The 144,179-nt window shown below is 40.3% G+C and overlaps 1 protein-coding gene across 1 annotated transcript; it reads left to right on the top strand.

The window, feature by feature from the left end:
• The first annotated feature begins 69,557 nt into the window (after positions 1 to 69,557).
• LOC130909652 (heparan sulfate glucosamine 3-O-sulfotransferase 3A1-like) lies at positions 69,558 to 143,916 on the top strand. Its single transcript, XM_057826384.1, has 2 exons — positions 69,558 to 70,184; positions 142,008 to 143,916. The coding sequence occupies exons 1-2, from the start codon at positions 69,643 to 69,645 to the stop codon at positions 142,627 to 142,629; spliced, it is 1,164 nt and encodes a 387-aa protein (XP_057682367.1). The 5' UTR covers positions 69,558 to 69,642; the 3' UTR covers positions 142,630 to 143,916.
• The last annotated feature ends 263 nt before the right edge of the window (positions 143,917 to 144,179 follow it).

The following is a 144,179-nucleotide window of genomic DNA, read 5'->3' as shown; positions in this document are numbered from 1 at the left end:
AAGTCATTTATGGCAACATCTCTCAAGCTGCCCAAGGAAATTGTGGATTCGATCAAATTTACGAGGGTACACCGTCTTGGGAAGCCAAGAGGAATCGGTCCGCGTCCAATAATCGCCAAGTTCGAGCTCTACCAGCAGAAAGTACTGGTGAAATCCAAAGGAAGAGAATTACAAGGAACAAGATTCGGTATGAATGATCATTTCCCGCGCGAGATCAACGACAGACGGAAAATCCTCTATCCAATTCTGAAGCGGTCCAGAGCAGAGGGCAAACGTGCAGTTATCGCAGTCGACAAACTTTATGTGGATGGTCAACTATACCGAGACCAAGTGCTCACCCCATGGCTATTCTGACCGATAAGTAATGCCTAAATATTTCTATTATGCATACAATGCTGAACGTAGCTGTCTTGATTTAAGTAAGACAAATGTATAGATTAGGGATGCTTAATACCTAGTTTGCTATTCCTAAACACTTCCAGTATGCATATAATGCTGAATTAAATTGTTTTGGTTTGAGTAAGGCACATATGTAGATTAGGGCTGCATGATAACTATTTTGTCTGTACCTTCGAAACACTTCCAGTTCATATACAATGCTGAATTAAGTTGTTTTTTGTTTGAGCAAGGCACATGTGTAGATTAGGATTGCATGATAATCACTTTGTCTGTATTTCCTAAACACTTCCAATATGTACACAATGCCGTATTAAGTAGATTTGATTTCAACAATGCACACGTACAGATCAGGGTTGCATGATAATCACTTAGTCTAGAAGAGTCACGCATGTCTCACACTACACATTTCTATACTGGCGCTCATATCTTTTCTTCTTTTTCTGGGTTATTTGTCTCACCTTTTCCACACCGCTGTTTTCAAACACACACTAAGTACACGCTTTAAAATTGTAATGTTTTGTGTTGATGCTACCCATGTATTTAATCCTTCTAACAACGTCTTAATGTTGTGTGAATTATGCCAAGAGGTTTACAAAAAATTGCATTCAGTTTTATTAGAACTTGATTTATTACATACTCGTATGGCTTCTAATGAATGTGAATGGTCGTTGACATTCAGGACCGAATATTATAACTCACATCCTGAGATCATTACTTTCCTTAAGATAGTTATAAATATCTGCATATGACGTATATAAATTTTGTTTCATTTAATGTGAATGGCTTCCGATTGCAGGCAAAGAGAACTAAAATTATGGAATACATCACCAAATTAAAGGCAGACCTCTTCTTTATGCAAGAGTCACATCTAGCCAAATCCGAAGAGAAATATTTTAAACACTCAAATTTTAACTTGATGTATTCAGCCAGCTACAACAGCAGACAAAGAGGAGTATCAATATTAATAAATAAAAGAATCTCGTTCACATTAAATAGTGCAATTGCAGACCCGGAAGGTAGATTCATAATAGTACAAGCCACCATAAGTAATAAACTGTTCACATTAGTGAACATATATGCCCCAAACAACGAGGACACACAGTTCTTCCACAATATATTTGGTAAACTGAGTGACATGTCAGTGAACTCAACAATTATTATAGGAGGGGACTTTAACACAACACTTGATCCAAGTATAGATAGCTCCAATTTTAAACTCACTAAACAGTCACAAACTGCAAGAACCATTAGGAAATATATGGACGATTTTGGCTTAAGTGACGTCTGGAGAGCAAAACATTTAACAAAAAGGGAATATACCTTTCAATCCCTAGCCCATGGTTCGTGTTCAAGAATCGATTTTTTTCTAGCGAATAATTCCGCTATTAATAATATTTCGCCAAGAATACATCCAATAATCATCAGTGATCATGCACCAATTTCTTTAGCCCTTAAAATTGACTCCCGCACAATACCCCCTGCAACCTGGCGCTGTAATGATTCCTTATTAGATGACCCAGCATTTGATACATTCGTTAAGAAAGAATGGAAAGACTTCATGGAACTTAACGATTCCCCAAACATCTCACCATCGCTGCTTTGGGAAACAGGAAAATGCGTAATTCGAGGCAAGATTATCTCATATTCATCATATAAAAAAAAACAAGAACAGAAGTTGGAAAACGAGTTAGAAATAAAAATCAAACAACTGACAGAGGAATTCGCCAATAATCCCACGGACAATACCACAAAAGAACTTTTCAGCGCCAAAGAACAACTCAATAGTATTCTGTCTAAAAAAACTCAGTTTCTGTTACAACAACTACGATATACCAACTTTGAGCATAATAACAAATCCGGGAAATATTTAGCAAACCAACTCGAACGTAACAAAGAAAAAACATTAATTACAACAATACAAGATTCAGCCGGCATAATAACACAATCACCAGAAAAAATTAACGAAACTTTCTACAGCTACTACAAAAACTTATACTCGGTGACAAACGATCATAATGAAGACATTGACCTATTCATTAATAATCTTGACATCCCCCAAATAACTTTAGAAAGCCAACAATTGCTAGATACCCCACTTACCCTCGCTGAATTATGGAATGCCGTAAAGGACATGCCAACAGGTCGCGCACCGGGGCCCGACGGGTTCTCGACATCATATTTTAAACACTTTTGGAATATGCTGGCACCACTTTTCTATAGAATGGTTCAAGAAATCAGTGCCAAGGGTCAAATTAGAGACAATATGAACACTGCAGTAATCAAACTACTGCCAAAAGAAGGGAAAGACCTAACCCAACCAGCAAACTATAGACCAATATCCTTAATGAATACAGATATTAAAATTATTGCAAAGGCTTTAGCTACTAGATTAGAACAAACTCTTCCCACTATAATTCATAAAGACCAGACCGGCTTTATTAAAGGACGTAACTCTACAAACAATATAAGACGCTTGTTAAATCTTATTAATATTGCACAGAATTATAAACAGAAAGCAATTATCCTCTCTTTGGACGCAGAAAAAGCATTTGACAAAGTCAACTGGATTTTTCTCTTCAAAGTTTTGGAAAAATTTGGCTTCGGTGAGCCATTTATCCGCTGGATAAAAATATTCTACAACGCCCCAAAAGCCACTGTAAACACAAACGGGGTCATTTCACAAAGTTTCTGTCTTCAAAGGGGAACTCGACAAGGCTGTCCACTCTCACCCCTATTATTCGCTCTATTTATTGAACCATTAGCAATTGCAATAAGACAAAACGCTAATATCAAAGGGATTTGCTCGCGCACATCAGAACACAAAATTAACTTATACGCAGACGATATACTATTATATCTAGAAAAACCAGAATCCTCCCTACATGAGACTTTTGAACTAATAAAGACATTTTCACAAATATCAGATTATGCTATAAATTGGTCGAAATCAATTATAATGCCCTTATCAACAAACTCATGGAATCCTGCAAATCAAAATCACAATATTCCAATAGGGGATATAAAGTATCTTGGAATCAACATTTCACCAAAACTTACAGAATTAACTAAACTAAACCATACACCTCTCTTAGCAAAAATATGTGAAGATTTGACACACTGGAATAATCTACCCATCTCACTTTTGGGCCGGATAGCAACAGTCAAAATGAAAGTATTACCACAAATAAACTATTTGTTCTCAATGATCCCCTTTAAACCCACTCAAAAATGGTTTCAAGACCTAGACTCAGCCGTCACAAAATTCTACTTTAAAAACAAGAAAAACAGAATTAGCCTTGCCAAATTGCAAAGAAATAAACCAGAGGGGGGTCTAGAGGCCCCTAATTTCCAACACTATTATATAGCAAATCAAATACAATATCTTATTAGGTGGTTATATCTTAACACTGAACAACAGTCATGGCTAGAATTAGAGCAAACAGACTGCAACCAAATACAATTGGCAAACCTCCCCTTTATTAGCTCTAGTATTAAGCACCATAGCTGCTTCAAAAACCCAATGATAGCATGTACCTTGAAAGCCTGGTGGAGAGGTATGGAAATTACGCAATCACAACAAGCCCCGTGTAAATTCTCACCAATCTGGCACAACCCAGACTTTGGAGTTAATAAAATTCCTATTTATTTCAGCGCATGGGATGATACGGGAATAAACCAGTTACAGCATTTGTTTAAAGATAATACATTCATGTCATATGAAAAAATAATGCAAGATTTCCAGATCAAAGGGGTCAATTTCCTGCAATACAATAAAATCAGGGCAGCCATCAGAAGCAAATTTCCATCACTAACGGGTACGTTAGACCCACCACCTTTCGTAAATAAAATAATAAATATACATCCTCAACAAAAAAAAATACTTTCAAAAGTATATAAAGCCCTCTCATGTAACAACTCTACTTGCCTACCAATCGAAAAATGGAATAACGAACTTTCGGTAACATTAGATAATAACTATTGGTCCAACATCTGTAAAAATACATTTATAATGACAAAGAATAAGAACCTTCAGCTTATACAGTTTAAAATACTGCACAGATGGCATATTACTCAATCTAAAATGCACAAAATGGGGTTCTCCCAATCCGATAAATGTACAAACTGCAACGAAGATACTTCAGATACATACATTCATGCTCTTTGGCAATGTAAACCAATACAAGATTTCTGGGCACAGGTAACGAAGAAACTCTCTTTCCTATTGAACTGCAGGATTCCATTGTCTCCAACTCTTTGTCTGCTTGGCGATCTGAATACAGTGAATATCTCTATCCATCAAACCCGTCCACTACTAGCAAGTCTAACGATAGCCAAAAAAACAATATTGTTGAATTGGAAAAACAAACAAAACAATAACATTAACCAATGGCTAAATCTAATCATTGAATATATAACATTAGAGAAAATATCTGCCAAACAGACAAATAAAATGGACAAATACGAACAACAGTGGGAAACGGTCGCAAGAATGATGAACATAGAATAAGGATTCTCTCTCACCTGCGAAGGAATGCCACAAAAATAATAAAAATGTACACATAAATTGATGTATGCGGGGTGTCCAGGGAAGTTGTATGCATCCTTCTGCAGCTGGAAACAGGACATGTTTAAATCCAAACTGTTTTGTACACTCCCAACAGCATGTAATAAATACACTTTCTTCCTTCACAGTTTAGTCGGTCAATGGGCTTATTTTACAAGGATACTCATAGACAATTTGGTTTCCAGCTGCTGGGGAACATATGCAACTTTTTTTTGGAACACCCTATATATTATCAGACTTGGAACAATTAAGGAACTATGCGTAAATAATACACTTCACCGGTCCTTGGCATACATCTAATGGTGTTTGATAAACCTCTTCTTCTGTCAGCTTTGCAGGTGGAGTTTGTTGGCGTCCTGCCCTGGGCCGTCCCGTCGCCGGTCTTGGCCCCCGGGATTTTCGGCCGGGGCTTGTCTGGTTGCGTCTGGCTGTGCGGGGGTCCCGTCGGGCGCGCGCTGGTGTCGTGGGCGGGTGGGGGGGCCGCGCGGGTGCCGGTCCGGGGCCGCGGCCCTTCCCCGGCCGGCCGGGGTGGGGTGGGGTGGAGTTGGGGTGGGGGCCGGGGGGTACATGCGGCAGCCATGGTTCCCTCCCAGGTCCGCCCGGCCGGTGCCGCGTCTCCCTGTACCGGGTGCCGGGGAGGTGCCCTCTGGTGTCATGCCGCGCGCCCCTCCTGGCCCGGGGGTGGGTTGTGGGGGGCGCGCTTCCGTCCCCTTGGTCTGCTTCCGGCCCTGTCCGCCTCCCTGGGCCGCGGCGGCCGCTGCTGCCCCCCGGCCGGCGGAGTCGTTGGCGGGGCCTCTTGGGGCCCACGGGGCCTTGGGTGAGGCTTGCTGTCCCTTGCCGGTGGGGTGGACGTCCCCTGGTCGCCGGCGCTTGGTGTGGCGCCTGCTCGGGGTGCGGGGTGGGTGCTCGGTGGTGGGGGGGGGGCGGTCGCGGAGGCGCCGTGGGTGGTCTGGGGCGGGGATTGATCGGGGCCCTGACGCCTCTTCTGCCCTGCGGCCGGTGGTTCTGGTGGACGGGGCCACGCCCGCGGGAGCCTGCCTCTTAACTCACGCACTTCTCACTTCGGCACTGTAAATATTTTTCACCTTGGCACTTACATGCTCATACATTTCTCCGGGGAGAGTTGGGACGGGGCTTTACACTCCCGGCCCGGCTCCCCCCTGTTTTTAATGCACCACACACCAAGGTTGTGGGATGGTTGGGACCTGTTGGGGGTGGGGGTACCTCACGGCTGCCTCCTCACCACAGGCCCCGCCATCTCTGCACCTTTTTTAAATGCACCACACATCATACTCCACAGGAGAGCTCTGGCAAAGGGCGGTGGGACGGGCGGCTGGGCAGAAGCTCCATGCTGCGGTCCCACTGCCCCAAGCCAAGCTCTCCTATTTTAATGCATACATTGCACTACCCTCCCCTCACACCCCCATCACGGTGCTGGGTGATGGCTGCCAGTCGGGAACCTGGCAGCCACAGTAATAGGGTGGTAGGTGGGTCCCACACTTTTTTATATGGCGTGGCTCCTGGGGTGTGGCCTCCCCTCTGCCTCGGCTGCCGGCCGCGGGAGTAGGTTGGGGGGTCGGGTCCCCGATCTTGCATCGCCCCGTGGCAGTTCCTGGGCGTTCTCCTGCCTCCGCCTTCCCCTCTCTTCTCTGGCTGGGCATCCGCCCTGCGCTCCGTCGCGGGTCGCTGGCTGGGCGCCGGTGTATCAGCGGGGTGTCGCCTGCACCGGCGGGGGACCCTGCCTTGCCTGGGGCTTGGTGGGCCGCTGGGGGTCCCGTGGCGTGCCGTGCCGGTTGGGGGGCTGTGGCTCGTGGCCCGGGTGGGCGGGCGGGAGTGGGTGTAGGCGTGGGGTTGGTGGTGCGTCCCCTCCTGCCATCCCTGAAGGCCGGTTGATGGGTGCGCGGGTGGCCCGGGGGACCACCCTGGGTCCCGGGGGGGGGGCGATGGCTCCTTTGCTGGGCTGCGGGAGGAGGGATGGGCTGCGCATGGCCCCCCGCCCCCGCGCCCGCCCTCCCTCCCTCCCCGGCCTGGCTGGGTGGGGGCTGTGGCCCTGGGTTGGCGCCCGCGCGGCTTCTCCGCCCGTCTGCGTGGCTGTCGCGCGCCCGGTGGGGCCTGCGTGCTGCTGGATGTGGTAGGGCATTCTCGGGTCGGGGGTCCCGGTGCCGGGATTGGCGATGCGGCGGCGTAGGGTTGGTCGCCAACGGGCTTACTCGTAAGAGATTCACACGATTACTGGGTTCTAGATCACAGAACTGATTTGTGCACACTCTACCCCTTTCAATCACTTAGCTTATAGGCTTATAGACACCCCCACCCCCATTCTCCTCTTTCACTGGCCAATAGGCCCCCACATGGTGTAAACCGGAAATACATCTCGCTGACGATAGCACCAGCATATTAGTAACTAGTTTAGATGTTCAATGTATATCTAGTTGTTGTTTGTGTATGTGTTTCTTTTCCTTCCTCTCTTGTATTTCTTTTCTTCTGTCCCCCCATAATCCCTTCCTGTTCGCTGCTTTGTCATAATAAAAAGGTATTTTGAATGATCACAATGGGAGTATGTCAGACTCTCAATGTGAAACATTAAAACTGTTCAGAATCTGGGCACTTAGACTTCCATTCTCTGTGTCAAACAGCTGAACAGGACAGGTTTAAAAAAAAAAAAAAAAAAAAAAAAAAAAAAATAATTCGCAATATACAGTATATGTAAAATAAATGCTCACTGCCCGATTCTTTACTCTTTTAACAAAGAATCGAGACTGTTTTACGTCCATATCTATAAATAATTCAGGGAATTAAGCATTTATTCACAATAATGTTCATCGTAAAAAGCTCTTTGTGGTGATAAGTCGGGGCCACAGTGGCTTAAAGACTAGCAGCACATTCCACATATTTATGTAAAATTTATGCTAACTGCCCGGTTCTTTGCTCTTTTAACAAGGATTCGAGACGTCCATATCTATAAATATTTCAGGGATTTTCGCAATTATTCACAAGAATTTTCAACATTAAAAGCTCTTTGTGGTAATGAGGTGGTGCCACAGTGGCTTAAAGACTAGCAGCGCATTCAACATATTTTCGTAAAACAAAAATGTCAGCTGCCCAATTTTTTTGCTTTTAACCAAGAATCGAGACTGTTTTACGTCCATATCTATAACGAATTCAGGGATTTTCACAATTACACATAAGAATTTTCAACATAAAAAGCTCTTTGTGGTAATAAGGCGGCGCCACAGTGGCTTAAAGACTAGCAGCACATTCAACATATTTTTGTAAAACAAAAATGCCAACTGCCCGATTTTTTTGCTTTTAACCAAGAATCGAGACTGTTTTACGTCCATATCTATAACGAATTCAGGGATTTAAGCATTTATCCACAAGAATTTTCAACATAAAACGTTTTTGTGGTGATAAGGCGGCGCCACAGTGGCTTAAAGACTAGCAGCACATTCAACATATTTTTGTAAAACAAAAATGCCAACTGCCCGATTTTTTTGCTTTTAACCAAGAATCGAGACTGTTTCACGTCCATATATATAAAGAATTCAGGGTTTTAAGCATTTTTTTCAGAAGAATTTTCAATGTAAAAGCTTTTTGTCCCGTGTCCCGTCAAAATATTATGAAATCTATGCCTGGCGTCAGCACATTGTTACAAATGTTTGCATTTTCATTCATAAACGTTGTCATGCAAACAAACAGCCGAAGTAAACACAATAGAAAAACTGAATCTGCTTAAACCAGTAACTTATCTTTTTTCATGTTTGTGGCTATTTCTAAAATGCAGGACGTGATGCTTAATTCGATTTTTTGTTTATTTTGATCTTTTTAACGTACTCATTTGAATACAACAACAACAACAACCACAGACTTAATTGTATTGACGGGTCCCACCGTCAGCCACTGCGCAACGCCTTCATGTAGGGGGCTGTTCTACAGTCCGCTTCAGTTATTCGCAGTCGGTCGCAATTCGTCAACACATGCAGGGATCCAACGCCAGATTTAGGTTGGAAAGTACGAAAGCTGTACCGCATACAAGCAGGAAGGATTGTCTCAGGAGTGATTTGTTCGAGGATTCTAATTATTATATTTTTCGTAACATGGATGTATTTTGAAAAGTGAAAAAAATCAATGGGAGAAATTAGCCGCTACAGCATCGGCATTATACTTCGCAATATTTTCGTAAAATAACTGCTGACTGCACGTATTTTTTTTTTTTTAACCAAGTTACGTCCATGTCTGTAAAGAATTCAGGGATTTAAGCATTTATACACAATAATATTTTATGGCAAAAGTTCTTTGTTTACATAGGGCGGCCGCTAATTTGCTTACTGACTAGCTTCATAATTCACAATATTTCCGTAAAATAAGTGCTAACTGCACGTTTTTTTTTTGCTTTTTACCAAGAATTGAGACAGTTTTACTTCTATATCTAAAAAGAATTCAGGGATTTAAGCATTTATTCACAAGAATTTTCTACGGAAAAAGCTCTTTGTTTACCTACGGCAGCCGCTAATTTCCTTACTGACTAGCCTCATAGTTCACAATATTTCTGTAAAATAAATGCTATCTGCACGTTTTTTTTGCTTTTAACCAAGCATCAAGAGTTTTACTTTCATATCTAAAAAGAATTCCGGGATTTAAGCATTTATTTTGCTAATTTACTTACCGACTAGCCTCAATAGTTCGCAACATTTACGTAAAATAAATGCAACCTGCACTAATTTTTTGCTTTTAACCAAGAATCAAGACTGTTTTATGTCCACATCTATAAAGAATTCAGAGATTTAAGCATTTATTCACAACAATTTTCAACAGAAAAAGCTCTTTGTCTGTGTTTCCTCTCGGTCAGCTTTGATGGAGACAGGCCCCCTATGAATCGGCCCCGCAGCCCGTGTCCAGTCAATACATTATGAAGTCTATGCAAAAACAGAAAAAAGACAACAAATTTGAAAACGACACGTGGCGTGATTTACAAAAAACAACATTAGAGGTCTTGTATAATTGAAGTCAACATGAATAAACAATTTGACAAGCAAAAGAAAAGAATCTTATTAACAAAGCAGCCAAATTTCATGATGAAACTACCATGTACCTCCAAAGTTTCCTAGCCATGCTCAATATTTTTTTTCTCCATTTATGCTACATCGCAACTGGCCATCTTTTGATGAGTGCTTCTCAGGAAGCCTAACAGGCCAACTAAAATTCCGCCAATGGCCTGCTTGATTTCAACAGCTTCTAGCGGGGTTCAAAGGTGACTGACCACCAAACAGACTGGCTTTCTCAGCCAGTGAGCTGAGCATTTCAACTGTTCCATATCTCTGATGCCCCCTTTTGACAGTTTCCATGTGAAAGTGGCTTAAAAACATTTCCAATTGGAAACATTTTCCCCTTATCTGTCCCTGAAACCATCCTAACCTCCAGTGATTCTTTTCTGGGTTATTTTCCACTCCTTCACATTTCTCAATCAATCTGTAGCCCTTAATTGGCCACACGCTCTGGTGGGAAAGCACAGAAAGGAGAAAAAGGGAGGAAAGTGCAGACTGCCTCAGTAAACAGACGGCGGCAAGAAAGATAAAGTGTGTCCTCTTGGAGGGCGTTGGGAAAAGAGACGTACTAATTAATCCAAACATGAAGCAAGGACCGGGGGGCTTTCCACACGTGCAACACTTTTAGTGCCTTGTGTAATTGTGGGATAATGCTAGAACAAATATGTGCTTCAGTTTACATTTTAGTTGTATTTTTAAATTGATTTGATTTTTAAACTGATTGTGCTCGTTTTCATCACAGGTTAGCTGGAGTTTATTTCAGCTGACTTTTGGCAGGAGAGTCACGGAGCAAATAATTACAAAGAACCATTCACACTCATACTCAGGCCTTGTGCACAAGTAGAAGGGTATCTCATGAAACAATTTGACATATTGGCCAAAAAACCAAAACCGAAAGTCCAAAAAATACACATGCATATAATTAGTTTTTTTATTTATTAAAAAAAAAAAAAAAAAAAAAAAACATTTGATTTCATTATCTTCCAAATTCTTACACTTAAACTAATATTTTCCTATGATTTAGCTGTAGGGCGAGGATGACTTGCTTTTGGTCTTTCTACAAACAAGATGGTGTAAATGTTTTCCTTTTGTTTTTTTCTACACGTACAGTACACATGTAGGAGGAAGCTGGAGTAACCAGAGAAAACCAGAGGTGGGTAGAGTAGCCAAATATAGGTACTCAAAGTAAAAATAGCACTACTTCAAAACAGTATTACTAAAGTAAAAGTAGTCATCCAAATAATTTACTCAAATACAAGTAAAAAGGAATTCTATGGAAAAAAAAACTTAAGTAATGAACTGCTTATGATGCCTGATTTTTCTTCTCAGCACAACATATACAGTGGGGCAAACAAGTATTTAATCAACCACCAATTGTGCAAGTTCTCCTACTTGAAAAGATTAGAGAGGCCTGTAATTGCAAACATGGGTTAACCTCAACCATGAGAGACAGAATGTGGGAAAAAAACAGAAAATCACATTGTTTGATTTTTAAATAATTTATTTCGAAATTAGAGTGGAAAATAAGTATTTGGTCACCAACAAACAAGCAAGATTTCTGGCTGTCAAAGAGGTCTAACTTCTTCTAACTCGTTACCTTTATTAATGGCACCTGTTATAACTCATTATCGGCATAAAAAAAACCTGTCCACAACCTCAATCAGTCACACTCCAAACTCCACTATGGCCAAGACCAAAGACAAAATTGTAGACCTGCACCAGGCTGGGAAGACTGAATCTGCAATAGGTAAAGCGCTTGGTGTAAAGAAATTAACTGTGGGAGCAATTATTAGAAAATGGAAGACATACAAGACCACTGATAATCTCCCTCAATCTGGGGCTCCAAGCAAGATTTCACCCCGTGGCGTCAAAATGATAACAAAAACGGTGAGCAAAAATCCCAGAACCACACGGGGGGACCTAGTGAATAACCTACAGAGAGCTGGGACCAAAGTAACAAAGGCTACTATCAATTACACAATGTGTCGCCAGGGACTCAAATCCTGCACTGCACATGTCCCCCTGCTGAAGAAAGTACACGTCCAGGCCCGTCTGCGGTTGGCTAGAGAGCATTTGGATGATCCAGAAGAGAACTGGGAGAATGTGTTATGGTCAGATGAAACCAAAATAGAACGTTTTGGTAGAAACACAGGTTCTCGTGTTTGGGGGAGAAAGAATACTGAATTGCATCCGAAGAACACCATACCCACTGTGAAGCATGGGGGTAAAAACATCATGCTTTGGGGCTGTTTTTCTGCAGAGGGACCAGGACGACTGATCTGTGTAAAGGAAAGAATGAATGGGACCATGTATCGAGAAATTTTGAGTGAAAATCTCCTTCCATCAGCAAGGGCATTGAAGATGAGACGTGGCTGGGTCTTTCAGCATGACAATGATCACAAACACACAGCCACGGCAACAAAGGAGTGGCTGAGGAGAAAACGTACAGAAATGCAATATCACCTGTCTAAAGAGCATGAGTGCCTTCTAGTAGAGAAAAAAATATATCCTTGCATGAAATTCAAACTATCTAATCTCTGTTTTTCCGTGGTCTATCGGTGCCAAATAAAAACTGAGAAAGAGGATGAAATCTGTGCTTTCAAGAAATTAAATGAAATCATAATGACTTCCGACTGAAAGTCATGTGTGGTCATGTGACTAAATTGTTATGTCTGATTGACATAATGGAGTTATGTGATTATTGTTGCAACGTCTCATTGGTGAAATTGGTAGAGCCATTGAGGGCATCTCTGGCAAAAATAAAGTAAAATGTAATATGTACAGTTTAATAAAGAAGAAAAATGTGACGACTCAAGTGTAGCCCAAAGTAGTGGAACAGGAGTTGCGTTTCTTAATCACAAATTTACTCAAGTAAAAAGTATGGTGTGGCAAACTACTGCAATTAAGAACACTTTTCTCCAAAAGATACTAAAGTAAATGTAACGGATTAAATGTAACCCGTTACTGCCCACCTCAGGAGAAAATCCACGCGCAAGGGGAGAACAACCAGACTTTATACAGGAAGCTAAGATTTAAACTTAGAACCTCCAAACAGAAACACCAGCCACTACTTCACTGTCCTGCCAACCAATGACACAGTACATTTAAACATCACATAAACAGACCAGTACGGTAAGCAACACTTGCGTGGTTGTCCAATACGCGATTTCTTGGAGAAGACAAACATTGACGCTTATAAACATTTTTTTCAGGAGCAGCTGCAAGATGCGGAGCAGCTGCACTGCCGTTTGATGACCTCATTACGGCGCTTGTACTTTGTCTTCTTCCAAACTGGCGCCACGGTCAGTCTGATGAGACTCCAGTACTTACCTTTATTAATGGCAGCCCGCCCCTCCCTCCCGCAACCCATCGCTAATAAAAGTTAACACGGTCGAGATGAGCTCTCCGCTAGGTTTGCGTATGACACACAAGTGTCGGTCATATTTTACCAAGTCCAAACAAGATGAGTAAGTTGTCCTTGTCCAGACGCAGCCAGTATTAACGTGTCAGGGGGAAAAGATTCATGGCTTGTCCGTCCTGAGCTCGAGTTAAATGACGTGACCAGTTTTAGCTCTCTTTTTACCCGTACGCCCTTCTCGCAAGAAAAACAAAAGGGACAACCGAAAGGAAGGTGATTGACAAGATGTGGCTGGATAAGTAACATGAAAGTACTTAATATTAGTTCGTAAGACTGGAGAAAACAGAGTTAAGAGCTTTTTACGTTGAAAATTCTTGTGAATAAATGAATAATTCCCTGAATTCTAGATATGGACATAAAACAGTCTTGATACTTGGTTAAAAGCAAAACAAAACAACAACACCCAAAAAAACAAAACAACAACAACAAAAAAACAGGCGGTTACCATTTATTTTATGTTAATATGTCGAATGTGCTGCTAGTCTTTAAGCCACTGTGGTGCCCCCTTATCACCACAAAGAGCTTTTTACGCTGAAAATTCTTGTGAATAAATGGTTAAATCCTTGAATTCTTTATACACTGCTGGCCAAAAGTATTGGCACCCCTGCAAATTTGTCAGCTAATTCTCCCAGAAAATGATTTAATCACAAATTACAATTACAAATGCTTTGGTAGTAATATCTTCATTTATTTTGTTGGCAATGAAAAAACACAAAAAAGAATTGGAAAAAAATGTAATCATTACCATTTTACACAAAACTCCAAAAATGGGCTGGACAAAAGTATTGGCATCCTTTGACAAATCATGTGACGCTTCTCTAATTTGTGTAATTAACAGCACCTGTTACTTACCTGTGGCACATAACAGGTGGTGGCAATAACTAAATCACACTTGCACACAGTTAAAATGGATTAAAGTTGACTGAACCTCAGCTCCGAAGACCTAAATGTTCCTGTGTCTACCGTGCGCTGTCATCAATAAGTGTAAATCCCATGGCACTGTGGCTAAACTATGTGGACGGAAAAGAAAAAATAAAGAGAGATTTAAACGAAAGATTGTGCAGATGGTGGATAACGAACCTCGACTAACATCCAACAAGTTCAAGCCACTCCTGCAGTCCAAGGGTACAACAGTGTCAACTCGTACTATCCGTCGGCATCTGAATAAAAAGGGACTCTATGGTAGATGAGACAAAAGTAGAGCTTTTAGGGAAAAGGCACCAACATACAGTTTACAGGGGAAAAAATGAAGCCTTCAAAGAAAAGAACACGGTCCCCACAGTCAAACATGGCAGAGGTTCCCTGATGTTTTGGGGTTGCTTTTCTGCCTCTGGCACTGGACTGCTTGGCGGTGTGCATGGCATTATAAAGTCTGAAGACTGCCAACAAATTTTGCAGCATAATGTAGGGCCCAGTGTGAGAAAGCTGGGTCTCCCTCAGAGGTCCTAGGTCTTCCAGCAGGACAATGACCTAGAACACACTTCAAAAAGCACTTGAAAATGGTTTGAGAGAAAGCACTGGAGACTTCTAAAGTGACCAGCAGTTAGTCCAGACCTGAATCCCATAGATCACCTGTGGAGAGATCTGAAAATGAGAGTTTGGAGAAGGCACCCGTCAAATCTCAGAGACCTGGAGCAGTTGGCCCAAGAAGCATGGTCTAAAATTCCAGCAGAGCATTGTAAGAAACTCATTCATGGATACCGGAAGCGGCTGTTCGCAGTTATTTTGTCCAAAGGTTGTGCTACCAAGTATTAGGCTGAGGGTGCCAATATTTTTGTCAGGCCAATTTTTGGAGTTTTGTATAATATTATGATGATTTAATTTTTTTTCATTCCCTTTTGTGTTTTTTCATTGAAAGCAAAATAAATGAAGATATTACTAGCAAGGCATTTTTAATTGCAATCATTTTCTGGGAGAAATTGAGCATTATCTGACAGTGTTGCAGGGGTGCCAATACTTTTGGCCAGCACTGTAGATATGCACGTAAAACAGTCTTGATTCTTTGTTAAATGAGCAAAGAACCGGGCACTTAGCATTTATTTTACGTAAATATGTCAAATGTGCGCTACTCTTTAAGCCTACTGTGGCGCCGCCTTATCACCACAAAGAGCTTTTTACGTTAAAAAATCTTGTGAATGAATGCTTAAATCCCTGAATTCTTTATAGATATGAATGTAGAACAGTCTCGATTCTTGGCTAAAAGCAAAAAAACATGCGGTTAGCATTTATTTTACGCAAATATTGCGAATTATGACGCCAATGCCGTAGCGGTTAATTTCTTCCATTGATTTTTTCACATTTCAAAATGCAAGTATGATACGAAAAATATAATAATTACCTTGAATCCTCGAAAAAAAAATCACACCTGAGACAATCCTTCCTGTTTGTATGCGGTACAGCATTCAAACTTTTTCAACCTATATCCGGTGTTGGATTGCTACATGTGTTTGTGAATAACTGCGACCGACTGAAGCGGAGTGTGGGACATAGCGCAGTATCTGGGGAATTTGGCTCGTAAATATCATTCTGAAGTCTATGACCTAACGTTAAAAGCTTAGCTAATTAGTTAGTTACCATAATTATGCAAAAACAAAGGTTTGTTCATTACTTTAGGGCCAAACGTCCTCTTTTGCCCAGACATGTCCACTTTTTACTTCCTGTCCGGGGCGTCCGGCGGGGTTTTATCAATTCATGAAAATATCCGGTTTTAATTATTTTTCACGGGAACAAATGGCGTGTGTTGAAATTGACTTACGCTTTGCAAGAAATCCTACGGTACTGTGCTGCCTGTGACGTGTTCCCAGAGAACAAGTTTGCGCATGCGTGCACAGTCACTGGCTTTATCATGGCGTCAACTATCTATTATCATTCACAAACAAACCTTCGTCACGACAAGAGCTCATAGCCTATCTATATGTACACTTGCTAAATTTACCTTTTCGGAAACTGTTGACCTCTGTCGCGCATTGTACTGCTGTGATCTCTAAAATCCCGTTTGGTGTCGCATCGTTGCGCTGTCGATGACTTTAAACTTTTATACCAATGTTTGATTTTGCCTCTGCTAACGGTGCTCGCTAATAGGGTAGCTGTTAGTGAGCTAAACCGTGCTAGGCATTATTGGAAATGTAGTTTTAAACTGCTGCATTTGGAAACATGCTGGTAGAATTTTTTGTCAGTTTATTTTGGTTATTGTTTGTGTGCAGTCTAGAACATTGAATGAGAATAATAATTGAGTGGGAATAACAATTTGTCAACAACAATTGTATTGATAGTAATTTATAAAAATGTTTTTGTGTGTATTGATTGGACTACATTTCCATGGGTCTGCATTATATTAATTAAATATTTAGCTATTAGTGTTTGAACAACTTCTGTGTAATGATGACGTTGTTGATTATGATTATACATTATGGTGATATTATTTGTTTCCTAAGTTTATAACCTGAGTATTTGTGGGGAAATAACAAAAACATCAAATGTAAGCATGAGTGGTAACAATTTGTGAGCTGCCTGCCGCCAATTCGGAGGGCAAACCTAACCTCTGAACACCATTGGTTAGTTCTGCTGTGCTCAGTGAGAAAACAGACGTTGGATCAGTGTTCCATCGTCCCCCAAAGTGCTAAAACAAACAAACAAATAAACAAAAAAGACTAAAGGGACGTTTTTTTGTTGTTGTTAAATTAGTATTGTTGTGAGGCTACGGTTTGATTTACATTTTTTCACTGGAAAGAGAAATTAACTTTTTATTAAAGCTGGATTTTCGACAGAAGATTTATTTAGAACATTACTTCAGATATTGTACAGAAAGAATTGAAAAGAGGGCTATTATTTTGTTCAAGGATGGTTCGCAAATACAGAAGAGGCATTTTTTAAAATCCCCAGCTATTATTGTTCTATTATTTTAGGAATAATAAAACCTGTTGAGTAACCGCTGAGAATTTAAATTTGTGTCTTTGGTTATATAGCTGCTATTCTTTCTTTTATAAAAATTAATTTTTACATCCAGACGGAGGAGGCACACTAAATATATTAAAATGATGAGGCATCTTTGAATGAACTCTGAGTAAAATGTATGTATCTCGAGGCCGGGCCAAAAGTCCTCTTTTTTCGAAATAAAAATATGTTCACCCTAAATCAGTTAGCATCATCACATAAAAATTAAACCCAGTGATCCAACTTCAGCCATTACAATGTACACCGCAAAAATTGAAGCTCCTTAAAAGTAGTTAAATTCCATTGTTTTCAGTGTGAATCTACTAGAAAAAAGTGAAATTATTTGCCAGTGCTTCAAGTAAATTTTACTCACTTCTATTTCATGAAATAAAAATAGCTAGCTGAAAATTGTTGTGAACGGCAAGCCGTTGAGGCGGATCCAATTCACAGACCAAGAAACAGAAATAGTGAACGTTTGTATTTAATAAGTACAACAAAAGGAGCACGCCAAAAATGCGGGTTTAACAAACTGAGAGAGCACGCCAATAAACGCGAGTGTAATAATAAAGTACAACCAAAGGGAGCACGCGAAAAATGCGGATATAACAAACTGAGAGAGCACGCCAATAAACGCGAGGATAATAATACAGTACAACAAAGGGAGCACGCGAAAAATGCATGAATATAACAGTACAAGAATCTAACTACCAAGCCCAAAAGAGCACTAGTGTAAAGATGACCAAACCAAAATACGACCGTAGAACGTCGGGAAACTCGAAGGCTGACGGTGAACACACAGGCGGTAAGCAAGGCAAGTAGCAAGCAAACAAGCAATAGTCCGACACTCGCAGACTGTGGCCGGAGTCCTTAAATAATGAGCGCTCCAAATGCGCCACAGGTGTGTTGCAACGGCCCCGCCCATCCAGCTGAATCAGATGCTGGAATGAAAAAAGAACTGAGAAGGCATACAGATATGACAGAACCCCCCCCTCAACGGACGCCCCCTGGCGGACCACCTGGTTTCGTGGGATGACGAGAGTGGAAATCCCGCAGCAGCGACGGATCGAGGATCCAGGAGCGGGGGACCCATTGGCGTTCCTCAGGGCCATAACCTTCCCAGTCGACCAGGTACTGCACCCCCCTACCCCTCCTCCTTGAGTCGAGAATGGCACGTACCGTGTACACCGGCCCACCGTCGATTACGCGAGGAGCAGGAGGAGGCACTGGCGGAGGGTTCAGGGGACAGGTGGAGACTGGCTTGAGCAGAGAGACGTGGAAAACTGGGTGAACCTTCATCGAGCTGGGAAGCTTCAGCCTTACAGTCACAGGGTTCACCACAGCATCAACAGCAAAAGGACCCACGAACCGAGGGCCCAGTTTCTTTGAAGTCCCAGCCAGGTGTAAATCCCGCGTCGACAGCCAGACCATCTGGCCTGGGCGATAGACTGGAGCGGGCCGTCGGTGGCGATCAGCTATCTGCCGGTTGCGGGCCGCCGTGCGGACTAGTGCAGCCCTTGCGTCCCTCCAGACCCTATGGGCCCTCCGCAGGTGCACCTGGACAGATGGCACGATGACTTCGGCTTCTTGGGAAGGAAACAGTGGAGGCTGGTACCCATATGCGGTCATGAAAGGTGACCTCCCAGTAGCAGAGGAAACAAGGGTGTTGCGCGCATACTCCACCCATGGGAGGTGCGATGACCAGGAGGCCGGATGCAGTTCACAAACACAACGGAGGGCGGCCTCTAGCTCCTGGTTGACCCGTTCCGTCTGCCCATTGGATTGTGGGTGGTAACCCGAAGATTTGCTTGAGGTGGCCCCCAAAGCCTTGCAGAACGCTCCCCAGACCTGTGAGACAAACTGGGGCCCTCTATCAGAGACGAGGTCGCACGGGATGCCATGAGCCCGAAAAACATGTGTCACCAGTAGGTCAGCGGTCTCCAGGGCTGAAGGCAACTTGGGAAGTGCGACAAAATGCGCCATCTTGGAAAACCGGTCCACCACCGTCAAGATGACCGAACAACCCCTGGATCGTGGAAGACCAGTGACGAAATCGAGCGCAACATGTGACCAGGGGCGAGTTGGAACAGGTAACGGATGGAGTAAGCCCGCTGGAGCACGATGGACTGGCTTGCCCCGAGCACAGACGGAACAAGCAGAGACATAGTCAGTGACGTCCTTGCGCATGCCTGGCCACCAAAACCGCTGGGAAACGAGGAAGAATGTGCGGGACACACCCGGGTGGCAGGCAAACTTCGAGGAGTGGCCCCACTTCAGCACTCCTGCGCGCTGAGCAACTGGGACGAACAACTTGCCGGCAGGGCAGCCCCCAGGTACCCTAACCCCTCGTAAGGCTTCTTCCACAAGACGCTCTACTTCCCAACGTAGGGCGCCAACGATCAGATTCTCGGGAACAATAGACTCCTCTGAAGACCCCTCCTCCGCTGCCTCATGGAGCCTTGACAGCGCATCGGGCTTCCCGTTCCTTGACCCTGGACGGTAGGTAATCTGGAAGTTGAAACGGGTCAGGAACAATGCCCAGCGGGCCTGGCGAGAGTTGAGGCGCTTGGCTGCACGAAGGTATTCCAAGTTCTTATGGTCTGTGTATATCTGGAACGGTACCTCAGTGCCCTCCAACCAGTGTCTCCATTCCTGCAATGCCTGGACTATAGCGAGCAGCTCCCTGTTGCCAACATCATAATTCGCCTCGGCCGGGCTGAGGCGGCGGGAGTAGAATGCACAGGGGTGCAGCCTCTGGTCGACTGCAGACCTCTGGGAAAGGATGGCCCCCACTCCGGAACTCGATGCGTCAACCTCGACCACAAAAGGGAGATCTGAGTCAGCATGAACAAGGACAGGTGAGTTTGTGAACGCTCGTTTAAGGCTTACAAATGCGGCCTCTGCCACAGAGGACCACACAAATGGTCGCTTGTTAGAGGTCAACCTGGTAAGGGGCTCGGCCCTCATACTATAATTGCGGATAAAACGCCTGTAAAAGTTAGCAAACCCGAGGAAACGTTGTAATTGTTTACGTGAGGTGGGGGTGGGCCACTCTGCCACCGCCTGAATTTTTGCTGGATCAGGCCTTAGCTGCCCTTTTTCCACAACAAAACCGAGAAACTGCATTGACTCACGGTGAAACTCACACTTCTCGGCCTTAACAAACAACCGGTTTTCCAACAGTCTTCGCAGAACTATCCGGACATGTTGGCGATGTTCTTGCAAGCTTCTGGAGAAAATTAAGATGTCATCCAAATAAACAAAACAGAAGACATTTAGCATGTCCCGCAATACGTCATTAATGAGGCTCTGAAACACTGCGGGCGCATTTGTCAGACCGAAAGGCATGACCAAGTATTCAAAATGCCCAAGCGGGGTTTTGAATGCGGTTTTCCACTCGTCTCCTTCACGAATCCTGACCAAGTGGTAAGCGCTGCGCAAGTCTAATTTGGTGAAAATGGTGGCAGATTTTAGCGGCGCGAAAGCCGAATCCAACAACGGTAACGGGTATTTATTTTTAACAGTAATCTCGTTGAGACCCCGGTAGTCGATGCACGGTCTAAGTCCCCCATCTTTTTTGCCAATGAAGAAAAACCCCGCCCCCAAAGGAGAGGACGAAGGGCGAATAAGGCCCGAAGCCAAGGAAGAGGAGATGTATTCCCTCATAGCTTCCTGCTCCGGTCTAGAGACCTTGTATAATCGCGAACTGGGCAACGGTGCATTGGGCAGCAGATCAATGGCACAGTCGTAAGGACGGTGCGGGGGCAGGGTACCAGCCTGCTCTTTACTGAATACACGCTGGAGATCATGATACTCGGCGGGAACATTTTTCAAATTAGCAGGCTCGGTAGCAGTTCTTTCTTGACCGGGAAGTAGACACGCCGAACGTAAACAGTGCGCATAACAGAACGTACTCCAAGCAACTATTTGAGTCTTCGCCCAGTCAATATTAGGATTATGCACTTTCAACCAGGAGAGTCCCAGCACTACCGGAGCCGATTTGCACGGCATAACCCAGAAGCTACGGGCCTCAAAATGATTCCCGGACAACTTTAATTTGAGCGGGGGCGTAATAAACTTCACGTCCGCCAGAGGGCGCCCATTGAGGTCTAAAACCCTTTTGGGCCTAGCGAGTCTTATTAAAGGACATTTAAGCGCGTCAACAACACTCTGGTTTATAAAACAGTCATCTGCCCCTGAATCAATTAGAGCAGTAAAACTAAAGTGAACCCCACCGTGTGACACTTCTCCCGGCAATTGCAGTCTCACCACACCTTGGGAGTCTCTTTGTTCCTTCAACTCGTCCCGAGGCAACTCACTTGAGGGATTGCCGTCTTGTACGAACCTCGTACTAGTACCCCCTCGGGCGAGGGGAGCCCCAGGCAACGAAGATTCCAGTCGATGCGAAGGGGCGGCGTCACAAGCGGCGACACGGTGCCCCGGCAAGCCACAAAACAGACACAAGCCTGCCATCATCCGTCTTCGTCGCTCCGCCGCAGAAAGATGTCCGCCGCCGAGTTGCATAGGCTCCTTCCCCGTCGTTACCGGCCTCCGTGTCGACGTAGAGACCAACGGTGGTTTGATGAAGCCGTCCGGACCGGCCGCCGTCGGGCTGCTCTGCGGCGTTGACCCGCGACGTTCCCGATGCTCCGCAGCTCTCTCTCTCTCACGCTCTTTTAGACGATGACCCAAATTTACGGACAACTCAATCAGCTCCTGCAGATTCGATGAGTCATCCCGGGCCGCCAACTCGTCTTTAACAGCCGAAGACAGCCCGCGCCGAAAAATACCACACAGTGCTGCTTCCTCGAAACCGCACTCCGCGGCCAAAATGCGAAACTGAATAGAGTAATCCGCTACGGTCAGATCGCCTTGGGAAAAATCCAGCAGGCGGCTGGCTGCCTCCTTGCCTTTAACCGGATGATCGAAAACTCTCACGAGCTCAGTCTTAAAAGTTTCAAATGAATGACGGATCGCGGGTCTTGAGTTGCTTACCGCCATGGCCCATGTTGCAGCTTTACCGGCAAGGAGGCTCATTGCATACGCTACACGGGATCTATCACTCGCAAACGTTTGAGGTTGTTGGTCGAACACAAGGGAGCACTGGTGCAAAAATAGTTGGCAAGCACCTGCCTCTCCCTCATAACGATGGGGGTGTGGCAACATCGGCTCCCGAAAAGCTGCCGGCGAGCCCACTGGAGACGGGGTGGATAGATCGGGCGCCGCGGCAGCGTCAACGGGCTGTACAGGTGACGTCATATTCTCAATTCTTGTAGTTAGCGAGCCGATCACATTCACTAATGCACGCAATGACTGATCATTCCTGCTGATCATATGCCCGTGTTCCGCGAGCACATGTCGAATACTTTCCGAGTCTGTGGGATCCATATGGTCGGACTATTCTGTTGTGAACGGCAAGCCGTTGAGGCGGATCCAATTCACAGACCAAGAAACAGAAATAGTGAACGTTTGTATTTAATAAGTACAACAAAAGGAGCACGCCAAAAATGCGGGTTTAACAAACTGAGAGAGCACGCCAATAAACGCGAGTGTAATAATAAAGTACAACCAAAGGGAGCACGCGAAAAATGCGGATATAACAAACTGAGAGAGCACGCCAATAAACGCGAGGATAATAATACAGTACAACAAAGGGAGCACGCGAAAAATGCATGAATATAACAGTACAAGAATCTAACTACCAAGCCCAAAAGAGCACTAGTGTAAAGATGACCAAACCAAAATACGACCGTAGAACGTCGGGAAACTCGAAGGCTGACGGTGAACACACAGGCGGTAAGCAAGGCAAGTAGCAAGCAAACAAGCAATAGTCCGACACTCGCAGACTGTGGCCGGAGTCCTTAAATAATGAGCGCTCCAAATGCGCCACAGGTGTGTTGCAACGGCCCCGCCCATCCAGCTGAATCAGATGCTGGAATGAAAAAAGAACTGAGAAGGCATACAGATATGACAAAAATAAACTTAACAGACTCAATAAATTGGTATATACAATCTTTTAAAAAAGCTTGCTTGTCAGAAATGTTCCTAATTCAATAATAGATATTTTTCAAAACATTATTTCAAAGCAATTTTTTCTTGATTTAGGTGAAAAATGACCAACTTTTAGATGTATGGGCTCGAACAAATAGCAATATTCACTTAAAGCAAGTGGAAAATCTGATGTATAACCTGTTAACTATTGTTTAACACTCACAAAAAGGGGGAGAAAATTATTTGATTAGATTTAAGAAAAATAATCTGATTAAGACATTACAAATTTGCAGTGTAATAAATCCAAGCCAATACAATACAAATAAAAATCACAACAGCAGCTCATTAGTGGTATTTTTAGCAACGTATCCTCCATTCAATGACCTGCATCACTCATTGCTAAGTCGAAAGTAAATTTTATAATCCTTAAAAGATTTACACTACCAGTAATCCAGTGTTTTGACTCCTTAAGAATTTAAAACTCTGTACTAAGCAAACAAGGATTAGCACAAGACGGTTTAAAAAGAGGTGGCTTAGAAAGTTTTGAGAGGCTGGCGCTCATTGACCGCCCTCTTCATAGGTAAAAGCGAACACTATTTTGCTCTTGAAACGACTCCCTTGAGTGTCCATGGTGCTCTCGAGAGAACAATCTTGCATAATAGCATCTGCTCTTCTGAATGTAACTCTACTGAGGCGGAGGGTGCCAAAGGGAGAATTTGTAAGGCGGTGAAAAGGAAGTCACATCCACTTGTAATTTACCAAACATATTTTTTACAGCACTTAGTAGCCTGGGTATCATTTAAAAAAAAATCAAACAGACTGAACAGTGAGGGAAATAAGTATTTAAACACCCAGTGATTTAGCAACTCCTCCCACTTAGAAATGATGGGTGGGTTTGAAATTTTCATGCTAGGTGCTTGTTCACTGTGAGAGACAATGTAAAAAAAAAGAAGAAATCCAGATATCACTGTGTATGAGTGTTAAAAACAATTTATTTGTATTATACTGCTGAAAATAAGTATTTGAACACTTCTATATTAGCTACAATTGTGAACCTCAAAGACTTGTTAGTCACCTTTATTTTATAATTTTTTAAAAATTATTTATTAATTTTTTTAAAAACTGTCCTGTTCAGCTGTTTGACAAGGAGAATAGGAGTCTAAGTGCCCGGTAGGTCTGAACAGTTTTAATGTTTCACATTGAGAGTATGACATACTCCCATTGTGCTCATTCAACATACATCGTTTATTATGACAAAGCAGCGAACAGGAAGGGGCTATGGGGGAACAGAAGAAAAGAAACACAAGAGATGAAAGAAAAGAAACAAACAAACAACAACAAGAAATACATTGTACGTCTACACTAACTACTAATATGTTGCTGCTATCGTCAGCTAGATGTATTTCCATTTGACACCATGTAGGGGGCCTCTTGACCAGGGGAAGAGGGTGGGGGAGTCTATAAGCTATGTGATTAAAAGGGGTAGAGTGTACACAAATCAGCTCTGTGATCTAGAACCCAGTAATTGTGTGAATCCCTTGTGAGTGTAAGCCCATTGGTGACCGACCCTACGCTGCCCCATCGCCACTCCCGGCACCTGGACCCCCCCCCCACCAGAGCGCGTCCTATCACATCCAGCCGCACGCAAGCCCCACCAAGCGCGTGACAGCCACACAGACGAGCGGAGACCTTGGTTAGTCACCTTTAAAAAGTCCACCTGCACTCCAGTTGTTCTCCTAAATGAATGGAGTGACGGTGGACTTTTTGGGTCTGACTTCTTGACCTGTTTGAGGCAGTTAGTTCACCCCATACACCCCAAAGAGCTGTCCAAAGACACCAGAGACAGAATTGTAGACCTCTACAAGGCTGGAAAGAGTTATGGGGTAATTGCCAAGAAGTTTGGTGACATGAGATCCACCATTGGAGCAATTATTAGAAAATGGAAAAAGCTAAACATGACTGTCAATATCCCTATCCCTGTCAAGATCTACCTCGTAGGGTTTAAATCAGGGGTGCCCAAGTCCGGTCCTCGAGAGCCCCTATCCAGCTTGTTTTCCATGTCTCCCTCCTCCAACACACCTGAATCAAATAATGAGGATCATTGTCAGGCTCCTGCAAATCTTGCTGATGAGCTGATCTTTTGATTCAGGTGTGTTAAAGGAGGGAGACATGGAAAACAAGCTGGATAGGGGCTCTCGAGGACCGGACTTGGGCACCCCTGGTCTAAATGATCCTAAGAATGGTGAAGAATTAGCCAAAACTAAACAAGAGGAGCTGGTCAATGAGCTGAAAGGAGCTGGGACCACCATTTCCAAGGTCACTGTTGGTAATACACTAAGACGTCATGGTTTGAAATCATGCACAGCACAGAAGGTTCCCCTGCTTAGACCAGCACATGTCCAGGCCTGTTTTAAGTTTGCCGATGACCATTTGGATAATCCAGAGGAGTCATGGGAGAAAGGCTTGTTGTCATATGAGATCAAAATGGAACTTTTTGGTCTTAATTCCACTTATAGTGTTAGAAGGAAGAAGAATGATGAGTACCGTTGCAGGAATACCATTCCTACTGTGAAACATGGGGGTGGTAGCATGATGCTTGGGGGGTGTTTTTCTGCAAATGGGACTTGACGACTACACTTCATTGAGGAGAGGATGAATAGGGCCATGTATTGAGAGATTTTGGGGAATAACCTCCTTGCCTCAGTTAGAGCACTGAAAATGGGTCGTTACTGGGTCTTCCAACATGACAGTGACCCGAAGCAGACAGCCAGAATAACCAAGGAGTGGCTTCGTAAAAAGCATATCAAGGTTTTGGAGGGGCCTAGCCAGTCTCCAGACCTAAATCCAATAGAAAATCTTGGAGGAAGCTCAAACTTCGTGTTTCTAAGTGACAGTTCAGAAACCTGATTGATAGCGATCTGTGGTGGGCAGTGGTGCAAAATCCTTGCTGCAGTCTGTGCAAACCTGGTGAAAAGTTACAGGGAACGTTTGACTTTCTGGACTACCGAATTTTTTGATTGGTGGACATGGTTTTGTGATAGGTCCATTGCAGGGCACAACGTGACAAACAACCATTCACGCACACTCTCACACCTACGGACAATTTGGAGTTTTCAATCAGCTTACAATGCATATTTTTGGGGATTTGGGAGGAACTTCGGGTACTGGAAGTAAACCCACACGGGGATAACAAAGTATATAACCACATAACAAAAAGCACATAAGGGATAGTAAATTCCACACAGGGAGGCCAGAGCTGGGATTGCACCAATAGTCTCAGAACTGTGAGGTAGATATGCTGACCACTCCACCACCTACTGCCTTTCCCCCCATTATCTCATAGAAATTTAATTCATTTTTCATTCCCTTGTTCATGCTGTTATTTATTTTTATTCCTTTGTTTATTAATTCATTCTTAAATTCATTTCATCGCTCCTTTGCGTGTTGCTTCGTTAGTTGGTTTGTTAATTGGTTAAGGCCAAGTTATGCTTCTGCGGCAGACTTACCCCGTCAAAGCAGACCCAATTTACAACCCTCCACCTTAGCCTGACGTGCACCTCCACAGAATTCTGACTGGGCGTCACGTCAACGCGTGGTGAAGTGACGCAAATGGACTGTGATTGGTCCACTTTGACTGTTGTTTCTGGTTTGGTGTGAAATCACCGCCATTTTCAAACAGTGTTGTGCTACACGCAAAAACGGAGCAAGCCGACGAGAGTATTATTGAAGAGGTCCACAAGTATGACAATCTCTACAATGTCTCGTCAATATGTTATAAAGATTGCCAAATGGCAAGCAATTCTTTGAAGGAGATTGCTGAAAATATGGGGCTGGAGGTAAGCGATTGCATGAAAAAAAATTGAAGAACCTCCGGGACAAGTATATGTGTGTTCAGAAGTGAATGGCTACACGAAGTGGTGACACAGTCGGCCAAAAACTGCCAGCTTTTTATCACGTTATATCGTATTTTTGGTTGGTGCACTTATCATTCATTGTGTACATATGTTTGCTGTGAGTCTGTGACTTATTTACATTTTACACTTCAAGTATATGAAGAATAAAGCACAGGTTTAGTTTCAAAAGAGTTGCTTTGATGTTTAAATTTTAACTACAGACAGTTCAAACACTTGATACATAATCACTGATTGAGACTGCCTCGGTGCTTTTAAGATAACGTGTTTACCATCAAGACTTCCACCGCAGTTTGAGCAGTTCCATAGCCGCCAGAAATCTGCTATGGCTTCCCACTGGCTGGTTGTTGGACACGGCAAAGAAATCAGACAAAACGCTGGACAACGCAGCTTGCTGGCTTCCACCCGATGCTAGAATTCGTAATGTGACTGCCAGTCTCTGTGCAGCAACAACAGTCGGACTGACCACTTCCGCAATTGTCTTCTGTGTCGCCTGCGCCTTAAAGAGAATGATAATACTAAGGGGCTGTGAGATATCAATAGAACCGTTATGTGGCAAGATAACAAATATTAACTAAGTTAACAAAAAAATAAATCGCATTCATGAGCAATTATCGAAAATAGATCGAAAATTACGAACATTTCCGAAAGTATTCCGAAAACAGCCAAATGGGGCTTTGATGTCACAGCCAGGAAACAAAAGGTTAAGGCAGGTGCCATCGTTGTTTATCAACGAGAGAGTTGCGTTCGTGTTTTATCAAAAAATCGCAAAAATGGTTCAAACCTATGTGGTGTACAAATGGCCATTTGTCACAATGTAGTACCCGTGAGTTCCCGAACGCGAGAAAAAGAGCTGGACTACGCAGACAATGAGTAAAGTTCGAGGGCTAATTTTGCAGACCCCACCTCCGGCACGGTTTTGTGTAGTGCGCATTTTACACCTGAAAGCTATTCAAACTATGGACAAATGAAATCAGGTTTTGCTAAAAAATTGCTGCTGAAAGCAGATGCGGTGCCCACCATACACACGCAGCCACCTAAATGTCCAGAGATATCAAGAAAGAGGACGGCAAGGGCGGTGGGACGGGCGGCTGGACAGAAACTCCATGCTGCGGTCCCACTGCCCCAAGCCAAGCTCTCCTATTTTAATGCATACATTGCACTACCCTCCCCTCACACCCCCATCACGGTGCTGGGTGATGGCTGCCAGTCAGGAACCTGGCAGCCACAGTAATAGGGTGGTAGGTGGGTTCCACACTTTTTCTATATGGCGTGGCTCCCGGGGTGTGGCCTCCCCTCTGCCTCGGCTGCCGGCCGCGGGAGTGGGTTGGGGGGTCGGGTCTCCGATCTTGCATCGCCCCGTGGCAGTTCCTGGGCGTTCTCCTGCCTCCGCCTTCCCCTCTCTTCTCTGGCTGGGCATCCGCCCCGCGCTCCGTCGCGGGTCGCTGGCTGGGCGCCGGTGTATCAGCGGGGTGTCGCCTGCACCGGCGGGGGACCCTGCCTTGCCTGGGGCTTGGTGGGCCGCTGGGGGTCCCGTGGCGTGCCGTGCCGGTTGGGGGGCTGTGGCTGTGGCTCGTGGCCCGGGTGGGCGGGTGGGGGTGGGTGTAGGCGTGGGGTTGGTGATGCGTCCCCTCCTGCCATCCCTGAAGGCCGGTTGATGGGCGCGCGGGTGGCCCGGGGGACCACCCTGGGTCCCGGGGGGGAGACGGTGGCTCCTTTGCTGGGCGGCGGGAGGAGGGATGGGCTGCGCATGGCCCCCCCACCCCCCCGCCCGTCCTCCCTCCCCGGGCTGGCTGGGAGGGGGCCGTGGCCCTGGGTTGGCGCCCGCGCGGTCTCTCCGCCCGTCTGCGTGGCTGTCGCGCGCCCGGTGGGGCTTGCGTGCTGCTGGATGTGGTAGGGCATGCTCGGGTTGGAGGTTCCGGTGCCGGGATTGGCGATGCGGCGGCGTAGGGTTGGTCGCCAACGGGCTTACACTCATAAGAGATTCACACGATTACTGGGTTCTAGATCACAGAACTGATTTGTGTACACTCTACCCCTTTCAATCACTTAGCTTATAGTCTTATAGACACCCCCACCCCCATTCTCCTCTTTCACTGGCCAATTGGCCCCCACATGGTGTAAACCGGAAATACATCTCGCTGACGATAGCACCAGCATATTAGTAACTAGTTTAGATGTTCAATGTATTTCTTGTTGTTGTTTGTGTATGTGTTTCTTTTCTTTCTTCTCTTGTATTTCTTTTCTTCTGTCCCCCCATAATCCCTTCCTGTTCGCTGCTTTGTCATAATAAAAATGTATTTTGAATGATCACAATGGGAGTATGTCAGACTCTCCATGTGAAACATTAAAACTGTTCAGAATCCGGGCACTTAGACTTCCATTCTCTGTGTCAAACAGCTGAACAGGACAGGTTTTAAAAAAAAAAAAAAAAAAAAAAAAAAAAAAAAAAAAAAAAGAAAGAAAGAGGACGATGACTGCCACTGATGAGACCACCCCACCAACCCAAGCTAAGCAAAGGAGGGGAGCAGCCAAGCTCGAAATGGCCAGAATGAGTACTCTTTTATAATAAAAAACATATCACGCATTGGATATAGGACACATGTATAAATTATCGCTCGTAAAATATATACAACAAATCCTCCAATCCCATTTATATTTGTGTCTATTGGCAGAGCGAAAACCTATGATAGCATAATAAATGATAATTACTCTATACATTATTTTGAGGTCACGGTGTATCAGCTTCACAACAAGAAATGCAAAATGAACCATTCGGTGTTTCCCACACGATCTGTTGCCGGTGTTTCATCGGTGTGATTTCTCCCCCTCAAAGATCGTTTCATTAGGCTGCATTGGCTTTCGTTTGGGCTCAAATTGATAACCAAAAACACCAAAGAAAGGTTCATAACTCTCCTCGTCACCATTAGAAGAACGTTCATTACGTCGGATTCGTCGCTGCAACTAGAAACAAAATTGTCCGCCATCATCGCCGCCATTCAGTACTAAGTATTGAGCTGGGTGTTTGCTAGTTGTGAGGTCACGCACTCAATTTGCTAGATTTCCGGGATCTCGGGCGCTGGTCGTTTTAGATTGACAATCGATCCAAATTTCTATTATTTTCTTGGTGTTGTGATGTGTGTAATTACACGAAGTGGCATGATATGAATCCAAAAGGCATGCGTTTATGGATGAATGATGGAATATTAGCATTTCCCCAGGTGTTTTCATCCTCTTTAACCTTGTATTGTAATAGAAATGGGGGGAAGAAGGACCCACGCTTAGTTACGGACATTACAGTATAATAAACATTTGCTGTTCAATGTTGATGAGCTGAAAATCCACATTCAAGCGTTCCATCTCCGTTGGCATTGTTGTGTAACCGGAAGAAAACTACAGGAAGTCGACAAAAGTCCCCCGTGCCGAACCATATTTATATTGATATTTAATCATAAGAAGTAGAAGAGCACAAAAGCATGGGTACAATGGAACAGTTGTTTGTCCTCACTAAACTTTGGGGCCTTTAAAGTGTAATACAAAATAATGAATCAGCTGTTTTGATACATCCTTAACAAACATATGCAATAAATCTGTATTGTTGTCTGAGCCTGGACAAATGACAACGCCAAGCACATCCTGATTGATAAGAGGATGCAATTACTGTCCGTTGCGTAGAGCCATGTGAAGAACAGCCACTGCTGTTTGACATTTTAATCTCGCCACATATTAATGGTACATAGTGACGGTGCGGCACACTTCCACTATTGATTTTTTTTTTCTCTCTTTGATGAATCAAACACTTCCGTTCAAGTGACAGCTTTAGCATACATCTAGTCGCTCTGGGAGATTTATTTATCCACATTTAGTGCACTGCAATAAAGTCCACTGACGTGTAGTCATATTTTGACTATTAAGCTATGCATCAGAGGATCAAAATACTACAATAATGAAATGGTCAGTGTCATATTACTTGCTTATTTTTCTTTTTAAATTGGCAGATACTTAGTTACTATTGGTTGGTTATCATGAGTTTCAATTAATGACTATTGAGTAAGTCACTCAAAGGATATCACTGCCGTTTACCACAAAAAGAAGAAAAATGCAAGCTGTCAAAGAAGCTTCCCTGTGATTTAGGGCAAGGTTTTAATAGTCTTTTCTTGTAAAAATCAAACCGGAGTTATTTGAGGAATTCCAAAGTGCAACTCCCCAAGCTTGTTTACAGCAGGAGGAAACCGCAGTCAAGGACGGCCAGCAGATAGCATGCAGGAGAAAGCGGAGGACAGGAGGAGAGGCCAATGCGATAGCAAGAAAGTCAACCAGATAAAGCACAACGACAGTGTAAGACCAGGGACAGATGGGCAGTTTGGAAAATTGCTGACAGTCCTGGCCTCACTCCCATAGTGTGTGGTGTTAGTTTTTCTACATAAATCAAGCTTGGTCAGTTAGCAATTGATCATGCAAAAGTTAGTTAATTAAGGGGCACTAGGAAGGGTTTTAGAAAGATGACACAAAAGCATTTAGTAATAAGATATGTATCGTTTGCAGACAGCAATCAATTTCCCAAAAGGTTTAACTTATAAAACAAAAATAACATTTTACACAAAATATAATTGTGAATGGTTGCAAAAAACTTGAACCGTTTTTTTTTTTTTTTTTTTTTTTTTTGTGAACGACAGCTCATGCAAACAACAACACTGGATACAGTATATTAGCATAGTATTGTAGTGCCCTCACAAGAGCACACAAAAGGAAAATAGTTGCATTGTTCACTCATTTTATTAACACACGTACGTAAAAAGCACTAACTACAATACAACTAAATACAATGTGTCGCAGTCGGCCAAAGCCAACCAATGTGTTGTTTTTTTTTACCGTATTGTCACGACCATAAAGCGCACCTAAATGTAAAAAAAAATTCTCCAAAATGGATGGTGCGCCTAAATATGTGGTGCGCCTGTTGTGTGGACTGAGTACCAAAATGTGTCTGCCTGACTGAGCAATTTTTGAAAAGGTAAGTGAGAGCCGCATGAGAACCTTAAAGGGAGAAGGTTGCTTGTGATAGGGGCATGCAGCCCAGTAGCTGTAACGTTCAAGCATGTGCGTTAGGCTAAACCAAACATGTCAAAAGTCCGGACCGGGGGCCAAATGCGGCCCGTGGTCAAATTTCATCCGGCCCCCAGCCTCCGTCATAAAATCAATAACGTTTGGCCCGCACACAGACTTAATAAACATGTCAGCAGTACTGCTACCAGCTTACACACTATATGCTGCCACTCATTTACCCACTAAAAGGCAATCGCAGTCTAAGCAACATTACCCGGTGTGACTCTTTACTCCCAGTTTTCTAAAATGGCGACAATCAACAAAAAAAACGAAAGTTGACTGCGACGGTCGATGCTTCAAGGATAGGTGGAAATTGGACTACTTCTTCACTAAAATACGCAACAACTGTGTCTGCCTCATTTGCAAAGAGACAGTCGCTGTTTTTAAAGAGTTCAATGTGAGGTGATATTACCAAACAAGACACGCTGACATGTACGACAAGATTACAGGGAAGATATGTAGAGAGAAATTGAAGCTGGTTTAATTTTACAGCAGCAGTATTTCGCAAGACCCCGAGAGAAAGAGAATGCCACAAAGGCTAGTTGCGAGATTGTTGAAATTATTAATAAATAAAAAAAAAAATAACAAAGCAAATGTGACACACACAATGACTTGCTAAAATTTGCCTAAATATATTGTTCTACATAATGGACGTCAGCCAAGGTCGGCCCCCCACATTTTTACCAAACCAAATCTGGCCCCCTTTGCAAAATGTTTGGACACCCCTGGACTAAACCATGAACCCCACCATCAGTTGACAAGACAGCTCCCACAGACATTGCACCATCTTTTCCTGTAGGGGGCTGACCCAGGCAGAACGTTCAGTTGCCTTTCACTGTGATAAACTCAAAAGCACGCTGCATTCTAACGCCAGATTTAGGTGATACAGGATGAAGGTTTTACTGCATACAAGCAGGCAGGAGTTTCTCAAGAGTTATTTGGTCGAGCATTCAAGGTAATTGTAACATTAAATAGCACCGTGCGTGGACTTTGAAACGCTGTGAAAAAAAATCAATGGATAAAATTAGTACAACTTTGGCTTGAAATATTTAGGTAAAATGAATATAAACTGCCCGTTTTTTGCTTTTAACAAGACTGTTTTACGTTCATATCTACAGAAATTCCACAATTTAAGCATTTATTTACAAGAATTTTTCAACTTAAAAAGCTCGTTGTTTTGTGACGGCCACCATGTTGGATTTTGTATTGCTACACAATAGCGGAATTCAACCTAAATAAGTTGATTGTATATATAAAAATGCAAAATTTTGCTTTTTTTGAGTAAAATTAAGATAATTCTGTATTCTTTCCTCAATTACTAAGTTTCTGATGTGAAAATTGAGTGATTTTTTTTTAGCTGTTGAAAACACACTAAATTAAAAAAATAATAATAATAAGTTGCTGTTTTGTGCAGAAAATTATATAAACATTGCTAATGATCCTGAAGATATAGGTGATTATCTCTGGATTTGGTGATTTTTTTTTTTTTTTTTTTGTCCATCTAGCGTAAAATTTGAGAATTTTATAGCCATTTTAAGTTTTGTTATACTTGTATAAAAAATTATTTATAAGGATTTTATTAGAGAATAACTTTGATTTTTTTTCTACGTCTCTGCTCATAGAGACTCATATATGCCTAAGGGAGACGCCTGTTTTGGTTTTAGGTCGCTAGTGGCTTTGGTTTTGAAAATATTTGAATTTTAAGTTTTTGAAAATAGGCCCCCTACGGATCAGCCCCGTGTCCCGCCAGCTGATAGTGAAGTCTATGGCTAAACAACATTGATTTGGTGAAGGACCCTCGAAAATGGCATCTACTGCGAAGAGACATGCTTACAAAACCCAGTTCAAACTCAAGGCTATCACCTACGCGAAACCAGAAAAGAAACACCAACAGTGATTTTTAAGATGAAGACGCTGTCTAAAGAAAAGTTGAGCTGTCGTGTTTGATGGAGACCCAGCTGTTCAATTCAGATACCGAAGATGAGGACTTTGATGGATTTGTGGATTGATTAAGATTGATGTGAGTACTTTGTTAAATTCTTTAATAAAATAAAATTGGACTCATTTTTTCTCCAGCTAGCTAGTAAAAACACTAGTGCACATGCTAGCGTGCATGCTAGCGTATGTTTTTCATGCGCCCAATAATGCGGTGTGCTTTGTGTGTGTGTGTTAAATACAAAAAAAATCACCCAAAAATGATCTGCATCTTTAAATACCGAGCATCCTATAAATGCGAAAATACGGTAATAAACAATAGCCATTTGAAAACACAACTAATACAGTCAACATTATAATAGCAATTCCAAATCTACAACAGCAACAACAAGCCCAGTCACTGCTTCCGCACATGGATTCTATTAACGTATAGATTCATAATGGTATTGACGGGACACAATCCCAAGACACTGCCCCACGCCTTCAAGTAGGGAGCTGTCCCACACTCCGCTTCAGTCTGTCGAAGGTCGCAGCTATTCTCAAACACATGCACCGATCCAACATTGGATTTAGGTTGAAAAAGTACGAAAGCTGTATCGCATACAAAAAGGGATCAAGGAAGGATTGTCTCAGGAGTGAATTGTTTGTTATATTGTTTGTACCATGCATGCATTTTGAAACATTGTGAAAAAAATCAATGAGAAAAATTAACCGCTACGACATTGGCGTCATAATTTGCAATATTTATGTAAAATAAATGCTAACTCTCTGTTCTTATGCTTTTAATCAAGAATCGAGACTGTTTTACGTTCATATATATATATATAAGGATTCAGGGATTTAAGCATTTATTAACAAGAATTTTCAACGTAAAAAGCTCTTTGTGGTGATAAGGCGGCGCCACAGTGGCTTAAAGACTAGCAGCACATTCGACATATTTACATAAAATAAATCCTAAATGCTTGTTTTTGTTTGTTTGTTTTTTTTAACCAAGAATCGAGATTATTTTACGTCCATATCTATAAAAAATTCAGGGATTCAAGCATTTCTTCACAAGAATTTTCAACGTAAAAAGCTCTTTGTGGTGATAAGGCGGTGACACAGTGGCTTAAAGACAAGCAGCACATTCAACATATTTACGTAAAATAAATGCTAACTGCCCGTTTTTTTTTTTTTTTTTTTTTTTTTTTTTTGCTTTTAACCAAGAATCAAGACTGTTTTTCTTCCATATCCATAAAGAATTTGGGGATTTAAGCATTTTTCTCAAGAATTTTCAACGTAAAAAGCTCTATGTGGTGATCGGGCGGTGCCGCACTGACTTAAAGACAGGGAGCACATTCGACATATTTACGTACAATAAATGCTAACTGCCCAGTTCTTTGCTCTTCTAACAAAGAATCAAGACTGTTTTAAGTCCATATCTATAAAGAATTGAGGGATTTACGCATATATTCACAATAATTTTCAACGTAAAAAGCTCTGTCTGTGTTTTCACTCGGTCAGCTTTGACAGAGATAGGCCCCCTGTTAATCGGCCCCGCGCCCAATTTACCGTCAATATATCATGAAGTCTATGCTTAACGCTGCAAAGTACAACAGCAACAGTATATCCCAGAGGTCACAGCCAAAAACACCTGCTGTTGAATGTGTTACTCCACAGCAGTGGCTAAATCTACAAGTGGATTAGAACCGAGCTGGTCAATAATGCCCGAATACAGTAAGTCCTGGAATACGATGAGGCCAAAATACAGAAGTACAGAAACACGTATGTGTCACTGAGAAAAAAAGGGTGTAACACTAAAACATCAGTGAAAGCACATTGGAGAAAGAGGAGGAGGAGAGGCAAGTGGCACTAAGGCATGATGGTGCGAGACAAACTAGTTTACATTAAAGGGAAAAAAAAACAAAAAAACGTTTCGTTAAGTTCCCATAAGCCTCAGTTCAGAGGTGGAAGGAGTGGCGGGGCTTGGCCGCCCTTTGGTGTCAGGACAAAGCCCAGCTAAGGCGAAGACAGCCTCTAAATTAGCCATGCAAATCCGGCACTGCACGACGGGATTATACTTGAAATGAAACTTTTGGGATGGAGAGGGCTCTTATTAGGATTTTTATTCCCTCGTAAGGCCCTTGAGAGCAGTTTATAGCAGGCTTGCAAGGAAGGGGAGGGGCATCATCAGTGTCTTGGCTGTTACGGCTCCCGCTAGGGCGCTTAGCAGATTGCACACATACACAAAGAGAAGACACCACTCAGGATGCAGGAAAACTAAACAATGTCATTTTTTAATGTCTCTCCATGGAAGCCCTAATTGCACCACAATATGTTCTATATTACTGGAAGAAACACTCAAAGGATCAAGTGTTCTTCTGACCAATACTGTATATATTAAACATAACACTGGAAATAATTGGAGTTTATTTTAAACAACATTTTTTTACAGAATTAAATTAAAACAAAAAAAAAACAAAACAAAAAAAAAAGATATTTGATATTTTATATATTGAAAAGAATGCCTTTCCGAATTTGGCCATGACATAGCTCTCAGCCATTACACTAGCATTGATAAAGCTTGCTGCTAGAATAAAACAATTTTAAATGGATGGTCATCCACTATTTGCTACGACAAGAGAACGCGATGCTAGTGTTGATTAGCCCTTTTCAACTAGAACTTGGAGGACTTTATTGCCACATTATGCTACAACAGAGCTGCTACATTAGGGCTAGCGCTCGCTGTTAACTGTTTTTAAGAGGATTTCATCCACTTCAAGTTTAAAAGGCAAGGTAAAGTGGATTATGTCTTTGTATTTTATTGTATTGTATCTTTGCAAATGGAATGACCTGTTTTTTTAAAGTTTATTTTTAAGCATTCAGACAATACGAGTTGGTGATGTTGATGTGTGTTCATCTGGTTAATCAATATATTTTTCATCAACCAAATATTTCTGTGTAACACATACCCGTCAAGTTGTGCGGTTTCGGCGTAATTTGTACAAGTGAGCACTGATTTTTAAATGTATACGCCATAAGTTCAAAATCTGTACGTTTTTTTTTTCTCCATTCGGATTTTGTCACCGTTTCGGCAACGAGACAATGTGCGTTACTACTACTAGTTGAATGATGCGAGAAAAGTTAGAGACACCGAGAGAGAAGAGTGTTTGTTGTGACGCTGTAGCAGACGCAAATTCTAGGCTAGATGGCTCCAATATTTTCTGACTGTAGCCGACAGCCTACAATCTATGCCTAGATATCACATGCATATAGAACTACATGCGAAATGACAGACTCGTCGGCGTTGGTAAACAGCCGCCATCTTAAAGCAGTAGACTTCTCAGAAAGGCTCTGTTGTACCGAACCTTCCTAGCGAACCTAAGTCACTTTTTATCTAAAATACTCCTAAATGGGCCAAATCTTCATTTGAATCCATCTTTAAATTATGAAACAGTTTTAAAACTTTCACATGTCGAAAGTAGACATAAGGGAACTAATGCAAAAACGGGAGCAATTTTAACAACTTTAACGGTTGACTCACAACATTAAATGACTTCCAAACATAGCAAAGGTTACTATGTTTTTTTTTTTTTTTAACGGAAAAAAAACATGAAAGGTAACACCAGTTACTTTGACATGTAAGTAATTACACTTACATTCTGTAACTGAGTTACTAACTCAATTTCTTTTTGGGATAATTAATTTGTAACTGTAAATAATTACTTTTTAAAAATAAGATTAACAACACTCGTCATAAAGATAAAGTCTGCTGGATGAAAAGTGACGAAAGCGGATATTTTATTTTGCCAATTTGTTGCCGAACACAATTTGCCCGCAACTATTGGTGATCACTTCTCAGAATTAGCAAAAGAAATGTTTCCTGACTCAAAGATTGCATCGGCAAGTTCATTTTATCAATTGACGTTTTTAATTTATAATTGGACGCGCTATCGAACTACCTTCAAGTCAAACTGAATTGCGCGCTGAAGAGCCATGAAGTGCAGCCATCAAGACATGATAGAAATTGCCAAAAGTGCTACATATAATTATGACAAAAGTCACTGGTAAATTTGAGTGATCATGATGTAGCTGAAGATATTGATTGTTCTTTGATTGCACCAGGTTAGCCTATATGTTACCATATTACCAATAAATTCATATTATTTTAAAAATTGAGTTTTATTTTTATTTCATATTGCACGCTATATACAACATTGTAAGATTAGTCATCAATTTGTCAGGGCATACGTCACTATTTGGAAGATTACCAACGGTGTCGGGTGACAGGTATGGTAACATCTACTGTATGTAAATACCCAATGTTGAGATATGGGCACCTGTGGCTTATGGTCAGGTACAGCATTAATGTGGATTTATTTTTAAAATTCCGTGAAATTTGGCCTGTGCGGCTTATAATCAGGTGTGCTTTATAGTCCAGAAATTACAGTAATTGACTTGAACTTTCAAGTTTTGATGGAAAATAAAACACAGTTATCGCTGAGAACCCATAATTTTAAGTAAACTGGTCTTATGTTAAGTAAATTGAACCCTAAATTTCATTTAAGAAGTATGGACTCAAGATTTCAAGTAAACCATAAGTACATTTACGTAAGTAGACACAGTATATACACTGCAAACGTTTTATTCAGATTATTTTTCTTAAATCTAGTCAAATAACTTTCTCCATCTTGTTTTGAGTGTTGAAAACTAGTTAACAGATTAATGCGTCAGATCATTCCAATTACTTTAAATAATTATTACAACAGTATGTTTTTACAAGGTTCATACATATACAGTAAAAGTTGGAAATATTTCACCTAAAAAAAAAAAAAAAAATTCAAAATAGTGATTTGAACAATATCTGTTCTTGAATTATGAGCATTTTTGACAAAAAAAGAAAAAGAAAATATATATATATATACAGTATATATATATATATATATATATATATATATAAAACATCTAATTTATTGCTTAAGTCTGTTAAGCTTATCCTGAGCTAGCTATTTTTTGTTATTTCAAGAAATTTGAGTAAAATTTACTTGAAGAACTGGCAGATAATTTTACTTATTTCTAATAGATTTACACTGAAAACAAGGGAATTTAAGTAGTTTTAGCATAGACTTCATAATGTATTGAAGGGATATGGGGCACGGGGCCGATAAATTGGGGGCTTGCATTGTTGCCGAGGCCATCAAAGCTGACCGAGTCGAATCACAGACAAAGAGCTTTTTTCGTTGAAAATTCTTGTGAATAAATGCCTAAATCCCAGAATTCTTAATAGATTTGGACGTAAAACAGTCTCGATTCTTGGTTAAAAGCAAAAATAAAAACTTGCAGTTAGCTTTTATTTTACGTAAATATGTCGACGTACAATGCCAGTCTGTTAGTAAATGTAGCTAGCGGCCGCCTTATGTAAACAGAGCTTTTCCGGTGAAAATTCTTGTGAATAAATGCTTAAATCCCCGAATTCTTATTAGAATCGGACGTAAAAAGGTCTCGATTCTTGGTTAAAGGCAAAACAATTATGCAGTTAGCATTAATTTTACGTAAATATTGCGAACTATGATGCCTATGTAGTAGCGGCTAATTTCTACCATTGATTTTATTTCACAACGTTTCAAAATGTATGCATTGTAACAAAAATATAAGAATTACCTTGAATGCTCCAACAAATCCGTCCTGAGAAAATCCTTCCTGTTTGTATGCGGTACAGCTTTCGTACTTTTTCAACAGAAATCCAGCGTTAGATCGCTACGTGCGCGTGTTTGCGAATAGCTCCTCTTGATGTGGGCGGCCCCCTACTTGAATGCGAGGCGCAGTACCATTATGAAGTCTATGAGTTTTAGGGAGGTGTCTTTTTTCAGTTTAATATATTAATCAAATCCAGATTTTAAATCAAATTTATTTTGGATTTCATTCGAATGTTTCATGTTGTACCATCTTCTGAATAGAAATTGGAAAACCATTGATGAATTACATGCATTAAAATTTACTTTAAAATGCACAGTGACTTTGTATGAAACTACCTCTTGTCTGTAAAATCAAAGGTCCTGTGTGCTATTGGAAATGAAAACATGGGGCACGACATTTTCTTGAATCGCTTATGCTTTTCTCATGCAAGGAGTAATGCAAACTGTGCCACTTTTGTTTTTGCATGCCATGAACTCCTGTCCACTTTGTCAATCAGGCGTAATGCGCGTTGTCATTGCGTCACATGCCAAGAACACACATTTTCTAGCATAGCATGCATGTGTCTACACCCCTTCTCTGTCTTCAGAAAGAAAGGCTCCTCACTCCTACTATGTCTTTGGAAAGATTTTTTTAGTTAGTTTTATTGGGGGAGAACATGTTTAGGCCATAAAACAAATACTTCCCTGAAAGAATGTAGGTTTGCGGAACGTGCACTCTAGTTAGCAGTCAGTGTTGCCAATTTAATTTATTTTTTGACTCTTCTCACGACTATATTAAAAAGAGTCTTTTTTAGGAGCTCAGTAAAATGCAAATGGGAAGCGTTTTTACAAACCATTTGACAAAAACTTTTTGAATATTTGATTTAGCGTCATCAGTAGGAACAGGAACAGTTGAGGGGCAGTTAAATTCTGATTTTTTTTGTGTGTGTGTGAATTACAATAATCTGGGATCAGTTTCAGTTTTTTTTTTTAATTTTCAATATCACTCAGATCTGCTGTCAAACCCTTGATGGCTTTTCATTAATCATTGTCAATTTGTATAGCCCAGTTGGTACAGAACTCCCACTTATTCTCCCAGGGGTCCCAGCAACAAAGTGACATGACTCAGCTGCCACGTGGACACAATAAGGACTTTGAGGGTAGGGTGGTCTGCAAAAAACAAGCTTACGACACATACGTCAACACGTCCGGACAACGTGCGAAAATGGAGATGAGAGTTAACGTCTGGAAAAACTTTTGAGAAATGTTTGACCTTGGAAGGAGGGTAGGTACACACACGTACACAAACATAGAAACACAGACACACACGCAAGGATGTCAAACAATTTGGAGGGTGCATAATGACAGATGAGGGTTTTAAATATTACAACATATACAACATGTTGATGACCCCGAAACGCAGTATAAGCAATAATATTAACTTAAAAGAATATTTATAATAACAAGTTGAAAATTAGCGCTTTTTTGTTTCCCGTCATTCTTGAGGGGAATTATAAATCAGGCTGCTCAGGACAGCTATACTTTTTGCCAAGATCGTCATCCACTGAATATGGTACGCCCGCCGGTGTCATGCTAATGTAGTTACCCCAGTCAAAAATGGTTTCCCCTGGGCGGAGCCACTGCACTGCACTGATTTGCTTGATTTTCATGTTTTGGTGATGTTGTTATCTATGAGGTTTTAAAGCATGCCGTAGCCATCAAAAAGAAAACTTTATTTTTCTGTCGTGTAACGTAACATACGTACTGAACGTAAAAAAAGGCAACGTTTTGCTGTTTTACACGTAGGATGACCTATAACTATTATTACTTTAATTCAAGTACTGTATGGAGTTTCTCCAGTTTAATAAACATGGATGTCCAAAATATGTAAGTGTGGTTCTTTTCTGGCTTCAATTAATTGTTTAAGACGACATAACTCATAACTACTGTATGTGTGTGCCCTCCCGCGGCCAGGGGATACAATTTTTGACGGGGGTAACTACATTGGCAAGACACCGGTGGTGGCTACGTTGTACAATTAGCGTCTCTAGTAGGGCAAATTGAAACTCCGCTCACCATTTTGGTGGTGCTCTCTGGCGTTTCATTTCCAATCCTTGGCTTTTGCTCAGTAGTTGTTGACACTTTGGAAAGCTAAGGTTTGAAAATAAATACGTATATCCATCTTGCCTCTTCGGACCTCGGGTGGTTTTGGCTAAGCAAAGCAAATGACCATCTAATGTGATAGTCAAATGATCTGTTCGAAAAATAATTTTAACCCATTATAAAAGTATCTTTTTTTGTGCATTTAATTCATTTTTGTTGTTTGTTTATTTGCTTTACAACTTTTTACAACTATTTTACCAGAAAATCTTAATTTTTAAAACCATATATAGGAAAGTCATTTACATGCAATGACACTTTACGGCCCCCCCTTAAACTATGCATATGATTGAGATATTAATTTCGAGTGATGACGTCAATTGCAGCCCCTCCGTCACAGCTAAAGGAGTTTACCAACTCTCTCAATATCAGAGAGGTGTCCCGACAACTAGTGCAAACATTGCACAAACGATTGGCACCTTTTCGTCTCAATTTGCAAAAACGATAGCAGCACAAACAAACATTTTACAGCACAAACAAGCACAAATATTGCACAAACAATTTACATCATTTATATTTAAATTTGCATCTGATGGGGGGCCAACTTCATGGAGGTATCCTCTCGACAGTAAAAATGCAACTTTATGAAGTGCGACAGATTATTTCTCAAAAATACCGTACTTTCTAGTCTATAAAGCACACCTGACTATAAGCCGCCACCCACCAAATTTGACACGAAAACGACATTTTGTCGTAGATAAGACGCAGCTCTCCTCACTGTATTATGGGATATTTACACCAAAAGATATTAACCGGTAACACTTTATGTGACAGCGGCATCATAAGACCAAATGAACCACCATAAAGCTTTGAACCAATGCGCTGCAAAGCTTCATTGCCTCAAGAAACTTCATTTGGCCATCACTGCACCTTTGGAGGAGACAGTCAACCTTTGCTGCTACCTGCCGTCAACATTTGTCATCCAACATGTTTCCTAGCATCCAACATCTTTCTTTAGAATGCATTGCAGCGCTACAGATGTAAATAACAAATCAAATTGTATGTTCTGTGATAATTATTTCTTAAGTTACTGTTCCAGTTGTTTCATTTATTGTTAGTTATGATATTTGGTACCACTTTATTTGACAGTGGCGCCATAAGAGCATCATAAGACAATCATAATTATGACATTATCATGAGCATTAATGAATGCTTATAACAGATGTCATTTAGTGTCATCCAGCAAATTATCTCACCTTTGAATGGATGTAAAAGATACGAGCTGGACATAAATGGAGTTAGTGACATAATTTGCCGGATCACACTTAATGACATCTGTCATAAGCATTCAGTAATTCCCATGATAATGTCATTTCATAATTATGACCGTCTTATGACAGTCTTATGAGACCCCTACCAAATTAAGAGTTACCGTAGTTCTCGGACTATGAGATGCACCAGACTATAAGCCTCCACTCACCAAATTCGACACAAAAATGGCATTTGTTCATCGATAAGCCGCACTGGAATATAAGCCGCATCTGTCCTCACTGTATCATGGGATATTTACACCAAAAGATATTAACCGGTAAGACTTTATTTGACAGCGGCATCATAAGACTATCATAAGACCAATAGAACCACCATGAACCTGAAGCTTTGAACCAATTGCTTCAAGAAAATTCATTTAGCCATCACTGCTCCCTTGGGGGAGACAGTCAACCTTTGCTGCCACCTGCTGTCAACACAGATGCCATCCAACATGTCTCTTAGCATGCATTGCAGCACTCCAGATGTAAATAACAAATCAACATGTATGTTCTGTGCTATTTCTTCAGTTACTGTTCCAGTTGTTTCATTAATTGCTAGTTATGATATTTGGTAACACTTTATTTGACAGTGGCGCCATAAGACTGTCATAAGACAATCATAATTATGACATGACACTGTCATGAGGATTAATGAATGGTGATAACAGATGTCATTTAGTGTCATCCGGCAAATTATCTCACTTTTGAATGGATGTAAAAGATTTGAGCTGGACATGAATGGAGTTAGTGACATAATTTGCCGGATGACAGTTAATGACATCTGTTACAAGTATTCAATAATGCTCATGACAGTGTCATATCATAATTATGACCCTCCTATGACAGTCTTATGACGCCACTGTCAAAGCGTTACATATTATCCCCAAAAAAATCAACATATAAACCACACTGGACTATAAGCCGTAGGATTCAAAATGTGGGAAAAAGTAGCGGTTTGTCATGTGAAAATTACGGTAAGTAATTTTGCCCTTCACCATTGACAAAATTTTTGTCTCAAAAAAATGTTAACTTTAGTGACTATTCTGATAAGACTACAACTTTGGAGATGAGTGTTGACACTAGAAAAAAAAAGTTTGATATACTGTATGTGGGTAGTCGGCATACACATGCACACATGAACACCAACACCCCACCCGCCACATACGCGCGACATGTCAGACAATTTGGAAGGTTGTGTAATGACAGCTGAGGGATTTAAATATTTTTCTTTAAAAAAAACATAACATTCCTCATAGCTCACACGTGTATTTTTGTGAACAAGCAGGTGTTTGTGTGCAGAGCCGTCAGCTTTACCTTATTAAAACGTCGTCCGGCACAGGCACAAGTGCATATTTATGTGCTGTTAAGCAGAGCCGCTGGATACTTGGCTAGGCCCAGTCAGACGCACTGTCACCCGCAGATAAGCTTTATTACTGCACCGCGTGTGAGAGTGTGTGAGAGAGAGAGATGGATGCTCCTCCATTATGATGATGTTCTGGCAAGGTAATGTATTCCAGTCTCACAGTTGTAAATGAGTGGTGTCAAACTGCGCCCCCATCTCTGCTATCTGTACATCCAAATGAGATGGAGGAAAGGGGGATGGGATGGTGGGGTATTTTCCTCTGTAATTTATGGCCTTTTTGTTCCACCTTCTGTCCGGGATGAATTAATAAGAGCTGTTGCAGGAGTTTGTTGATGTGGTGAGGAAGATACAGGGAAGAAGGTTTGAAATCTTCACGTTATATGTTTTTCGCTGTTTATCGTAGCAATGTAAATCAGCAACTAGGACCTTGATGTTGGTATAGTGATATTGTATCTTAGTAGTGAGTCCATTACAGTGAGTCCTTCGAATTATGAGGAGATCTATTCCAGCAAAAAATGATTTGTACCTTTCTGTACATAATCTTGTGAAGTTTACCACCCTGGTTTACCTAACCGCACAAGCAGGAACCAGCAGCATGTTGCTGTTCAATTTGCTAATGTCTAATAGTAGTTGCTTCTTCTCAAACATGGCATCAGTAAGAGTAGAATTTGGGAGGGCATCTTGGGGTATTACGAAAACAGACCACTTTTTTTAAGAGCTAGACAAGATCTTAATCATGTGCATCCTAGAATATTGTTTCATAAAGTGAGAAAGACTAGGGATGTACCGAAAGAAAAAATTCTTGGCCGAAACCGAATATTGGAAACAAAACCGAAAGGTCGAAAAATACACATGCATATAATTTATTTTTTGTTTCTTTTGTTTTTAATTAGTATTTTTAGAGTATTTTATTTCATTATGTTATTTTATTTGAGCATTTTGTGGCAAACTCTGAACACGTCCTACAGCGAAGGTGCTGTCATCAGCATAACATTCTGTTCGGTGGACGAAGACACACGTGTCACGGCCGATGAAAACTTGATAAATGCACTTTCTTGAAAGTTTGGGACACTCGTAAAGTGGGTCTCACACCTTCAATTGCTAAGCTAAATGAGATCTTGATGATAAATGGTGTCACACTTGTTTAGCGCCTTTCCACCTTGTGGCGTCCGAGTGCCACATGGCTTGCCACAGTGGTTCAGCAACACAGACGGCAACACCCCTGGGAGGCGACCACCCCATCTGCAGGCAATTGCACCTGATGAGGCTGTTGTCATCAAGGCGCTCTCCCCATTATATAAAAAAAGGGAAAGGTGCAGCGAGACTGAAGAGAGAAAAAAAAGGCAAGAACATGAGAGACATTCCATTGCATGGCCATGATCCCACAAGATGGAAGGTTTGTTTTGTTTTTCGCTTGTTGTTTTTATTTTTGTTTGAATAAAAACTGTCCACAATGGCCCAGCATGGTCGCAATTTCCGCCTGCATGCCCTTCTTTCCAAACCCGTTGTTTACAACCTTTTTAGGCACTCAAAGCTGTTTGACACTATGGGCCAGTTTACATGCAGACTCTGTGACACCAAGGCGCAATGACTGTGTTGTGGAGTGCCTCGCGTTCATATGGTGTCGGCGAAGACGGGAGGCAAAGACGCAAACCTTCGAATCCTGACTCCAAAGTGGAGGGATTCGATTGCGGGGGCACTCGTACACGTCACAGTAGGCGTGCGCAGCGGTGCTACTAAACATTAAAAACAGCAAATATGGCGGAACGTTGGCTTTAATTTACTATTTTTATAATATTTTTAATATAAATATGTTGAATGTTTCCATTTTTTGTGCCTTTTGGAGCAAAAGAAAAATGCCATCACTTGGAGTGGGCGGGCATGTTGTCTTCCAGGCTGAGGAGGTTGTTGGAGTCAAAGTGCATCATTCGCTGTCGCCTTGTAAATCTGCACTGCCCCTTAGGGCCTGGCATGAATACTACATCGTTTTGATGCGGAATTGCAACGTTGTTCGAATGGAGACAGAACCATATAGATGCAAACATGAAATTTTTCGTCTTCTCGAAGAATCATCCTGTAAACGGTGCCTAAGATTCAGTAGCAATTTAACCCTTTCACACCTAAATAACCCTCTACCTACTAGTGACGCAGCACCAGGAGCAATGAGGGGTTCAGTATCTTGCTCAAGGACAGACGAGTTCTTCAGGGCAAACTCACAGCCTCTGGGTTGGGGAACGACTAATCTACCACTGAGTTGCGCCGCTCCTGCAGCCATGCTGCCCCTGTATGTACGATGTAAGTTTGTTTTAAACTAGCTCACAACAACAACAAAAAACTATTCCGTTCTCGCTGAAACTAGTAAAGCGCTTTACAAGGCTATTACAATCTCTGCTACTCCCTAAAATAAGACTCTGTGTTTTCTTGTGCAACAAGTGGAATCAAGGCGAGTCGGAAGGGCAGGTGGGTCGAGTTTGAGCAGCAACGAAGACGAGCGAAGTTGCTCCCAGCCGGATTAAACAGAGACTGGAAGAGCGGGTGTGAAGCCGCAGGAAGTAGTTGTGTTATAAACGTAATTCACTAAACCACAGCTAATGCACATGTATGCATTTAAATACTACTTTATTTGGATACTGATCACTTCATTAAACTAATGAACTTGATTAAAACTCATGCAGGGCCTCAAATGCACTGTACTCAGTGTGACGCGGGACATCAGTGGAAAGCAACTTCAGTCGCGTGTGTAGCAGTGATTAAGCAAATTTATTTCATTTCCCTTCATTTAATAATTTAGATACAGTGAGGAGCAGAAGTATTTGCACCCCTTGTGATTTTGCAAGTTCACCCACTTAGAAAAATAGGTGGACGTCTGAAATTTCAGTCATAGATGCATTTCCACGTATTGAGAAATACTAAATAAAAAATAAAAAAAATCCAGAACTCACGTTGTATGATTTTTCAATAATTTATTTGTAATTTACTGGGGTTCATAAGTATTTGTACCCCTGAGAAAATCAGTGATTAATATTTAGTGCAGAATCCTTTGTTGCAATTACAGAGGTCAGACGCTCTCTGTAGTTGTTCACCAGGTTTTTACATATGGAAACTGAGATTTTGGCCCATTCCTATACACAAATCCTCTCTAGATCTGTCAGGTTTCGGGGCTGTCTTTGAAGAAACACAATGTTTCAGCTCCATCCAAAAATCAAATCAAATTTATTTATTTAGCCCTTTACAAAACCCAAAAGGTCCCCAAAGTGCTTTACAATACAACAAAGACCAACATGTCTCGTGGTAAATAAAAGGCAGGAAAGTATTATACAATGACATTAAAAATAAAAATAAACAAAACAACGCATCGCGATAAAAGTCAGACAGCAAATAAAACAATAAAACATAAAATCCGAAAACATTAATAACCCTTAAGAAATAAAACCAGGCTACACTAATCTGGTCTAACGATATATTTCACCATTCATCCTCTGCTTTATTAAGTACATTCGTCTTGTCCCCTTTGCCGAAAAGCAAAGCATAAGATTTCCACCCCCATACTTCACAGTGGGGATGGTGTTCTTGGGATTCTACTCATTCTTTTTCCTCCACACACAATGAGTATAGTTTGCACCAAAAAGTTCTACTTTGGTCTCATCTGACCACATGACTTTCTCCTATGACCCCTCTGCATCATTCAAATGGTCCCTGGCAAACTTCAGACGGGCCTTCACAGTTACTGGCTTGAACAGGGGAACCTTCTAAGCAATGCATGATTTCAAACCATTGCACCATAGTGTTATACTGACAGTAGCCTTTGAAACTGTGCATCCAGCTCTCTTCAGGCCATTGACCAGTTCCTGCCGTGTAGTTCTAGGCTGAGCCCTCATCGTGGGTGATGCCCCACGAGGAGAGATTTTACATGGAGCCCCAGTCCGAGGTAGGGTGATCCCCACGAGGGAGATTTTACATGAAACCCAGTCCGAGGTAGATTATCAGTCATGTTAAGACTTATCCATTTTCTAACAATTGCTGAAACTGTTGATTTATTCTCACCAAGCTGCTTTCCAATTGTAACATAGCCTAATCCAAAAAAGGACCAAGGGCCAAAAAAGGAAAGGTCAAAGATAAGCAGGCAACTTAGCACAATGTCACTTACAGCTACAAATCAAGTCAGAAACCTTGGCGTAATTATTGACTCAGACCTAAAATTTGATAGCCATCTAAAGTCCGTCACTAAATCCGCTTATTACCACCTGAAAAATATAACCAGAATTAAGGTGCTTCTGACTCAACAAGACATGGAAAAACTTATGCATGCATTCATTTTCAGCAGATTGGACTATTGCAACGGTATATTTACGGGTCTTGATAAAAAATCAGTCAGGAAGCTGCAGCTAGTACAGAATGCTGCAGCCAGAGTCTTCACAAATACAAGGAAGCTGGACCACATTACACCGGTTTTGAAATCGTTACACTGGCTTCCAGTGAGTCAAAGGATAGACTATAAAATACTACTGCTCGTCTACAAAACACTTAATGGCCTTGGACCAAAATACATGCTTGACTTGTTAGATTCCTATGAGACATCTAGACCCCTAAGGTCGTCTGGAACGGGTCTTCTGCATATTCCAAGAACAAGAACCAAGCAGGGTGAGGCAGCATTTAGTTATTATGCTCCTCACCTCTGGAACAAGTTACCTGAACGTTTGAAGTATGCTCAAACTGTTAGCTCTTTTAAATCAGGGCTAAAAACGCTTTCGTTTAGCACTGCATATCCATAACTGGCTATATATTTCAATCTACCTGCTTTCTATTCCTCTTGTGCTTATCTCCATTGCTGATTTCAATTATTATTAGTAGTAGTAGTTTTTGTTATATTTTTGTTTTATTTTTATTTATTTATTTTTATTCTATTTGTGATTAAATGCGATCTTTTGTCTTGGTTTTTACGTTGTATTAATTTAAATGTGATTTTTATGATCTTCATGTGATGTAAAGCACTTTGAATTGCCTTGTGTTGAATTGTGCTATATAAATAAATTTGCCTTGCCTTGCCTAATCCAGCTTTGTGGAGCTCAAAAAAAAAAAAAAATTCTGGTGTCTTTCGAAAGCACTCTGGTCTTGCCCATGGTAGCAGTTGGATTATGACTATGGGGTGCACAGGTGACAAAATTGAGCTCCAGCGGGTGGTGGGTTGGTTGTTACGGTGAGAGAATTTTATTCATGCATAAAAACACATATACATTATACATCATATTTTGTATGCTTTTGTCATGCTTTCTTTATAACAAAAGCATTGGCTATGCAATGTGGCTATAGGAGAAACAAGCTTTATTGGAGCCAGGAAGTGAAGCAGGCTTTGTCTGAGTGTCAGACATACAAATACAACAGCGACATATTAAACAGCTACTATAAACTAAACTATAGAAACTGCAAAAAGTGTGTGTATATTTTTCGATATAATTTTTGCTTGCCTGTGCTTGTGAGCGGTTAGGGTTTAACATTATTTCCACCATTATTATTGGTCTAAGAAATGCGTGAGTTCCATACTTAAATAGTTGGTGCAACCAGATTTCACATGACGGTTATTTATAGAAGGTGTTGTCTATTGCTTTCCAAAAGAAAAGTACTTATGTTCAGTGGAAACACAAATGCATTTTCATCAAAAAATAAAAATACATTACCCTTAAAAAAAAACCTAACAAACCAAACTTCATTCCAAAAGGAGTGATAGCGCTGATTCACCAGCATAGTCCCATCACAGCCTCTTAATAAACTGTGGACAGTAGTCATACTATGGCCACAAATGATCATGTGTGAGTTGTGTAATGAAAAAAAAAAAAAAAAAAGAAAAACAAAGATGATGATTTCCCGGGCAGAAGCTGACAATAACAAATGTTCTTCATTACATATTTCGTGCCTGACCGGGTAAGATCTTGTGTGTTGTGAATATGGCACGCAGCGGGCGATGAGGTTAGCGCCTCGCTAACGCTTGAAAGATGCTGAGTTTACGATGCGAGTGACAAGGAAGGATTGCCTTGCGGGCTCATCTTACCATCATTAGCTGTGGGACAGAATGCAAAGAACGACTTTCGCTTTTCAAACTTCGGGTACTCTTGGGATGGCAAGGCAAAAAACCCATCGATTTAACATTTGTCTACCATCACCATATCATTGAAGCCCTAACCCATGGATTCCACTGCATGTACCGACTGCACTCTGATGCGGATCAAAAAACACAAAAAGGACTTTCCCCATCTATGTATTTGATATGACTAAGACTAATACAGTGGGGCAAATAAGTATTTAGTCAACCACTAATTGTGCAAGTTCTCCCATTTGAAAATATTAGAGAGGCCTTTAATTGTCAACATGGGTAAACCTCAACCATGGGAGACAGAATGTGGGGAAAAAAAGAACAGACAATCACATTGTTTGATTTTTAAAGAATTTATTTGCAAATCATGGTGGAAAATAAGTATTTGGTCAATACCAAAAGTTCATTTCAATTCTTTGTTAGGTACCCTTTGCTGGCAATAACGGAGGCCAAACGTTTTCTGTAGCTCTTCACAAGCTTTTCACACACTGTTGCTGGTATTTTGGCCCATTCCTCCATGCAGATCTCCTCTAGAGCAGTGATGTTCTGGCGCTGTCATTGGGCAGCACAGACTTTCAACTCCTTCCACAGATTTTCTATGGGGTTGAGATCTGGAGACTGGCTAGGCCACTCCAGGACCTTGAAATGCTTCTTACAAAGCCCCTCCTTTGTTGCCCTGGCTGTGTGTTTGGGATCATTGTCATGCTGAAAGACCCAGCCACATCTCCTCTTCAATGCCCTTGCTGATGGAAAGAGATTTCCACTTAAAATCTCACGATACATGGCCCCATTCATTCTTTCCTTTACACAGGTCATTCGTCCTGGTCCCTTTGCAAAAAACAGCCCCAAAGCATGATGTTTCCACCCCATGCTTCACAGTGGGTATGGCGTTCTTCGGATGCAATTCAATATTCTTTCTCCTCCAAACACGATAACCTGTGTTTCTACCAAAAAGTTCTATTTTGGTTTAATCTGACCATAACACATTCTCCCAGTCCGCTTCTGGATCATCCAAATGCCTCTCTAGCGAACCGCAGATGGACCTGGATGTGTGTCTTCAGGAGGGGTCTGGCAGTGAAGGATTTGAGTTCCTGGCGGCGCATTGTGTTACTGATAGTAGCCTTTGTTACTGTGGTCCCAGCTCTCTGTAGGTTATTCACTAGGTCCCACCTTGTGGTTCTGGGATTTTTGCTCACCGTTCTTGTTATCGTTTTGACACCACGGGGTGAGATCTTGCATGGAGCCCCAGATCGTGATTATCAGTGGTCTTGTATGTCTCCCATTTTCTAATAATTGCTCCCACAGTTGATTTCTTTAGGCAAGGCAAGGCAAGGCAAGGCAAATTTATTTATATAGCACAATTCAACACAAGGCAATTCGAAGTGCTTTACATCACATGAAGATCATAAAAATCACATTTAAATCAACACAACGTAGAAACGAAGACAAAAGATCGCATTTAATCACAGAATAAAAATTAATAAATAAAATAAAAATAAAATAAAAACTACTACAAATAATAATAATTGAAATCAGCAATGGAGATAAAAACAAGAGGAATAGAAAGCAGGTAGATTGAAATATATAGACAGTTATTGATATGCAGTGCTAAACAGAAGCGTTTTTAGCCCTGATTTAAAAGAGCTAACAGTTTGAGCATACTTCAGACGTTCGGGTAACTTGTTCCAGAGGTGAGGAGCATAATAACTAAATGCTGCCTCACCCTGCTTGGTTCTTGTTCTTGGAACATGCAGAAGACCGGTTCCAGACGACCTTAGGGGTCTAGATGTCTCATAGGAATCTAACAAGTCAAGCATGTATTTTGGTCCAAGGCCATTAAGTGTTTTGTAGACGAGCAGTAGTATTTTATAGTCTATCCTTTGACTTACTGGAAGCCAGTGTAGCGATTTCAAAACTGGTGTAATGTGGTCCAGCTTCCTTGTATTTGTGAGGACTCTGGCTGCAGCATTCTGTACCAGCTGCAACTTCCTGACTGATTTTTTATCAAGACCTGTAAATATACCGTTGCAACAGTCCAATCTGCTGAAAATGAATGCATGCATAAGTTTTTCCATGTCTTGTTGAGTCAGAAGCCCCTTAATTCTGGTTATATTTTTTTAGGTGGTAATAAGCGGATTTAGTGACGGACTTTAAATGGCTATCAATTTTTAGGTCTGAGTCAATAATTACGCCAAGGTTTCTGACTTGATTTGTAGCTGTAAGTGACATTGTGCTAAGTTGGCTGCTTATCTTTGACCTTTCCTTTTTTGGCCCAAAAATGATCACCTCTGTCTTCTGCACATTTAACTGGAGAAAATTCTGGCACATCCATTCATTGATTTGATGAATGCATTTGCTCAGGGTGACTAAGGGACTATAATCATGTGGGGACACAGAAATGTACAGTTGTGTGTCATCTGCATAGGCGTGATAGGAGATGTCATACTGTTCCATTATCTGAGCTAACGGAAGCATATAGATGTTAAATAAGAGTGGTCCAAGAATTGACCCTTGAGGGACTCCACACGTGAATTTGGTTCGTTCTGACTGATGGTTTCCGATTGACACAAAGAAATCCCTATCATGTAGATAGGATGTGAACCACTGAAGAATAGTGTCAGTAAGCCCTACCCACTGTTCCAATCTGCTGAGTAGTATGTTGTGATCAACCGTGTCAAATGCGGCGCTGAGATCCAATAGTAGCAGAACAGATGATTTGCCTGCATCGGTATTCCGACGAATATCATTTAGGACTTTGATAAGCACAGTCTCGGTGCTGTGTTGTGGTCGAAATCCAGACTGAAATGAGTTAAAAAGATTATTTTGCATCATATAATTCTGGATCTGTTCGAACACAACCCTTTCGATAATTTTCCCCAGGAATGTCAGATTTGATATTGGCCTGTAATTACTAATGGTTGAGGCATCCAGATTAGGTTTTTTTAGGAGAGGTTTTATTACTGCAGTTTTTAAAGTCTGAGGAAACGCTCCTGTTTGGAGAGAAGTAATTATTATCTGAAGTATGTCTGGGGCTATGCAATGAAAAACAGTTTAGAAAAAGTTTGAAGGAAGGATGTCAAGGCAGCATGTTGTGGGCTTTAATTTCGACACAATTTCTGTTAAAGTGGCATAGTCCAAGAGGCTAAACTGTCTAAGATTGACGTGGGGGACATTTTGGGAGGCATTTAGTGTAACATTTGTTAACACTAGAAAACCCAGCAGAGGCCGACTCGGCCCTTCCTCAAGACAAATATTCCTAATATTCCCAAGCAATGGCCGATTTGGCCTCTCTTCCTAAAAAACCCAGAGGTGGCCCAAATGACCCAAGTGCTTTTGAATTAGCAAGTCGTTGTCCGACAGACAGCAACCATTCATATGTAAATGCAACCACTAGACATACATTGTGTTAGAATGCGGCCCAAACGGAGGAGAACACACCACGGTTGCACACTTAATGTGATAGTTTTTGTCAGTTCAACTCAAGCTACATTTATTAATTTAGATTTATTTATGGAGTTTTACGCTTTTTACAAACTTTTAACTTAATTCTCCTATACTCCACACAGAAAAACAGAAAAAAATGGCCCAAATGTGTACATTGTTTTTGCAAAAAAAAACGTTTTAGAACTGCAATTTGAGTTTAAAGCGAGATCATGTATATAGTTTAGAATGACTGGATCTAATGGAGCATGAATTGTGGCCATTTTGTCTGAAGTTAGTACGAGAAAACGTGTAGAAAACCTTTGAGAAAAACAGAAACAGAATTTGTGTCATGAGAAGGTGGAAGGGAGCGGCCCTGAACAGTTTCTTTGACACACTGAAACAATGACTGAATATCCTAATAGTCCTAATTATTATGAGGGGAATATATACTGCACAGTGTTGTCGATCTTACTTAAAAAAGTAATTAGTTACAAGTTACTAACTAAATTACTTTTTGGGAGAAGTAACTCAGTTACCTCATTGTAAGAGTAATTTGTTAATCAGTAACTCATGTTACTTTTCATGTTCTACACGTTATTACAAATATACAATAGAAAACATTTCACATCAAAGATGTTTATGTTAACTGATTGAATTGATTTTTTCATTCCTCCCCCCAAAAACGTAGGTCAGATTTTTTACTTTTTTTTTTTTTTTTAAATTCACCTATATGAGAGTTAGTGGTATACAATCTCATTGGGCTGTCATGATAAATGGTAAAAAAATCACAGGGACTTTGATTACTTGCCATTGAAAATAAATGGGAAATTTGTTTTTATATGTATTTGTTTAAATTCTGATACAGGACATACCATCTTCATAAATAGGACTGATAATTCAACATTCAGTCATTGTTTCAGTGTGTTCAAAAGCAACTGCTCAGGGCTGGTCCCTACGCCCTCCTCAATTATTTATTTTGAATCCTAATTAATAAGTCTCACCAAAAAACAAAGGAACAATATGTATGCCGATCCTTTCCTTAGGTGGTAAAATGATCAGGTGTTTATTTTGTCATAACATAGCAATTGCATTAAAAAAAAAAAAAAATATATATATATATATATATATATATATATATATATATATATATCAATACACACACACATACATATATACCGTATATATAATATATATTTCATGTGTGGTGCTCTTCGAATGAAAATATATACTTTGATTGACGGAACCTTTTTTTTTGGATTGACTAAGACATACACAAATCTACCTACAAATTTATCAACCTACAGTAGGCAAGTAACAAATAAGTGTCTACTAGTCAGGCTACTTTAGCTGAGGAGGGGGTTGGGCGAAAGAGAAAGCAGCATCACTCAGCAAGGTTTCGCCCAACCTCCTCCTCAGCTAAAGTAGCCTGACTTGAGCCTTTTTCGCCCAACCCCCGCCTCAGCTAAAGTAGCCTGACTTACTCAGACACTTTTTTCTTACTTGACACTAAACTGCTAAACTTCTGAGAATATTTTAATGACAGTATTTTAATAATTCTAATTCATTCGGATGTATTTGTTTGAATACCCTCTACATGTTAAAAAAAAAAAACAATTTCAAAAAGATCAATTAACAATTTGCTGTGGATATACATTTATGTGTATATATATTTAGAAATAATACAACTAAGCACACCAAGACACAGTGGTGAAATGAAGAGCACCACACATGAAATTGCTGGGGAAAAAATATGCAAGATTAGTAAATACCACTCTTGGTTCAGAAACAAGCCATCATTCAGGTTTCATACAATGGTGTAAATATTATATTGAATTTGAAACCAAATTAAATTAAACTGAACTAGTGCTCCACATCTATGTGCATGTGTTGTGGACCCTTCCGTTAGTTACCAGTGTTTGTTTTGTTTGCTTTGCTTGTGTCATAATTATTGCTGATTCTCAGGTGCACAAATACATGAACTGAACCCCAGTAGATAAAAATATATAGCAAATAAATTTTAAAAATCATACAATGTGATTTCTGGATTTTTTTAGATTGTCTCTATCAGTGGAAATGCATCTATGATTGAAATTTCAGACCTCCACCTCTTTTCAAAGTGGGTGAACTTGCAAAATCACAAGGAGTGCAAATAATTGCTCCTCATTGTATACCAAGTAGTCCCAGGAAAACAAAAAATTCTTGACAACCTTTCAACAAATCCAGTAAAGAGGATAGAGGGTGTATTAGAGGTACATTTATGTGTGTTTTCTATAGTATTTCATCGTTTTGACTTGATAGTTTTGATTTGCTATGATTACTCTTGTTTGAATCTTGTGCATCAATAAATACCAGGAAGAAAAGACAAAAAATAACTTTGTCAGACTCTTATTTCAGTTTTACATTTGATACTGATTCAATGTTCTATTTTCTGCAGGCATCACAAATATACTGTTATAACAAATATTGCTAGCATATAAAGGCCCCACAAATACACTGTCAGAGATATTTTTTCCGACAGTAAAATCGTAAAACAATACACATTATTAAAATGTGCAAAACCCCATAAATGTAGCTTGACTTGAACTGACACATAATATTACATGAATAGTACTACTGTTATGTGTTCCCCTCCATTTGGGCCGCATACCAACACAAGTGGTTGTATTTCCATATGAACGGCTGTTGTCTGTCCGACAACGACTTGCTAATTCAAAAGCACTTGGGTCATTTAGGCCACCTCTGGGTTTTTTTGGAGGAGAGGCCAAATTGGCCATTGCTTGGGACTGTTAGGAGTAGCAGAATTCTCTGGGACTTCTAGTGTTAATCTGGAGTTGCACACAGTCTGTCTAATCTTTAGTACTTTGTGTGTAAAGAATGCTGCGAAATTATTACAGGACACCTCAGATGCCAATTCCTGAGGTATTGATGCTTGTGGGTTTGTCAGTTTGTCAACAACAGAAAATAGTGTGCGGGTATTGTTAGTGTTTCTACTAATGATCTCTGAAAAATATGACTGTCTAGCATTTTTCAGTTCCTGGTTGTATTTGCGAAGACTGTCTTTGTAGATATAAAAAACTAGGAGTTTGTTTTTTCGCCATCTGCGTTCTGCTCGTCTACAAACTTGCTTTTGTTTTATAGCTAGTATGGCATTTCTCCAGGGTGACCTCTTCTTTCTTGACAAAGATTTTGTCTTAATCGGGGCAATAGTGTCAATTACAGCCATCACACTGGAACTGAAACTATTTACAAGTTCTTCCACTGGAGCTATTGTAGGGGTTAATGGTGAGGCATAGGCCTGTGTGAATAACGCACAAGTGTTATCACTTATGTAACGCTTCCTAATCACCTCTGTTTCCCTTTTCAGAGGATGGACAGGGGTGGTCATTTTTAACATAATGCAGTAATGATCAGACAGAGCAACATCATTCACTGTGACCTCAGAGATGTTAAGACCTTTGGATATTATTAAATCCAGTATGTGCCCTCTGTTATGTGTTGGAACTGTGACATGCTGAGATAAACCAAATGTATCCAAAATATTTAAAAGCTCTATAGCACATCCTTCTTCAGGATTATCAACATGAATGTTAAAGTCACCCACTAGAACAACACAAGCAAAGTCCATGCAGACAGAAGACAGCATTTTGGTAAACTCATCAAAAAACATTGTGTTATACTTTGGTGGTCTGTAAAGTGTTACCAAGGCAGCTCTGCAAGGGATTTTTAGCTGAATGACAATATATTCAAAGGAATCAAACTGACCACATGAAATATTTGTGCATTGGAAACTGTCCCTGATCAGACTGGCAACCCCACCTCCTTTCTTATGGGTTCTTGGCGCACTAAAGAAATTGAAGTTTGTGGGGGTTGCCTCAATCAGAACTGTCGAGCTCTTATCTTTTTCTAACCAAGTTTCTGTTAGGAACATCATGTCAAGGTTATGTTTGCTGATAAAATCATTAATTAAGAAAGATTTGCCAGCTAAAGATCTTATATTTAGCAGAGCCAATTGGAGATGCCAGACTGGATTCACTGGTGAGTTTTGGGAATGACATACTATGCTTAACAGGTTGGCAGAGTTGATTGAACGTTTTTTATTTCTCACCAATCTAGCCGTTTTTGTGTTGTTTATCACCACTGGGATTGTTGAGCATACAGCCTGTACTCCATAGGGCCTCGGCTTTTGCTGGGACAGAACAGTCTTTGTAATGTTGTCACAGCCTGGACCCGGTGCATATCATATTGGTGTCGCAAACATGGCTTCCTCCATAGAAGGATAATACCGTGTAGTTCCAGAGTTGTAGTGCTTTGGCTTTGCCCCGAGAGAATTCCAGGGGAGGCTGGTTGGTTTGTTGCCATCTTCCCCTGGCACCTGTCGGGTGTGACAGGTACAGGGTGGAAGCGAAGACATGAACTTGAGGAGATCAAGAGACTGGTTAACCTTGCTATTTAGATCCATGGGGTCCAGACCAGGTTGACTCATTATTCCATCCAAACTAAGTCGTCGGCGGGGTGGCTTCCGGGACTGTGGGGATTTAGGCCTTGATGAGGCCTTAGCCTGACTGAGTCGGCGGAGTGGTGGTGTCTTGGAGTGTGAGGATTTGGTGCTGGATGGGGCCTTATCCTGGAGTCGGTGGCGTAGTGGCGTCTTGGAGTGTGAGGATTTGGGGCTGGATGGGGCTTTAGCTTGGAGTCGGCGCTTTACACCAAGCGTTTTACCTATTGCAGATTCAGTCTTCCCATTCTCGTGCAGGTCTACAATTTTGTCTCTGATGTCCTTCGACAGCTCTTTGGTCTTGGCCATAGGGGAGTTTGGAGTGTGACTAACTGAGGTTGTGGACAGGTGTCTTTTATACCTATGATGAGTTACAACAGGTGCCATTAATACAGGTAACGAGTGGAGCCTCGTTAGATCTCGTTAGACCTCGTTACAAGAAGTTAGACCTCTTTGACAGCCAGAAAAATTGCTTGTTTGTAGGTGACCAAATACTTATTTTCCACTCTAAGTTGGAAATAAATTCTTTGAAAATCAAACAATGGGATTTTCTGTTTTTTTTCCACATTCCGTCCCTCATGGTTGAGGTTTACCCATGTTGACAATTAAAGGCCTCTCTTATCTTTTCAAGTTTGAGAACATGCACAATTAGTGGTTGACTACTTATTTGCCCCACTGTAAGTATTTTCGTCTACTAAGACGACTAAGATGACAATTAAAATGGCTGCCAAAAACAACACTGCTTAAAATCATAATTTTCAACCCTAATTCTAGTTCAAAGCCCTACTTTGAAAATCGATATACAAGTCTCAAATTCTATTTTTAAACCTTAACCCTATCTTAAAACCCTACAGTGTGTTTAAAAACCTAACCCATGTTTGAAAATCCTAATTCAGTTTTGAAAGCTTAATTTGAAACCCTCATATCGACCTCAAACCTGCCTTAAAGTCACAATTTGGAACTATAATCCTCATTTTGAAACCTCACTTTGAAACCCCATCTGAGGCTTGAAAACTTAATTCCTAAATTCTACTTTGAAAACTAACATTTACTTTGAATGGGTGAAACCCACTACAAGTTTTAACATTTGTTTTATATTCACCGCCAGCGAAAGACATTACTTCAGACCTGCTAACCATGTTACTCTGCTGTTTTCAGTGTAGTTTTAATATCTCAGGTGTCACCCAAAAGATCGTGACCAAGTCTCTTCATATGCCAATCATCCACGTTCTCATTTGCCCAAAAGGGTTTTTTTCCTCTCCGCTTTCACTCGTGAGAAACCCGACAAATTCCAACATTCCTAGGAGTCATCGGTCGGGCTGGCGTAAGGCCGTTCTTGTATCGCGTCCAGGAAAGCGGGAATGTCTGCGGCGCTAAATGGATCTTTTTCCAGCCACTTCAACCATCCATTTGTCATTAGCGGCTCGTCTGTCTCCAGAGGTAAGGCAATATCCGCCGCAGCCTTGTCTCCTGCTGCATCTGTGCACATACAGCCTTCAGGGAGTTTATTATTGGAAAGGAGGAGAGCTGGAGCTGGCTGGACTCCTCAACCTAGGCTTAACACCCTAATTTAATCCCCTAACTTTGGCTTGAACACCTACTTAGAAACTTTTAACCCAGCTTCAGAACCTACTTTGACACCATAATTTCAAACACTAAAAATGAATATCAAAAAATGGGTTGAAACTTGGTGGTGACACTACTTTGAAACCATAGCCCCTTTCAGACTCATATCCCGGTAAACTCCCGTGTAAATTGAGGCGGGATTTGATTGTGTCATGGCTTTCAGACATGGGGAGATACCCCGGGAATAACGCATGTTGGACGCTTTCACAGACTTGTTCCGTGTTGTTGACTCGGCGCTCTCTGAGCATGGAGGGCTGCTGGCGCGATTCTATAACATGTACATTATGTCTTTTTACGTCAGCATCGGCAACAAAATAAACCACACATTTCCGGAGATGGACGATGAACTTTCTTCCTCGGCTTTACGATCCAGTAGCAATTCAATTTCATTATGTTTTCAGTTTCATTTTGCTTTTTCTCGTTTGTTGTGTTGATAATTGCTATTTACCACTTTTAGTCTTACTGCAAAGAAAGAGGAACTGACGATCGGCCGGGCTTGATATTTATGTCATCACCCTTTGTGCTGTGACCAGGGAATTTAACGCCTGCTTTCACACATGATACACGACAAATACAACCTCCAGCAAAAAGTATGGAATCACCAGACTTGGATGAGCACTCACTCAGACATTTTATTATGTAGAACAAACTCAGGTAAAAAGCTTGAAAAAATAATGAATTAATTCAAAAGTGCAACTCCTTGGCATTTAGAAACACTAAAAGAAACGAATAAAAAAACAATGTGGTGGTCAGTAAATGTTCCTTGTATAGAGCAAGTGCAGGGAAATAAATATAGAATCACTCCATTCTGAAGAAAAGAATATGGAATCATTCCATTTTGAGTAGAAAATACAGACACACCCAGTCAATTTCCTGTCCTTAATTGGGCCCCTGCCTCAGATTAGGTCTGCTCGTTAGTCAGCAGTAAAAAAAAAGTGCAGTTATTTCACCTTGGAGGGCTGCTGGACCAAGTGGATTCACAAGAATCATGGCTCCAACAAGAGAGATATCTCTTGAGACCAAGGAGAGGATTATCAAACTTCTTGAAGAAGGTAACGTTACACGTATGGTTGCCAAAGATGTGGGCTGTTCACAGTCCGCAGTATCAAAAATCTGGACCATGTACAAACAGAATGGCAAGGTTGTTAAAGTGACGCGTACTGGTAGACCGAGGAAGACATGCAAACGCCATGACAAACAACTAAAGGCCATATGTCTTGAAAACAGAACATGTACAACAAGACAAATGAAGAAGAAAGGAAATGGGATTTTCATACAGGAAAGCTAAAAGGAAACCATCATTGACACTTAAACGGAAAAGAACAAGACTGCAATGGGCTAAGAAGAGGCAATCATGGACTGTGAATGACTGGATGAAGGTTATTTTCAGGGATGAGTCAAGAATCTTCATTGGACAAGGTGACGATGCTGGAGCTTTTGTTAGGTGCCGTTCCAGTGAGATTTACAAAGATGACTGCCTGAAGAAAACATTAAAATTCTCTCAGTCTTTGATGATATGGGGCTGCATGTCAGGCAAAGGCACTGGGGAGATGGTTGTGGTTAAATAATAATAAATAATCAATAAATGTACAAGTTTATATTGAAATTTTAGACAGCTTTTTTATCCCTTCAATTGAAAATATGTTTCGGGATGATGAAATCATTTTTAAAGGTGACAATGCATCATGCCACAGGGCTAAAACTGTTAAAGCATTCCTTGGAGAAAGACTCATCCAGTTAATGTCATGGCGTGCAAATAGCCCAGATCTCAACCCTATTGAAAACCTGTGGTGGAAATTGAGAAAAATGGTCCACAGCAAGGCTCCGACCTGCAAGGATTATCTGGCAACTGCAATCAAAGGGAATTGGCACCAAATTGATGAAGAATACTGTTTGTCACTCATCAAGTCCATGCTTCATAGACTGCAAGCTGTCACAAAAGCCAGAGGTGGTGCAATTAAATACTAGATATGTGTTTTGATTGTTATTTCTTTGTTTGTTTCTCATGATTCTATATATTTTTCCACAGAATGGAATGGTTCTATATTTATTTCCCTGCACTTGCGCTATAAAAGTAACATTAACTGACCACGACAATGTTTTTTATTCATTTCTTTTAGTGTTTCTGAAAGCTTAAGAGTTGCACTTATGAACTAATTCATTATTTTTCAAGCTTTTTATCTGCGCTTGTTCTACATATGACACCTACAAAATGTCTGAGTGAGTGCTCGTCCGAGACTGGTAATTCCATACATTTTGCTAGGGGTTGTACTAAGACAAGACCCGTTAAATGTCCGCATAATCAGTTTCAGTCGACCCGGGGAATTGCTTTCACACATAAGGGCTACCTGTTTAAATCCCGCAATTTAAACGGTGTTCAGGTTTATGTGAAAGAGGCTCATGTTTTCAAATGAAATGCCAACCTGTACCAATGTTCGACATCCTGATTTTCAAGGCCTTATTGTCCTTAAAAATCACTTATAGGAAAAATTACCAGTGTTGTGTTTGAATGTGTTCAATGAACGATTGTTCATGAAAACGGTCATATTTGGTGCGAGCGTGAATTGAACGAATCATATTTCTGTCTCATGAACATTACTGTGAACGCTCTCAATCTAGTGGTTGTGAGCGGCATTCATAACCTCGTTCATGAGTTCAGAATTAGAGCCTTCTTGACTAAAGACACTATAAAAAAATGTTAATACCAGAAAACTATCCAACCTGGCAACCCAAGCTGCCTGTCACGGGTCACAGCTGTGTTGCTTTAGCAAATACGGCAGCATGGACACAGCAGACGACAGCTCTCATAGCCTGGTGTTGTCAAATTTTTCTCCTGAAGCTTTAATGTTGGACTCTCAATATTATTCAAAGGTGCTAAATAAACAAGTTACATCATAAACATACATGTGCAACATGAAAAAACACCTGATTCAATAAATGTTTCTAAAATTTGTCTTCCAAACCCTCCACATCATCCAGTGTGTGCTTTGTGATTGTCCATGGTGATTAGAAGAGAGAAGCGTTCATTGTCATTTTTGGATCCGCCGGGCCTGATGGGTATCTTCAGGAAATGGTGGACGGGACTTCCACATATTGCTTTTTAATGAACGCGCCACGTTGACGCTCTAATATGACGCCTCCGCTGCTCATTTGCTGGTCTGTAAGATTGTATCACCTGCTAGCATCTGCAGCTTTTGGCATTGCTTGAAATCAACGTCATCGTAAAAATTATGTCAGATATTTGCGTTCAGATTCATACTACGTACATGTCAGCATTATGCTGAACAATATAGCTTTAAAATCTAAAGTTAAATATTTGTTTAAGTAAAATATTTCATGTTTTCCTTCCTTATATTATTTAGTGCTTTGATGAGCCACATGACCTATGTGATGGAATGCTGGCTGATTGAGCAATGACAATAGGACCCCTTGAGTGATTTGTTAAGCTTTGGTAGGGTGGTGGGGGAACCCTGGTGCATTGTCCCTTCACTCCACAACATGGCCGCGCATCTGTCCCACTGTGTCGAGGTCTCCGTCCGCTTTTCCGGCGCACCGCCCAGCACATTCTCATGCTAAATTGCCGACAGGCAGAGCAGCAGCTGTGAAACATTTGGTTCCGTTATTGTCCACTTGTAGCGGAAGAATAGGGTCCGTTATCGCCATTTTGTTCCTCTATGTGTCATAAAATAAAGAAAGTTCCTAGAGGCGGAGGGAAACTTCGCTGGTGGCCTTCGTGTAGCTGCGAGAAGCAACGAACACGTATTGAAAAAAATAAACTAAGATAAAAACCGGAGCACTTGTGTGGTTTTTAGCAATTTGTGTCAAATAACTGAGGCCGGGCACGGATAGTGAAAATCTACAAGTAACTGACACACACTAACTTCAACAAATAGTGAAGGTTCACTGCAGATCAATAACATATAATAAGTACTAGTACTGCAGCAATGCCCGTAGTTTTCGGACTACAAGGCACACCTGACTATAAGCCGCCGCCAACCAATTTTGAGACGAAAACGGCATTTGTTCATAGATAAGCCGCACCGGACTATAAGCCGCAGCTGTCCTCACTGTATTATGAGATATTTACACCAAAAGATATTAACTGGTAACACTTTATTAGACAGCAGCGTCATAAGACTTTCATAATAAGACCATCACAATTATGACATGACACTGTCAGGAGCATTAATGAATGCATATAACAGATGTCATTTATGACATGACACTGTCATGAGGATTAATGAATGCTGATAACAGATGTCATTTAGTGTCATCCGGCAAATGATCTCCCTTTTGAATGGATGTAAAAGATCCAAACTAGTCATACATGGAGTTTGTGACAAAATTTGCCAGATGAAACTTAATGACATCTGTCATAAGCATTCATTAATGCCCATGACAGTGTCATGTCATAATTACGATGGTCTGATGACAGTCTTATGCGTAATTAATTGCAATTCAAACTATCTATAAAATATGCCATATTTTTCTGTAAATTATTGTTGGAATGGAAAGATAGACACAAGACGGATATATACATTCAACATACTGTACATAAGTACTGTATTTGTTTTTTATAACAATAAATCAACAATATGGCATTAACATTATTAACATTCTGTTAAAGCGATCCATGGATAGAAAGACTTGTAGTTCTTTTAAAAGATAAATGTTAGTACAAGTTATAGAAATTTTATATTAAAACCCCTCTTAATGTTTTCGTTTTAATAAAATTTGTAAAATTTTCAAACAAAAAAAAAAACAACTAGTTGCTCGCCATTGTTGATGTCAATAATTACACATAGCTCATGGATGGTGCAGAAAACCCATAAAATCAGTCGCACCCAAGTGCCAGCAGAAGGCGAAAAAACACAAAAAAACAAATAGACATGACACTGTCATTTTAATCTGTTTGAGCAGGGCATGTACGCTAATTGCGTCAAATATTTTAACGTGATTAATTAAAAAAATTAAATACCGCCTGCTCAAGCGATAATTTTGACAGCCCTACTATTAACCCAAATAAATCGACAAATAAGCCGCAATGGACTATAAACCGCAGGATCGTAAATGAGGGGTAAAAGTAACGGCTTGTAGTCTGAAAATTTTAGTAATCAATTAAATCGAGTAAATCGATTAAAAAAAAGCTTTGAATCAAATTTAGCTGCTTCAAGGATTCATTTAATTAGAGTGGAGTTATAATGATTTGTTTTAAAAGTGTTGCATTTAGTTTTGTAGATTTGGATGTATACACAACCCTCTAGTGGCACAGTGAATATGACATACTCTTCTATCATGGCTGAATCCAGCTGCTCCCTGTTAAGGCCAACATAAGGCTGTAACTAGGGTTGGGCATCGAACATCAATGGGACCCGGTTCTAACACTGCAGTTCTCCCGGAACAGTTCGAATTTTTACATTTTAATTGCATGTTTTGATGCCCTGACCACCGAACGGAAAAAAATTGCTGCCAAAAAGCACGAAGAAGAAGCCACAAGAAGCGTGTGTTTTTGCATTGCAACTTTATTACAATCAAGGCCACGGAGAGGCGGCGCTCAAAAGTTTGGCTTAACTTTACAAAAAAAAAAAGATCAGTCAGCTCAGTGCAACATTTGCAACACAACTATATCATGCAAAGGTGGCTGCACGACCAATTATGCACGACCGGCTTCATGGAATACAAGTGCTATGTGCATAGCTAGCTGAGTGCTACATATTTGACACACTGTGCTGTCAGAACCAGGTAAGTAAAACAATACATTACGTCTGTCTTCTGCTGTCACAGCGACCCGACCCCGGATTAAGCGGTAGATGATGGATGGATGGATGGATGGATGGATAGATGGATGGATGAAATCATATTATTACGTCGGGCTATGGTCGATATCATGTATATAGAACTAGATGCAAATGACAGACTCGGTGGCATTAGATCATGTAAACAGAACTAGATGTGAAATGACAGTTTTAAAGCAGCATTTGCTTCCATTAAACTCAAAAGTATTAAAATGATTTTTGTTTTAAAATCTGTTGTGTTGCTTATTTACAAAGATGCAACCATATGAAGCATTGTATTACTTTTTTAAATCAACTCGTAGCAGTGAAAACATAGCATCACATCACATAGCATCCTTGCTTGACGCTCTCATCTCTTCTTCTCCGCATTATACGTACACTACTACAGCGCCACTCACTGGCCTAACTTGTATTGTCACAACATAAACATTGCATGTGTCTGTAAACGCAACAGAATCGTTTTTTTTTTTTTTTTTTTTTTTTTACAAATAAGGAAGCCTTATCATTTTGCCTCATCTACATCAAATTATAATCAATAGAAGAATTCATACTAATGGTACATCATAGCTCCCAGCTAAGGTACATGTATGGCAAAAGAATATGAGTAAATGTTTTCTTCGTGAGCTTTTGAAAAAGTCACCTCTTTGTGAAAGTGCACTCCTGTGGAAAGAAACTTCATCACATTCAAGTTCAAAGATTGATATTTATATACAAGTTAAAAATAGCCCTGTGATGTGAAGTTCACATAATTCATCAATTTCATATTGATTGTATTAATAATAAATAATAATAAATTTTAATTTATTGTAATAAAAAAAAAATCAAGAAGTTAAGACATTAATATAAACTAATATATTTTTAAACTATACATTTTTTTTTACCCTGCCTCTTATAAGAATCGGAATCCAGAATCGTTCGGAATCAGAATCGAAACATGGAACCGGAATCAGAACCAGAATCGTTCAATTTCAAACGATGCCCAACCCTAGCTGTAACTTTTTGTTTGAGCTAATATGATTGTTTATGCATTCGTAATTTAGTTTAGAGGTACGTTTAGCAAATTTTGGGGGAAATATTCATTTGAATTATTTGTCAAGAGCATAAGTATGACACCATTTACCATTGTAAAAAAAAAAAAAAAAAAAAAAAAAAAAAAAAAAGATTTTGTAGCATTTAAGCTAGCGGACTTTTGTTATGCAAGTTAGCCACTTGTTCTTTTGTTGTACTTAGATCCTCTTTTATTGATTTTTTTTTAATACCTTCAAGGCTCAGCTCAGGTATTTTAAATTATTTAGAAATATTTGCATTTAATGCTCTTTTGAAAGTACGACCTTCGCAATTCAAAATAAATGTTATTGCATGAACATTTTTGCTTTGTTTTACATCTGCTAAAATGTATTTTGAAATGCAGCAATTGTTTGAAATCCGATTACTCGATCATTCAAATTAACTAATTGATGGGTTGATCGATTAGATAGATTATTGCTAACAGCAGCTCTAATAAATAAGCAGCCTTTGGCCAGCATTTTTTTTTTTTTTACCACAGAAATTACTTTCTGAAGTTGTATAAAACTATTTTTTTCTCTATCTATATTTTTTGTGTGTGCTGTTCTAACATCTGGATGTTTCCTCGGTATACCATTCAAAATATTAGAATTAATAGAATTATTTTATTGTTCATTCTATATTTTCAAGTTGAATGGCATAGCACGGGGGTCGGCAACCCGTGATTTGAGAGCCGCATGCAGCTCTTTAGCACTGCCCTAGTGGCCCCCTGGAGCGTTTCAAATATTTTGAAAATGGAAAAAGATCGGGAGGGAAATATATTTTTTGTTTTAACATGGTTTCTGTAGGAGTACAAACATGACACAAACAATCTTAACGTTTTCCAATGCTGTAAAAATGTATACATTAATTATTACATTTCAACATTTCTGTCAAAGAAGATTTGCGTTTCTATCAGCAGGGCGGCTGTTGCAAACAAACTGGCGGCTATATTATGGGACACGGATTCCAAAGAGGAAAAGAGAAAAAAAACTGAGGAGAACAGAGGATTCAACGTTTCTTGGGCCGAATCAGTTGCATTCATTGACAATGGGAAAGGATTTTCTGAATGTTTGCTCTGTAGCGAGAAGTTGTTAAATCACAAAAGGAGTAATGTGGGAAGGCATACTACTTTGCAGCCGAGTACCCAGTAAGTGTGATTGCATTACTTCTGGAGAAATTAGAGGAGTGGAAAAATAGATTTGAAAAGCGGATTGCATCTCCAAACTCCACAACTGCTGCAAATTTTATTGCAACCCGGGATAAATATAGCATGGAAAATATTCACAGATGGTGACTGGTAAATGAAGGAGTCATTCATCAACATATCAGAACACCTATTTGCAGACTTCAAAAACAAAACCGAGGTAATAAAGAAAACGAAAGACATGCCTCTCGCACTAAGAGAGTGAAGGAAAGGGCTATAAAAATGGCAGGCAACTTCACCGATCAGCAAATCAGTGACACGAATTCAGCGGCAGCATACTCAATTGACTGTGATAAGTCGTGTGATGTGATCGATTTTGAACACCCATCGCTTTTATGCAGATACGTGAACTCCGATTATACACGTTACTTTTCAAAAGGGTGCTGTTTTGTTTTTTTTATAAATGCAGGCTGCGTTTTGTTGCACATTGTTTGTTGCCCAGACAAGGGGCACGCTATGCACATTCTATTTCTTTAATTTCATCAAAGCAATTAAACAATTCATTATTATTGTAATAGAGTTAAACTTGAGGCAGTTTCGGACAACAGCAAGTAGTCGCGTGGTGCGTCATTCTCTATAGAATGCACTACAAGGAAAATAAACATTTAATCATGAAGGCACATTATGTATTTATAGCCAACTTAGTCATTTTGATTGTAAGCTAATATAGCTAACATAGATAAATACAATATGTGTTGCCATTATTATAATGCTTATATAAGGCCTTTACTTTTTTGTGGCTCCATACATATTTGTTTTTTTTTGTTGTTGTTATTTTGGCCTAATATGACTCAACATTTTGGGCTGCCGACCCCTGGCATAACAGCACGAATTTGTGAAAAAACTTGAAATTTCATTTTGACACAGACGATTCCAGAAGTCCTCCTGCCTTTCTAGAAAATGATTGGCCGCTTGCTCATTCTTGCCTATTGCTGATTGGTCGGCAAGGGTGCCTGTCAACGACACTCAGGCGTGAAGTTTACAACTGCACAGTGCACACACGTGCGCTCCCGAATCAGAAATTGACAGGAGCCAAAAGACATAAAAAGCAAAAAAAAAAAAAAAAAAAAAAAAAGGGTATCATATTCAAGAGATAAATAAATAAATAAAATATTAGAAAGAACTCCACGCTGATTATTTCCTGGTTTGAAGGCAACTTCGCGCGGCAAGTATTTTGTGGACGAATTTATCGATGTCTTCATGGCAACGATGCGACTCGGCGATGCGCACCGCCGTCTAGCATGGCGATGCCCCCCGCAGCGACCACCCAGGGATGGTGCTCGCCGATAAAACGTGAACCCAAGTCCCGGAGATTGGCGCTCATGCTAGGCTCGCTGCTCACAGCTCTCCTCCTGCTGCTGATTCACTGCCTGGCCAACACGCCGCGTGCCACTTCCCGCCGGGCAGCGGCGGAGGAACAGGAGTTCAACTCCCGGAGGAGGCTCGAGTGGACCGGTGAGGAGGAAGCGGCGGGGTACCCGGCTTTTAGGCACTACTCAGGGGCGCTCACCGACAAGCTGTCGGTGCTGAAAGCACCGCATGAAAGGGAGGAGACTGCTGGCATCCTACCGGTGGGCAGGAAGGTGCCACCGAGGCTCGCAGGTAGACTCAGCCCCCTCGGGGAGGGCACCAAGAAGCTTCCCCAGGCGCTCATAGTCGGCGTGAAGAAGGGTGGCACTCGGGCTTTACTAGAGTTTCTAAGGATCCATCCAGATATCAGAGCCGCTGGGGCAGAGCCGCACTTCTTCGACCGAAACTATGACAAAGGCCTGTTATGGTACAGGTAAATATCTATGTTATTTTCTACAAGTACGTAAATCTATGTTTTAGTCGGAATAAAAAACGCTTTGAATGAGGTGGACATGCAAGTTTTAAAACTTTTAATTAAAAAAATCTGTACTTTCCAGAAAGTTTTTGTTTGTTTGTTTGTTTGTTTGTTTGTTTGTTTGTTTGTTTGTTTGTTTGAGTTACCAATCCAGCCCACATGCTGTTACTGTTTTCGCAAAACATAATTTTGCCTGAACTGGAATAATTTCAGATGTTGAATGTTTAGAAGTAGTCGTGAAATGAATTGAAATTCGATTTTGTTTTGAAATCTGTATTCATTTTAAAATAAGAAAAATATTTTCAAGTGTTGCCGGTTTATTTTAACCATATCACTACAACAATTTATTTTACTCAGAAAAAAAATCTGTTTGCTTAAATGTGAAGTACATATACATTAATTTGCCATTTTAAATGTGTTAGTTTGTCTTGTCATGTTTAGACAGAGCTTAAAACTTTTACTCGTGTAACACAAACTGCATATAAGCTTAAATTTTTGCAATGTTGAGGCATTTAATTTAATTTTTTTTTTTTTTTTAACTTTTTATTCGAAACAACACATAACTATTTAACTTACTAACTTTTCACAGGCGATAGACATGGTGTTTGCACGTTAAACACAATCTTGTAGTTGATCACAAAGTACGGGATTGTCCTATGTCTGAAAACACCAAATAACAATACCCATCAAGCTGAAATATACTTTTAGAAAATTTTCCAGAAATAATCGCGAACCGCATAAATTAAATAAAACAGTACCAACATTGTACTTTGAAAGAGACAATACAATTAGAAATATTGAAATATAATGTTGCTTTCTCAAAGGAAAATGAAAAGTGTGCTCTGTCTAAAAATTATTCCATTTTAAAATGAAAAACAACACAGCTTCTTTTTAAAGCATGTGCACACAAAAAAATCTAAAGTACATCTTATTTGGTTAAGTTTCATTTAAACAGTAAAAACAATACAGCTTTTCTCAAATAAAACAAGCACAAAACAATAAAAACTGTAAGAGTAAGTCTGTTATTATCGTTATCATTATTATGACAGCTACTAGTTACTTTATTAATCAAATAAAAATTGAGTCAATTGGCTGGAAAATATTAAAAAGTAAAGTAATTAATCTTCGTTTGTCGCGAATTAATTATGGATAAATGTATTTTTTGTTTAGAATAATGTAAACGAGTGTTACTTTCAATAAAATAAGACGATGTTCTCTCATTTAAGAAGATTTAAAACAAGATGGTACAAATTTGCGATGAATTTCGTCTGTCGGAGCTAGTTTGCAAATTCTCCTTTCTGCCGCCCTGTGGGGGAATAATGGTATAACGGGTATTACCATAACCTCTACTGCGTCTAATGGGGCTGCACTATATATTGGGGAAGTGATGAAAGGTTACCTGAGTGTCTCAAGAAGAATAATTGACCCTTTGCGTAGCGTGAACTACTATTAGTGAGCAGAGACCACCAAACTTTTATTTTCCAAATTCCACAAAAACACGCACATGCGGTTTGGCTCCACATACACACGCGCATACACCCTCTCGCTTTCTCTCACACACACACCTCCCTCTTTGTTCCTTCATGAGAGTGAACATTCTCTTTTTGCCATCACTCTTTCTCACCCTTCTGTTTACCTATTCATCCATTGTGGGATTGCAGGGAGGAGGGATGTGGGTAATAACCATGAGGGTCCCATCTATCCCGAGACGTTGCCAAAATTCCCTGGAATTTTGGACTCTGTCTCCAAGGACGGCCTGCACCCCACTCCGCCTCCTCCTTTTTCATGCTGCCCATTTAGAAGAGGAGCAGCCTTGAATGGCAAAGAGGAATAAATAAGTGTTAAAACAAGCAGGCCGGCTCGGCAGGAGTTCATTTGGTGGAGTGCTCTGCTTTGATTGTCGCTCCCCTGACCCCTCCCCCCACTTTAGATGGGAAGTGGTTGGCTTGAGGTCACGGAGAGGCATGTAAAGGCTTGTGGTTAAAGCATGGAGTCTTTTCCGCTTTTTTACCCAGGTCGCTGTTAGTGTGCGTGGCACTGACACGGAAAAGAGGGTATGAAGTTGACCCACCAGTTTGCTTGGGAGGTGTTAAATTTTAGAAATGTTCGACCCAAGGAGAGTAAATTGCTAAAGGATTGTAACAATAATAATAATAAAAAACACCAAGAAAACGCATGAGAATTGTATCAGTATTGGTATGAATCCTGATTCAGGAATCAGATCAGAAGTGAATGTGGATCGGTGCATCCATGCTGTATATACAACCTCTAGCAAAAAGTATGGAATCACCATTCTCGGACGAGCACTCACTCAGACATTTTATCATGTAGAATAAACTCAGATAAAAAGCTTGAAAAAAATAATGAATTAGTTCAAAAGTGCAACTCTTTAGCATTAAGAAACACTAAAAGAAATGAATAAAAACATGTGGGGGTCAGTAAATGTTACTTTTATAGAGCAAGTGCAGGGAAATATATATGGAATCACTCCATTCTGAGGAAAAAAAATGGAATCATGAGAAACAAACAAAGAAATAACAATCAAAACATCTCTAGTATTTAGTAGCATCACTTGTGGCTTTTATGACAGCTTGCAGTCTCTGAGGCATGGACCTGATGAGTATTCTTCATCAATTTGCCGCCAACTCTCTTTGATTGCAGTTGCCGGATCATCCTTGCAGGTCGGAGCCTTGCTGTGGACCATTTTTTTCAACTTCTACCACAGGTTTTGAATAGGGTCGAGATCTGGGCTATTTGCAAGCCATGACATTGACTGGATGAGTCTTTCTCCAAGGAATTCTTTACCGGTTTTAGCTCTGTGGCATGATGCATTGTCATCTTGGAAAATGACAAACATATTTTCAATTGAAAGGATAAGAAAGCTGTCTAAAATTTCAATGTAATCTTGTGCATTTTTTGAAGATTTGACCTCAGCCATCTCCCCTGTGCCTTTGCCTGACATGCAGCCCCATATCATCAAGGACTGAATGAATTTTGATGTTTTCTTCAGGCAGTCATCTTTGTAAAGCTCACTGGAACAGCACCAAACAAAAGTTCCAGCATCATCACCTTGTCTAATGCAGATTCTTGACTCTTGATGGTGACTCTGCGACACCGAGACACAATGATTGTGTTGCGGAATGGCCTCGCCTTTATAGACAAGTTTCCTGAGCGAAACATTGGCGGCAACATCTTGGAAAATTTCTGCTCCAAACTTCAAGTTTAGAAAGAACACCATGAACTGCGGTTTAAGTAAGTAGTTTGTTGACAAAGTTAAAACTGCGAAATCAAAGCAGAAAAGCCCTCTCAAAAAATGGATTCAGCACGACATAGATGAGTTTGTATGATTGTTCTTATCACTTCGTATATCATTCGTGGACAAAATTATAACAACCTGTCAGCCTGTGTTTAAGTGAAGTGTAGATTGATACGCCGGCCACTTGAGTGACCAAAATGAGGTGAAATTACAAATTATATTACATTTGCTGAATGCAGAAGGGCTGACACGGATTTTGTTGTTAGAAGGAAATTCTACAAGGTATGTACATTTAAAAAAAAGGATGTCATTCTTTTTTATTGCAGATATTGATTGCAACAAAACATTTGGACAACATGATTCCATTTCTTGTTTTATTTAAAATGGTTGGTGCATGTGCAAAACAGGTCAATAAATCACAATTTATAAAGTTATAACGACGGTTGAGCTTACGCGGAATGTGTTATCAGACAGCAGAGCTCGGAGCCTCGCCAAACTTTCACCCGACATTACGGCCTCCAGACAGGCTTTTTTCCGCTGTCCTCTGTAATTCCAGCGCCAATAGTGTATCTTAAAGTTGCTGCAGTTAAAATGCTCGTAGTTGGATCTTGGGATCGAGCTGGTGGTCCGCCACGAGGCAAGCCACTGTCTCCCAGCCGCCCCTGGGTAGAACGCACGTAGTCTCGATATATGTCCATCAACGTATAGTAAGTGTTTTTGTGAGGCACATCAACTTATCTTTCCTTGCCTAACAGCGTTATCCACCTGTAAACAAACGAACAAAAAACTTGTAACACTTGCATTTATGCGTTGACGTAATTGTGCCATCAACACATACTGATTAGCAGTGTTGTTAATAACGGCGTTAGAATACAACGGCGTTACTAATGGCGTTTTCTTCAGTAGTGAGTAATCGGATTAATTACTTTTCTCATCTTGGCAATGCCGTTACCGTTACTGAAGCGGGAAAGGCATGCAACACTATGCGTTACTATGTTGGTTGACCGACGCGAGGAAAGTCTGAGAAAGACGGACTCACGGAGACGAGAGAATAGAGCAGGAGTGGGGAGGAGGCAAGGGAGTGGGACGCCGTTGCAAGCGCGATGCTACTATGGTAGGTGGCTCCAGTAATACATGACTGTAGCCGATAGCTTACAAACTGCATCCACATGATGCTTTGGTAGATATCACATTTATACAGAACTAGATTCAAATGATAGACACGGCGGCATTAGCAACATGTATAATAAAGAACTAATTGCGTTAGTAAACAGCTTCCATCTTAAAGCAGTACACTTCTCAGGAAGGCTCTGTTGTAGAGAACCTTCATAGCGAACCTAAGTAACTTTTTATCTAAAATGCTCCTATATCGGCAAAATCTGGACTTAAACCTGTCTTTAAATGATGAAACAGTTTTGAAACGTACACATGTCGAAAGTAGACAGAAGGGAACTAATGCAAAAACGGGAGCAATTTTAACAACTTTAACGGTTGATTCACAACATTAAATGACTTCCACACATAGCAAAGGTTACTATCTAGTTATCGCAATATCCGCAATACTACTATGTCTAGTTTAGTTTGGGCGAGGGCCAATTGTCCCAAAAACCCTTGAAACATCACATTGTGTAACCTGTTTTTTTGTTGTTGTTTTTTTTGTTTTTTTTTTTTGGAGAAAAAAACATGAAACATGAAAATTATCACCAGTTATTTTGCCAAGTAACTAATTACTCTTACATTCAGGTAACTGAGTTACTTACGCAATTACTTGGGAGAAGTAATTTGTAACTGTAATTAATTACTTTTTTGAAGTAATGTTAACAACACTGCTGATTAGCAACAGGCTAGCAGCCACAGGAGTACAGTAGTTGTACTAAATAATATTAAAAATCATCATAATTACAATCATCATCGTAATAACAATATCAAAGGCAACAAGTCGTTTCATGCGCTTGCTTTAGTATTTCTTGAGCATCGGACACATGAAAATGCAGGGATAGGAAGAACATACCTTCGATAACACAGCGGTAATACGGCTAAAAAACGTTGAGTTTGGTTCCACATCTGCCTTCATGAACATTTTGTCCTCCCCTGTAGTTATGATGGCAGATGGATGCGGTATTTCCAGATTGTTTTTTTTTAAGGGTTTGATTAGTAATGTTACTCCAGCTCTGTTGTTTTGGATGGAGAAATTCTAAAACGGAAGTTGCTAGCAGACATGCGGAAGTAAAGCGGAAGTGCTTCGGTAATTTGTATATATGGTGTCGACTAAGACAAAGGAAAAGACGCAAACCTTTGATTCCAGGCTCCAAAGTGGAAGGATTCATGCGGAGCTTGCATTGCAACCATATAAATGGACGCTGTCGCGCCGATGACGTCAGCACTCGCACACGTCACTTTGGGCGTGCGCAGCGCTGCTACTAAACATTAAAAACAGCAAACATGGCGGAACTTCGACTTTAATTTACTGTTTTTATAATGTTTTTAATTCAAATATGTTTAATGTTTCCAGTGTGGTGCCTTTAGGAGCAAAAGAAAAATGCCATTGCTTGGAGTGGGCGGGTATGTTGTCTTCTGGGCTGAGGAGGTTGTTGGTGTCAAAGTCCATCATTGGCTGTCGCCTTGTAAATCTGCATTGCCCCCTGCCTGGCATGAATACTACATAGTTGTCACGCGGAACTGCGACATCATCCGAATGGAGACGGAACCATATGAATGCAAATATGAAATTTGTCATATTCTCGGAGCGTCACCATGTAAACTGCCTCTACGTTTTATTCCTTTTCTTTCAATTGCTAGCCCTGCATCTACCGGGATGAGAAACTGGTTTGCTCAGTGGAAGGTTGACTTAGCATGAGGAACTATAACAGACAAACAGGCATCGTGGACTGCATAGATAATAAAAAAAAAAAAAAACATTTGTGTCACATTTTACGCCATGAAAATAGGATGAGATGCGAGTATGAGAGAATAAAATGACAGACATGAAAACAAACAAAAAAATGAACAGTATGAAATGACTTATATTTCATTATCCAATGAGAAAATCAACAGCAAAAAAAAAATATATTTGTCGTAAATTTGAAATATGATGTACTTTGAATGGAAAGCCACTTAGATATGAGCTTGCTAGCTTAGCTATAACGGTTTAAAAAAAAAAAAAAAAGATTTATTATTAAATTCCAAGAGTTTGGTGAATGCGTATGTGAAACTCATGGGGTTTGGTACCTTTCGCAAGGTTAAGAACCACTGCCTTAGGGCACTTTCCCCATTGGACCAAGAGGCCAAGGGTCGGTTGGAGAGCTACCTCGCAACATCACTTGCAAATGACTTGTTGAAAAGGTTCAGCATTCACACTGCGCCAACCGAACTACCCACCCCCTTTCCCCGCCGAAAAAATGGGAACCCCCCCCCCCCGAAAAATGGAGTCTGGTGTAGGCATTTGTTTCCTTAATGCTCTAACAACAAGGAAATCGCCAGCTTCGTCAGGTTTTTAATCCTTTATTTTAGACATTTAGCAACCGAACATGTTTACATTCCGCCGTAGGCGACTCCCACAACAACAGAACATTGACAGTGAAAGTATCCCACCCCACACTTCCGCACTCTCACACGGTTCGTTCAGGAATAGCATTCAAAACAAAACTGCAACATTAGAACCCGATTTTGTGTATCAAATGCAACTGCATAGCGCACCACAACAACATTCGGCCATGTTTAATCGTCTGTCCTCTTGCCATTGTTGATTTTTGGGTAGTGTGCGCGCTGTACGTCCGCTTCCAAGGATGCACTGCGTGTAGTCTCACAGCTCCTGGAGCATGAGAGCTCCATGCTGTGACGCTGGACATAAAGTGGCAAAAGCGCACCCTGCTCCGGTTGCTTTCACAAGCGAAGCAGGGTGCGCTTAAAGCAGACCGAGACTCACAATTTTTTTAGCTAACCAGAGTTCGTTTGTTTGGTTCGAAATAGAGTACAATGCACGTTCACATTTACAAAACGATGCGGACTATCTGAGAAAAAACTGTGGTCCGTTTAAAACGGACCAAACAGTGCTAGTGTTGACGCGCCCTCAGAGGTAGGATGGGAGAGGCACAGGACAGTGAAGGCATTAAAGCAAACATTGTAAAACTGAGTCTGGCTTTTAAAGTTTAACATCTGACATTCACCTCTACCGATGTATTGTGTTGAACGCAATTGTCAAAGTACAAACAGCTAGGGATTTCAAAGTCAACCGGTCAAGAGGCAAACATTATCAGAAAGTTTGTGTGAAAATCGAGAACGGAAAGCCTGGAGTATTTAACACCATTTTAACTTCTCTCACTCTGTTTCACACTGATATGATCTTACTACTGCGTCCACTATGGCACTCTGTGTGAAAGACACTGGCAATAAAATGCCAGTTGTGTCTGTAATGGGCCAATTTTGCTGTACAAACTGTTTGAAAGCAGGGAAATGTGAAACTTAATGAAATAAACAAGTCAACAGCACCATTTCATGCTAGTAATATTTTGACTAGAAAACGACTCTAACATCTGACTTGTCTTAATTTGAATCCTGGTGTCCAAAAGTTATGTCATCCCTCGTCTGCATGCTGGAAGCACGCATCCCTCGCAGGATCTTTGTTTATCGCCGGGGCCAGGACGGGTCGCCGGCGCCAATCCCTCCCTGATGGGAACCCGGTGACCATATTTTAACGCCTCCTAAGCTCTTAATGGGACGTGGCAGCTCCAACAGGCCTCCTTCTCCGGCGACCCCCCCTTCCTTGCCCCCCTTTTTCTTAGCCCCGCTTCGCACTTGCACTGCTTGTGGGAATTTCCACCAAGCGCCCCTAAACAGACGCCTGCACGCCCTAAAGCAATGAAGCAAAACGCCGCAATTCATCATAAAAGTTGTCTTTTTCCACTGCATGCCGCTTGGCTGTTAGTCTTGCTCTCAAAGTGTGCCCAGATGTCCTTTATTTGAATTTAGAGTGCTCTGAAAAATATGTGAAAATCATCTGAGATTTCTTTATCTCAATTAAAACAAAAAACGTACAGAAAGCATTGCTGTTGTTGGGCTGAAATCTTGGTTTATTTAGATCTTTTTTTTTTTTTTTTAATACAAATTACTCCTTTTGGTAAGTCCCCATATTGGCATATTATTTATTTAATTTTGGAACGGTAGAAACTGCTAAAATGGCTTTTTGGGTGGAGTGGTTGCACTGCAAAAACACACCTCCTTAAAACTAACTTAAAATTAGTTAAATTCCCTAGTTTTCAGTATAAATCTACTAGAAATAAGTGAAATTATCTACCAATGCTTCATGTAAATTTTACTCAGATTTCTTTAAATAAGAAAAAGAGCAAAAAGCAAAAGAAATAAAAATAAGAGAAAAATACGTAACAGATTTATTTTAAGCAGTAAATTAGTACCGTATTTTTCGGACTATAAGTCACAGTTTTTTTCATAGTTTGGCTGGGGGTGTGACTTATACTCTGGAGAGACTTATGTGTGAAATTATTAACAAGTCATTATATCATTTCACATGTTATTTTGGTGTTTTGGAGTGACACTGATGGTTTGGTAAACTTGTTAGCATGTTCTTTATGCTATAGTTATCTGAATAACTCTTACCGGTAATAGCTATGTTACGTTAACATACTGGCCACGTTAGCATTTTGTTGTTCATGCATCATGTAACATTATCATACTGTACACTTATTCAGCATGTTGTTCTCTATTGTATTTTTATTTTAAATTGCCTCTAGAGATGACATATCTGTTCTATGTGTTGGATTTTATCAAGTAAATTTCGCCCAAAAATGCGACTTATACTCGGGTGCGACTTATATATGTTTTTTTTCCTCTTCGTTGGGCAGTTTATTGCTGGTGCGACTTATACTCAGGTGCGACTTATAGTCCGAAAAATACGGTATATTTAGTCTTAAAAATAGCTTGTTTGTCAGAAATGTTTATATTCCAAGAATAGATATTGTTCAAAACATTATTTGAATGAATTATTTTCTTGATTTAGGTGAAAAATTACCATAATTACCTTTTAGATGTATGGGCTTTATAAGCAAAAACAGGAATATTTAATTAAAGTAAGTGGAATTATCTGACGCATTAATCCGTTCACTAGTGTTTAACACTCAAAACAAGATGGATAAAATTATTTGACTAGATTTAAGAAAAGTAGTCTGATTAAGACATTATAAATTTGCAGTGTACGAAAAATGACTTGGATATTTTGACCTCTTTTAGCGATCCCCTGGCATTTCTATTAGCAACCTTACGAAGATGTAGATAACAGGGATCATATTAGTCTTTAAACCTCAAAACAAGATGGAGAAAATTATTTGACCAGATTCAAGAAAAATAATCTGATTAAGATGTTACACATTTGTAATGCGATGGTTCGGAAATACAGTGGTACCTCTACATACGAAGTTAATTCGTTTTAAGGACCTTGTTTGTAAGTCGAAATGGTCGTATGCCGAGCAGGATTTTCCCATAAGAATACATTATCATTCCATTAATTCGTTCCACAGCCCAAAAACCTACATTAAATCCTTATAAATACTGCTGGTACTATTCCAAATGGCAATTACAGATAGCAAAACAAATAAATTCTATAATAAAAATCGTCATAATAATACTAATAACTCCTGTAATAATGCAACAAATCGGGTTCTAATGTATTGGATGTTTTTTGCTGTACCTGAACGCACCGCGTGGTTGACGTGACAGAGAGGGAGCGGTGCGGTTGAGCGTTTACTTTCACTTTTAATGTTTTCTTGAGAACACCGTCAACTGTTGTGGACAGTAGGCGTTTTGTGTTGGGGAAGTTCTAAAATAAATGATAAAAACCTGATGAAGCTGGCAATTTCTTTGAAGATGTTACCGCAATAATAATTGTCATCTTGACTAATAAAGACAGGCGAATGGTGGTCGGACGAGGACCATGGAGATCGTAGACATTCTACAGCTGTATTGTTGAGCCAGTTCACAGATGCGCACCCCACGCTCATATTTACAGTATCATTGGCATCTTCATTTCAATGTTAAGCGTCACCTTTTGCTTTGTTTCACCATCTGTTCCAACCTTTTTGAAACCTGTGTTGACTTCTCTCTGAAGAAAATCCGCCCTGTGTCCGTCTGCGGTGCTGTCATGTCGTCGTATTTTAACCATGTTGTCGGACTTAGAAAAAAAAAAAAAAAAAAAGGCAAGTCGGATGTGGAAAGGATCGTGTGTCGAAGCGATCATATGTTGAGGTACAAATGTACAAGGTATCTTCCTGACAACAGCGATACGATATGATTGAATTCAGTCTTCCTTTTACTGTAATTTGTGATCCCTCGCTAATTCGCGCTTCAAACTTTGCGCCCTCAGTCCATCAAGGATTTTTTTCAATTAAAAAATAGGTAAATAAATACAGATAAGCCATGGCGAGCCGATCATGTAGTCTCACTCTCCCTCCAGCTGCTCTTTGTTGGTCAGGCAGTGCACTGGAGTTGCTTATTAAAGTTAACGATGATTTACAGACATTAAGGTTTGATGTTGCCACAGATGCTTGGAAGCTGAAGCTTCAAAGCGCCGCATGAGGTCAATCATCGTTTAACTTGTTAAACAGTTGCTGTGGCAACTCATTGTGTGAAAAGCCCCTTTCACAAACATATCCTGGTAAATTCCCTTGTAAGGTGATGCGGGATTTACTCGCGTCATTGCTTTCATGCATGTAGAAATATCCCTGGAATGACACGGGTTGGACACTTTCAGACTTGTCCCGTGTTGCCCACTGGCGCTCTCTGTGCGGGGAGGGCTGATGGCACGATTTTATAGGCCGGACATTATGTCATTTTTGGTCGGCATCGGCTGTAACAATGTTGGTCAAATCGTGTTTTTTTACAGAGCTGTTTGTAGGAGTGTTCCCAATGCCGTAACTGAAGCCAATTCAAGATAATCAAGACTGTATTTAAGCCCAGGTGATCCAAGAGAAGGGTGCCGAGATATTAACTTGCTGGGTGCCATTCGACATCTCTGGCGCCCTTGTTTTGAAATCCCCTACTTTGTACTGGTATTTGAGTGTATTTGTTTTGCTGTCTTTCGGCTCTCTGCCTACCGCTTATGTTAGTATTATTGATCCCTGTTGACCTACTGTCACGGACCCGTAGTGAGCCCCCTTTACCACGATTGCGTGTATTTTTGTTTGTATTTAATAAACCTTTGAACGCATCCCTCCATTGTTTTTTTGCTTTGAGTTACAACCTCGTTTCTGCAGCTGCAGACCCTAACATCGGCAACAACATAAACCACACATTTCCAAAGATGGATGATGGACTCTTTTCGTTGACTCTACGATCCAGTAGCAATTTAATTGTTATGTTTTCAGTTTAATTTAGCTATTTCCAGCTTGCTTTATTGATAATTGAGATCTTTGTTTCCAACTTTTCGTCTTACTACGAAGAAAGAGGAAGTGACGATCGACCCGCAATGATATTTACACCATCAGCCATCTTGCTGTAACCCTGAATTTAACGCATTCTTTCACATATGCCTTGTCCCGGGAGTTTCCCGGACATTATACTAAGGCGCGACCCGTGAAATGTCTTTGTCTTTTGTCGTGTCAGTCGACCCAAGAAATTGCTTTCATACACAAGGGCTGTCCGTTTAAATTCTGGGATATTAACGGTGTTTCGCCGTATGTAAAAGGGGCTCAAGTGAGCAGCTTGAGCGGATTTGAGTGGACTCACTCAATGAAGCATTTGATAAAGACAAGCATTTTTCAAAAATAATTAGGTGAGACAGTAACATGTTTATAACTCATCTTATCATAATTATTACATTTGAACTGGTTAAAAACCATTTATTAGGATAAGTATATACATAAAGGTTTTTTTAATGATACTTTTGGAAAAAAGAAGTGAAAAAAACATGTCTTATATGTAGAGGTGGGAATCTTTAGGCACCTAACGATTCGATTCCGATTCAGAGGCTACGATTCGATTATTGATGATACCCCCCCCCCCCCCCCCGCTATTAGCTGCTTTTAATGTTTTGTACATTAGTTGCAAAAACTAACAAAAAAACTGTAAAAAAAATAAATAAATAAAAAAAAATAATAATAATAAAAAATAAAAAAAATAATAAAATTACTATTTCAGTATCAAGTTAACAGTTAAAAACAATAAATAATATACTCAAATCCCCATTCTGTATCAGCAGCTTTAAACTACATTCAATTAATTTAATGTTGTGAATCAACCGTTAAAGTTGTTAAAATTGCTCTCGTTATTCCATAATTTCCCTTTTGTCTACTTTCGACATGTGAAAGTTTTAAAACTAGTTTAAAGATAGATTCAAGTTAATATTTTACCGATTTAGGAGTATTTTAGATAAAAAGTTAATTAGGTTCGCTTGGAAGGTTCGCTACAACAGCCTTGCAGGCAAGTCTACTGCTTCAAGATGGCGGCCGTTTACTAACGCCCACATCTAGCTTTCTGTACATGTGCTGCTAACGCCAGTGAGTCTATTTTGCATCTAGTCCTATATAAATATGATATCTACCGTACCATTATGTGGACGTACATTGTAGCAGCTGTCGGCAGCAGTCAGGTATGTTGTTGTTTTTTTTTTTATTTTATCTCACGGCATGAGTTGAGCTAAAGCCGTGAGTTGAGCATTGGCATTACCCGAGGGGCCTGGTAATGACAAGAATGATGTTTAGCTACTCTCGCTCCGTTCCTCATTGCGTCCCGAAGACCGTGCGGCGCGTTGAGTGTGTTTTACTTCTTCTTTACTTGACATACTGTATTTCAATAATCGGAATCTGGATGTTTGTGAATTGTTCTCGAATCTTCCACGGCCGAATCGCGAATAATCCAAGAGTCGGAAATTTCGCACACCTCATATGTTTATCATTCCACTGCTAAATCTGAATAAATACATTGAACACACACAAAAATAAAAAGGGGGGAGGTGTGGCGTTACTTCACGGTTTTTCACCCATCGTGGCGGGTTCTGATCCCCATTAACTGCAAAAAAATGCTTGATCACTGTATTATCTTTTAAAATCTTTTTGTAGTAGTAGTAAATGTATTATAAATGACAAATTCTTGATAAAAGCTCTACTTTGTCTAAAGGATAACTATACTTTATTAAAGAAGAAAAAAACTTAATTACCATAATCAAGCAGTATTTCAGGCACTTCTTTTGCAACCAATGCACAGCCTCACATCAATCATTGTAGCAGCTCCACTGATCTCCAAAGGCTAGTCTGTCCAAAAATGGACATGCCTCATCACATTATACAATTAATTACTACAAATTAATTACATGAATAAATTATATTTTTTTAGATGCACTAATATTCATACTTGATTAAAAATATAACAGCTTAAAAATATTTAATATTGTCTCTAGCTAAAAGTGCTTGCAAGCCCATTCAAAAAGTGATCCCGATTGGTCGCACGTGTGAAAAAAAAAACTCCTCCCTAATCTGCCTGCCACGGTTCATCTATCATCTCCTCTGACTGTGGTCCACCAACAGAGGAAATGTGCTTCTCTCATTAACATGCAAATCCCCATCTAAGGAGAACAGGATAATAATGGCATTGGGGTGAAAAAGAAAGGCTGTGTAGTGAGAATGTTGCTACCATTAGCTTCACGACTCTCTTGGAAAGCAATCTCCCTCCAGTCTAACATGCACTTACTGTAACAATTACCAGAGCGCAGGTTGAGATTAATCGAATTACCGGGCGGCTTCCCCACATTCGGACGCCGGCGCATCAATCACCGTGCCGAAAGCCGTGCAGACCCTTCATCACTGCCCTTGCGAGAGGCAGGGCCGAGCTGTCGCCCTCCATCTATCAATAAAACGGTACGGCGAGGCAAACTCATTTTCTAGCACGTTCTTTCGCTTTAATCAAGCTGGCTGGCATGTGCGTCGGAAGCTGTCTCGCCATCTTTTTTGCAAATGAGCGACATGACCAAGATAGAAAGTAGAAAAGGCCAAGTCTTGGGAAGCTCCTGCACATGCAGCCAATGAGAGATTAAGGGCAATGAAGCTCTGCCTTGAATGAATAAATGACATGTAGCCTTTAGAACCATTGGATTAACACCGTCTATTAATAATAACTGCCAATAGACATAAACAAAGTCATCAACAAGTCATGTCAGGTTCTCTCATGCAAAATGTATTGTTCTTGTCATGATTATGCGCAATTGGCAGTTCATCATAGTAACCTATAGTAACTACAGTGGTATGAAAAAGTATCTGAACCTTTTGGAATTTCTCACATTTCTGCATAAAATCGCCATCAAATGTGATCTGATCTTTGTCAAAATTACACAGATGAAAATACAGTGTCTGTTTTAACTAAAACCACCAAAACATTTATAGGTTTTCATATTTTAACAAGGATAGCATGCAAACAATGACAGGAGGGGGAAAATAAAGGAAGTGACCCCTCTGCCTAAAACCAATTTTTACAAAACATTTTAAGTCTGGTGTGTGCTCAGTCACTGATGACTGGTTTAAAGCTGCCCTGCCCACTATAAAACACACACCGGGTAAAAATTGTCTTGATGTGAAGCACTTTCTGATGTTTATCATGGTTTGGTCAAAAGAGCTATCTGAAGACCTGCAATCAAGTATTGTTGATTTGTATAAAGCTGGGAAACGATACAAAACCATCTCTAAAAGTCTGGATGTTCATCAGTCGACAGTCAGAGATGTTGCCTACAAATGGAGAGAGTTTGGCACTGTTTCTTCCCTCCCAAGGAGTGGCCGTCCGCCAAAGATGACGCCAAGAGTTTGCAGAATACTCAGAGAGGTAAAAAAAGAACCCTCGAGTGTCTGCTAAAGACTTACAGAAATCACTGGTTCAGTCCAATATCTCTGTGCACACATTAACTATATGTAAAACAATGGCCAAGAATGGTGTTCATGCGATGACTCCACAGAGGAAGCCACTGTTGTTTAATGTTCGCAAAAAGGCACTTGGACACTCCTCAGAAGTTTTGGCAAAATATTTTTTGATATAATAATGTGTTAATAATTTCACACATAAGACGCTCCAGAGTATAAGTCGCACCTCCAGCCAAACTATGAAAAAAACTGTGACTTATAGTCCGAAAATTACGGTACATAGTCCAAGGCAGTGACGCGACTCATCAGACGCAGTTCACTGCAGTAGCTGGGCAAGCTCTTTGCCGTCCGTGGAATAAATAAATAATAAATATCGGTGAAAACGGATGACGCTACATAACCACTTTATTATGCTTGTTGTTAACACTTGTGTTTGTAAATTGGTAAATTGTTTTCTTCTTGGAGGTGAAATGCGTGTGTAGCAGCCTGGCAATTAAATTATTATTATTATTTTTTTTTACATAGGGTTTTGACACTGGCCGTCATATTTTCTTGATCAAAGCACTGTATACCGAAACCGCGTTCCGGCCCTGAATCGTATACCGGAGCGGCGTTCCGGACCGTTCCGGCTCACTTTCACCCATGATTTTAGGCAATCTAAAAATATATCTTATTTGGGCGTGTATGTTCACTTATAATGGTTTACAGTTGACTGTGTGCAAACCACCATTGAAAATGGTAGTATCTTATTCTCATAAAAAAAAAAAAAAAAAGCTATCAAGCTTGCCAGGTGGCAAGAGCTACCTGACTTTAACTGTTACCTCAGTCGATCCCTACAAATAGGGTGTGTTGTTTATTTTTCTCTGGAGTTGCCCACGGTGAGAGGCGCCAAGCCGGGGGGCAATAAGAATGCCCACACCTGCTCGGCGCCTGTACATTGGGGTTCACCCCAGTAGACGCAAGGGTAGCTTCCCTCCGCCTTCGGGTGGGGGGATGGGTTCTGACTGTTGTAAGTGCTTATGCACCGAACAGCAGCTCAGAGTGCCCACCCTTTTTGGAGTCCTTGGAGGGTGTGCTGGAGAGCGTCCCCTCCTGGGGGACTTCAACGCTCATGTGGGCAATGACAGTGAGACCTGGAGGGGTGTGATTGGGAGGAACGCCCCCCCCCCCGTGGTGTTCTGTTATTGGACTTCTGTGCTCGTCACGGTTTGTCCATAACAAACACCATGTTCAAACATAAGGGTGTCCATATGTGCACTTGGCACCAGGACACCCTAGGCCGCAGTTCGATGATCGATTTTGTAATCGTGTCATTGGACTTGCGGCCACATGTTTTGGACACTCGGGTGAAGACACGGCCGGAGCTGTCAACTGATCACCACCTGGTGGTGTGTTGGCTCCGATGGCGGGGGAAGATGCTGGCCAGACCTGGCAGGCCCAAGCGTATTGTGAGGGTCTGCTGGCAACGTCTGGCAGAATCCCCTGTCAGAAAGAGTTTCAACACCCACCTCCGGCAGAACTTCTCCCTTGTCTCGGGGGAGGTGGGGAACACTGAGTCCGAGTGGGCCATGTTCTGTACGTCCACTGTTGAGGCGGCCGATCAGAGCTGTGGCCATAAAGTGGTTGGTGCCTTTCGTGGTGGCAATCCCCGAACCCGCTGGTGGACACCAGCGGTAAAGGATGTCGTCAAGCTGAAGAAGGAGGCTTATCGGGCCTTTTTGGCCTGTGGGACTCCGGAGGCAGCTGAGTCGGACATGGGAGGAGTTCGGCGAGGCCATGGAAAACGACTTCCGGACGGCTTCGAGGAAATTCTGGTCCACCATCCCGCGTCTGAGGAGAGGAAAGCAGTGCACCATTAACACTGTGTATAGTGAAGATGGGGTACTGCTGACCTCGACTCGGGACGTCGTGAGTCGGTGGGGAGAATACTTCGGAGCCCTCCTCAATTCCACCGACACGCCTTCCTTTGAGGAAGCAGAGTCTAGGTACTCTGAGGTGGGCTCTCCGATTTCTGGGGATGAAGTCACTGAGGTGGTTGGAAAGCTCCTTGGTGGCAAGGCCCCGGGGGTCGATGAGATTCGCCCGGAGTTCCTAAAGGCTCTGGATGTTGTGGGGCTGTCGTGGCTGACACGCCTCTACAACATCGCGTGGACACTGGGGACAGTGCCTCTGGATTGGCAGACTGGGGTCGTGGTTCCCCTTTTTAAGAAGGGGGACCCGAGGGTGTGTTCCAATTATAGAGGGATCCCACTTCTCAGCCTCCCCGGTAAAGTCTATTCAGGGGTGCTGGAGAGGAGGGTCCGTCGGGAAGTCGAATCTCGGATTCAGGAGAAGCAGTGTGGTTTTCGTCCCGGCCGTGGAACAGTGGACCAGCTCTACACCCTCTGCAGGGTCCTCAAGAGTGCATGGGAGTTCGCCCAACCAGTCTACATGTGTTTTGTGGATCTGGAGAAGGCATTCGACCGTGTACCTCGGGGAGTCCTGTGGGGGGTGCTCCGGGAGTACTGGATACCGAGCCCCTTGGTACTTGCCTGGTACACCAGACTCACCGCTGTTCCAGCTATTGAGTCTGGCCACCATTCAGCGGATACAATTTCCAGGGCGGAGCAAGCCACAGCAAACAGACAGCGGAGTGGACCAATCAGCGACGGGCAGACATGACGTTAGTAAAATGACGAGGGCCGGACGGGGGACTTGCGCGCGGAAGTAAACATACGAGGAGAGCGGAGTTTATTCAACATGGCTAGCGCGAGACATGTTGTCATTGACTCGTGTCGATGTGTTTTTGGTCATTTAAAACTGATTTTACCGTGGATTGGAACATATTCTCAACTCTCCTGTTCACCATCTGTTTTGTTGTAGAGACGACTTCCGACGTGCAAGAGTGACGTTGTTCGTTAAGAATACGTCACGCAAATAAACCAATCTGATTTGTCGATTGATTTTGTACGTGCTCGAGAGGCCGTTAATGGGTTGGTTCCCAGACTTTTCTCTCAGTGTTTGAAAAATACAGGGAGAACAGTCTGGCCGTGCCAGGCAACCTTGGTACGGGCTGTTCGGTCCTTGTACGACCGGTGTCAGAGCTTGGTCCGCATTGCCGGCAGTAAGTCGAATTCGTTCCCAGTGAGGGTTGGACTCCGCCAAGGCTGCCCTTTGTCACCGGTTCTGTTCATAACTTTTATGCACAGAATTTCTAGGCGCAGCCGAAGCGTTGAGGGGGTCCGGTTTGGTGACCTCAGCATTGAATCTCTGCTTTTTGCAGGTGATGTGGTCAGGGATGAGATCCTGCCCCAAATGGAGGAGTTCAATTATCTTAGGGTCTTGTTCACGAGTGAAGGTAGGAGGGAGTGAGAGATCGACAGGCGGATCGGTGCAGCGTCTGCAGTATTGCGGAGGCTGCACCGGTCCGTAGTGGTGAAGGAGCTGAGCCGAAAGGCAAAGCTCTTGATTTACCAGTCGATCTATGTTCCTACTCTCACCTATGATCACGAGCTGTGGGTCGTGACCGAAAGAACAAGATCCCGGATACAAGGGGCCGAGATGAGTTTCCTTCGCAGGGTGTTCGGGCTCTCCCTAAGAGATAGGGTGAGAAGCTCGGTCATCCGGGAGGGACTCTGTGTTGAGCCGCTACTCCTCCGCGTTGAGAGGAGCCAGCTGAGGTGGCTCGGGCATCTGGTTCGGATGCCTCCTGGACACCTACTCGGTGAGGTGTTCCGGGCATGTCCCACCGGCGGGAGGCCCCGGGGATGACCCAGGACACGCTGGAGAGACTATGTCTCTCGGCTGGCCTGGGAACGCCTTGGGATCTGGTTGAAGTGGCTGGGGAGTGGGAAGTCTGGGCTTCCCTGTTAAAGCTGCTGCCCCCGCGACCAGACCCCGAAGCAAGCGGAAGATAATGGATGGATGGATGTTTATTTTTGCACATAAACTGTGAATTGATGAATGTAAGAATAATAACAAAAGTTCACAAGTTTGCTGTTTTCTTCTATTTCGCACTTTAATAACAGCTGCTTTTTTAGTTTTAGCCAATAAAACAAGCTTTAACTTTCCAATGTTATGATTTAAAAAAGGCTTTTCTTTTCTCCTGTTGTACTGTACCTGCACCAAAACGTGACCCTTGTACTGAATTGTGACTTGTGTACTGTGTACCATTACATCATTCATAGTAATCAACAGAAATGAGCAGACTACAACAAATATTTCCCTTGTCACTAAAAAAGTGTGCAATATTATATGCAATGTACATGTCATATGATTACGCAATACAATCATTCATGATGCGCTTTCACCTTTCACAATTAAAATAAAAATATTTCTGTTGCCGTTCATATTATGTTCATTTCAAATGAATCATTCCAAAGTTTGGTCATGTTTTTTTTCATACAGAGTCCGACAGCCCCACCGCAAGCACACAAACACACAGAGGTTGGGCACTCATACAGATGTTTGCGCCTAAGGAGTTGGTGCCGTCTGGCTTTTTTCCGTCCGCCACTCTGCCAGGGCAGTTGGCGCCGTGCCGCCCTATCACCACACAGGCGGCTGCAGATAGCAAAACATGACGGGTGCCAGTGTCCTTGCCTTAGAGCACAATTGCTGGGGAAGCTCAGAGAAAAAGTTCCTTCAACAATATTCTGCCTGCCAGTAAAATACTTTTTTGTCGTCCGATTCAACTCCCTTGTAGGATTTTTTTATAATGTTGAAAATCCTCTAATTTTGAATATTGCATGGTATATTTTTTCATCCAATGAAGACAAATGTTACAAGATCTCACATTACATTAAAAAAATAAATAAATAAATAAAACTTTAAAGTTTCAAATCACAAAGGTATGCGTATATTTACTTCAAAAACTGATTTACGTTGATGTTATCACATTTTTCAACCTTTATTTTTGTAAATAGATCCAAATCCTTATTAATTATATGTAAAGGTAAAATAGATTAAATATTACTTTGAGGGGGTGTGTCAATATATCGAAAAGGTGATGTATCGCAATACTTTGTAGCCCAAAAGGTTTATCGATCTGCTCCCACCAAGAATCGATACATCATTTTAAAAAGATTTCACTGTTGAAAAAAACGAACCAACAGGTTGCTACCAAAATCTTTAATTAAAATAGTGTCTATGTTAGTTCACTGGCTGCCATTGACTGGGATAGACATCCAATTTATTTTGACTGGCTTGTACGTCAAGCGCTGTCAATGGCACTGAAACCAGAGCCTTCATGGTCGTCTTTTGTGGGCATTTTCAGGTCACTTCCTGTTAATTTAAGGGCATTTGCAGGTTACTTTCTGTCTATTTTGAGTCACTTACTATTCATTTGGGGACATTCTTGAGTCACTTCGTTTTCAGTAACCCAATATCAACAAAATGAAACATTGAAACAATAGTGTATTTAACTTTCAGGATTAAAGATGTATGTTGAAAAATTTATTTTTACACCACCTGACACCTTGTCTGGTGCTGGGTCACGTTGAATCAGGCGCTATTTGTGAAAAGGGGGCGTTAAACCGAGGTTTATTGGACCTTTTAGTTTTCAAATGTGTTTGTGTGTCATTGCGCTGTCTAGCCGCGGGGCAAGGGCGTAGGTTTGGTCTCAACATTGGTAGGGACGATATAACAGCATAACCTGCATGTACAATTTTTGCTGGGGACGGGACATTAATAACACCAAACAGATTGAGTGAACAGGCGTCAGAGCTACATTTCTTACGAAAATGAACATAATTAATTAATAGGCTAAATGATCAATCAAAATAAATCTGTATTGATTTATACTAACTTTCACGTGTATTGGTTCAGGTGATGCACCGTTTGATTCAAACCTTTGTTTTCAAAAAATAATAAAGAAAATTTGGAAAACTCTCCTAATAAATGTCTGGATTTTATTAGCAAATTTAAATTGCAATATTTGAACATAACTTTATTATTATATTAAGATACACAATAAATACAAACTTGTTTATAATCTCTTAACTATTTAGGACCATTCAACATTATCTGTTTAAATGAATAAAAATAATATAAATGACTAATAAAAATAACTGATATAACTTCTTAGTGATGGTATATCAAAAATAAATAAAAATAGAGCCTTCCTACAGGTAAAATACAACTGCTTTTGTCCACAAGCACAGCCAAACTCAACAAAAAATTAAAACTTTTTACCTTTACGTTTTAACTTTAAAAAAAAAAAAAAAAAATATGACTAATGTATCATTATCTGAAAAATGTCTGTATAGGCTGCAAATAAAAATATTTGTAAATAAACATTTTAGGAAATAAATGAATATATCTAAAATAAATTCAATTCATCAGCCAATTAAATCTGCGTTTCAGGGGAAAAAAATGGACCGGCGCATTAAGCAAGTGAAAAGGTGTAAATGTAACTCTGAACGTAACGAAAATAATTCACTTAATAATGGTAGGATCAATTCGGTCCTTACAAAAAATTTAAAGACAATATCAGTTAGCTATATAACTGAAGTCATTATACAGAGTGTACAAAAATAATGTATACATTCTTAGAATTGTTATAACTTGTTCAATTTATTGATATTAACATGAAAAAAAGATTCACAGGAGAGAAACAATGCACATATAAAGATTCTGACAGTCCACAGTAAAAAAGTAAGGATACGTGTGTAATTTGAGAATGTTCAAAAAAACAGATAAGCAGTTATGGCGATTTATCGAGCCATTCAATTTAAATGTGGCTTCCTTATGCCAGATAATTTTTCTGTGAAAACGTGCTATCATCTGCACACCGTGCGCGGTACCACTCGCAGAATTCAATCCTTCGATCAGGGTTATGTTCGTTGATAGCATGAACTAGCGCTGGAATAAAACTTTTCCATTGTGCGCATTTCAAATTGCGATGGACGCTTGATTTTGGGATGCCTGTTTCACGTGACAGTTCACGAACAGATTTTCATGGAGAATTCTGAAAATTAGCAATAACATCATGCTCTTGTTGATGTTCTTTTTCGTCCTGAATGCTTTTTTTCTCATGCACTGGATGGTTCCATTAATTTCATAGTTATCTATGATTCGTGAAATGGTGACGCATGTTGGGGCATCTCTTTGGAACTCACGTGTAAAGTGTCTTGCCACTTCAGCTTTATTTTCACATTTCCAGAATGTTTTCAGAACATTTTTTTTTTTTTTTTTTTTGCTAAAATGTAAGTCTAGTCAGTATCTGCCATTCTTACTCCAAAATCAAATCTGAAATAGAAAAACAAAATATTAGCTATTTAAGGTCAAAGAGTATATACATTATTTTGGGACACCCTGTATAATACAAATAACATTGCTTAAAAGTTGGTGGGGACAATTTGAGCATCCTGAAAAGTTGGTAGTGTTATGTCCCTACCGTCCCTATGCAAACCTACGCCCTTGTCGCAGGGATTGCATTCTAATACAAGGGTGCTTTTATTTCTAATACAAAACCTCCAACACACACTGTATACGTGAAATAGAACACTGTCTTTTTGTAATAGCCTAGTAGTAGTACGTAAACTTTCCAGCATGCGGGTGTACTGCCAATGTGCACGCCTTGTATGGAGAAAATGCACAGGCATAATAAAGTTAAACCAAAATGGCCATTTTTGGATGGGAAAAAACTAAAAAAAATCCTCAGCACCCCTTACTCTGTTGTTTCCTGAAAGCAAAGGACTGTATTTGTGAAGATGAATGTAACTGCCTGAAATTAAATGAATAAAAAAAAAAAAAACATTTAGAATAGTAGTAAGGTACAAGATGTTGTATATCATTTTTATTGTACAAATGTAAGGAAAATAATCCAAAAGGGAAATAAGATACCAAAGATATCTCACTACTATCACACTACACAACTTCTGGCATTCTCACTGATAACATTTAACTGCATAGCATGCAAAATCATTTCCCCATCATCGATCATGAGATTGATTGAAGCAATTCCAGTGCATTGACACATATATTTGAACAATCGGGAAACAAGAAAAAGTGACCCCCAGGACTCCTTTGGAAATATGAATCCCAAAATAAAAGCTGGGTTAATATATGGACTAATACCTCATAAAAGGCGCGACAGCTGCTAAGCGGACCGGAGGTATGACGGGAAGGCGGGTGGGTTGGGGTCACACAGGTTGACGACTTATGTACACACAAATCCCGAAAGTGAACAAACAACGCAATCCTAGAAACAATGTAACTCTAGCAGGAACCCTTTACAGCCATCTGTGTGAGCTCCTAGGGTGGCACGTTCTACGGACCCCCTCGGAAGCTATCCATAGACTAGCCACTTAGTCTCAGGCTAACTTACAAGTGTTTAAGTGATGTTGCTGTAAACGAAGCGAAAAAAATATGATTGTCACCCAATATGATCACTGTTATCTACGTCTTCACAAGGTCGCTAAAAGAAATGACAAGGGATCGCTAAAAAAGGTCAAAATATTCGTCATTTTTCGTACACTGCAAATTTGTAATGTGTTAATCAGACTACTTTTCTTAAATCTAGTCAAATAATTTTCACCATCTTTTTTTGAGAGTTAAACACTAGTTAACAGATTATTGCGTCAGATTATTCAATTTACTTTAAGTAAATATTACTATTTGTTTTTATTAAGCCCATAAATGTAAAGGTTGGTCATTTTTAAAATCAATTAAAAAATGCTTACAAATAATGTTATGAACAATATCTATTCTTGAATTAAGAACATTTCTGACAAACAAGCTTTTTTTTTTGGTTAAATATACTAATTTTTTGCTTGAAATAACTCTGTTAAGCTTAGTTTTAGCCGGCTTATATTTCTTATTTCAAGAAATCTGAGTAAAATTTACTTGATGCACTGGCAGATAATTTCACTTATTTCTAGTAAATTTATGCTGAAACAAGGAAAGTTAACTATTTCAAGGAGGTGTGTTTTTGCAGTGTCCCTGTAAAAATTCCCAGTCATTTAATTTTCAGGGTACTGAATTGAATGCAAGTGGACAGAGCACTAGCCTAACTACGCCTACTTGCATGAACTGATGAAGCCATCTCAGATGAGAGGCCAATCGTCTTTAAAGACAAATAGAAAGGTTTAGGTTCCAATCTATTTTATTAGGCTGATAAATTTATGCCTCACATATGGTAGTACATTAACATGAAATAGTGCTAATATATGAATGATCTATTTCAAAGAAAATATGAGTATTTTTAAAATATGAGATTGACAAATAATAACATAAAACGATAAGGAAAATGTAAAAAAAAAAAAAAATCTATTAGGGGAAAGTTTTTCCTCGAATTGCATGACAGGAAACAACAATATGCACAAACATAACTGTGATATTGTAAAAACTACAAGTAGTCCAACTAGAGCAATACTGAAAACACCCAGATATTAAAGAATAATATTAAATTTAAAACAAAATTCTGAAATATTGAGAAAAAATACCAACATAACAGATGATTAAAAAATAAATTTAAAAAAAAATACATTTGAAAAAAAAAATCACACAAAACACATATAAGGGAATCATTTCACAGATTTACTAAAAATAATAATAATAATAAATGAATACACAAAGATTCCACAAAATGAACGCAAAAATATTACACATAGAAATGGAGGAATGTGATATCAAGCAAAAAATAAAAGAATAATGGATGAAAATATACATTAGGTATAGAAAAATAAATTAAAAAAAAAAAGGAAAAATGAGAAGAATGAGAACAACAACAAAATAACAAAAATATGTTAGGGTTAAACTACACGAGTATATAAAAATGCAATTGAAGTGTATAAAAGTTAGTTCTTAAGTTCTGATGAAATATTTGACCATACCACTAACAATTAAAAAAAAAAAAAAAAAAAAAAAAACGACTAAACTGTAAACAAAAAAATCATACTCTACAATGAATTTTAAAATATTACATCTAAAATAACAAATTGGAAAATAATTTCTAGATACACAAATAATAAAATGTAGAGCAATAAAAATGCATGACTTTTCTAAAAATTTTTTTAAAAAAACAACACATTCTGAAGATTATGAGCTGTATCACCCTACTGTTACCACTTTCAGAAAACAGTTTGTCTTCCAGTGTTTCTGTCATGTGCGAAAGGAACTATAAAGCTCCACTTGTCACTGACCTGACAACAACAGCTCTTATTTTAGCGATGAGTGTGTCAGGTGCTTGTGATCCAGGTGGAGCAACCCTGCACCTGCTACCTGTCCTCACCCCCCCAGCAGGGTTGGCGGGGGGCAGATTCCCCTCATGCCGTAGGGCAGCTGCTGACAGGCACTACTTTGGAGAGACCTGCATGGGGCCTCACAGGTTCAGCTGCTAAGGGAATGTAAGGATGTCTAAAGGGGCGGCGGAGGTCAAGGAGTTGGCAAGCGAGAAGTGGGTCGCCTGAGGAGGAGTGTGGCCGGGGGGGTTGAATGCGAGTCGGCAGTGTGTTGCATGCCTTCCCCGGGAGGTGAGCGTCCCAGTTTTACAATTGCAACCCCACGATTATCACTTTCACAATCCAAAGGCGGCTCAAGCACTCATGCTCAAGAGGTCTCGGGTGATCACGTTACATCCGCTGTGTGCGCCTACTAACAACCCACCCAAGACATTCTGACCTCCAACGGGCTCCACATCACCTGCCAAGTCCCCACCACACAAGAGTGTAGCACATCTGCTAGCTGCAGGTTGGAGCTACACTCTTAGCCTAGCTAAGTGTGATTAAAGATTTTGTATCATTGACACTTTTATAACTTACATTAAAAAGGTATTTTTTTTCTTTTTTAACAGTAACACCTCGTTAAAATGATATATATTGATTCTTGGCAGGAGCATATCAATAACTCTTTATGATGCAACGTATCAAGATATATCACTATTTCGATATTTTGTCACACCCCCAATAGACATGCCTACCAGGTTCCTGCGGTAAACTGGCTGCAGATTTGTAATGGAAAAGGCAATAAATACACCTTTTTTATTTCTTTTTTCCCTACTGTCCTGTTAAGCTGCTTGACACAGAGAATGGAGATCTGAGTGTCCGACTGATCTGAACAGTTTTAATGTATCACGTGGGAGTATGACATACACCCATTGTGATCATTCAACGTACCTGGTTTATTAGGAGAAAGCAGCAAACAGGAAGGGGTTATGGAGAACAAAAGAAAAGAGGGAGAGAGAGACAGAAAAAGCACAAACAACAACAAAAATTCATTAAACGCCTACTCTAACTATGAATATGTTGGTGCTATCATTAGCTAGTTGTATTTCCGGTTGACACCATGTAGGGGGGCCTGATAACCAAGGAAAAAGGGGGAGGGGGTCTGAAAGATAAGTGATTGGGAGCGGTGAAGTGTACCTAAATCAGTCCTGAAGGAATTCGCCCCTCCAGCCAAGCCGCACGGAAACAGCGACAGCCGAACAAAGTGCCGCTCTGCTGATGTCGCTTCCACGCGAGTCGACCGGGAGGGCCGATATTCTGCACGTTCACTCCCATTTATAACCCTTTGTACTGACTCCATGTTCCAAAAGTCTGAAGAAGGCTCACCGTAAACAGGTTGACAATTTATTCGTCGACAATGGTCAAAAAACAAGGTAAAAGTAGACGACGGAAGGACCAATGCTGGATCCAAAACAAGGCTACATAGAACATTTTTCCGAGCAGCGAAGCGTTTGTTATGTCAGTGTCCAGTGTTTTTGAAGGCTACAGTGGAGTGGGCCGGGCCGAAAGTGTGTCTGGGTGTTGATTTGGGATCATCCCTCTGTGGCTGGTTTTGGGCGGTTATGGTTTGTGCATCCTCCTTCGTGGCTGGGACGTGGTTGCCACAGCGACCGACGCTGGTCTTGACGTCCCAAGCGCCCACTATCAACTTTGTTATCCTGGCTGGTCGAGACACTACTTGTTTTAGGATAGAGCGCCCTGCTCTTTGTCCTTGGAGTGGCTAGGAGAACTGATTGCGATAGTTGGTGCATCAATCTTGCTCATGACGCACACGTTGGGCTTCTGTTATAAGATGCCTTTGTGTATCTATTCTGCTTCTTTTCATTAAACTATCGAGTGCTATTTATTTAGGTGTTTTAGAGTAGTCCAAACAATCCTACAGTACATATGAGAAATGATACTATTCCCTGATTGATTATATCATGTGTGTTAGAGTAATGCAAACAGTTAGACGGTGCCTACGAGAAACGGTACCATTTTTTTCATTTCCCCCTCATGAGCCCCGATAAGGTGATTCACTTTACTGTGTCCAAGGGCATGGAGTGAAGTCTGCCTAAACTATAGTTAGATGAATGTGTTAGACTAATGCAAACAATTATATGGTGTGTGCGAGAACGGTACCTATTCCCCATCAATCCCTTCCGGGTGTGAGTAAGTGGGCATCCGATTCAATGCTGTCTCATCGATAATCCTGACTGACATATACACCTTTGGTCAAACGTTTTGAGACATAACACACACAAGAGGTGTTTTAGTTATTAGCCTCATGTAGACATGTGCCGATAACTGGTTTCAAGGTATACCGTGGTCTGAAAACGTCAAGGTTTCAAAAAAATTTTACGTCTTGCTGTCCTTAAGGTACTTGCTATTTTTTATGTCCCAAAAACGCATGGAGAAATCCCTCGCATGCAGGTGTAAGATTCAACCCTCCTCCACAGGTTGTTGCTCTGTGTCACTTAGTCAGCTGTGCTACACGATGGCTGGAGGAGGTAAAACTCCGGAACTTTTTCCGCCATCGAAGAAAACGAAATCACTGGTATGGGAAAACTTCGGCAACAGAAAAGTTACAGAAGGCCGCGGCTTAGAGGAGGGGGGCCAACCGACATGTAAAACATGTTTGCGGAGGGTGGCTGCCGAGTAGGCAATACCTCCAATATTATTTAGAATTTATACAAAATTAAAGGTTGGTAAAGACTCTCATAAATGTTTCCCACCAGCTACAAAAGTGTGTTTAGTGTGCCGGCAACTGTCTGTGTTGAGAAAGAGAGTGTGTGTATAATAACATGATTCGAATCATACACACATCCTTTTAATGGAAAATAATTCAATTAGTTTTGTTCTGATGGTAATAATGTTGAAATGTTGCTGTGGATTTAGGCTCACCTAAAGGACTTTTTTATTTATTTTTTTAGCCTAACATTATACTTAGGTTCCATTTTTTTTTAAACCCAGATATCTCCAAGTAACTCATTTTAGAGTTGTAATTGCAATACCTTGAAACTGTGATATTTTGGTTTAAGGTTATCATACGGTCAGAATATCATATTGGCACATGCCTAACCTAATGTATGTATTTATTTTTGTTGTCTTTTGTCAAGCACTGACAGAACCTTGCCTGGTCACAAATTCTTTGAAAACACACTGACTTATTGATTCTATTGTTTCTTGGTGTGGAGGTATTGACCCCAGATGCCTGGGGGACTTTTTCCTTTCCTCTCTTTTTATGGGTTGCTTTTATGTGGAAAGCAGACACCTCAAGAACTGGGGTTAAATCACCTTAACGGTCAAATCCATTTTTCCGATCCTTACGTGTGTGTTACATCTTTTCCACGCCCATATTTTCCCTCCCATGTGCTGGCATCCCTCTGGCTTTTTCGCATCATTAAATCTTGTCACTTGTATCTAGATAAATAATCCAGCTGTGTCTTTGTCTTGACCACTTGGCTCATTTCCCAAGGTTAGTATGGTTGCACACCCAGTTCCCAAAAAAATCCTTCATCCTTGTAACCATAAATAATGGTGATATGTTGACTGTATTTCTATTCAGAAAAACAATTCTTTGTCATCTAACAATTTGATGATGATTACACTTGCTTAAAGTATCATGGATCTCAAACATGCTATTGTTTACAGCAGTGCTTCTCAATGATTTTCTGTTACGCCCACCCCCCAGGGAGATGGAAAATAATCATTTGTCCATAAAATTATGATTATTATTATAGTATACCGCTGCACGGTATTTTTTTTGGCAGCCATTTTAATTTCCGTCTTAGTTTTAGTCTTTTGGACGAAAATACTTATTAGTCTTAGTCAATTTTTGGTCGTTTCAAAATGTGTTCGTCTTCGTCTTGTTTAAGTTAACGAAAACTCAGACAAACTCTGTCTAGTTTTAGTCTACAACTCTCGAAATGTTTTCGTCTATAAACTTCAAAAAGTTGAAAAAAAGAAATGAATAAAAAGGTTTCCAACAGTTTCGAATGAACATGACAGACGAGCTCATAACCAGTGTTGTTAATAACGGCGTTAGAATATAACGGCGTTACTAACGGCGTTATTTTTTTCAGTAATGAGTAATCTAATGAATTACTTTCCTCATCTTGGAAACACCGTTACCGTTACTGAGGCGGGAAAGGCGTGCATTACTATGCGTTACTAAGTTGGTTGAATAAAAAAAGTCAGAGAGACGGACTCATGGAGACGAGAGAGCAGAGCAGGAGTGGGGAAGACGCCGTTGCAAACGCGACGCTAGGTGGCTCCAATAATACCTGACTGTAGCCTACAAACTACGCCCACATGATACGGTAGATATTAGATATTATGGAACTAGATGCAAATGACAGACACGGCTGCATTGGCAACATGTTTTAAGGACTACATGCGTTAGTAAACAGCCGCCATCTTAAAGCAGTAGACCTCTCAGGAAGGCTCTGATGTAGAGATCCTTCCTAGCGAACCTAAGTAACTTTTTAAAAAAAAATTTTTGATCTAAAATGCTCCTAAATCGGCCAAATCTTGACTTAAATCTACCTTTAAATGATGAAACAGTTTTAAAACTTACACATGTTGAAAGTAGACGGAAGGGAACTAATGCAATAACGGGAGCAATTTTAACAACTTTAACGGTTGATTCACAACTTTAAATGACTTCCACACATAGCAAAGGTTACTATCTAGTTATCGGAATACCCTTATGTCTAGTTAAGTGGAGGGTAAACAATTGGGCTAGGGCCAATTGTCCCCAAAACCCTTTAAACTTTGTGTGACCTGTTTTTTTTTTTTTAATTTTTGGTTGTTTTTTGTTTTTGTTTTTGTTTTTTTTGAGGAAAAAAAAAACATGAAAATTATCACTAGTTACTTTGCCAAGTAACTAATTACTCTTACATTCAGGTAACTGAGTTACTAACGCAATTACTTTTCGGGAGAGGTAATTTGTAACTGTAATTAATTACTTTTTTAAAGTAAAATTAACAACTCTGCTCATAACTGTGGAGTCTAGAAAGACATCACTATTTTCATGATGATAATACACACTCAGCAGGAAAAGAGCACATTATTTGTCCTGGACAACATGAACTGTATGTAAAATATTTTCCAAGAGTAAAAGAAGACACAGAGTCACTGCGCTAAATGCTAATGCTAATGCTAACGCAAACGCTATGCTGACGCTATAAGGTAGTTTAGTGTGTGACGATCACTCAGCACAGACCTTTAAAGGCTAAAGTAACATGGCATATCTAGCCAAGACAAGAAAGCAAATCTTACCAAGCAGCACCTGACACATAAGTTTCAAAAAAGGAGCCTAGAAAGGGCACAGGCTTACTCACCGTAAGCGTATGTGTGGGGTCGGTGGGGAGGCGTAGCACGTCACATGAGTAACACGACCAAACACTGCTGAATGTGTGCTAACTACACATACAATAAGAAAATATCATACATTGTGAATTTATGATGGAAACTATGGCGAATATTCATTTAGTTCTTGTGTCGTCAGACGACAACTGGTATCCACCTCGTTATGTTTCAGTCTCCCAAGACACGTTTTCAGTACGTCGTTGTGACGTCATAGTCTTGAAAAAATTGTTCATTGACGAAAGCAACACTGCCACTTCATAACATTGTACTTTTTAATATTAAAGAAAAAAAAGTAATACAGATCAACTTACAATGAAGTGTAACTTTATTAACATTGTTTTGTTTATAACAGAAATGACTTAAAGCACATCAATTTGCCTGAATTAAAAAAATAAAATAAAAAAACAATATCATCTCCAAACTAAAAATACACTCAAGGTACATTTTGGCCCATTCAATACTGAAAAATAGAATTTAATAAAATCAATAAATAATAATGAATTCAAATTGATTAGCAACATTAAATCATGAGGATAATATGCCAAACAATTTGACCGATAAAACAAAAATTAATAGAACAGAAACGACATTGTCACTGGACAAGTTGGGACAGTTTTAATTTTTGCTGCAGGCACTATTAGCTCCTTTGCTATTGTGTGGGGTTATTTTGCACTGAGCAACTTGGTATGCCACCTTATATGATGCTAAAAGGACTCGCTGGTTTACTGATGTAACGCTGAAAAAGCAGGACAATTGTTGGCAATAATAGCCACGTTTTTGCAGAAAAAAAATCAAGACACTTATCAATGTGATTGGGGTCAAATGTCTTTAAGTGACTTCTTAGTTGATTTGGCTTCCTGCTGTCCGCTGCAAATATTCTTAGAAACAGTAAACATACTGGTCTTTCCCTGTCTCCCACAGTATTAAAAGTGAAAGCGAAACGCTACATTCGCTTCGTCATATTTCCTTGTCTTAGCTCTTCATATCTCCAGGGCTCTTTGCCATGTCCTCTTGTTTGGTTCAAAAATACAGCCCACAATCTCAAAATGAGAGTGACACTACCACCCACTGAGTGGATGTGCAATTACACTTTATTCTAGTATGGCAAAAAGTATGTTCCCCAAGGTCACATGCGCCACCCCCAGCATCGTTCTGCGTCCCCAGTATTATTTGAGAAGTACTGGTTTACAGTTACTTGGATTACACAATTGTTAACTGCTAGGTAAATTACAATCACGACAGTCCGTATCAGTAAAATGACAAACATAAACTTGTTAACTAGTTCATTAACGATTGCTTGCAGTACTTGGATCGCTCACAAAATTGTGGGAATGCTTTGACTAATATACCTTACATTGCAGTAAGTTTTTTTTTTTTTTTTTGAGATCATTTGTTGTTTAAAACATACTTGGATTAGACACACAGTATTATTTATGGACACTTAGAAAACATACATTTGCTTGTGTTAATTATATCGCAAACATGGTAAAGTCATACAACTCACGTCGTTATCTATTGTTCACAGTTACTTGCAACACAGACACGTAATTTTTACAAATTTTGGTGTTACCCACCATTTATGACAATTCGTATACCATTGTATGGACTAAATTTCGACAACCATTTTTGAACCTTGAAAAGTCATTTTAACCTTCCAAATTGGGGTAGGCGTCTCCCCAGCGATTTGAAACATTTGACTCATTGTCATGACTGAGTCATCAATAAGGAGGAAAAGCGGCGGACGAATGGCTGAAAGCGTGATGTTCTCTAACAAGACAGCTGTGTGTTTTTTATGCAAGAAGTACGTACCTTCCAACCCACATGAATTATTAACCTGACCAATTAACAGGGCTGCATTATTCACCAGAAAGCTGCGACAGCGTCCATTAATGATGATGCTCACTTCCCGCGTGACAACCCGATGTTCTCAGCTCGTGTTAAGTGGTTTGCATTTACTCTCTTTTACCCTATGTCCTGGTGTGCAAAGGGATCTTTTATTTTAACATTTTTTCTAACTTTGAAGCAATGCTTTGCCAACAGATGATGACCACTCAAACGGTTCACAGTTTAGCGTATATAATATATCTTTTTGTTTCAAGATTTGACAAACATGCCTACCAAAACTCATGTTGTTCAGGAAAAAAATAGCTGCAGGGTGTGAATTTTCTTAAAGGTGATCTTAAGTGTCCTTCAAAGACAAACTTGTCTGAGATAATATTTCAATATTATAACACAAAAAAAATAAAACTTAAGAAAAATCTGAGCCTTTCTCAATATTTGTGACAGATTTTATTCAAAACATTTGATTGGTGCATGTGTGAAATCCTATTACTCAGTTTTTAAATTGAGCCCTTGGACAGTTTCATTTATCAAAGTGAGATTTGTTGGCATATCTAGAAAATAGACATTTTTGAGACCTTTGTTATTTTCTCTTTGTTTCTCATTTAAAAAATGGTTTTAGACACCCATCTTCGTACAAAATAAACACTTCAAGATAATCCCTCTTTGTCTACTATTGGAGGCAGTCTTTCTGCGTGTTCGTTTTCAATTCAGGTGAGACGGTTGGACTGCATTGTTAAATGAAGACTGGAGGCAAGAGATCAATAATGCACAGTTTTAATTTCAGAAATTTCTGGGTGCATTTAGTTACATAACAAGCCGTGTAAATGTAAATGCACGCTGAACATATGTCTCGGCCTTCCTTTTATACAAATAAGGAGGTGTGTTTGTGATTAACTCTTCCTGCGGATCTTGCAAAATAGGTCATGAGCCTTGCTGGTTGGCAGTTAAAAGTCCATGATTATCTGAGGCAAAACTAACTATCAGCAGTTTCAGTGAAAAGAACTGATCATGCTTGCAAGTATATCAGAAGATTGCATTAGGCGAGATGCATACCGACTTCACTACTCAAGTCTTTGATAATCAATATGCATGCACTAAGACATGTGGATGGATGTACAATAATAAAGGAAATGGGTGAGTGAGTAAATGTAGATTTAATTTAGCCCTGTATTTTATTTTGTAAGTAAACGTGTCTAAACGGGGTATTAGCTATATAGTTAATGATAACTTTATTGCATACATGTTTTTGATTTGGCTTGATTTTTATCTGTGCTAGAAAAACATTTCCAGGGGAATTTTACCGGTTAAATTTTAATTTTTGCAGTGGGCTTTTAAAATCTTTTTTCAATTATGATTAAAGAATGTGAATGCATGACTGCTTTGACTGAGAGTAAAAGGCTCCATATGGATAAAGGGAACATATAAATGTGAGTACGTAACACTATTTATTGTATTTAGCCCTGAAGCCTAGGACCTAGGCTTTATGATTTAAACATCTAATCTAATGTATCTAATACATCGATATCATCCCATAATAAGCAAGCCTAACTGCAACAAGGGTCGAAAAGATAATGGATTGCACGCGAGTCAGTTAGCCTGCTGTGTCCATAATTCTCGCGCTAGCGTTTGACTGCAATGTACGTCTTTTTGTGGCTTTCCTGTAATCCGAGGTACGAGCATGAGCAAGCATCATTAAACCCTGATTCTAATGGGATAATATCTCGTACTTACTTTGTTCTGATCAAAAAACTCCGTATAGCATGTATCACCGAGTCTCAAAACACAGCTGTGAATGGTCACAGCCGGACTTTGTGCGGATTTTATGGGTGAAACATGGTAATATAACAAGGATCGTGACACGGTGGTCATGGACAATAAGGAGTGGTCGAGATTTTCTATTTAAAATATTTACCCTTCTAAACATTAAAAAAAAAAAAAAATTCAATTTTTCTTTGCTTGGGTTGATTATTTATCATCTAAAATAGCCGAGAAAATGTGACAGTAACAAAAAAATACAATTAAGCGATAGTTATGAGGTAGATATCTGTGACCTATTTACAGACACTTATTTTTCATTGTGACATAATTTGTTTGAAAGTTTAAGTGTGAAGAGTGAATAATTTATGTGTTTAAGAGTGAATAATTTTTTAAAGTCGTTTTTTTAAAACTAAATATTAGACATGAATTAATGATTCTAAGCTAAAAATGATAGACATTTCGCATAATAAATATTTACTTACCTTCTTTTTATGGCTGCATTGAAACACAAGCGATTGCGCAATTTCCCTTTCTGGTCTCCAGGGTAAAATGGACAAATTAAAAATAGTCCGGGGCGATAATGCGCCATGAAACTGCTATGGCAGCATACAGACATATAGACCCTACTCACCGACGTCACAAAATCACGTGCTCGCTGTATGGTTCCGCCCACTTGTCCGTCATTTTGTGTCTGTATTATCAATGGTCTCAATTGATCGAGCAATTTATAATGCATTTCATGGAAGACCCGGTGCTTTTGGATGCCGTAAACTCACTTGATGCATTGCATAAAAGGCGTTATGTGGAAAAGCTTCAGTTTATCCATTCGCCAGATCCATATTTGATGCCTAAATCGATGTTTTTCGACCCGCTGTCTCCGCCGTATTTGCCTGACATCTGCTAGCTACCCTGAACTGTACAACTATCTTGTCCACACAAAATCAGCCTATTCTCACGAAAGTTTGAAAAACTTTAAGAGCTTGGAGGCTTATAAATACTTCGTTGCTGGTTGGGTGAAACAGGTCCTCGTCCACGAAAATTCGGCAGGAATCTATCTTGTGCTTGGAAAGGTGAGTTACGAAATTTTCAATTCAAAATCTTTTGTTATTGCTAACATCCACTGTCAAGTCTAATGTATTTCATGTCGTTTGTCAATGGAGTTAGGGCTTTTAATGTTCATATGGTTTAGCGATAGCACTCTCACTACATACATACGTGTATGTTGTCGGCGATTAGCCTAGCAATGATGTTAATTGTGGTTGTCAGCCCAAAACCCTCTAAATATATATTAAATGCATCTTACCAGATATAAAATGACTACTACATAATCTGTGGTAATCGTTTGGAGCCCAGTTTTCTCGTCGAATTGCAGCAGCCCATCTCGCTCTCCTCTCTCCGGGTCTCTCGGAATCCGGTAGAACTTCAAGTCTGTCCGTCTTCTCCGTCTATCTTCTCTGTTATTGCAACCGACCGCCACACACGCCTTCACCATTTTGATTATTAATGTTAACGAGCAGAAAAACACGTCGTAAATAGGAGGAATGTACGTAGCCGTAACAGGGAAACATGATGTGTTGACGGACAATTGGGCGGCACCAGTCAGGAGGAAGGAGTTGTGACGCCACGTGGGTAGGGTCTATAGTTCTTTCAAACACAACAGTTCTTTTGGCTTAAAATACAGCAGTTTATTTTAAAGAGGTGCAAGAGCAGAAACGGCTTTTTAAGCTTTGTGTGTGTTTTCCGCCATATATATGTATATACACTGGTACTTCAACATACGTAGTTAATTCGTTCCAGGACCTTGTTTGTAAGTCGAAATGGTCGTATGTCAAGCAGGATTTTCCCATAAGAATACATTATAATTCCATTAATTCATTCCACAGCCCAAAAACCTACACTAAATCCTTCATAAATACTGCTGGTACTATTACAAATGGCAATTACACATAGCGAATCAAATAAATTATGAATAAAAATCGGAATCAACATCACGGAGGTTGCCCCAATTAAGAAAGGGAGTCAACCATTTTGCTTCGCAGTGGCCATTTTATGGTCTATTTGAGACTGACAATTTAAAAAATGAATTTGGAAGGACACATTTGGGATGATTTCATCCTGTTTTTACCATACCAAATCTTTATTTGTAGTCGGCAGTCAATGTATGTGGGTGGCAAATTTTGATGACTCACCTTAAAACTCAAACTTCTTTACAGGTCAACCCTAAAAAGGTCAGATCTTGACCAAAAATGTGCTTGTGATGATGGCCACACCGTCTCGTAAAAATGTATACATGCAATAACTCCTCCGCTTTAATTAAGCGTTGTTTCCTGAAATTCTACAACAACATTCAGTTATCTTGTCAGCACGATTTATAGACCTTCGTCACAGGAAAATCTCTTTTCCAGGTGTCTCCCTTTTCCACTGACAGTAATTTGATAAGAGCCATTTATTATCATTTGCTTATCAGTGTAATTGATGCCCAACCCCCCTCAGCCTGCCATCATGTCATTGTATAAACATACTGGAGAAGTTGGATGTTGTCAATGAAAACAGCTCATGTCTCATATTCTAAGATGGGGATGTTACCTCGCCATGCTTGCTCCTGAACATCTTCACCTTTAGTAAGAGTACCATTAAGTCTGTCGAGAAGCGTTCGCATCGATTGTGCTCTTTTAGGATTCACCTGCGGCGTTGATTTATGGACCTTCTGAGACAGGCCGGTGTAATTAGGCTAGAGTTGTCAAGTTAAATCCCTCCCGCCTTCCACCCCACCGTTGCAGCCGCCACGCTTGATGACTGTGCACAGGGTGAAACATTGCGTGAACGGCACACGCGGACCCTTCCTCTGACACACCATTTGTTACCGTCACACTATTTTCCACTCAGCAGCCTAGCGGAGCCAACTGTTATTTTGCACTTTCCTTGGCTTCTAATCGCTGTGGGTCTGAGACCACCAGGAGTTACGCGCACATTTTGACCAAAATTGTTTCTAAATGCTTTATGATGCTCATCATAAACAAAGATAGTAAATGATGTAAAATAAACATGCGAACAAAAACACTATAAAATAAGATTTAATTACAAGATTAATTTGCTTTATGAATTAAATTGTTTAATCTGGCAGGATGATTATTTCAATGCAGTATATTGTTGCTCTGCCAAGAGGGTTACTCTATTTTCCTAGCAGAGTTTGCATTTGCACATAAAATGCTGGTTTTAATATCATTAAATGTACATATTTGTGAGCACATTAGTTGTCATGCTAATATGCCTGACAGCGCTTGCATTGAAATACTCTGCCGCGCAAACGAGCAGCGTTAATGTATGTCTCGTTTCTTCTAATCGTGTATCTTCTGAATGATGACTGCTATTGCGCTCTCCACATCCATTGTTGTAATTGCAGTGCGGACAGGAAAAGTGTTTATCCACGCCAGCATCCGTCATTCAAGCACGGCAGAGTTTTGTTACGCCGCTATGAACTCCTGCCGGAGTTCTAGCTCAATGTTAATGTGCTTTTACAACGGTGGCATCAAAGAGAGATATTGAAAAATATAGTTCTGATTGATGCCGTCAATTATCGGATTCGAGAACGCCTCATTTACTATCTCCAGGACAATGCACAGCCTGTGAGTGAGAAATAAGAATGTAAGGGGCTTTAAACAATATGGATGAATTGTCTTAATTGGTTAGTTGTGCTTCATTCATCTTTCACTTAACCGCTGGTTGTGCTGAATGACCAATCAGAGTGCATGAATCGACATCCAATGCACGTTTTTGGGCATTGGTTTTAGGATTAGATTTTGAGGTAGTCTATACTAGGGATTTTCAACTGGTGGTGTGCCGCGAGAAATTATCCAATGTTGTATTTTTTTTTTTTTTTTTTACGTTGTTGGGCGGAGTTGCATTGGGAAGGAAGGAGTACGCAGGGAGTTCTAGGTTGTGTGCAGATGAGCGAGGTATTGCTCGTGTTGCGTTCAAGAACTGCTCGGATTTCTAGCCATCAGCCACCTTGCTGTCTAGGACAATGTGAACCCCAGCACGTCTTCTATACATAATTTAATTAAACTTGTCAACTGTAGATATATGTACTAGGGGTGTAACGGTACACAAAAATCTCGTACCTCGGTTTTGAGGTCACGGTTCCGTTCATTTTCGGTACAGTAAGAAAACAAAATGCAAAATATAAATGTGCTAGTTGTTTGTTACACACCTTTGTGCTTTCAACAATAGGAATGTTAGCCTATACAAAGCTAGAATTCTGCACAAAAAGTAGCGGGTATTTAAAGATAATCCAACAACAATTTGCCTTTCAGACTCCGCGTATTGGTCAGCTTTCTTTCTGAAAGAAAGAAGAAAAAAGAAGTCCTGTGCTAAAGAGAAAAACAATCCCAATGACAGAGATTTTAACATGTATTTTACAAATGAAATGCCTCAATGAATCTTTTTTCTTATGAACGGTTTTCAAAAGCTTTATTGGTGAATTTTCTCAAGTTAAAGCGCCACACAGAAATTAATAAATTTAATTGTTTAAGCAGGATCTGTATTATTCTTATTATTTAATTAGAGGTGTTTTAGCTCATTTCAATTTATTTTATTTAAATGGGCTATTATTTATTTGATTATGTGTTTATATTTTACAAATGTGATGTAGTATTCATTTATATTGTATATTTTATGTTGTATAACTTTAGTTCCTATGTGAATATTAGTTCCTACTTGTTTTGGTGTGGTTGGAGGGTTTTGTATTGAACGCGGGGCCGTGTTGGTTATTATTATAGCAGAGAAGACAGCAGTAAATCAACTAAGACAAGTCAACTGTGCCCCGATCTACCACTCAAGAGAGCTGATGGACTCAAAAAGTGGGTTACGATTGCATATTACTTTGAAAATCAACCGGATCCACTGTATTTTTACACGAGTGACTTCTGGTCTGCCTGATCCTAGCTACCGGTAGTAGTATTGAGGAGGGTCGCGTCTCGCGTCAAATGATAAACTCTGCCATTCTTTTTGCATACGTCGTGTTGAGACACTTCTGGGATGCGTCTAACATGCCGCCGCACTGCGACTGGTGTGCATTGGCTGATTGACTTTAACGCCCGCGTTTCACTGCGTTCTCGCGGCGGCCACTTTGTCACGCCGTTGACGTTACTGGGTCCTACCGTGTTGGTCCTCATTATAGTAGAGAAGACGGAGTAAATATAACCTACATAAAGAAACTGTAATCCGATCGACTCACAGCCTCGAAAAGTAAGGGTTACATAACGTCAGAAACTCGTTCGGTACGCCTCCGTTTCGAACCGAGCACCACGTACTGAAACGGTTCAGTACAAACACATGTACCGTTATACCCTTAATATGTACACAAAAGTGTCCTTTCTACTTTATCCATCTGTGACAACCCTCAGTCCTCCCCCTGTGTTTTATTCCCAGCACATTATCGAGGACAGCAAGGTGGTTGATGGCTAGAAATCCGAGCAGTTCTTGAACGCGACACCAGCAGCTATTTAGCACTATGGTGCCAAGCAAGCTTAAACATCATCTCCAAATGAAACACCGGTCGCTTCAAAACAAGTCAACGGGCTATTTTGTTCGCCTTCATGAAAACACAGAGAAACAGGCAACTTTTTTGAGAAAAACTACAAAGGTAAACAGGAAAGCCCTGATAGGCAGTTACTCTGTTGCTGAACTTGTTGCTAAATCCAAAAAGTCCCAACCTGTGGCAGAGACGTTAATACTACTTGCCATCAAAGCCGTTGTCAGGGAGATGACCAGCCCTGATGTGGTTAAAGACATTGAGTTTTTCAAGCCTAACTGCTATATAGAAATAAAAACAGAGAGACTGAGAGCTGTTGAAAAAGATTCCTGCCAGTTTTTCGGCTTTGCGTTCATCTTAAGAGGCTCAAGTTTCACACTAAGCAAGTATAAATACTGAGAAATTATTTTATAATTAAATACTGAACAGAAAGTAATTTTGGAACACTTTAGTGTGGTGTGCTGCGATATTTTTCCCAATGTAAAAACATGCCCTTGACTCAGAAAAGGTTGAAAAACACTTGTGTATACAGTTGGTTTTGGGTCTAGATTGGGGTGTGTAAGGCTGCAACAACTAATCGATTAAAACGATTAATAAATAAGTTGCCAACTTATTTGATAATCGATTTTAATCGTTTGGGTCCTTGTTTGTGTGTAATGTGAGGCTGTGTGCAAGAGAGAGAGAGTTCACTGCGGCAACTTTAGCTGTTGGGTTGCTGAATCAATATTATTTACAGCAGTGTCATGAATTAGATTGCCTTTTGTGTTGTTTGAACCAGTGTGCCTCCATCAGAGGTATATGAAGCCAATTGTATTGTTTGTATTCTTTGTTGATGAGACATTACTACATAGAAGGGAGCGCTAAACTAGTTTGCGATTATGCTAATTAGTGTCTTAAGTGTCCGTTTTTATTGTGTTCCGGAGAAGCATATGAGCACTTGAGTTATTGTTAGATAATAAAGTTGTCTCCTTTTTATAAAGAAACCACACACACAAACTCATTCATATAACAGCTTAGTCTCCTTTCAACACAAACTCAAAATGTGAATTGTCACCCAAGAGTGTGCTTTGAAATTGGATTTCGATTGTGTTCATGAACAACTGTTTGATAAAGAAAATGAATTAATTACAGTCTGCCTCGTTCTTATTCGATTTTGTTGTTTAGTTTGTATAAAGAAAATGAATGAGTCATTGACACAATTTTTATCCCCGCTTTGCCCGCAAGAAAAGTAATGTCAATCAGCAGCACTTTTTTTATTTGAATGAACAGGACTTTTGTATGATGTTTTTAGACTCAAAACCTTTCTTAAAAACTTTGATAGGTTTCATGTACCTAAATGTTGTAGACTGCAGTTGTCAGGAAGCTGTAATAAAATATTATTGTTGAAGAAAATAGTCATCCATTTTGTCTTCATTGTTACTTACAACATGCCTAAAATAACTTCAAGTTAAATTGTGAAGGTGATTGTGAGAAAAGTGACATTTATCCGTTTAATCAATTAATGAGTTAATTAATCATCCGACCAATCGATTATAAAAAATAATCGTTAGTTGCAGCCGTAGGGGTGTGACAAATTTAGGTTTAGGTTTTTATTTTAGGTTGTATGGTTAAGGTTGGACATGTTGTATAATAATATTCAGCACTTTTTCGCAAAAAAAAAAAAAAAAAATCAAGCGGCTTATCAATATGATTGGTGTCTAATATCTTTAAGTGACGTTTTAATTGATTTGGCTTCCTGTTGTCCGCTGCAAATATTTTTAGACACAGTAAACAGACGGGTCTTTCCTCGTCTCCCACGGGATTAAAAGTCAAAGCCAAAAGCCAAACTATACACAGGCTTTGTCATATTTCCTCTTCTTAGCTCTTCATGCTTATCCTCCTGAATGAAATGAAACACTTGGATGTGTGCAGAAGCGATCAATATATTTATTCAATTTTTTGAATCCCGCGCATTGAAAATGAGAGACTTCCGGCCACAGTCTCGGATAAAGGAAGAAGGCGGATGTGATGTTAAAGCAAATGTGGCTAAACTATTCCACAAAGGGCCGCAGTGGGTGCGGGTATCTGTTCCAACCAATTAAGAGGAAACCTTTTTACCAATCTGGTGTCTTGCAAGCACAATCAGTTGATCGCAGTCAGGTGCTTCTTGTTTCAGCAATAACCTCATTGGTTAAACTGTCCTTGCTGGATCAGTTGGAGCAAAGACCAGGACCCACTACGGCCCTTGAGGACCAGTTTGCCCACCAGTGCGTTAAAGGGTGACTTAATCTTCACTATACAGCCATACCATTGTGGCAAAAGGACTGCACATCCATCTGATTTTGTGGATTAATTGTATTTTTCGCGTCATGCCAGCCCAATGTGCTGCAGGCTTTTGTTGCTACACCAGGGCTACACCAGGGAGAGTGGTGTGAGTCTTTCTGGGTTTAAAAAAGATCCTGTTCACTGCGAAGAATGGGCAAAACAAGTATGGAGCGACTATTTGACGGACGAGGAAGTGAGTTAGCTACGTGTTTTATATTATGTCAATTACTGGGATCATGGCACACATTTTAATAAATAGGTGGCTTGCATTTTGTGGGTGACAATGCTCCCTGTCCACCGAGAAGGCGGGAGTGGCAGCTTGCCTTGGTCGACGACTGGCGGCCTGTCGCACACGCGCTCACGCCTCCGGTTCTCGATTGTGTAAAGACTTCCACCCCTCTCGGCCCTCATCGTTTGCCCGCTGAGAGAGCGCTATCCTTGGCTTGGGCCCGGGGAGCCCCACGCTCTTGTCTCCAGTTCCCGATTGTGTAAGGACTTCCACTCCTCTCGGCCCCCCTCGTGTGCCCACCGAGAGAGCACTATGCCAACGTCGGCCGGTTTCTCCACCAAGAATGCGCCATTTTCGGCCTTCATTTCCCAGCTGCGTCCCCAGCGACGAGCACTCCTGCCGGTGCCCAAACTTGCTCGCCGCCGGGGGCTGGCAGATCGGTGAAGGCAATCATTCCCGCCGCCCTGTGTGACATGAGTCGGGGTAGTTTTGGGTGATTTTTCGTTTTCAAAAAGCGAGGTAGAGACTTGGAAGAGTGTCTTGGTTTTTGTTAGCATGTAGCCTAGCTCTCACACTCCTCTTTTGTTTACACTCTTTCCTCCGTCTTAGAGTCCCCGCGGGGAAATGACAAGAGCCAGACTAACTTTGGTGGCATAAAATACCGTTCGGGAGGTTTAAGAAATCAGCTGTTCTGTACATTATGCAACAATTTAGCCCTGTTGTAATTTAAATGCCATTTTAAAATTGGGTGTATGATTAAGATTTATCTCAGAAGACTTATCCTTCTGAAGTGTCACTGGTTTCAGTTGAGGTATTATGTTTTCGGCTCTGGTTAAGGATAGGCGTTACATCAAAGCTTGGATGAGGGTTGGGGTGTCTATATTGATTTTGATTGATGTTGGGTTTTAGTTTAGGATTTTTTTGTGAAAACTTTAACATAACATAACTTTAATACAACTGTGATACTAAGAGCTGTTTCAATATTCATTATTCATTTCATAGCAACGTGAGTGGGTTAGAATACCTCACGAGGGGGTTGCACAACACAGCATCCTTTGTCCTCAGGCCCCCGTCATGCCATTTTATTCCTAACGTCAATCGTCTCCATGCAGCGAGGCCTGACAGGCTAAAACATTAGTACGTTGTCAGCGCCAGCTCGAACGCCACCGTCCTCTGTTACACTTCATAGTCACCCTCTGGGATGGAGTTACAACGCTACAGTCTAGGGAGGAAGAAGAGGAGGCTCCCACCGATTTCTCACAATGTGGACATAGGGGTTTAATTGGAGGGGTCCCATCTGAGCCGCCAGCGACTGCTGGCTCCAGTTTGGCCTGGACCATTTTTCACCCTTTTCTCACTGCGACGTTCCGTCCTGCTGGTCTCGTGTAACATGAACTTAAACACTTCCCGACTGTTATGGCAAAACATCTCCTGAGACTCCACACTTTAGTTTATCGTAGCCGGTGCTGCTGTTTTTTGTTAGCAACAGAGTTCAAAAGGGCTCAGCTGTTAATTCTTCAACTGCAACACTTTTGTGTTTATGAACCTAAATGGTAAAAGTTACTCACCCCCAACACATACACATATATACACACACAAATGCCGTAATATGATGAAAGAAAAAAGGCAATGTTATAAGAAACAACAACGATTAAGTTGAAATATGAGAATATTAGCGAAAAAGTCACAACTCTTTTGGAATAATTGTAGGCGTAGGCTATGAATTGGGCTTTTTAGAGGTGGGGCATAGGAAAGTAAAATAATTGTATCCTTACAAGAAGGAAAATCTTGATTAAAAATTAAAGTCACAATATTTTTGGAACACTCCAAAAAAGTAGTGATCTTATTTGTCATTTTAATTATCTTGTATCGAGAGGAAAGTAATAAAAACACTAAATACATGAAAAGTATTATAATAAAACATGTCGGAATTAACCTTTGAAGTACCCCTAAACAGTGGCGCCTCCAGAAATTTTTCATAGGGGTGGCCAGATGGGCCATTTAAAATCTTGGGGTGGCACACCAAAACTAAAAGCCATAATTTCAGGTTTTCATTATATTATTGCAGTAAAAAGGTCAGGGGAAAACTATGAGAAAGACTTAAGGACACGGCTACTGATATACTTCGGTGTGTTGTGTAATATTTAATGTTACTAATGATTTAATGTGCATAGTCCATAACTGTCCAGTCAACATTTTGAGTTCCACAATAATTCTGTTTTATTGTGTTATGTATATACAGTGCCTTGCAAAAGTATTCGGCCCCCTTGAATCTTGCAACCTTTCGCCACATTTCAGGCTTCAAACATAAAGATATGAAATTTAATTTTTTTGTCAAGAATCAACAATAAGTGGTACACAATCGTGAAGTGGAACAACATTTATTGGATAATTTAAACTTTTTTAACAAATAAAAAACTGAAAAGTGGGGTGTGCAATATTATTCGGCCCCTTTACTTTCAGTGCAGCAAACTCACTCCAGAAGTTCAATGAGGATCTCTGAATGATCCAATGTTGTCCTAAATGACCGATGATGATAAATAGAATCCACCTGTGTGTAATCAAGTCTCCGTATAAATGCACCTGCTCTGTGATAGTCTCACGGTTCTGTTTAAAGTGCAGAGAGCATTATGAAAACCAAGGAACACACCAGGCAGGTCCGAGATACTGTTGTGGAGAAGTATAAAGCCGGATTTGGATACAAAAAGATTTCCCAAGCTTTAAACATCTCAAGGAGCACTGTGCAAGCCATCATACTGAAATGGAAGGAGCATCAGACCACTGCAAATCTACCAAGACCCGGCCGTCCTTCCAAACTTTCTTCTCAAACAAGGAGAAAACTGATCAGAGATGCAGCCAAGAGGCCCATGATCACTCTGGATGAACTGCAGAGATCTACGGCTGAGGTGGGAGAGTCTGTCCATAGGACAACAATCAGTCGTACACTGCACAAATCTGGCCTTTATGGAAGAGTGGCAAGAAGAAAGCCATTTCTCAAAGATATCCATAAAAAGTCTCGTTTAAAGTTTGCCACAAGCCACCTGGGAGACACACCAAACATGTGGAAGAAGGTGCTCTGGTCAGATGAAACCAAAATTGAACTTTTTGGCCACAATGCAAAATGATATGTTTGGCGTAAAAGCAACACAGCTCATCACCCTGAACACACCATCCCCACTGTCAAACATGGTGGTGGCAGCATCATGGTTTGGGCCTTCTTTTCTTCAGCAGGGACAGGGAAGATGGTTAAAATTGACGGGAAGATGGATGCAGCCAAATACAGGAACATTCTGGAAGAAAACCTGTTGGTATCTGCACAAGACCTGAGACTGGGACGGAGATTTATCTTCCAACAGGACAATGATCCAAAACAAAGCCAAATCTACAATAGAATGGTTAAAAAATAAACGTATCCAGGTGTTAGAATGGCCAAGTCAAAGTCCAGACCTGAATCCAATCGAGAATCTGTGGAAAGAGCTGAAGACTGCTGTTCACAAACACTCTCCATCCAACCTCACTGAGCTCGAGCTGTTTTGCAAGGAAGAATGGGCAAGAATGTCAGTCTCTCGATGTGCAAAACTGATAGAAACATACCCCAAGCGACTTGCAGCTGTAATTGGAGAAAAAGGTGGCGCTACAAAGTATTAACACAAGGGGGCCGAATAATATTGCACGCCCCACTTTTCAGTTTTTTATTTGTTAAAAAAGTTTAAATTATCCAATAAATGTTTTTCCACTTCACGATTGTGTCCCACTTGTTGTTGATTCTTGACAAAAAAATTAAAATTTTATATCTTTATGTTTGAAGCCTGAAATGTGGCGAAAGGTTGCAAGGTTCAAGGGGGCCGAATACTTTTGCAAGGCACTGTATTAGGCATAAGGTGTACATTTAACAAAACAAAATAATTACTGGGGAAAAGCAGGTGCTGGCACATTTGCATTTGAGATGAAATGCATAACTGATGCTGCAACAATCTAACGATATACTGGCAAGCAGGGTGGCCAGTGGGGTGGCCAACAAATTTCTAGTGGGGGCCATGGCCACCCCTGGCCACCCCCTGGTGGCGCCACTGCCCCTAAATCTCAAAATAACTATTCAAAAAGTCCAAAAGTATTGTTTTTTTGTTTAATGGTGGAAGATACACTGGCCTTTGGTAGCAGCGTTGGGTCTGGCGGGACTGTCCCGAGGAGCAGATTTGTCTGACATGGATAAAGGACTGCTGTACTGTTTTGGCCCACATAAGGCTGTAAGTTGTTTCAGCTAATACAGTATATGTTTGTGTATGCATTTGTAATTAAGTCTAGAACTACAGTTTGTAGAGTTACAGAATGTGTGAGCGATTTGCTATGAGAATTGTAAATACTATTCGTAGCATTTAAGCCTGCGGACTTAGGCAAATTAGGCCACAGTGATCCTTCGCTACTTTGCGCTTCAAACTTCGCGCCCTCAGTCAATCGCGTAATTTTTTTTTTTCAATTAGAAAAAAATATAGATGAGCTGTCCCGAGCCGATCGCGTAGTCTCACTCTCCCTCCCTCTCCCTGCTCTTTGTTGTTAAGGCACTGGAGTTGCTTATTAAAGTTAACGATGATTGATAGACATCTTCTGTTTGATCTTGTTTAAAAATAAATTCGGTGGTAAAGTAACATGTATAAAACTTGTAATTATTCTATTTGAAGCGCTTAAAAACCATTTATTAAAAATATACATACTGTATCCCTCTCTCTCTCTCTCTGTCTCTCTCTCTCTCTCTACTTTATATATATATATATATATATGTATATATATATATATATATATATATATATATATATATATATATATATATATATATATATATATATATATATATATATATATATATATATATACACATATTTGTAAACCTGTCCTGTTCAGTTGTTTGACACGGAGAATGGAAGTCTAAGTGTCCGGTTGGTCGGAACAGTTTTAATGTTTCACATTGAGAGTATGACATACTCCCATTGTGATCATTCAACATACCTCGTTTATTATGACAACGCAGCGAACAGGAAGAGGTTATGGGGGAACAGAAAAAAAGAAACACAAGAAAAGAAAGAAAGAAAGAGGGAAAGAAACTCAACAACAAGAAACACCTTAAATGCCTACACTAACTATTAATATGTTGGTGCTATCGTCAGCTAGATGTATTTCCGGTTGACACCATGTGGAGGGGGCCTGTTGACCAGGGAAAGAAGGTGAGGGGGGTGGGGGAGTCTATAAGCTCAGTGATTGAGAGGGGTAGAGTGTACACAAATCGGCACTGGGATCTAGAACCCAGTAATCATGTGAATCTCTTGTGAGTGTAAGCCCATTGGCAACCAAACCTACGCCGCCCCACCGCCAATCCCGGCACCAGGACCCCCAAACCGTGCGCGCCCAATCACAACCAGCCGCATGTGAGCCCAACCAAACACGCGACAGCCAAGCAGACGAGCAGAAACGGCGGCGCCAACCCAGGGCCAAGGCCCCCACCCAGCCAGCTCGGGGAGGGAGGGCGGACTGGGGGGGGTATATTTACATATTGATCAGATGGAACACCTTTGAACACCAATTGTTTTGTGTCAAGTGTTGTATTGTTAAAATGTGTGTCATTTTGAACATAAGTGTACATATGTGTGTTACAGCTTAAATAAAAGTAAAGGTAAAAAACTTAAATAACCACAATTGCCTTGTTTGCTCTCTGTGAAACTGAACACTTCCTGTTTAGTGAGGACAGAACATGTCATATTTATAAAATAAATGAAAAAAATTAAGGTACTGTCAGGTACCATAAGGTAACGTTTACGCGACTAAAAACAAAGAAAAAAATGCTTGAGACAAAATGGTGGTCGCGACTCTGGCGTCGTAACGTTGAAAGTTGAGTACGTCGTAACCCGGCGACGACCTGTTGTTAGAAAACAGGTTTTACTCTACAATAAGAGAATAGTACAGTACTAATATTATGAGATTTTTATTTTTGTGGGGTGAAAGTGCCATACTTTTGAGACAAAAAGATGCACATTGCAAGAATAGGGATGTCATTTTTAATCTATAAAGACAACAATAAACATAAATCAATTTGACAAAAGTCAATCTTTGCCTCCAAAAAGTAATTTTATGGGAAAAACTTGAGGATTCCAGGTTTATGTTGAGTTGTGCTAAGTGGGGAGCATCTGTAGTTGCTAATCCTGTCTGCAACGCTCTCGCTTTGGCTTGGCACGAGGACGCGGGAAGCGACGGACGCTGCCAGGCGCTTTGTGTTTCCGAGCCTGGGAGAAATGCGACGGGGAATGGCGGAACACACGGAAAAGAAGTGCCACCATAATCGCTTTGACGCTCTCCGGTGTCATGCCGGACTCTCACGCCCGCCTCAACTTTCGTTGCTTTGGACAGAAATCGGAGCTGGGTGCTTTGCACCGGCTGGATTTTATCTCGTAAACTTGTTGCACCTCCTCTAACGAAGTGCAAGCCTCAGTTTAAGAGTTTTACCGTCATATATTTGGCTTTCACTGCTCTTTGGCTCTCCGCTTTCATACGCAGATGAAGTTTCACTGCTTCTCACCCTCGTCATCCTGTGGGTTCTGACACTTTAAAAAAATAGAATGTAATGTGGTTTAATGGAGAAGGCAATATGACACATCAACTCAAACACCTCACTTAAGTATTATTCTCAAATGTCTCCAGATAACGCAAGACTCCGCTTTAATTCGGTGGTGAGACTTTTCACAAGCCTTGCTAGGTGCTGCTGTTTTGTTAACAGACATTTAAGCTTTCAAATACAGGAGCTAGTGCTTAAATTTATTAACTAACCTAGTTAAAATGACTTCTATAAATTTTCAAAGTCATATTTTAAATTGAAAGATTTAGCACCAAACATCGACTTGGAAACAAGCAATGAAAAAGGGTCTTTAAAGAGGAAATATGTTGCATTCCATAAATCACATTTTATTTTATAGTGTATGTAGAAATAACCTGTCACCCTCCGTTAAATATTTTCCGTACTTCCTGAAGAAAAGCTGATTTTACTTACCCACGCTGCTGGAGTTCAGAAGACACTCGGCTAATTTAACAGCATGGCTAAGTATTGTTTGGTAGCGGCTATTATGTCACAGGCGGGAGTGTGTATTTACGCAGCAGAACATTCAATCACCATAGACAGCAATTTGTTGGACAACTCATTTTTCTTCAGCGATTCAGACATTGAATCAAATTTTCACGACAAGTATAACAAGTTTTCGCAGAAGATGGTTTTGACGACAATTAATGTGCTGACAACGGGGGAACTCTTCCCAATATTGCTTCCCCACACATGTATACTTGCTTAAAACCAAAAGGCCAAACATTTTCTGTGTTAATATGGACTATTACACATGAAATTGAAAGATGAGAAATACATATATATTTACAAAATATACAGAAACAAAACATCAACTATAAACATTTTTTTTACAAAGAAGACATTCATATTAGGAAAAACATACAGAAACATACTGTACATGATATTTACAAAACAGAAACATTGAAATTGACTAGATCGACAGCAACATTTACATTGTTTCATGAGAACAACCAACTTTCATGACTGTTGCAAATTTTAGAAAAAATCGTCAAACATGCAACTCATGATGCAGCGATTAATCGATTGATTCTAGTAATGTGGTGAGAAAAAAAGCTTTGAATCAAATTTTGCCGCTTCGAGACGATTTGTTTAATTAGAGTGGCGTTGTAATGGTTTGTTTTGAAAGTGTTTCCATTTAGTTTTATTATTTGGGTGGATACACTGCCCTCAACAAGCATCAGTGGATATGACATAACACATTTAGCATTGCTAAATCCAGCTGCTCCCTGTTAAGACCAACAAAAGGCAAGTTTTTGTTTGAACTCATGTTTTTTATGTATTTGTAATTTAGTTTATAGGTATTTTTATCAGTTTTTGTGGGACTATGTGTTTGAACGCTTTGTTAAAAGCATTGGGTAAAAAAGCAAGCATTTTATGGCATTTAAGCTAGCAGACTTTTGCTATGCAAGTTAGCCAATTGTTCTTTTGTTGTATATAGATCCTCATTTATCTATTTTTTTTATACCGTTTGAGGCCAAGCTCAGGTAATTTTAAATGAAAGTTTTTGCATAGTTTAAAGAAACACTGGAAATTTTTATCTTGTATTCACATTTAATGCTCTTTTGCAAGGCAATCTTAGCAATCCTAAAATGTATTCTCCAACGTATTAAATGTTCCTAATCCGATTACTCAATTATTCGAACTAACTAGTTGATGGATTAATCGATTACTAAAATAATTGATAGCAGCAGCCCTACATGGAAGTGTCTCGAATTTGGCACATATTTGACATGGATTTCTAATAGGAAAATCTTGTTTTTTCTGGAACGCTTATTTTAATGGGGATACCGTACCTGCCTCCTAGCCTAGCAGCAAACTAGCCCATCTGGGGCTGGACTTGGCCTGCTATTCAACATTGGAAGTCCAGAAACCAACGTACCCGTTACAGAGTTTTGATTCCTGTCTATTTTAGGATGGCACCGCAGGGGATTTCGAAACACAATTTACTTTTCCTAATTGGGCGACTCCACAAATGTCACGAACACACGACAGCCCCTGGTCCAGTTTGTCGAAAATTGTTCCAAGTTTGCTGCACAAATTTCACCTAGACTCATCGAAGTGCATCCTCTTTTGGAAATGTACCGTATTGGCCCGAATATAAGACGGTTTTTTTTGCATTGAAATAAGACTGAAAAAGTGGGGGTCGTCTTATATTCACGGTCTAGACGTTATACCCATTCACGACGCTAGATGGCGCCAGATATCATTGAAGCGATGTTCTGTCATGACAGATCTCAACTACTCTCAAGTTTAACCAGTTTGCATTATTTTATTCCAATGTTTTTCCTTATTCAGATTTGTTTCAAGACTACATTTACAGTCAGACTCCACTTTGATGGTTAATGCAGTTATTGCAATTTTGTTGATTTATCACAATAGATTGGGTTCTTTACATTTTAAAAAACCAGAAGCCATTCAGTTACGAATGTGATTGCACTTTAGTTTACATATTTTAAATGTTCAGATATTAAGATTTGAATGAGGTAAAATAACATGCTTTTTCTCTCAAATATATTGTTATAATCATTTGTTTCAGATGTACTGTAATTATTTTCTGTATAAAAATTAATTTGGTCTTCAAAAAGTCTTCTTTCAAACTTGAGTCTTGAAAAAGATGGGGTCGTCTTATAATCAGGGCCGTTTTATATTCGAGCCAATACGGTATGTGTGGACATCACTAAATCTCAATTTGTAAGACTCTTGCATCCACTGACAACGCAATAATTTGGCATTTTGTGATGGAAAAGTCAACCAGTGACGCATGCACAAGTCGACAGACCTTCTACATCCGGCTCCCGCACGAGACCTAATCTCCGAAAATTGCCAAGAATACCCGATCGCAACATTTGAATTTTCATTTGTAACTGACGACCCGTGACTGTTAAATAAATGCTGATAAAAACACACTGCCACTGTATTATTTTAAAAGAGGTTTGGATTATGGAACATTTCATTGTATATTTTTAATATCTGGGCGTTAAGTTTTGGTGTGAAATTTCCCCTTTAGGAAGCAAACTTTGATTAAAAAATATATAGCTTCCTTGCTGTGGGTATAAACTGTGAAATTTGCTGTTACACGTTAGCTTTGTGTAAATACAGCTTATATTGGATATTGCAAGTAAAATATATAAGAAGACTTTATTTTACTTTGAGTTTTTGGCACAGATTGAAATAAACCACATAGCTCCAGCGTTAGCTACAGTCTGAGTCCAAAGACGGCGGAAACATCTTCTTGATTTGTTTTGACAGTCAGCAACTGTTTGAAAGGCCCACTGACACCTACTGTATAGTGTGACAGTCAAATCTCTTGAATCATTTCCCACCGTGTAAAGAATTCAATGGTGTGTGCCCAGCTTTGCCCAGAGTAACTTTTTTGACAACAAAACCAATGCCGCAAAGGAGAGAGAAAACAATTAGAGGCGTTGTTTGGTTTGTATCTTTAAGCTTCAAGTAATTGAAACTGAATGCTCCTGTTAAAAGATTTCTTAATTACTGTTGTCTATCCACAGCCCTTAAAACATCCAAATAGGACTTGGTATGTAGCCCAGTGGGAGAGAGGCAATTACCTCTCAAAACTCGTCCAGCCTTCTTTGAATTTTGTACAGTAGTCCGTCTGTTTTAGTTCATTTACTTCCTTCTCCAAGTCCAGTCTTCACCAACTGAGACACTGCCGCGCCACTTGAGTTTTAATAGCCCAAGGAAGATCTCCGCAGTGAGACCAAATGAAGGAGGAACAAAATGAAAGACAAAAAACTGCAGCAAGGGATTTCCAGTGAAAGAAATGGAGAATAAGAAGGAAGCAATGACGGGATAGGATTGTCTTTTTGCCAGTGAAACACTTTTTACGGCTTACGGATCAGTTATCTCACTCGAGCGCTAACGTTTGAGTTTCGCTCACCAACAGTCTCATTTAGAGCGTGTGGCCATGGTAACCATTTTAAAGACAAAAGCTGTTGGCTAATTATCACATAGTAAGTGTGCCCCCCACCCCCGTCACAATCCCGAAGCTCTATTGTACGCTTCATCATTTTTACTTGATGTATTCAAATCAGGCTTATGTGTTGCATTTTAACACCCTCAGATTAACTCAACATGGAGGAAAAAGGATTGAGTGGCAGGGGGGTTGGGGTGGTGGTGGTCCTAATGACGCCACATTGACCATGTAAGCCAACTTTCCAGGAAGCACAATACGTTAAAAATAAGCTTTGCTATTAAACGTTAAGGTATCTTATCTTCTTGCGAGCCGCTTAAGCCCACTAAAAGCTGACTTGGCAATGAGAGGAAGTGTCAGTGAAGCTAATCCTGCGCCAGTGTCATCGCTATAAAGTGGGTCAGAGAAGTATGAAAAAGTAATGCGAAGGTTCAGAATATGTCTTCGTAGTGGGCCACTAGAGTCCATGGTGTACATAATAGCATCATAGCTTGGCATACAAACACAGAGCTCCAGGGCTATAATGCTAATTCCTTGAGTAGCAAAAAAGCTATAGGTCGTGCTCAGCTTTTCCGGATTTCATCAACAACATTGCACACACAAAAAGGCACTATTTAAACACTAAATCAAGCAAAATAAATGAAGATATCACCACCAAAGCTTTTGTAATTGCAATCATTTTCCGGGAGAAATCTGACAGAATTGCAGGGGTGCCAATACTTTTGGCCAGCAGAGTAACTAAAACTTAAATTCAATTAAAACACGTGGGAAAAACGTATGTTATCAAGCGTAATAAAACTTTTAGGTAAGAAATAAGATTTTATTTTTAATGAGATATTAAGGTTTTTGAGTGAAATTAGTGAATTTGTTGTTGTTTTTTTCTAGTCACATATGAGATCCAATTGTTGGCTGTTTTCAACAATGTACAGTGCCTTGCAAAAGTATTTGGCCCCCTTGAACCTTGCAACCTTTCTCCACATTTCAGGCTTCAAACATAAAGATATAAAATTTTAATTTTTTGTCAAGAATCAACAACAAGTGGGACACAATCGTGAAATGGAACAAAATTTATTGGATAATTTAAACTTTTTTAACAAATAAAAAACTGAAAAGTGGGGCGTGCAATATTATTCGGCCCCCTTGCGTTAATACTTTGTAGCGCCACCTTTTGCTCCAATTACAGCTGCAAGTCGCTTGGGGTATGGTTCTATCAGTTTTGCACATCGAGAGACTGACATTCTTGCCCATTCGTCCTTGCAAAACAGCTCGAGCTCAGTGAGGTTGGATGGAGAGTGTTTGTGAACAGCAGTCTTCAGCTCTTTCCACAGATTCTCGATTGGATTCAGGTCTGGACTTTGACTTGGCCATTCTAACACCTGGATACGTTTATTTTTGAACCATTCCATTGTAGATTTGGCTTTATGTTTTGGATCATTGTCCTGTTGGAAGATAAATCTCCGTCCCAGTCTCAGGTCTTGTGCAGATACCAACAGGTTTTCTTCCAGAATGTTCCTGTATTTGGCTGCATCCATCTTCCCGTCAATTTTAACCATCTTCCCTGTCCCTGCTGAAGAAAAGCAGGCCCAAACCATGATGCCGCCACCACCATGTTTGACAGTGGGGATGGTGTGTTCAGGGTGATGAGCTGTGTTGCTTTTACGCCAAACATATCGTTTTGCATTGTGGCCAAAAAGTTCAATTTTGGTTTCATCTGACCAGAGCACCTTCTTCCACATGTTTGGTGTGTCTCCCAGGTGGCTTGTGGCAAACTTTAAACGAGACTTTTTATGGATATCTTTGAGAAATGGCTTTCTTCTTGCCACTCTTCCATAAAGGCCAGATTTGTGCAGTGTACGACTGATTGTTGTCCTATGGACAGACTCTCCCACCTCAGCCGTAGATCTTTGCAGTTCATCCAGAGTGATCATGGGCCTCTTGGCTGCATCTCTGATCAGTTTTCTCCTTGTTTGAGAAGAAAGTTTGGAAGGACGGCCGGGTCTTGGTAGATTTGCAGTGGTCTGATGCTCCTTCCATTTACATATGATGGCTTGCACAGTGCTCCTTGAGATGTTTAAAGCTTGGGAAATCTTTTTGTATCCAAATCCGGCTTTAAACTTCTCCACAACAGTATCTCGGACCTGCCTGGTGTGTTCCTTGGTTTTCATAATGCTCTCTGCACTTTAAACAGAACCCTGAGACTATCACAGAGCAGGTGCATTTATACGGAGACTTGATTACACACAGGTGGATTCTATTTATCATCATCGGTCATTTAGGACAACATTGGATCATTCAGAGATCCTCACTGAACTTCTGGAGTGAGTTTGCTGCACTGAAAGTAAAGGGGCCGAATAATATTGCACGCCCCACTTTTCAGTTTTTTATTTGTTAAAAAAGTTTAAATTATCCAATAAATGTTGTTCCACTTCACGATTGTGTCCCACTTGTTGTTGATTCTTGACTAAAAAATTAAATTTCATATCTTTATGTTTGAAGCCTGAAATGTGGCGAAAGGTTGCAAGATTCAAGGGGGCCGAATACTTTTGCAAGGCACTGTACATCTAAAGACATTGAATGTCTAAAAATGGTTCAATATTAGGTGAAATGTGTTGTTTTCTCATCTATATTTATAATTGTTTTATACCTAAAAAATGTTTTATCCGATTACTTGAATAATCGATGGAATTTTCAGTAGAATACTCGATTACTAAAATATTCGATAACTGCAGCCCTAATGACATTATTGCGCTCTTCGTGACTTTTGCATCAAATGGTACATGAAGACCAATAACGTAATGAGACTGAGCAGAATGTGAGTCGCAATGCATTTGTCATTTGTCCATTAATAAGCACTATAATATAATTTGACCTGAGTAGCTAACAAACCCTGACAAATAGGTTATATATACAGCTATGGTTGTGCACAGCATCAAGAATAATCAGCAAAAAAAAAACAGCCTATAGTATCGTACACGTATCAACATGAAATATAAGCAGCAGAAACTGAATATTGTTATATGCCTTCGATTAATACTGATGCGAAAGTTAACAAAAGTAAAAAGAGCAAATTGCATATACTAGTACAGTGGTACCTTGATGTACGACCCTTTCAGTTTCAACAGATATCAGCAAATCGCATTTAATGCTTTTTAATACCACTTTTAATGTCACTTAAAACTAGTTTAATGCCCATGCCCAACTGCACATACTGGACTGTCTCAGAAAATTAGAATACACAATATTCTAATTTTTTGAGACAGTCCTGTGTATATATACAGGACTGTCTCAGGAAATTAGAATACACAATATTCTAATTTCCTCTCAGGAAATTAGAATATTGTGTATTCTAATTTCCTCTCAGGAAATTAGAATATTGTGTATTCTAATTTCCTGAGACAGTCCTGTATATATACACAGGACTGTCTCAAAAAATTAGAATATTGTGTATTCTAATTTTCTGAGACGGTCCAGTAGTTTCACACACACAAATTGTAAGTAGAGTCATACGATAATTACTTATATAAACCAATAACCGATATTGTCCAACTCCAAAAATCTGATAACGAACGTTGGAGCCAGAGATATTGTTGAGGTAATTATCGAGGGTTGATTGATTAAATATTTGCTTGATTGATTGAATATTTGCTTGTGCTCATATATACCATAAATAATACATATTGCCATATTTTTCTCTTATTGATATAACCAGTAAATGATTATTGCTTGCTATACTAGGTTGTAGTATAATGTTTAAGTGTTACAAAGAGTAAAGAGGGTCGGGATGACAACTGCCTTGCTTCATGGCCGCATCATTGCATAACTACACCTTCCGAGACATCTCTAGCACCTGGCGTCTGGACTTTCGTCTAGACCTTCGAGGACAATTTTCCATTCGAGGACATCTTCCATGGCCGCAGCGTTGCATTACTGAAGTGTCTGGGTCATTTTGACCGTTGTTTACATGTGCCTTTGCTTACACACGTGTACTTAGTTAGTTCCACCTACATGCTCACACATAGCCAACCAAAATCACATGGGTGTCTCCAGCTTGCTCCCCCCCTCCCTCAGGGCGGCACCCTTCTGTGTTAGGACAAACCCCTAAATAAAAATAGCAAGGAGGGTTTTTCTTTAGAGCAATTTTGGTGACTATACAGCGTAATCTAGCATTCCTCTGTCTAGTCACTCTTTTGCTCTCCTTGGCCAAGAAAACTGAGTGTCTTCTCTCCTTATTTTTGGGTAATTATACAAATGTCTACCTAAGGGTCTATTTTTGAACTTGACATTTAATTGGTCCATAGAGCTGGATTGCGACATGCCTGGTGTTTTCTGGAGCGGAGGGGATCTCCATTCAAAGCATGCACGTCCCTCGGTTTTCGAGGGGACTGGCCTCCCCTCCGCTTCTGGAGGCGAAGGGTTGAAGCAAAACCAAAAGGACTGGAGACACCTCAAGGTAGGATCACCCAAATTGTATGAGTGAAACAATTTGTGCGGCTGATTAATTTTTAAGGGCGACGGTGTCCTGTATGTACTTAAACTCCATAATAAAAATAGACACACCTAGAAAGGGAGCGATACGATATTTCACGTCTTCTCTGGGTGCACGTTCCGTGTCTATTTTGATAGACGCACCTAGGAAGGAAGTAATTAGATTTAGAAATTAAACTTTGGAGCTAAATATAGTACTTGAGGCTCTTGTGTGGCAGGGAAGAGGCTCGTATCACGAGGTCGTGATATACTGCGAACGCAGAGTACTATAGTTTGAAGATTAAATGTTTCATTTGCGTATTTTTTGAATGCACGTTCCGTGTCTATTGTGGTAAAATAGACGCATTTAAAAAGGATGTGAGACTATATCTTACATCTTTTCTGGGTGGACGTTCCGTGTCTATCATGGTAAAATCTTGAGAATACTAGTCCCTATCAAGTCAGGCAGGTGTCTGTAAATCGGTAACAGGACTACAGGTCCTACGCGCGTCTATAAGGACAACGGGTCCTAATAATAATAATAATAATAATGATACAGATAATATAGAGAAGTAAATAATATTGCGATTAAACTCGGTTATTTGTTGAAAATACGAATAATTGGGGAAAGCTTTAAAATCTAAAAACGTTCAAAATCAGTTTAAAACGCTAGTAAAACGGATTTATGAAGGTTTAACATCTAGGAGACGAATGAAAAACTCTAGCATTCCTCTGTCTAGTCACTCTTTTGCTCTCCTTGGCCAAGAAAACTGAGTGTCTTCTCTCCTTATTTTTGGGTAATTTTACAAATGTCTACCTAAGGGTCTATTTTTGAACTTGACAGATATTTTTGTTGTAAAATTATGAAGGATGAACAAGACTTCCGATTGATTTCTGGTTAGTTATGAAGGAGACCTTTTTATTTCATTAAATTCGTATGTAGAGGTACCACTGTAACTCCGTTGGCCTGTTATTGTTTCGCATGCTCATTCGTCCAACCTCCAGTCACTCCATAAAATCATTTTCTTATACGGTAAGTTGAGTTATGACATATCTACGTGCCTTATCCTTCCTCGCCCTCAGCCATCTTCTGCTCACAACACCACGCACGTTGATACAGTGTCCAACTGAATAATTCACCTACCACATTGCAATAAAGATAAAGCTTTTTTTGCCGGCTTCCCTTACGCAATAAACTGGGGACTGACTGGCACAGAACTGCGTAGCGCGAAAAAATAGAGAGATCCTGTTGTATAAATAAATTTATAAGGACGCACCAGCAAAAGCTAACTCTATAAAATTTTTACTCGACTGCATGCCGGCAGCTTTCTGACCAGGAAGAAAAAATGAGGATAAACTAGAGGGCAAGGTATTTGTTTTTACAAGATGTTGTTCCTACTGTGGGAGTGTGTGATACAATATTCTTTCTCACAGTTCATTTATAATCCATATCTCACAAATGGTACACATCCGATAATTTCGCCCCCTTGCTGCATCATATACGACGGGGCCTCTAATATTTGAGGTCAAAATGGAAGTTTTCCAAGTGGAGTCTCTCCTGAGATGGATTGCCGTGGCATCAAGCCAAAATGACAAAATCAGCTTTTTGCATGGATTTTTTTCTTCTGTGACAGAAGGGGGGGAAATCCATTTGAAAAATGAATATTTGCATAAAGAGGCCACTGGACAAATTTAGAAAACCCTGGACGACAACTGTTCCAAAGTAGATAAGCAGACCACAAAGCACAGTTCTGTTAAGGCAGTCTTAACATGTGTAGCACTAGGCGGACTTTAAGCCAACATCCCGACAGCACCTCTTTACACAATTTAAAAAAATAAATAAATAAATAAAAAGCCAAAACAAAGCCCGGTAAAAACTTTACTGCAAATCCTGCTGAAAAATAAAACATGAATAAAAGTCAAACGTTAAGTTCTTTGTGGTATAACACTTTGGGAATTCTGACCTGCTATTTATTATACAGTATGTTGTAAGTGAGAAAAACAAGTTTTATCTCTTAAATCCTTGTTATGCTGTAGTTGTGCAGGAGACTGGCAATGTATATTTTCACTCCAGTTAGTATTGTGTTCAAATTTGAGGATTAGAATAAAAGATGTCCAGATGATGATAGTGGTTTAACTGAACAAACACTGAAAGACCTTAAAGAAAATACAAAGTTCTGTTATGGTTCAGTGGTACCTTGACATACGATCGCTTCGACATGCAATCTTCTTGACATCCGACTTTGACTCTCCATTTGTTTCTACATCTGATGACATGCTCGAAATACGACGATTTTTTCGAAAAAGTTTTTCCTTTTTGGAAAAAGGTAAGGCTTTCCATTGAAATGAAGATGGAAATGATAGAAAAATATGAGCGTGGTGTAAGTGTCCGTCAATTGGCCCGACAATACAGCCGTAGAATGTCTACGATCTCAACGGTCCTCCTCCGACAGCCATTTGCCAGTCTTTATAAGTTAAGGTGACAATTATTGTTATTATTGTAACATCAACCAAAGAAATAGAATAAAATAGTATACATTAGAATACAATAGTCCCTTATTGTCATTATACAGTGTACAATGAAATTGTGGAGCATCTCCCTTTACAGTGCAGGGCAAGTAAAAATCTCAGACTACTTGTACTTATACTTGCAAGTATAAAAGTATAAAATCTAAATAAATATAAAATGTGTATGAGGCAGTCCTATGTCCAGGCAGTGCAAGTAATCGAAGTGAAGTAGCAGCAGCTGACAGTGAAGGCATTGGAATAATGCATGTAAATAGTATTGCGCATAGAATATTGCATGTAAATTAATATTGGACATTGGGTGATCTGGTGTTACATATGGCAGTTTAGGTTGGAGATGGCTTTAGCAAAGAAACTGTTCCTCAGTCTGTTTTTTCTTGCTTTTAAACACCAATAGCGTCTCCCAGAGGAGACAGCTATAGCTGGAAACCAGGATGTGAGCTCTCCTTGAGGATGTTTAGAGCTCTGCTGAGGCACCGGGTGGAGTAGATGTCCATAAGGGAGGGGAGAGGACAGCCAGTGATCCTCTGCGCTGCCTTGACTGTCCTCTGAAGCCTCTCCCTGTCTGCGGCAGTGCATCTCCCGTACTAGGTGGAAATGCTTTGAGAACTCGCAGGAAGTGCAGACACCGCAGAGCCTTCTTTATGATAGCTGTTATGTTTGCTGTCCATGAGAGGTCGTCTGAGATCTGAACTCCCAGGAACCTGAAGGTGCGGACCCTCTCCACAGACTCACGGTTGATGTACAGGGGTGGCGGGTCGGAAGTGTTCCTCCTGAAGTCCATGATGACCTCCTTGGTTTTGGTGGTGTTCAGGGCCAGGTTGTTGTCTGAGCACCAGGCTGATAGTTTGTGGACTTCCTCTTGCCAGCTTCATCAGGTTTTTAATCATTTATTTCAGAACTTGGGCAACACAACATGCCTGCTGTCTGCTGCAGCTGACGCCAACAACAGAACATGAAAAGTGAAAGTAAGAAGTTTCCCAAAGTAAAAAGAAAGTTTTTAGGCTGTGGAATGAATTAATGGAACTATAATGTATTCTTCTGGAAAAATCCTACTCGATATATGACCATTTCTACTTACAAACAAGGTCCTGGAACAAATTAACTTCGTATGTAGAGGTACCACCGTACATACATAATGAAGATTGGGAAAAATTGAGGAAAGCTTCCTCATAAAGAAAACGAATCCAAATTGTCTGGGTAGTGCCCCCCACTAGAGAATAATTTTTGATATACCGGTAGATCCTTCCAAAGGGATTTAAACATGTAGCCCATATGTCTGAAAGCAATTTCCCGGGTCGACTGACTCAGACATGACAGGGACACTAACAGTATATATCCTAGTATAATCTCCAGGGCTTAACAAGGAGGCGGCATGTATGAAAGCAGCCGGTTAATTGTTCCCCGGTCACAGCACGAAGGCTGATGATGTAAATATCATTGCTTTTTTTCGCAGTATGACGAAAGCTGTGAACAAAGATCGCAATTATAAATATGGTAAACGGAAAAGATAGCAAAACTAAACTGGAAACGTAACAAAATTAACCCTTTAACACCAGACGTGTCGGCGGCGACACGTTTATGTATATCATTTGTTTAAGCCTTGTCACACTGTAATAAGTGCCACTGGTCTCATTTGAAAGTGTGGAAGTTGAGATCCACGCTCGTTTTTACTTGAAGTCAATCGACCAAGTAAAACGGGAGATAATGTCATTTTAGTTTTATTGCCCTCATAAATAAGCATTAAAATGCTGCATGGACCATGTGCTAGTGTCCATATTTCCATCATTTCTGGTCCATCTTCAAAACCGAAAGCACCACGAAAGACGACATATCCCAGGAGCCATTGTGAGTTCACAAAGGACGGTAGTAATGTGAAAATTTTTATTAAATTGTCTAGCGAGGCGCCACCTAAGGAGAGGGAGGCAAAGTAGCAAGCGAGGGCCGGTTGGATTGGGCGAGCGACTTTGAAATGTTCGGAATGAAACTAAATTTAGCGCAAGCTAATGCATTATTTCATCAACTCGAGGAAGACTATGGGCCAGATTTGTCATTTTCTTCGGTTGAGTCGGCGAGCGAGAAGAGTGATTGGCTGACAGCAATGTGCAAATTGCGGAAGAGTGGGCTGTGTGATGTAGTGTATAACGTAGCCCTGTGTATTGTTCAAGGGGAAACTGAGTGGCATGCCTGAAAAAATTAAACTGAACTGGTTGATTGTCAATATTTTTGAAAATATTTTTTTTCAATGTTATATTTGATTTATTTTCACTATCAATCTTTTCAATTTGTATATAGATGTGTGTGTTCGAGAAACGTTGTTGTATTTAAATACTTTTGATAGGTGATGGATGCAATACCTAACCTCACAAATAGATATCCTCCAAACCCTTTTTATGTGTTAGATGATATATATGTATTAATATGTTTTTTCACTATTTTGCACTGTTGGACTTCTGTATATATTCATCAATTGATGTGCTGAATATTATGGATCTTTAACAGCTAGTCCTATTAAGAAACCTGTTTTGACCATAGTATGTATAAAGGACAAAAACGCTGATGACCATATCTGCTGTTTGTGTTGAGTTGTCAAATATAAAACTATTCAGTCTTATTTTTTTCTGTTGAATGTTTATCCAAACAGGTTGAATAAATATTGTCAAGCTTCAAAACAGTTCGTCAAGCATGTTTGGTTGTCAATGGGACATCCATATTTCCCATTTTGTAAGTTGTAAAGCAATAAGAACTGCAACAAAAATGAATATATTTTTAGAATAGATCAAAATTATGTTTCGAACAGATCATGTGACTAGCACCTTGGATGGTCATTTGCTTTGCATCTAATTTTTTATATTTTTTTTCTTGGGGGGGGGGGGGGGGGGGGGTTGAAGCAACTTCCCCATAAGATGGCCCAAACACAAAAAGAATTGCTTCAATCATAGAAAACTGTTTTAATGAAAAATTAAGTGTTCAAATGCAAATTTTTCAATCTCAAATATTTTTTCGCATTCAGAAACCTTTTTTTTATGATTTAATTTTTTTTTTGATTGAAGTGATTTTTCTTTTTAAAAAATATATATATTTTTAAGCAACTTAATTTTTAATTGAATAATCAAGACAAAAATGTCCTAGCCAAAATGTGGCCCAAACACAAATCAATATTACTTTAATCAAAAAAGTTGCTTTGATCAAAAAAAAAACTTGACTCCAATCAAAAAAAAAAAAAAAAATCAATCAACCAAAAATAGCTTTCACATGCATTTTTTTTTCTTTTTTAGTTTCAAATTAATTTTTGCGAAGCAACATTTTTTTTTTTTGAATTGAATAATAAAGACACAAATCTACCTCCATATGGCTCCACCCAGGGGATACAAGTTTTGACTGGGGTAACTACATTGGCACGACACCGGCGGATGTACCATTTTCAATGGATGACAATCTTGGCGAAAAGTATTGCCGAAGCAGCCTAATTTAGAATTCCCCTGAAGAATGATGGGAAACAAAAAACGCTCATAGTCAATTTATTATTATAAATATTTTGTAAGTTAATTTTATTGCTGACACTGCGTTTCGGGGTCATTCACATGTTGTGCCCGCCCTGCCCCAAAACTCTGCCTATGCCGCCACACTATTATGCAAGGCAGGTAAAAGCTTCAGTGTTTAAAGCCTGGAGCGGCGGGCTTCCCTTTCACCGCACAGCGGCCATTACTCTAAATCACAGTCGCGACCTCCTCCGCTCACATCCACTGACCTGGAAAATATGCGTCGGGGTCCAAGCCTCAGCGAGCTGGCCTTTGCTTGGCCGGCAAACAGCAGAAATATTGAGCCAATTACAAGATGATTATCTGCTGGCAGTGGTGGGGGAGCTAGCTGCGGGTGTGAGTGTATTTATGCCTGCCTGGCAGCAAAGGCAGGGAAAATGAATCAAAAGGCCTGCCATGCGAGTTAGAAGCACTCTTGCCTGCTTACCGCCACTTGTTCTTTGACAAGATGCTGGCTCTTATCCAAAGCCTTTCGTTTCCTGGAAGGACAACAGCAGGAAGCGGCTGCCGTATTGTCCACAAGACCTGGTGATGCATGTAGGCGTTGATTTTGTGGCTTTAATATGACAGGCAGACATGAGTCACGTTCATTTACAAGCAAGGGGTAACGAGCGATGCATCGGACCACTTCGTTTATACCACAAAGGCAGCATTGAGTGATGCACTGCACTGGAGTGTGTACATTGGATTCAACCGGTAAAAAAGCCTTCGAACCGGCAAGTACTGGCATCCCGTCTGTTCTTTTCCATGTGTGACATCAACATACTGACAGGTTCACGAGACGTTCCTGAGCCGCCGTCCAAATTCCTCCAAAAGTCGCCTTGTTCTTGCTGTTTTTCTTGTTAACCTCCCAACAAAATATCGGGCCAGAAAGATGTAAGTGTGATTTAAAGCAGTTAAATGAAGACATCAAAGTAGATGTGGAGTTGCAGTGAATCACTTTGTTACCAATGGTGATGATAAAGGCTATAAGTGAAGAAATAAGCTGAAAATGCTGATTTTTGAAGGTGAATAGTAAATGCTACCTGTATCATTACACCTTCATGCCAGAAAGGAGGAGAATGTATCCATTTCTCATGACTGGACTTCTTGGATGCATCTGAAATCTTTCTTGCAATATCTATAAAATTTACATTGCCTGAATACCGCGTGATGACTCGCTCAGTTGTCTGGCTTCGTGTCGCACGCCACCCACCGCAAACCTCCTCCCTGACCCTGAAAGTTCCACGCCCTCCTGAGCAGCACTGAACGCCGCTAGTGTCTTTGCTACATTGACCACAGAACAAGCGTGATGCTCGACATCAAATATGGATGCTTCCTTTAGCGCGGCTTCATCTCTTTTTCATACATCCAATAATGTTCTAGTGCAATGTTGCCATAAGGGCGCTTTTCCTCAAGTAGGAATTTAGTGCACTAGTGGCGGTTAGGCAATTTGTCAGTGTTGACATTCAGTTTGATGTGCAATTGCCCAGCAGGCATTGCCGTGAGATTTTGGGACATCAGTGACGCTACCAAGGCTAATCTTGATTGTGTCAGGAAACCCAATTGGTAAGTCAAGTCCAAGGATCTTTAAAGAGCATACGACAGGAGAAAAACAGTGTTAAATAGCATTATTATGTGAATTAGAATCATATTTTGAGACGATTCGACTATATACAACAATTTAGCAAAGCGCAGATGACGAGAAATTAGTCTTTTAATCTGCCGGTTAGCCACGCCTACCATTGTAGGGCTCAAGCGTCCTCAACAGGTGGATAGCGTCAGCGGGAGACTGGGCTCATCGGTTTTACTACACAGCCCATTGAGGGGGAATTATTCAGAAAGAGGAAAACGCGACGAAGAGAGCCGCAAAATGTCATTTTTTCAGTCTCTCTACTCCAATATTTTTACACGATATTCTTTTTATCCAAGTATTTTTCCCCAATAGCTAAATAAATGGCTTGAGAAGGACCAGTCAGTCCATCGAGGGGGAACTATTCACAACGAGGGAAACGCGACGATGAGATCTGCAAAATGTCATTGTTTCTGTCTCTTTACTTCAATATGTTTACAGGATATTCTTTTTATCCAAGTATTCTCCCCAACTGCTAAATAAATGGCATGGTCATGATAACAGTCTTGTGCTAAATGGAATATGAAATAATAAAAATGCATTTATTCAGGACGACATGGCAAAATTACTCCATAATGGTCAAAACTGTCGACTTCACCTTTACTGTTGCACCTCCCGAACGATATTTCATGACACCTAAATCGGACATATGTCATTTCCCTTCCCCGGCTTCGGAGAATGTAAACAAACCAAGAGGCGTGACAATAAGCCGACATGCTAACCCGAACCGAGTGATGTTTCAAAGTCTTCGAAGCGGAAAATCACACATAACTAGCCCGGATTATTTGACATGACGACTGGGTTGTCGATTGTCTTTGCGGATTGGCAAACCGCCCGGCGGAGAGCAATTTACAACTCGTTCCCCGGAGGAGGGCGGCTGCAGTTGTTGTGCAGCTAACGTGCAGCTAATGTGCGTGAGGAGAGCTTTTTACATGTCTATCAATGATCAAACGTAAGTAGTTCTTTATTTAAAGAAAGTTTGTACTGTTTACTTTGTAATCGCTGTGTTCGTATTTGACATAATACAAAACAAGATGTTTACTCACTTCCTCGTAAGTCCAATGGTCCCACAGTAGTAGGGCTTGTTTTGGCCAATATCCAAGGTGAATGGGAACCTTTTGAAACTCCAAAAAGGCGCACATGCCTCTCCCTCGTACAGCAAGATTTTTCTGCAGCCGTTTGGCTGGCGTGATGCGAAAAATAAACGTATTAATCCGAAAAATCAGCTGAATCCTTAGTCCTCACACACAAGAGTACGACTGTATAGTGAAGAGGACGCCTTCACCCGTACACGTCACAGCGCCCTCCTCCTCAATGCAAGACCGAAGCCGGAAGTCACTCATTTTCATGGCGCGGGATTCAAAAAACTAAATAAATATAGCGATCGCTTCCACACACATCCAAGCGGTCCATATCATTCAAGAGCATAAAATACCGCGTATTATGAAATAAACATGCTTTTTCGTGTCACATGCACTTTAAGTCCTGGCGAAGTTCACAGTTATGGCATGAGTCTATCTGTGCATTTTTGCTATAGGCCTAAATTGCACAAAATTGCAGTTAATCATCATCTATTTTACACGTGAAGCAGAAGTCCATAATTGCTTTGGTCATTTGCAGGCTTTGACATGGTGTGCAGATCACAGTACTTTTTATTCCTTTTCTGTAGCCGTCTGTCCTGCCAGTAGCAATTTGGGAAACTCATAATCATGATCTGACTTCCCTCCTCACCTCTCTGTGGTTCTACTGTTTGCACAAAACAAACAACACAAAAAAACATGCCAAGAATCCTGACTTCAAAAGGTTTGAAATCCGTACGACAGGAGAAAAAAATTCTTAAATAGGATTATAATGTGAATTAGAATCATATTTTGAGACGATTCAACTACAGTATATACAACAATTTAGCAAAGCACAGATGACGAGAAATTAGTTTTTTAACCTGCCTGTTAGTGTAAAGCGCTTTGAGTGCCTTGAAATGTGGAAAAGCGCTATACAAGTATAACACCACCACCACCACCACCACGCCTACCACTATAGGGCTTTAGCGTCCCCAACAGGTGGATGACGTCAGCGGAGTCACGATTTCATCTGATTTAGTATGCAGCTCATTGAGGGGGAATTATTCACAACGAGGAAAATGCAACGAAGAGAGCTACAAAATGTAATTGTTTCAGTCTCTCTACTCCAATGTTTTTTACAGGATATTCTTTTTATTCAAGTATTTTCCCCCAATAGCTAAATAAATGGCTTGAGAAGGACCCGTCAGCCCATTGAGGCGCAATTATTCAGAACGAGGAAAACGCGACGAAGAGAGCCGCAAAATTTTTTCCCCATTAGCTAAATAAATGGCATGGTCATGACACATAACAGTCTTGTGCTAAATGGAATATGAAATAATAAAAATGCATTTATTCAGGACGACATGGCAAAATTACTCCATAATGGTCAAAACTGTCGACTTCACCTTTACTGTCACACCTCCCGAACGATATTTTATGCCTCCTAAATCGGGCTTATGTCATTTCTCTTCCCCGGCTTCGGAGAATGTAAACAAACCAAGAGGCGTGACAATTAGCTGACGTGCTAACCCAAACCCAGTGATGTTTCAAAGTTTTCGAAGCGGAAAATCACACAAAAGTAGCCCGTATCATTTCACATGAGGAGTGGGTTGTCGATTGTCTTCGCCGATCGTCAACCCGCCCGGCGGAGAGCAATTTACAGCTCGTTCCCCTGCTACTAAGGACAGGAGAGCTTGGGAAGCAGCTGGACAATGACCGCTGAACAAACCGGCCGACGTCGGAGGAGCATGTCAGCCACAAAATGCAAGCCACCTACATATTAAATTGATTCCAGTATTTGACACAATGCAAAACACGATGTTTACTCACTTCCTCGTAAGTCCCATGGTCCCACAGTATTAGGGCTTGTTTTAACCAATATCCACCGGTGAATGGGAACCTTTTGAAACCCCAAGAAGGCGCACACGCTTCTCCTTTGTACAGCAAGATTTTTCTGCAGCCGTTTGGCTGGCGTGATGCGAAAAATAAACGTATTAATCCGCAAAATCAGTTGAATCCTTAGTCCTTCTCATACAACAGTACGGCTGTATAGTAAAGAGGACTCTTTCCTCCGTACACGTCACAGCGCTCTCTTTCTCAACTCGAGACTGTTGCCGGAAGTCACTCATTTTCATGACTAAATAAAAAATTATAAACAAAATAAATACAGCAATTGCTTCCACACACATCCAAGCGGTCAATTTCATTCAGGAGCATAAAATACCGCATGTATTATGAAATAAACATGCTTTTTTGTGTCACAGGCACTTTAATCCTGATCCTTGAAATTTGGTTTACTCTGGTTCGGACCAGTCAATCCTGACATTTCGTCTTCAGTTTATGAGATTCTAATGCAGGGGAGGGCAAACTATTCCATAAAGGGCTGCAGTGGGTGTGGGTTTTCATTTCAACCCATCAAGAAGACACCTTTTCACCAATCTGGTGTCTTCCAAACGTAATCGGTTTTTTTGTTGTTTCCCCGACCCCTCATTGGTTAAACTGCCTGTGCTGGATCAGTTGTGACACGGACCAGGATCCACTGCAGCCCTTGAGAACCTGTTTGCCCATCCCTGTTCTAATGGGTTATGGTGCTGAAATACGAAAACCAGAAACCATTGTAGTTTTCTATTGACAGAAGCAATCAACTATGGCCACTCAATGGAAAGCTGTGCCTTCCCATTGCAAAAATTTGCTACTCATCTGTTGCTTAATCTCATCTCGTGAGACGAATTTGATCATCTCAAATTGATCTCATTCTCTGCTTTTTTGTTTCTGAGTTTGTGCTCCTAAGGGTATCCTTAGGAGCAAGTGATGAGTCCAAATGAGCAAAGACATCATTGAGACAAAGGAGATTGATTTGAGAAGACCAGATTTGAGCAATAATTGAGAAATTTTCTCAATTCAAAATGAAGTTATGCTTGTATAGCACCTTTCAGGCACTTAAAGCACTTTGACACTCCTCATCCACCTGCTGGTGACACAGCAACATGGGGTTCAGTGTCTTGTTCAAGGATACGTAGATGATAAATGCATCAGGACAGAGAATTGAATTCACAACATCTGGGTTTGGGAAAGGCTTCTCTACCACTGAGCCACGCACGGCCTCAGATGCACTGTGCTCGAGGCTGACACGGCACATCAATGGAAAGCAACTTCAGAAAAGCGTGTAGCAGCGATGAATTTATTTTATTTAGCTTCATTTAATAATTTATATATTTCTTTGATAGTTTAAAATAAACTTCTAAATCGCAGACATGTTGCCTGAGAGCCAGTAGTTTTAGCGAGACAGCGTTAACTAGCTTGTTGCTTCTCGCCGTGTTTTGAATACGTCATCAAACAACAGGACTAAGGTTCTTCACACTATTTTGTGGTAAAACTTTCGGTCTTCGAAACCAAAACCGATAATGCATTTGTAGCGTCCGACAGTTTTCGGTGCCGAATTTTTTGGTCACATCTTCAATTCTTACATTGAACCAAATGAACCAGATGTTATTTAATTATTTGACCGATTTTATTATTTTCTCAGATTTTGCCATGAGATTAATTAAGATGTGATTTGACATGTCAGAGCAGACGCTACTCTTTCTTACAATGAAAGAATCTTGAAAACTCAAAATGAGCAATTGCAGACTGGAAGAAGATCAAATTGAAAATAATTTGTGATTGACAAAATATAGGGTTGCTTGGCGAGATCAGTAAAAGAGGCAGCTTTGAGGCAAGTTTAAGAAATAAAATACTTTGCTCATCCATATCTTTCACTGAGACATTACTGAGATCTTGACTCCAGGTAAGGAGATAAAATTGAGACACATTTGAGATCAACACAAGTACTCATAATTGTCTCTTGGTGAGATCTTGAAAGGAGACAGCTGTGAGACTTTCTTGAGAAATCATGCCAGTAGAACTATTTTCAAGACCTTCTCATGCAAAGCTCACTGAGAGATTTACTTCTCATGAGACAAATTTGAGAAAACTGAGGAAACTACTCTGGTCTCGATTATTGCTGATTCACTTCTCAAAGATGTAAATGAGACATTAACAAGATCTCATCTTCAATTTTGCTTTGCTATGGGTTTGAATCTCAGTTGTCGACTTTAGCAATCACTCCGTAGAACTACGACTGATATCCCGATAAGTAAAAATCAATAAAGAATCTATATTATGAACCTTTTTCATGGGAAAATATACTGTACCAAATCCTGCTACCAGGTAGTTTTGGAGCGGTAGTTAGCAGAAAAAAGCTTCAGAGTGAAGTTTGGCTGGGAGCTGTGGGGGACGTTCGACCAGGGCACTTTGTCAGCTTGAGTCCTTGCCTGCCAAAGGTGATGAATAATTGACATCTGCATTCTGTACTTGAGTGAATTTTAAAACTGAATTCTGCAGAGGTTCTAAATGGCAGAGGGAGGCGATGTTAATCATTCATGGCTTGCTTTTTACCTGTGTTGATTCGGGTCACCGTTTCCCTCACCGAGCCTCCCTGGCAAACAGGAAGTGCACAAAGAGGCGTTGGGATGTTTTGCCAAGAAAATGTCTAAGCGCAGCTTTGTCGGCGTAAATATTTGAGTCTGGATTTATGAAGCGGCTTTCATTAGCGGGGTTTCATTTCTGGGAGGTTTGGAATCAACGGTTGGACAAGTGGAACTGCTTAGCTCCTGGATTCTAGCGCTCCCCTCCCTGCCCGCCACCTTATTTCAAATAAACCTGATGATGAAGCACAAGAAGTGAGGAAAACACATGTAGGGCTGATGTTGTTCATCTTGGCTTTAAACAGGTGATCAATTATGCTGAGGCCCTTTAGACTATCAATATTTCATAAGTGGGCTTCACTTTGTATGATAGCGCAAGTATCCTCTTTCAAAAGCCCCCTTGAGAGCAGCCAGCTTGCTTTCATAAAACCCTCACGGCCACATGATGGTGGAATCCTGGAGGTGTTCACCGCAAGAATGTCCCGACATCCTGGGACACGCCGACACTGTAAGAATCAATATTTGCTCAGACTGCCCCCTCCCAGCAGACACCTGATCAAGATCAAATAAATAAACGCGGTCTTGTGTTATTCTTGACTGATTGAAGCTGCAGTGAGCCCTGTCACATTTCCCATGTCCGTGTGAAAGGTACCCATCTATCTATTTTGTACCGCTTGTCCTGTCCAGAGACAAATCCAGCTAAATTTGGGCATAAGGTGGAGTGCAACCTGGTTACTTCCTACTTACTTCGGAGGTAGCATCAGAAAAATGGAAGAGTTAAGAAGAAATGCCAACATCTCTCCTGCTTTTTTGAAAGCGATTGTAAAAACAACAGCTTGGAATTTTTCATCTTCTTTCCGAGATCATTCTTTTGCATGACAACATTGAAACTGAACTGAGAGACAAAGTCAACCTACTAATTTCCCATCTTCTGTGGTGGTCTAAGCAGAATGTCATGTTGTTTCATAACCTTTTTGCTGTCCAAAAAGTATGATAACACAATGAGCTGAAATATTCACCTTCTTTCCCATCCCGTAGTTGCTGTTCTGAACTGGTGAGTTGGAGACACCCACCAATATCAGCTTCTAAGGTAGCAAAGGAGCCAAAACAGAGGCTGTGTTAAAGGTCACATTGTCAAAATACAACAATCAGAAACCTTCTGCTTTTTTGACTAACACAAAATATTGAATTTAGTCACGTGACTCATTTGTTCCCGTCTTTCATCCTGGCAGGGATTTGATGCCCAATACCTTGGAGGGCCAGATTACCATGGAGAAGACCCACAGCTACTTTGTGACCAAAGAGGCGCCTGCCCGCATCTCAGCCATGTCACGGGACACCAAGTTGATCGTAGTAGTGCGTGACCCTGTCACCCGGGCCATCTCGGACTATACCCAGACACTGTCAAAGAAGCCGGATATTCCATCCTTCGAGAGCCTAACTTTTAAAAACAGGACGACGGGCCTCATCGAAACGTCGTGGAGCGCCATCCAGATTGGCATCTATGCCAAACACCTGGACAACTGGCTGCAACACTTTCCTATGAAGCAGATCCTGATCGTGAGCGGCGAGCGACTCATCAGTGACCCGGCCGGCGAGCTGAGCCGTGTGCAAAATTTCCTGGGCCTCAAGAGCATCATCACTGACAAACACTTCTACTTTAACCAGACCAAGGGGTTCCCGTGCCTCAAAAAAGCCGAGGGCAGCAGTAAGCCCCACTGTCTTGGCAAAACCAAAGGGCGCACCCACCCCGAGATCCGCCCCGAAGTGGTGCGCCGCCTCAGAGCTTTCTACCGACCTCTAAACATGAAGTTCTACCAGATGACGGCACACAACTTTGGCTGGGATGACTGAATGTAGCAAGACATGACTTGCCTCAGTATGGGTGGACTATCAGGGAAAATAATGAGGGAATTACAGTACAATCGCACTTACCGACTTAAGTTCTATTTTCTTTATTTTGAAGGAATCAGCTGAAGCTGAATGTTAAATGGATCCACGAGTATAAAGACTTGTAGGCTCTAATAAGCCACAATTGTTCCCTTATACAAAAATAAGTTACTATAAAACACATAAAATACTGCCATTGATTTAAAAATCGATAATCTTTAGTACATGTTTTGACCTAAGGAGGGCGCCATGTTTTACGCGCGCAATGCACACTGAAGGTGTTGACGCGGTTGGAGGGTGCTGGGAGAATAGCTGTGTTTCATACTAGCAAAGCTACTATGACGACCGGCATGATTTTGTTACATTCTGTTGCTGGTCAGATTGTTTTCTTACAGAGTTGTGGGATGACATCGTACCTGCATGCAATTCCAGCTCATCAGCAGGGTACAGTATTAGACCGATCCTAGGCAGGTTGCCGAGATATTGACTTGCTGCCATTTGACAATTTGTATTTTCGAGCCCTTCATGTCTAGTTGCCTCCTTGCCGTGGTGTTTAAGTTTTATTGTGCTGTGATGCACTGGCTAGCTGCAAAAATAATCAAGCTGCTGTGTTTCCCTGTATATATGTAAAGCACACAACAGCTCTGGATGCTAACAATCTCGATAATTATATTGGAGTAAGTAATCACACAATAGTTTACCGTGAAGATCTGCAAACGAAAACTGTTCTTGACAGCAATACTCTCCCGCTCCGTCACTAGAGCAGGAGGGTGTTTGCTGTCACTGTCACGAGACTTAGTACATGAACACTACCGGTTTTGTCCTACTCTCCTCTCATCCGTCTTTCCTGTTCAGTTTGCTTTTGCTGCTTGTTTTGTGAAATATCGACAGTGCTTTTCTGCTCATTAATGTTCGACTTGGGTTCAAATTGAAAGGGCTGAACCGATGACATGTTTATGTCGCTAAGGAGTCATACCCTGAAAGCCCGGCAGCGCCACCTGTTTACGTCACTGCCAAGGTTGCATTGCGACGTCAACAACAATGGCGACCTACTAGTTGAAAACGTAAAACGTAAAGAGGGTTTTAATATCAAATTATTATAACTCATACTAACATTTATATTTTAAGAGCTACAAGTCTTTATATCCGTGGATCTCAAAATATTTAGATCTTGATTTCTTGAGTCAATTCAAGTTAGCTTTACATATTGGACAAAAAAATCGAACTGAATATACAATCTATAATACAGTAAAAAACAGTAAAAAAACAATAACATAAAATAATAATAAGTAATATAATATATCTGAAAACAGGAAAAAAAATGATTATTTTTTTATTTTTTATATTACTTTATTTTGTTTTGTTTGGCATTATTTTAGATTGAGAAAAAAATCAACAGAAAGAGCAACCATTGACTGATGTTCAATCAACTTAAAGCAACACTTTGTAACTTTCAGTTTGGTTGGTTTTAGTGACGCCCGTGGACAAAAGTGGTAGTGTTTTGCCTTAAGGAA

This window comes from Corythoichthys intestinalis, chromosome 21 (genome assembly GCF_030265065.1).
Source record: "Corythoichthys intestinalis isolate RoL2023-P3 chromosome 21, ASM3026506v1, whole genome shotgun sequence".
NCBI lineage: Eukaryota > Metazoa > Chordata > Actinopteri > Syngnathiformes > Syngnathidae > Corythoichthys > Corythoichthys intestinalis.
The sequence above is the reverse complement of the archived record's forward strand: the minus strand, read 5'-3'. Positions and strand labels throughout refer to the sequence as shown.

Coding starts and splice junctions, on each gene's coding strand:
- LOC130909652 (XM_057826384.1), top strand. CDS start 69,643: ATGGCGATGCCCCCCGCAGCGACCACCCAGGGATGGTGCTCGCCGATA. Junction 70,185..142,007: donor AAAGGCCTGTTATGGTACAG/GTAAATATCTAT, acceptor TCATCCTGGCAG/GGATTTGATGCCCAATACCT.